A 116,882-nucleotide genomic window follows, 5' to 3' on the forward strand; every position below is an offset into this window, starting at 1 on the left:
TCACTTTTGGGAACTATTTGTCCTGTGGATTTAGATGGGCACAACAATTGCTTTGCTGCCAACAGTGTCCTTGACTCTGATCCAGGATGTAGAAGGTAAAAAAACAGGATGGTGTCATGTGAGGAGAGTTATTGTGTACTCAGAGGGGAGGGCAGATAGCCAGGGGAAAGGAGATGCAAATAAAACATTTGCAATTGTTTGCATTGACAAAACTATTATAATTGCAAACAAGTTTTCTCTAAGAGCCATGGGCCAAATAAGCTCCTGTATCTCTATGGACCACAATTCAGATTTATGATAAATACAGGCACCTTGGTCAAAACACAATATGTCATTTAAATTAGGAGGCATTTCTGTAGTTATACACAGGAAGAACATGTCAGCACAGATTCTCCCATAAAAGCTTTAATTTCAATAAATCAGATCAAATGTTTAAAAAAAATATGCAAAAGATTTGGGGTTTTCAAAGCACATGCTATTAGCACACAATGTTGTGGATTGAAATTTGGCTCATGACACTTGTTGCATGACATATTCTCCCTCTCTCTCCCATCTTTCCACTGTACACTATCTAATAAAGCATAAAAAAAATCGACATAAACTTGATAACTGATCATAGTTAGTAGGCTACAGCATGCTGGTGATGATCTATGAAACATTCACTTTATTCTAACACAAGAGATAGGCTAAGAGTCCAGATAAGGGAATTGTATAAACATTTGTACGTGTTAAAGATTTTCTATGTCAAACCAGACTCCCAGATAGCCAGCAGCCACACCAAAGGTCAAATAAACTTACACACTTATTTAGCAAGATCGGTGCGTGGTGCAAGGTGGAGTTGCTCTCGCAGAAATGGAAAGTGGTCTCTTGTAATAGTGACAGAATTAACACTAGATTAGACTTAATATTTTAACATGGTTGGGAGCAGTGTAGTTGAGGAAACCAGATCCGACAGAATGAAGCAGTGTACTCTGCCATACATGTATTATTAAAGGAGTAAAGAAACCCGCACATTCACAACACTGTCATTCAACTGACATTTTAACAGAGCGAACAAAACGTCGACGTCTGCGTTGTCTCATAATATCTAAATAACTCGCATAACTAGATCTAATGTCAGTTCTCCGAAGTTGTAGAAACTTTTAGTATACTCACCTACAGCGTACTGGACGCAGGTGTCCACTACCTTTGATCAGCTCACTTTAATTCAACCAAGTAGGCTACCAACTCCCGCCACTCGGTGGCAGTGTGGAGTGTGTTATTGTTTATTTACCGTAAAGTTTAGTATAGTGCGCGATTCTAAATCGTACACAATTATTTTTCATTTTCTTTTTATTTTCACAGGGCGGCTACTTTCAGTTACATTTAGGAATTATCAGGATCCGAGCAACTAATACATTTACAATGTAAAGTAGCTCATAAATCCAGCAAAACATTATTTTTTAGGAAGATGCCGAAGACCTGTGAGCCTGTTATTAGCGGTTTTACGGCAAGTAGTACCGTTACCATGGAACTTACGGAAATGCAAAAGTTACCGCCAGCCTCTCTCGAAGCCCAGTAGTCAACATTATTTGCAGATAAAATCGGGGATACATGCAACTTCTTGGCTCCAGGTAAATTACGTTTGTATTATTATACACATGTTCTCGCTACGAAGGCCCTGGCTAAATGCTATTTTGTAAAGCTACCCACGCTAGAGTCAGTAGAATCAGCTGATGTTGAGGTTACGGTGCCAGCAACGTGATTAGTAGTGGAAAACGAACGTGAAAGCTCAGCCAGTACAGTACAATGTCTGTCTGCAAGTTTATCCCCACGGCTGAATAGGTAGTCGCAGGTTAGATTAGATGCGTAAAGAAGGGGAGTGTGCAACAACAACAACGGTGATAGTGGTGTCTGCTTTAGTGAAATTAATCTGTAATCCCCTCCTTGACCTTTCCACGCCTGTCCGTGTAACAGCCTCAACCCACTGACGTTTCATGTTATGTTAACTTTACAGCTAGCGTGCTAACACACACATCAACTCCTTATGTGCAGAATCGAAAAGGAGATAGTGATTGCTGGGCAGATACACAGACATAACCCTAAAGACATGAGATACTGCTGTGAGTACGCCTCAGACTTGAAAATTACATTGTTTTTTCTTTCTAATAATATAATTAATGCATCTGTTGTTTATTGATAACAACTCTTTTTTTCCTTACAGGAAATACAGCAGATGAGGAGGCATTCCAGAGAGATGTCAACATGGAAAGACCAAGCAAATCTCATCTGATATCCAGGCAGGAATCCCTACAGTCATTACCAAGATACTCTATTCCTGAGAACAAACAGCACGTTTCCTAACAGAGGCACTAACCAGAGTGGAGAATAGCTGTGACGGACAGAAAGTTATGAAAAGTTACCCTCCGACTTCACATGTGCAGACGGACAAGTTGTGACTGTCTTCAGACTTCCACACAGTGTGGGTTTGCACTGAAATGTGTAGGGGGTGAATACACATTAAACAAACTTGAATCACTATCAAGTACCTGCACTGGTTCAAGGGTAAAGAAATAGACAGAGGAAGAGACTGTGAAGTTGTTTGTAGTTGTCTGTGTGTACAGGACCAGCCTCTGAAGATGCTCCAGACTGGAAACTACTCACTGGTGCTGTTGGTCCAGTTAACGCTGCTGGCTTATGACCTCTTCATCAACTCCTTCAGTGAACTCCTGAGGGGCGCGCCTGCCATCCAGCTGGTGCTCTTCATGTAAGTCACTGAACTCTTGGGTTGTGTTTAATACACTGCTTTATGCCTTGCTGCACCTTTCCCATTTGGGACAGATAGTCTTTTGACTTGAACTGAATGTGTTAATATGTTTAGGGAGTAAGGCTGCAAATAGCAGCAACTGATGAGTAATCAAGTAATCCTCTAATGTAATAACACAGCTGCCTTACCAAACATTCAAAGTATGTCTCTTCAGTGACTAAAAAATCTGAAGACTCACTTTTTTAGAGGCAAGTACTGGAACAAGCATGCCTATTTTTGAAGTGTATTTATCATCCTTGAAGTTGTAAATGGCAAAGTAACTTGCATTTTTGCTCTGTTAATAACTGAAAATGATCAATGCTGTCCCCTGTGTAGCCTACGTTTTCTCAAATTTATATAATGCATTTGTAGTGCCTCGGCCTCTCTTAACATTTAATTTCAGTTTTTAAATTCACTGAGCACCATATATATCCCATTACTTTGTCAAATCTACATTCAAGAAAGGTACCAAGGCAACATGTCTTTGTGACAAATTATTAAAATGCCTTTATTTACTAGCTAGTATAGTTTGGACCCGTTAAAAAATCAGAGACTCTGCCTGACTCTGCCTGCCTGCATTAGCTGAAACATGTTGCATTTTTAACTGTTCCAAAATGGACAAGCCAGTGATTAAAATATTAATATTTTATCAAAAAAGAAGAGTTGCCTTGGTACCTCCCTTGAATATAAGAAAAGGGAAAGTTGGCATTGAGTGTTTTTTTCCCAACCAAAGTGCACCTTCATTTTTGTGAGTACCTATTGGAGTGCTTTTCTTTTTTTCTTTACTCTGTGAAATATCTTTGTTGGAAAAATGATAGCTACTCGTCTTACACTCTCAGATGTGGTTGTGTGTTTGTGTGCACTTGACTGCATGGCTCAGTGCTTTAAGACAGTGGTTCTCAAAGTGGGGTCCAGGGACCACCAGGGATCCTTGAGGGGGTTCCAGGGGGTCCGCAGAAAAATTATCAATTGTTAAACTTCACCATTATTTCATTTACAAGAAGTTAACACAGTTAGAGAATGTATTATTTAGGTCATGGTTTCTCTGTTATCTCTCTACCTACAATACAGATAGTCATGGAATTCTGGACAAAATCATATCTAACAATAAAAATATTCTCAGATTTGGGTCCAAGAGACAAAATCTCATCAAATGGGGGTCCGTGGCCCTAATGTAGACTAAATTAGGGGCCTTGATATGAAAAAGGTTTAGAGTCACTGGTCTAAGACATACACCCCATATTCGCAACACCTTGGGTTCAAGTCTGGCTCATGACCTACCTGCCTCCTCTCTTTCCTATCACGCTTCACTACACTGTCCAATAAAACAGAAATACACACTAAAAATACTTTTAAAAATTGTGTCTCCAGCATCCAGGACATTGACATCTTGTTCAACGTGATCATCATCCTGCTGATGATGTTCAACACCTACGTGTTCCAGGTTGGACTGGTGTCGCTGCTGCTGGAGCAATTCAGGGCTCTGCTGATGTTCTCCGCCCTCTACCTGACGCTCAGCATCTGCCTCCACTGCTGGCTGCTGGTATGTCAGTCACAACACGCAGGACAGCTGCATACTACCACTGTCAAAACACTAAATTTAAATTGGCACACAGACTTAGGTGCAATTCAAAAGCATTACTTGCAAGTGTTGATTGGTGAAATCAACACCATCATCCATGAATATGAAAAGGTTTGTTATAGCAGAGAGTAACTATGGTGCTGACCTGTAGGTAAACTGTACCTGATAAGTGTTAATATCTTTTTCTTTTTTCTGTAGAAGCTAAGATGGTTGGAGTCAAACCTTTTCGTATGGACAGACGGCCTTCAAGCCCTCTTTGTTTTCCAGAGAACAGGTAAATTGGTTGATTAAGGTTATGTTTACATTTTCCACCATAGCTGATTATTTATTTTTCTGTATTCTGTCATGATCTGGTCGTTAAATGACTGCATTTGTGTGCGCAGCCGCAGTGCTGTATTATTACTTCTACAAACGCACAGCGGAGTATCTGGGAGACCCGAGGCTCTATGAGGACTCTGTCTGGTTGCGGGATGCCTTCACCAAAGCGCGTCAGTGAAGACGGGAAGGAGGGAGGGAGGGACAGTTTTAAGATGGACTCTACAGGGATCTGCCAAGAAAAGCCCTTTGGACAAGAAGACTATTCTAAAATTGGACTCCAGGGAAAAAAATATATTTTAACTTCTATTTTACTGATCTAGTTGGACACTCATCACTCTATTAAGCATGTATAATAATGCACTCCGATGCATCCCGCTATGGGATAGAGAACATGAAGAGAAGCCTCAAGCAGTTTCTGTCTACTGGCTCTGTGTAGCTAAGCAGGCTGATAGCATGTGTAGTATTGTTTTAGTCAGGATGGAGTCTGTTCATCTATGTGGCCTTTGTAAATCAATTTAAAGTGGAAGTTTGAATCCAACATGTTGACAGTGGGTCAAAGGTTCAGGGAAGAACGCTTTTCTAAGAGGCAGGTATCACTTCCCATGGATTGTATGTTTGTGTTTTTTAATCTATTTTAATACATTGGAATATGATGTATTCATAGTTTTAAATGTTTCTTAGATATTTTTGTTACAAGGAGGAGGAAATATGCTTGTTTACCTTGCCTTATGTATGGCTAGTATGTGCCGTTTACATGGTTAATGTTATTTTAATACGCCAATTTTGATTCCATGTGCATCCTATTCTTTATCTTTCAGTGGGTATCTTTGAGTGGAGATCCCACTGTTTTTTATCAAATAAATAATCCTTCAGTAATCCTGATCTCATCCTTCATCATTAGGGTAGTCAGTATTAACCTGGAGACGAGGCGAGGCAGACTGCTCTATTTTAAACCCAAAGATTAGCCTGGGATTGAGGTTTTAGGCACCACTAGTAAAACACTCACCATAAATAGTTTCCAGTGTACCTGAAATAACCTTCTATTTTCACCAGCCTGCAGGATAAGGTGCTGCACACTTCAGCTCTGCTCCCTCTACAATTACTGATCAAACTTCCATACAGCTAATATTACAATCCATGAGAGAAATGGTCGCAGCAAATTAGGCTCAAACCCGGAAAGACACTACACCAGAAGTTTTACAAATTCCTCTTTACTAGTGAAAAGAAACCCCAGTCCACATGATCCCAAAATATTGTCAGTGCAGTCCAATCCAATCCAAAATCCAGTTCCTGCTGCGTGTGATGTCATCTGTTCCACTGGAATGTTCGTCTTACTCGTTTACATCGTCACCTGAAACTGGAAAAAAACAAAAGGGAGTGGGAACAAAATCGAAATGGTTTCTTGTGAATGTCACAATTACAAAACTGTTTCAGTAATTGTGAAAATAATTATTAGATCATCATAGTTTCAGATTTTAAACATACCTTCATACATAAATGCCAACCCAGAGTAGTAAGAAGAGTACGCCGAAGCCCATGAAGAGTGAAGCCACAAGGGAGATCAGCAGCTCCTTGTACACATCCCTGGTGTATTTTGTCGAAGTCACCTCATAGCTGACAGAAAGTTAAGGTCTAGTTCATACTTCTGCCAAGGCCAAATTCTGTTTTTCTATACTCCGCATGATGCCTCATGCTTCAGTTCTGCTTACTGTGCACTAGTCCATTCTCACAGTGTCAGTGCACCACAATATATCATCTGTGCCTACATAGTAGAATTTAATGACACCCTACGATCACGCAAGCTGTTTGGAGAATGGAGATTCCCACGATGCAGAGAATTTTGCTTGGGGATAAATGACATATCACATTTTTATTGTATTATTACTTAAACACTGCATTGATTTTGGGTTTCCACATTGTACAGCCATTGATGGCCATCCACGCCATGGTTGCAAACATCAGCCAACTTCTGCCACCACTCTAAAACTGAATAAACATTGTGTTTAATGAAACAACTGATGCCCTAGCTACAACGTCTATGGCTGACAATCTTTAGCAAACTAAAAGCCAGAGTGTTCCTGATCAATAGTGATGCACGTTCCACTACTTGTACTTTTCATATCATGGAATTTAAAAAGGAATATGATTACATTGGGCGGCACTGTCACCTCACAAGAAGGTCCTGGGTTCGAATCTCACCCCTTTCTGTGTGGAGTTTGCATGTTCACCCCTTGTTTGTATGGGTTTCCTCTCACACTCCAAAGTCATGCACATCAGGTGGATTGGAGACACTAAATTACCCATAGGTGTGAATGTGAGTCTATCTGTCTCTCTGTGTGTTTGCTCTGTGATAAACTGCCAACCTGTACAAGGTGTTTCCCTGCCTTCCACCCAGTGCATGCTGGGAAAGGCTCCAGTCCCCCCCGTGACCCTGACTAGGAATAAGCAGATATGGAAAATTAATCAGATTATCGAATCTATAAACCTGTTTCCAAAGTAGACTGATCACCATATATTTTGCTGTAGGTGTGGTATTAGTCCCCCTGTGTGATGTCCCAAGGTGGCTCTGGTTCTAGCCACTTGCCCCGTGTTGTCAGCTTAAGCTCTCGTGGTTCTACCCATTGTGATTTTCTTTTCTACGGGTTTATGGTTTGATTCGCTTGCCCCATTATTTACTGCATGCACAGTCATGTGGAGCAAGGAGTGCACAGTGCACAGCATCTGAAAGGATACACAAAGAACCAGGCAGTGAAGAACATCCCGATAGCCAGCAGGACCACAGTGAGGTGGGGGAACACAGCCGGGTTCACCGGACTGGTGTATCTGGTCATGGCCTCGAGTTCCTGCAAGCACAGGAAAGGGGTGCAAGAAGGTGCAAGCTGGTTAGAAACATCCAATGTATTATGGAGACAAGTTGTGTCCAAGACTAGCATTTAGATTAACTGCCTGCTGTAACGCACTGATTCCAAGTAAGCTAGCTAACGGCTAAGTTAGCTTTTAGCGAGTGTTTCTCTATTCATATTCGTGCAAATCACCAGGTTTGGTTTTGATATAGAGCCGTTATCAGCGACTTTGATGATGCACGGGAAGCTAATCCAGCTAACGTTAGTCTCCGTAACTTGGCCACAAAAACAACAAATTCGCAAAGACAAGAAATGTTTTTACTAAGGAAATGGAGAATATGGGTGTACAAGCAAACAGCATGTGATCATATATTAGATTTTAACCTTTATAAACAAGATATAATTCAGTCACTGTACCATTTTGTAATGAAGTGATGCTCCTGCTCCTACTTGGTCCAAGAGGAAAAGGCCACGTACTGACTATTCCTTCCTGGTTTTGACGTGACGTTCATGTGACGTCCTGAAGCGATAATAAATACTTGGCTGCCATCTAGTGGACGAAATGAGCAACTTGTTTTCAGCTCTTTGAACTGAACAGTCAGACAATCAAACACATTCTGAATTCAATCACAATTTTATTTACTGCATGCATTCATATTATTACAGCATATTCTTGACAAAAGACTGAAAATGTAATGATCACCTGGGCTAATTAAAAAACAGTCAGGCAGGGAAGACAATGGTGAGGGAGGACATGAGTAAGAATAACTAGTGGTAGTGATATTAAAATACTCAATGAATCTTAGTGTTTGGGCTGGCTTTTTCCACTTGATAAATAGTGTATAATCAAAATGTTGAAATGCTTAGAAAAATGTGTGTCTCTGTGTGTGTGTGTGTGTGTGTGTGTGTGCGTGTGCGTGTGTGTGTGTGTGTGTGTGTGTTTTCTAATATAATGATACAATTACATGCCTATTAATCATTTCTGATTGAAACTGAAATGAGCTCCATAACAAAAAAGTTAACATATCATTGATAATACAACAAAAAAAATATGAACTATAAAAACAATATGATAAAACACATCAGATAAAAAGGAGCATTGGTTGTTACAAAATGAAGCTATACAGTTACATTTAATGCAGTTCTACCAGAGTATTTGAAACCAGTTGGACGCACTGGATAGAGCAAAAGCAGTTCATATATACAGTGCAAAAAGTGCTACGATGGTTTCATTATGCTATAGCTGGTGCATTATAAATAAGCTAAAACAGTACACTGTACCCATTAAAGTCATAATAATCATATTTAAAGTATTGTACAGTGTTTTCAAATTCCATAAAATTAATTTGGCCGAGGGACGTTTTTTCCAATTTAATTTTGATTCATGTTTGAGATTCACTATCATGGTTTTCCATTCTGAATGCAGACATCAACACTGTGTATGGAGTGGCAATTCAAAATAGACTTCAAAAGGCATTAAATGAAACATATTAAATATTGCATGGTGTTTGGGAGAAAGCCTATAACACTCAGTAAACAACAACAAAATATAATAATTGAAAAGAATAGGCTACATTACATAGCTCAGATATTGTTATATTAATCAAAGGTGTTATCACTCACACACTTATTTGTGTAGGCACAAGTAAAATAGTTAAAAACATCCAGAGAAATACAGGAAACAATCCAGTGTATAATATCCGTTATTCTCTCTGGAGTGTGCATGACTAAATGCAACTCTCTCTCAGCTTTGTGATCAAGTCATAAAAATGGATTTCCCACAGTCGAAGCAGCGCTTGAGTTGCCTCTGCGCTGAGATACATCATTTAGAGAAATGATTGGCCATGCACCTGAAATGATATGCCATTTGCCATACCAGCATCCCATCCAGTTAACACAATACAGTTTAAGCTATTCCAGTGTTCTTGAAATATTGTCAGTGTTGGATATAGCAACTCCACTATCAGATGCCAAGAGCTTTCAGTGTTTCTACACTTCTGTGCGTTGTTTCCAGTAATTTGCTTCCATATCCAGCCTTATCACGTGCCATCCAGTGACTCTGCTACTGAAATGATTAAGATTCAGGGCTCTTCAAAAGTACCTCTTTGTTTAGGAGTGATGCCGAGGGGTTTTCTGTTCTAGTACGCATGCTTATAGCCATTTTATCTATCAATTTGATGTTCCATTTGATGTAGCAACCGAGATACAAATACACATAATTTTCTCCTCTGTACAGTGTATAGTCAGATGCCTTTTAAGGAGACAGTGAGTAATTTAGTCTAGCAGACTGCAGCGGCCTGGAACACAATGTACTACTGTAGAGGTCCAGGATTTGCCAGTGTGCACTACTGAGGTATATTTTGAATGCGGGTAGGCAACCATTCACTGAGGCCTTCAGCAGAAGCCAATGATCTTCTCTCCAGTGTATAAAGCAATTGAAAAGTGTTCCTCATTTTCAGTTGATACTGGTTTCAATGAACATACAGATTGGCAGGATAACAGAACAAAACAAAAACATGCAAAGTATCATCTACAGTATCTTCCTGGCCCGCACCTCTTTTGGAAACTTGAACTTCATTCTACTAGAAAGGTGATTATGGCTTGTGTTAGGTATGGAAGACATTGTGATCAGTAATAAAGTGAGCTATAAAGTCATGGATGTTACTTGTGTGCAATAGCAGTTAATAGTGACACAATACAGTTGTCATTCACAATGACTTTCAACTGACGCCCTGCAAAGCGAGACTGACTGACAGAGATACAAAATGAATAGAACTTGAACACAGTATTTCAAAGGCCGGTGACCACAGCAAAAAGAGATGTCTTAATTCCTATACATACAGAAGGGCACACAGAGGGAGCAGTGGTAGACAGTTTGTCCTGTATGAGTCTCTTTAAAAATCAAGTTCAAGATCGTGAGAAACACTATCCCATCACAACAGTGTACAAATTGGACCGTACAGAAGAAATGTGGCGTATTTTAAAGGCGCCGGGCCGCATCGTCTCCCTCCTCACACACAGCTGCTTTGAATGAGAAAATGGTAGTCAGAGTATGACGTGTTGGTTTCAGTCTCCTCCTCAGTGGCACAACTCACTTCACTCTGCGAATGGAAAGCATGCGGAGATGATGTTACAGAACATTCATTAATCAAATCCACTCAGCGTGTTAACTCAAACTGGGTGCTAAATCCTACAATAAATGTTGAATGAATCACGCTGCAATTAATATTTTATATGCTGCACGGATGCTTTGGGCAAGACACCCTTATTCCAAAACTTCTGTGCGGCATATTCATTTTTAATCAGTCTTATCCTGGATTCTTTGATTTACTGAACATGCATTACAATATTCTACAAAGTCTTTCAGATGTCAGGTTTACTCACAGACTTAGAGACACGGAAGTGATAGGTGACATCCTGAAAAGACAGCACTGGCACTGACCACAGGTGATGAGTCCCCTTAGAGAACAGCAGGAAGAATTTCATAAATCAGTTAACAAGTAATATAAGTAGCACTGGGGGAAATACATATGTTTTGATTAAGCAACTAGCACTCTTAGTGGCACCAAATGAAAAAAAAAAAAAGAAAAAAAAGAAAAAGAAATATGTTTTGATGTTATGATGATTGGATGTAACATTATGTACCTTTGTTGAAGTCCTCTGTCCTCCATACAGCTCTGTCTCTGTGTGGTCAGGACACAAACGTCCCTTGGTGGCTCCACACTGTCGTACCCACACACTGTTACTGGACCTACAATGAATTAAATATACTTTATTTCTCTGTGGAAAGGCTGGCCTATTAAGTGTCGTGTGTAGATAGAGTTGTTGAACTTTTGGTTTGCAGTTACATGTAAGTAGATAGTGCGCTCTTTGTGTACTCACGTCATGTGCAAAGTGATTTGTGAGATGGAGGAGTTCCTGTTCCCATGGAGTGATACTGTGTAACTAGAGTCAACATTGGGAAAAGCAGTGTCACCATGCAAACGCCTGAATTCAAACTCTCATCATGTAAATTGTGTACAAAATCATTTACTAGTGCAGCATTCAAGTGCGTAACACACCTGCAGCTCTCGGGTGTTGGGCAACTTTTCGGTGCGATCTGTTGGTCCGTCTCCACGATATGTAGACCAATCAGAGAAGGAGCTAACCGTTCTCCTGTGACAGCAAGAAAATTACATTACAATCAACCGTTACCATAACATTCACTTGTATTGTACTTGTATGTAGACACACTTTGTTTACAGTGGTCAAACAAATGGCTTTACTGTGTTTGCATATAGCATAATGTGTGTAAAGAAAGTGCTGTGTGGAGTTCTGTGTTTGCAGATTTACCCTGTGCGTGTATGCTGCGCTGTCTGCGAGGCAGTGGCTGCTGCCCCCCAGGCAGGCGGTTGGTAGCTCCCACCCCGTCCTGGTCTGAAGGAGGCCTTTTGGACTTGGCAAAGTACAGCGGTGCTGAGGTGTGACTCTTCTTATTGCGGCCGTCCTTGTCCATCGGTCGTGACTTGGCCTTCTTATTAATCGTGCCTGCCGTGGGTTCCAGGCTGGCTGCATCTAGAGAAGAGAGAGGATTAACGTGCGTTGTGGATGAAAAAAACACTCATGTTGGATAGATATGTAAAGATTGGCTTTCTTACCTGCTGTGGATTGGTTGTTACTCGGTGACAGAACTGTGGCTGATTGGTTGTTTGTGGCTGTGGTTGAACAGCAAGCTGCAAGATTCAAGAAAGAATGAGATAATGGGATCAGATCTAAGCAGAACATAAATTCATTGTGTTGTAAGTAAGCTGGTTAACTACTGTGATTTTAAAACCAACTAACAGAAAGGTAGTTATGGTTATGTACTAAGGATCTCCACTCACCTGGTGCAGAGGTGGTGGACTGTGGAGTGTATGAACTCTTGCGTGAGGATCCCAGTGCAGCTCTGGACCTGTGCCATTCAGATGACATAGTACAGCAGGTGAATGGGGAGCTATAGTCACAATAATGATACATTTAAAAATGAATAAATTCTAAGATATTCAGATATGTGACTCATGACCACCTTTCACGCAGGATAAAAGAAACACCCAACTGAGCAATCAAAGATAAGATAGTGATAGAGTGACTCAGAAAATGCAAGGCAGAAATAAAAGCAAGAAGGACGGGTCTTGAGAGCATACCATGGGCAGACAGGTGGACAGAAAGTGACAGTGGCAGTGAAGACGGGCATCCAAGAGATGTAGAGAACACAGGAGGAAACACGGCTACAAAAAGCATGAACAAATGACGATATATTGAAAGATAGCAAATAGCAGAAGTGGAAAATTGATTTGTTGCATTATAAAGGCGAAGTGTCTGTTCTCCTGAGAAGGACATACCCATCTTTCTCAGTGACATCTCCTCTATGGTGAAGAGTCAGCACATAAAGAATGGACATGGAAATGACACTGGGGGAGACAAATAAAGACCCATTACATCTCTGTAACAAAACTGTCATCATGCCATTACGGTGCATGGAAGAAGCAGGTTTATGTTTTCCCCACCCCTCCAAATCCCACACATTTCCCTCAGTCTGACCTGAAGGCCATGACAATGACAAGTGCCAGGATGGTTCCCTGCATGAAGCGCTGGCTGATGCAGCCTTGATCTGGAGCCGAGTTCTGCAATAACACCAAACACACAGATTACATAAAAGCTGTACTCCCAGGTGATTACCAACTTATAACACAGTTCTCAAATACACCAGCAACGCCACTGACCTTGCTCCCAGGCTTGACTGTCTTCTTCTTGAGTGGGCCACTTCCTGTCCTGCTAAAATAACTCCCTGATTGGCTGCATGGACGAGAATAACAAATGGAATTTATTTATTCTTTTCTACTCATACAAGTTTCTCTTTATCTGTGTGTAACGTCCCTCCTACCAGGGATGGGGCAGTTCATGAATTGAATTGAGAATGCATGGTAAATTACAATTCAATTCCTGGAGTTGGAATTGGAATTGCACCCAGCTCTAAGGAAACATTTTTTATTTGCTAAATATTATGAATCAAATAACAGTTAAACCAACCAAATATATTCAATCATAATGTATGTATTATGATTACATGTTATGCATCAAATACCAACATTTTATGATATTCAGTATTGATAATATATAACATTACGTGTAATCTCAGATGTGGTAAGAAAAAAAAAAAAAAAAATTTTATTCATAAATTGACCCCAACCCTGCCTCCTAGTCCTACATATGTAGCCATACCAATGCAGTCCTCTCACCTGACAGTGCCTCCGCTCACGGTGCTCTTCATGCTGTCGAGGCGACGGAGCTTGGCCAGCTTGCGGCTCCAGCGCTCAAGTTCATCGATACGAGTCTCCAGGTTGTCTGTGAGCTTGCACAGCTCTTTCACCGCTCCCACGTTCTCCATGAAGATGCGGTCCTTAGAGGGGGAATTAGAGCTGTCATTGTGTGTGTAGTGTGCGTGTGTGCGTGTGGGTGTGTGAGTGTGTGTCTGTCCATTACCTTGTTGACCACCAACAGGTTGGGAATGGTTTCTCCATTAGCACACACCACATCTCCTCCCTCCTTCACTGCGTCAGGCAAGATCTGCTGAACCTCTTGGGCTATCACTCCTACAGATGGGAGAGAGGAATTAAGAAGAATAAGGGAGTGCACAGATACAGAAAACACTTGCATAACAATGCACATTCAAGACTGATCAAATATTAGGACATCAAGATGGTCATGTGATATACAGCTGTTTAACACACATGAATGTGATGATAGAAGGAAACATTTTACGAGAGGTTATTCATGAAGTTGCACAATATGTTACCGGTCTCTGCAGTGTTCTCTATGCCCACGGTGGCAGCAAACTCAGGCTTGTATTGATAATGGACCAGCCTCATCTGAGAGATCCGTTTCAAATTGTCTGTGGTGTCCACCTACACACAGACAGAATGACAATGACACCCATGCAGATGTGGAGGATGTGACCACGACACTCAAGTCACAGATGAAAATGTGTGGAATCGAGGATAATGGATCGACAAAATGCTAAATCAATCGTATACGCTGAGCGTGGGCATTCTGCATGGACACACAGGCATGATTCACGATAACAAGTACAGTAGGCACACACTGACCAACAAATGGAAACACACACACACACACACACATAAACACACACACTGAGCCTCATCCTGACCTCCTGGACATTCTCCTTGGCTCTGATGTCGGAGGGGTGCACTAAGGAGCCCATGACCTTAAGGTTGCCGTGGACGACCAGGGCCTCGTCCGGCCGGTCAGTATTGATGCCGACTCTGCCGTGGTGGTAGACCGAGTCCGGCAGCTGGCCGCGCTGCCATAACACCTCGCTGTCACTCTCAAACTGGCCGGGGTTAGATGCCTGTAAGAGAGGGACAAGGGGGAGGGTGCAGACACACAGATATTCAGATATTAGATACACCATGCCGCAAAAGGTCCAAATCACTGCAATATTTTAACACAAGCTTGAGCTGTAAAGGGTTGGCTTTACATTAAGAGAGCTTATAGCTTGTGAGTAATTGTTTGAAATCACTGAATAAGCTATTATATAATGGTTTACATAGGTCTCCTGTAAACTTAATAGCTAATTACAAAGGAATTATTGTGTAGCTTTCATAAATACCTCCTCTAATACTTCTTAAGCTTACTAATTATGCAATTAACTATCATATAACCCTCATATACACCTCCCTGGTCTATACAACTGTGGTGAGTGCAATCCACTTTATTTTATAACTACGAGCAGAGGATGCCACATCAGCAACTTAAGTTACATTCTCCTAAAATCGAGATAGAAATAAAGAATTTGAGAGTGTGTTTGATGCTGAGACTCACAGCCAAAAAAAAAAGACGAAAGGGAATGGAAAGACAGAAATTGATGAGAAGGGAGAGATGTGTAAATAGAGTGTTTTTTAGTTGCTGGTGGCTCCAGGTAGCTGCATACAGTAGGGCCATGAGAAAGGTGTCACATTCACAAGGGATATGATTGGTGGAGGAGGCAGACAGACATGGCCAGACTGACAGATGTTACCCTGACGATGATCCTCTCAGACACCTGAGCGGCCACAGTGTAGCTCTGACTGTGGGACTGAGCCTGCAGTGCCACCACCAGCATGAAATACCTGGGAGGACAAACACATCAGCAGTGAGTGTGACAGAGTTTCGGATGTGATCACACTGAATCATGCGTGTATGTATGATGGCGTGTCGTTCACCTCTGGTCAGGATTGGGCTTGCCCTTCTTCCTCATGTTATTCGCCGTTGTCTCGCTGAAGTGGAGCCGTCCTACTGTGACTTTGGTGACCTGTTCTGGGGGCAGGGTCACTCTGGGAAACACAAAATCACAAAGACATCATACAAAAACCTCCTGCTACAGATTATGTACTATTTCTGCCTCAGTGAAAGAATTCAGACTTACAGCACTGGTTTGAAGGGTCTCTTGCTGCGGTCAGACTGGGACTGCTCCACGTTGATGGACTGGTTCATGGCCTCCAGCTGATAAACGAGGCAGATGTAACATTGTCATACAAATCCACTGTTGAGCCTAAGATCACCACGGTCAATCACATTGCTACTGTACCTGTCACTACGTTCACCACTTCCCCTTCCCTCACCTTTACTCCATTGAGCTTGAGATAGAAGCAGTCTATGGGCTGCAGGCCTTCGCTCGTCTTGATGTACTTGGGATCGCCCAGCATGCCTATGTACACTGTGACCTGGAAGTGGTTCTTCTTCTGGCAGACAAACGCATCATCAGCCAAGGAGAAGTTGAAGCCCTTGTCAGCATCAACGCGGTAGGTGGGCATTGGCCTAAAGACAGGGAAAGAGATTATGAAGTACCGATAACTTGAACTACTCCATGATGTGGAGATCACAGTTTCACTGTTTTTATCACCAGGGGGAGACTCTGACTCTACTACAGGGGCTCCCAAACATTTTCATGTCAAGGCCCACAAATAGATGCACATGAGGCACAGACCTTCATTAGAGAAGATTTTGTCTGAAGGAGCGCATCTGAGAACATTTTTGGTGCTGTATATGATTTAGTACAGAAGATGACAACTGTTTATACCATAGGTGGGGTGATAATAGTGGGGAGAATGAGACCTAGTATAAAAATTCTTCATGTCATTCTCACACAGTGCTAACTTAAAATGAATGAAATCATAGTTAAATTAAACTCTTCCTCATCTTGCTGGGAACCCCCTGCAATCTCTTCATCGGCCCCTGGGGGTTCCCGGGCCCCACTTTGGGTATCATTGCTTTACTGCACTCTCAGGATTAAGACCATCTGACAACTAAACAATTGCATGATGGAATTTAAAAGCCACGAAACCCTCTATCCCTGTAAGTGTGTGTGGTGTGCTCTAAGCTGTGATGAGCAACCAGGTGGCGATGATAACATACTATTTGCTTGGAGTTCTTTTCAACCTCCCTCCCTCTGTTTCCACTACTTTCCACTTTGGCATCGCATGAGCACAACTAGGTGTTCACTAATTTCTCCCTCTACCCCCTTCCTCTCGTTCTCTTTCTAAACCGAAACCCTGCACTCGTTCACTCCCCCGCACGGCTCACCTCAGAGGAATTTGTAGACCTCTACAACCCTTCTATTCCATTGCCACTCCCTCTGTATATTTTGTTGAATTATCCATTTACCCAATTATAGCCCTGTTCATTTCACTCTCTTACTCTCTGTGGAATGCTTTCAATTCTTGTAACTACGCTCTTTCCCAAAACGAAAAGATTATCATGTATAGATATGCCAAAATGAAATTCCACCCACAGCTCTTTGCAGTTGGCGTCGTATAGCGGTGTCCACTTATTCTGCTGGTGAGGTTGCCACTTAATACACTGGTAGTTAGGGTCCAAGTAGCTGTTGTCTGCATCCTGCATTAAACCTGTAACAATCAGTTTGAAAAATTAACATTTAAGGTATAGCGTAATTTTAGGCCGAAGTCAGAAGAATGCCCACAACCGTTTTTTTTAGTCAGTTTTATTCATGTGAGAGTTTAAGGGTAGGTAAGAGTTGATAAGAGTGAGGGAGGGGAGGCGAGGAAAAGAAAGATGCCTGCCTACCTGGTTCTTGTTTGATGATACCTGTGAGGATTTGGGAATTGAGGGTGCTGTTGGGTGAGTCAGAGTGCTTCCTCTTCTTGGCCTGATGAACGGGGATTCCGCTGTATGAGGTAATGGGAACCTGGTCAACAGTTGTATACATTAGCATATTACTCTCAATTCGCATCTTTCCTTCTCTCCCCTGTCACCCCTCCCTCCCTCTCTCCCTCCCTCCTTCCTTCCTCCTTCCTTCCTCCATCCCGTCTATATAATCATAACTCACTCCTGCCCCTGAGGATGCTGCAGCAGCTGATGGAGCATCTGGGTCTGCTGCATGTCTCCACTCCCACTCGTGGCCGGACCAATGGGATACTGCGATATCATGGGTTCAGGCTTCAGGTACATGTCCCGATGCATGCTGGGATAGTGCCCGTGTGGCGGGAGGGGCGGCGGGGGAGTCATGTGACACATGTTCTCTGGTGTCATGGTCCTGATCATGTGAGGATCTAAAAGACACGATGAAGCGCTGTGAATGGAGCATGATGTTTACACACTCTGAATACTGTACTAAGTATCAGGGTCAGTACATTCTGATGATAAATATTCATTTCGCTTGCAAATATATCTGATCACACACACAATGCGCCTTTTGCCCCGCAGGGTCGATCTGTCGCTTTTGCATTTCGCCATGTCAGATTGCAGCATGTTCCACTTTCCTCCACCCTTGGCTAAAGGTGTTTTCCATTGTTTCAAACTGGAGTCATGCCCATCAGATAGCACTATTCCACACCTTTTCACTAATGGGCAAGACCAACACAGGTGTGTGAGTGGCAAGAAGTACATAGTGACTTTGAGTACTGTTGCTGTTCAACTTGTGTTGGAATGTTGGAACAAGCCAAACATACACTGATCTATTTATTGGGCAAGCACTTGAAAGTAAACTGAGACTTTTAGAAAACGGAATTTATTTGATGAAATACAGTTTCCAGACAAATTATGCAAACTGTAGATTAATAAATGACGGGTACATGCTATACTGAACATCTGAATATATTGATTTGTATACACATTAACTCGTCCTCATCCCTATGTTTCATTCAAATATCCCAAAGCGATGAGTAACAGATATTGATTTAAGCAGCGGAGAAGACAGAGCAGGTCAGAGGGATGGACAAAGTCGAGGGCACACCTACCTGTGTGAGGATTCTCCATCTGTGAGTCTCTGCAACTCAACCCCCTCTTTCACCGCTCAATCGATATGCCATATTCATCCATCTCTGTGCCCGTCTATGTGCCGTGACCCACATACGGCTTCGATATCTCAATGGCTTTCTCAGTGACTCAGTGAGTGTCTGAGTGCAGTCTACAGCAGAAGGTGCCGCCGCCAACCATTTCTGTTTGTTATATGCTCTCTCTCTCTCTCTCTCTCGCTTGTTCTCTCTCTCTCTCTCTCTCTCTCACTCCCTCTCTCACTCTTTCGTCTTTTCCTCAAGGCAGACTTAAAAGATGTGTGACTTACCATTCACTTGCTGAGGAGAGTATGGCTCTGAGCTGGAGTCTGGGGGGGACTCAGGTAGTGTCCTAAGAAAATGGCGATATAAGTTATGTTCACAAATAAAATACTCAATAATCAAACTTTCAAATTGTATAATTCTTTCAAATAGTACCATGCAGAACTTGATAACCCCACCCTAGTGCATTCTTCTTATTTTCTAAAGTGGCACCATATTTAAAAGACAAAATACCCTATGGGATCAGTATCACAGTACAAGTTCTTTCCACATCATTGTGTGTGTCAGGATTTACAGGATGTAATTCGACTCTTTCTCTGTTATCAGTCTCCCTCCCCCTCTTGACCAGCTAATGCTTTATTAGTACAAATAAAGTTTAATCAAGTGTTGATTGCATAATGGACCTATAGTAGGGTGTGTGTCTGGTTTCGTTGCGTGATAGCGAAAACAATTGCTGTGTCATCCACGGGATTTGCCTGATTCCGTGGAAGTCGCTTCAAACAAGCGATTTCAAAGCTGATTTCCATGTCGCATCTGCAGTAGTGCTACTTCAAAGGAACAGCATCATCTCTAACATCTCTCTCTCTCTCTAACATTTCTAAGTGTTAGCTTGTGTTATATTTTCTTCTTCTTCTAACGCCATCCATCTCCCTCGTTGGTATCCCATCTCGGCCCTCCATGTCCCAGGCTGCTCACCCCGGAGCGTAGTGGCCCCTGTGCTCAGGCTTGACGTGGGCCTGCTGCTGCTGCTGCTGCTGCTGTTGCTGCTGTTGCTGCTGCTGTCCCAGGCAGGGGTAGTTGTGTCGGAGGAGGCCCAGGGACGGACCAGGGGGGTAGGGGTTCTGACAGTTAGGAGGCCCAGGTGGAGGGGCTCCTTGGCGCAGTGGGATGGGGGGGCTCACACCACACACCAACCCCCCAGAGGAGGACACTCCTGCCTGGGGAGATGAGTAATTTGGTCCCGGGGTGCTGTGGACCTCTGAAAAACAGCTGGGAGAAAGGAGAGAAAAAAAAGGGATTAGCCTTATCAGAAAACAAATTCCTTTGTAACGATATGATCTGATTCAGTTGGTGCATGCTGTTTTGACGTTGTAATTTGGTTGCTGGGTTGGTTTGGAGTCCCTACTAACATGTCAGTGCTATCGTCCTCCTTGCTGATGTACTCCTCCAGGATACTGGTGTCGATGTTGGCTGGCTCGAGAGAACTGGTAATATCATGACCTGTGGTAAAGGGAGGGTCGGGAACATGGAGGGGAGATGGAGAGCTCTGGGAATTAGCAAGGGGAATCTTTCACCAACCGTACACACTACCACAGCAGCTGCGGTTTCAACACAAGCTTATGTTGTAACAGTTCACAGGAAGACTTATCTGAGAACATGGATAACGTTAGTTATGTTTTTAATTTATTCTGGTGTTTTTTTTGCATATTCCAAATAACCCACTTACATTGTACCAGTTTGTACCTGCATTACAACAATCTTCACTATCTTCCGGTGAACACATACGACAATGTGTAACAGAGATCTGTGATTTGCTTACTGAGAATTTAAATATTGAGTTTACAGGAAAAATTGTTTGACCAACAGTTTAAGCATGTGTTAGTAATTACAGTACAACAGTACAGTATGAGGAAGTAGCAATGATTCAGTGCATCTAATAGAGTTATCCTCATAAAAATAGAAGATAAGCGGTCCCGAGTCCCATCTGAGGCTGTCTTAAGCGTCCAGATTTAATCCCAAGGCAGTCGGGGACGTCCCGATATTATTAAACACATTTGATATGTATGACTTCACATCCTGTAGTGTGAAGTAAACAGTGATGTAATCTGAGAGACCCACAACAGCTAGTGAGAGCTGAGCGTGTCTGTCTCCACATTTGTGACTGTTGTTTCTTTGACATTGAGGGTCCTGAGAATCTGACTGAGCCCACGTAAAATCGAAACTGGAAGACAAATAATTTGTCAATCCTGTTATGTGTGCAGTCCCACACATTTCCATAATCGGTTGGGATTTTAAAAGTCCTCTAGTGTATTCCCAGCTTTACACAGACATTGGAAGCGCTCCAGTTAGCCCTTACAATAATGTACCATTGCCTCTTTTTCCCTCATTTAAAAAAAATAAAAATAATAATAATATAGTTACTGCGTCATAATCACTAAATTACTTACTAAACTAGCTTTTCTGCTCTTCGTCTTCTGTATTCACTTCCTTTACATTTTGTGTGTCGCATCATTCAGATTTTTTTTTATTAAAGATACATTATATAAATTAGCTAATAAGTTCTCCATTCTCCCCTGATTCAACCCCGGGGCCATTTTCACCCCTTGATAGCCAAAGCTCCACAAATCCAAAACACATGACCCCCCTAATCTCCAAAAACACTAACCTGTAGAACACGCACATATGCATATCTTTATACAAGAATAAATCACTTTTTCAAATGAACCTTCCCTATTGACCACAAAAAAATCAACTTATATGTTACATGAATGAAAGAGAAGGATATTGTCAGATATCGTCCCAATTGTGCCACATTGCAGATGGGGGATTTGTCTGGAGACAGAGTGAGTGTGAGAAAAGAGGGGGTTAGGCAGAGGGTCAGGAATCGGTATACAGTGGGTGGGCAGGCAACCCCAGTCTCTCCCTCACTCTTTCTCTCTCTCTCTCTTTCCCTCTCTCTCTCTCTCGCTCTCTCTCACACACACACACACACACACACTCCCTCTCTCTCTCTGATAGATTAAGCAGCTACTCAGTTGGGAATGCAAAGAATTTCTGTGTTAGCATTGGGAAAATTTCTCTTTTTCTCTCTCTTTGTCTTCCTCTAATGCCGCGCTCTTCATCAGAAGCCCAAATGAGATATCGCTTTATCAGTATTCCTGGGTGTCTAAATTACTAATGTTACACTCCCTATCATTATCCTCTCCAAGGATTATTACCATTCACCACAAAGAATCTAGTGGACTGTATCATCGCATGAATAAAATGTGTACATCTAAGTCTCTTTTTGTCAGTAGTGGAATCAACATCATTTCACTGACGGCCTCCAAGCACCAATTTGAGAGTATACGGCAGCATAAACCAATCAACCAATGTCTAAAGACACTCAACTAGCCAACCAGCAAACCAACCATCTCTACCTATGATCAACAACATGCCAAAAGCCAATTTTATTGTATGACGCGAATTTACTCCTTAATGCAATCAATTCTCACACTAGCATATGTATATATTTTTTTGAAAACATGCCTACAGTTACTGGCTTTGTTCGTGGATAGAAACAGATGGGTAATGTCTTTTAATACATGCGAGCGCCAGGGGAGAAGAGTAGGATGGTTTCCCTTAAATAAGATCCAGATGTGCACCCCACCCAAAAGGGCAGTAAATTTGGGCTGGCAGGCCTGATAACGAAAAATAGAGAGGTGGAGGGTGAGGGGAGGGTAGATAGATGGAGGCAGGGGAGAGAGGGGGTAACGAAGACAGCTAGTGGTGTGGGATAATGAAATACAAGTTCGACATCCAAGGATGGAATGATAGAAAAAGAGAAAAAATAACTGAACCTATGAGGAAATTTGTATGAAGAAAACAGTGTGAATTATATAAAACAGCAGCCAATCTAGCCACACTGCTCCTAAGCATAAGTTACATTTGATCTAAATCTCTTGTAAATTTGGGGTTTGACGAACATGTTCATTGAGTTTTTGTTGCTTCTCACGCGCAACTTGGAGCAATCTTTGTCACGTTCGTGACAATCTTGGCACAAGAGACTTCTTGCCTTCACGTAGTGAAATAATACATTTGTAATAACTAAAGGAAAGTTAAAGTTGCCAATAAATGTTATTGTTATGCTGTGTATAGCCTAATAGAAACATAAATTAAGGAACTGTAACCAATAAATCACAACATCAAGTTAAGTTTAAATTGCTGTGGATTGGGATGTGTAAATTTCCCTGTCTTCTATGTTTTTCTCTGTCCAGCTGTGTTCGACAAGGAACAGTGCAATGATTGTCAGTCCAACTTCGATACAGACTGGCCTTTTGAGAGATTAGGGGCTGAGAGGGTAGTGTGTGTGTGTGTGTGTGTGTGTGCACACGCGTGCATGTGTGTGTATGCGTTTGTTTGTGTGAGTGTGAGAGTGTGTGTGTGTATGTGTGTGTGTGTGTTATGCCACCATTTCAATGCCTGAGTTGTCAGCAGGGTAATAATCTAAAATGAACACAAACAGAGGAATGAGTGTGTGAGTACCCATTAAATGTGGTTTGACTTAAATCATTCAATCTTGTGTATCTTTTGCTTTTCTTTCTGCTTCACCAACATTTGTATAAAATGCCATTTTATTCATGGAGATGTTTGAGGAAAACATTGATTAAACTTACTGATTAGCAAGACAATTAAAAATGAAAAAATGAACATGAAATTTAAACGTGAATGAATTTACACTGATTCTACACTGCTTTTGCCTACAGCCTTCGAATTAAGTTTTACGTGCACACGCATGTGTGTGCGTGTGAAACAATGTTAATAATTAATCACTTTCAGAGTGGCACTCTATGTGACGGAACAAAGTCCATTTGATTATCAAACAGTATGACCCAGAATGCATTTGGCTGTGTTAAATACAGATACATACAAATGCGTATACACACACCCACAACACACATGCACACACTTTCTGAGGGATTTACCCTCAAATTTACATACTGTACAACTAATATCTAAGCTTCACAACAAATATCAAAACAGTTGCCTGATCATATAACACATACTATATTATATAATAGGTAGTTTCCAAAACTCTTATCATGTGTCACAGTATGTCCATATCTGTAAGCACTTTTAGGCATCACTCTGCTAAACCTGATCTTAATCAAATTCTCTATTCATCTGGTTTTCCTAATTGTATGTCTCAGTACTCTGGAAAGTCTTCACTTTACACAAAAAATGACTGAATGGAAACTGATTTATTTCCAGTAGTTTAAATATAACGCAGAAGATTGCAGGTGTAGCTACACAAGCAGGAAATCTCTCAATTGTTCTAGAAAATACTGAACAGTCTAGGAACTTGCATATTGATTGGCCAACGGTATACACACACATACAGACAGAGACTGTAAACTAAAACATTTCAACTGTTAGATAGCTCTGACACATAGTCTGACAGATCTAGACCTTCCCATTTGTTTACAAGACTTGGTCCAATCAAGGCATGTCAAACAAGCTGAAAAGAGTGAAGCTCCTCTGGATGATCAAGACAGAGAGCAATGCTACGACACAGATATTAGAACTGAATATTAATAGAAAAGCACTCATTAGGTAGAGACTAATAAATCACATCCAGACAAAAGCAGAGTGGACAGTGGGGCAGAGTACCTGCGCGTAGCCAAAGCATGTTGACGTCCTTGAGATGAGAGCACCTGAAACGGAAGATGAGAAAAACAATTCCTCTCTATTTTTCACATGTTTCCCTACTCTGGCTCAAAGGCTTTCTTCTGTAGACCTGAGAGCCGCAGATTGGGGTTACAAGTGCGTTGGTGTGTGTGTGTGTGTATCTGCGTGTGCATGCCTGTGTGCAACGGTATATTGTGTGTGTGTGTGTATGAGTGTGTGAGAAAGGCTGGGAGTGTGTTATAATGAGGATTATACCCCAGTCATGAGAAAGGGCTGTACCAGGCTGCCACACACAGCCCTTGTCGCACACAAGCACTGGCCGCACCGGCAGACCTGGCTCAGGAGATTATGGGAGTGACAAGGCTGGGGCTGGGACACGGAGCGAGGCTAGAAAAAATGAAAGACTGCGAATGCGAGATCGAGTGTGAGGGCGAGCGCAAGACAGAATTAGAGAGACTGGCGAGAGAGAGAGAGAGAGAGAGAGAGAGAGAGAGAGAGAGAAGCGAGAGAAAGAAGAAGAAGAAGAAGAAGAAGAAGAAGAATCAATTTGCTACACTGGTATTGTTCAGAATGTAGATTTGAGGAACTAAAGAGAATAACGTAAACCAAATGGATAAAAACTGAAGAATTTCATTTGTGACAACTGAATTCCAGGCACTTTTCTACAGATTATTTCACTGTCACAGAGCAATGCTCATTGTCATCTGCTGTCATTATAATTGTGCTTCAGATACACAAAATCACCTATGACAGTAACTAATAGGCCTATGAACTCACTGCCTTGAATTGCCCCTTGAGGGATGAATAAAGTATTTTCATTTGAATAGAATTTCATTGAATTGATGAAGGATGCGATACAGGATGCAGAAAACCAAAACATATTTCCATAAAAACACCCCATAACACTCCAATACCACACACCAAGTTTGGTCTTTGTGTTTGTCACCCTAATAGTGTTGTTAACATATTATTTCACAAATGGTAATTGGAGAAAAGAAGTTAATGCAGATGATTTACTACAGCCTCTTTTTACACACACACACACACGTGAACACAAATGATGTCCAAAGAGTGAACCCTCAATCTTGTAGAGTCCAGTTAAACCACACAACAACATTCAGCGGCCAAGGATTACTCAGTTGGCAGCCAGCACTGATGGGAGTGAGGCACAATGATGAAAAATAAAACCTACTTGTAAGCATCGTAAGCCTGGCTGCTCAAAAACAATGCATTCCTGTAACAGCAATTCACTGTTAAAGCTGTAAATCAGCAGACCCGGCCAAACCTCGGTCAGCGTCATGATGGTTTTCAAAGATGGAAGACGGACTTCCTAGCCATGATTCACAGCTACAGTGGGAGTGCAATGGGAATTAGTTGGAACATAATATAATACCACAGGTGATCAGTTGTTAATCTTTTAAAGGCAATTTGGGATAAAATAGTGCGTAATCCACCTCCAGATTCAGATGATTGAGAGGTGAAGATGTTTGAAACTTGAAATCTGTAATTTGTACGGTTAACAGTCACCTGTATTTTCCATCTGAAAAAGTTTATTTTCAATATAAGTTACATATTTATATTTTGGATTAAATACATCCAATGGCCAATGGTTCAAGGCTCTGCTAAAGCCACTCAACAGTCTATTGGACCCCAAATAGCAAAAATATTACTCACTACTTATTAATCATATCTTCTCTAAGATATTACACAACTCAAAGTTTTGTCTTGAAGATGTGCTGCAGATGTAACACAGGCGGTGTGGGTCATCGTTTAATCAGATTTGGTGAGTTAGGATGAAGAATTACTCAGAGGAACTCAACACAACAGCATAAAATGTCAATATCCTTTGTGTGTGCATGCATGGGTCTGTGTGTCTGTGTGACCGACTGTTTGTTTAAGTGTGTTAAAGTGTGTTAGAGAGGAGGAGGTCAAGTTTTTTTTTTTGGGGGGGGGGGGGGTTAGCTGTGTTTCTCTCAACAGACCAGTCTCACCCACCCTGAGTCTGCACTATCTCACCTCCTCACCCTGTCTGCTCACTGTCAGTCTAATGGAGTCAGAGAGAGGGAGCCCAGGGAAGGGGAAATACCGCGGAGAAACACCAGTCTCACCTCATTGTGTTTTAACAGCCACCAAGGCTATGCCAGGAATGTACACTGTGCATTAGGGTGAATGTATACATATTTCACTAATCCTATTAAACTGCAGTTAACCAGTGCAGAAATCCATTACAGTGTCTGGGTGTATATGCGTGGGTATATCTGGGTGATTGTGTGTGTGTCTCTGTGTGTGTGTGTGTGTGTGTGTGTGTGTGTGTGTGTGTATCTGTCTGTGTCTCTTTTCCAGGTAGTGCAAGACGAACATGGCCTCTAATTGGTTCTAATTACGTAATATATGAATTCCAAGACTTATTGATATTACTGTGGTTTCTTATCACAAGGCCTGCATTCATGTTATTCATGTTATTACCAAAGCTTTGATATCAGCGGCCTTGCTGATTGAGGTCAATAGGAAAGAAAATAAAAGCAGATGTTGTTTGGTTAAATGAAAGAATAAGTTACTTTGGCAATGAAATCTGTCAATTTGAGTTACGTCATTTGGGTTTCATTTGAAACCCAAAAGCTAAACCATTGCAACACAATAGTGAAGTATCCAAGAGGAATAGTGGAGTATCCAACCCACTGTATACTTCTCATGGACAAGCTGACATCTTAGTCCAAGCTGAAATAAAGCCAAAGTAAGAACATCTCTCTCACTCCCAAACCAAGAATGTAAACACACTAAATTCCTGTCAGAGTGGCAAGGAACCTTTGACAGTCATGGATCGCTGTGTATATTCAAGTCAACACTCTGTGTATACTATAATTGAGTGTTAAGTCTCTCTAGAGATAACTTATTATACATAAGCCACAGAATGTGTTTTTATGTGCACTTGACTGCTCCTGAACACTTGACATTAAGTTCTCAAAAAAAAAAAAAAAAAAACACCAAACAATAAGAAACCTTTGGCTTGCTGTAAATCACTGAGCAGAGTGACAAAGCCTTTAAACAAATGTGACAAATCTATGTGATACATGTCCAGAAGCCTTCAGTATGTGGAATGCACACATATGAAGTCATGGACCTTCTCCAAGTCTGATTGATTCATTGAACTCACTAACTGTGGTTCACTAAAAAGGGTTGATATCAGGGATGTAGTGCAGGAGAAACCCATCTAAAAGCAGTTTACCCAACTTTTTATTTGTGGAATAGAGTTTTCCCACCTAAATCTTAAAGATGTAAAGTCATAGTAGATAATAAGTATCAAACTGGTGTAAGTTATATGAAGGTTGGGTTTTTAAGGGAAAAAACATAAAGTAATGCTTTTTGAACATAGAATTGCTTTTTCCTTATGGTGATCACCGACTGGAGGTCAAAGTTTACCCATCTTTTAATTCAACACTACATCACTCGTTGATATCAATGGCTTTCTCTAACGCACATTGTGCCACAGCGATAGCACCCTTGCAAAACACACCATTTATCTTGCCTTGAATTCCTACACCCTTCCCCCCTCTCCTCCCCCTCCACTTCGTTTTTACTCAGGATTCCCCGTTACTCGATCTGCTCCCCATCACCATCACTTTTGCTCCCCGCACTCGTTAACCTTCCTGCCTTCTCGCGTTTTTGGTTTTTAAACACAGCCACGGGCAAACTTTACAGTGACTCCGAACAAATCGGAAGTGAACATCGGTTATTTAAAAAATCTTTCATCTAGAAGCCACAAGTCCTAATAAAATCATGCACAATTACAATTATCTGAGACACTGATATGTTCTTCCACCTGTGCTGGGTGGTGCATCATAGCAATTTAACCCAGGCCTTCAACAGACCAACTACAGAACATATTACAAGAGTGGAATTGGTAAGAATTGACACCTACAGAGTGGTAAATGCATTTCATGTTTTTTTTTTTCGCGGTCAATACCTAGAGTGGTTATAAACTAACAGAAAATCACACATTGTCCATTCTGCTTTCCACTTTCTCTATAGAGTGAAGTGTGAACAGTGTGAGGCGCACACCACACGGCTTTTTAAAACAAACAATGCGATAACACTGCATATATCTGCATGACCTGTAATAATATACATACTGGGCTATAGCCTAATTATCGGGCTTTCTTACCTTCAAAAAATCTCTGTAACGCTTCAGTTTCATCTACCACGTCCATCCTAGCGGGTCCCACTTAAAAAATCCATGAACGTCTCCCCTTGTCCGAACGAAATAAATTCGGATCGGGGAAACTTTCACATATACATTACAGAATCCAAATATTATATGCTGCGATTTGTTTGTTTGTTTTTTTTTAGCTTACATAAATCCACCTCTTGGGGAGATCTTCTTTCTCCTTCTCAGCAACGTATGTATTGTAGGCTTGACGTCTCTTAGCCAAATGGTCAAGTACTTCTGATCACCATGAAACTTTGTTCTTATTATAGGTCGGCTATCTTAAGGTTTTTAATTGAAGAGGTAAATATCCGTATGAGAATGCGTTGCAGAATTAACCTTCAGGCGCACCTTCATTTCAGTTCCAACCAGCAACATAGTAATCTTTGGATTACTTTAGCGAAATTGTCATCTCTTTTGAAAAACCTAGAAAAAAAAACTAGGAAAGTCGTTCAAAACGTGTGCGCGAAAGTTGCCCAAACTTGACTCCCGAGTCCCTCAAGTAGATTCTCTTCCTCCTCCGCCTCTCCCTCCCAGACAGGATTTGTGCGGCAGAGAGTCGGAGGAGAGGAGAGGAGGCAGGACAGGTGAGGGATGTGCGCCGGTCCGCTGGAACATTCCCGGACAGAAAGTCACTATAATATTCCTATAGGGAATTATAGTGTGACTGTGGTACTCAATACTGAATTTACAGTGACTTTTACATTACGGTATGGTTTTTTAATATGGTGTCACCATATTCCTATAATACCCAAAAACATTCCTATAGGCTACGGACCTTTTAACATAGATTATTGCTTTTTTTCGTAAGGGTTCGCATTGAAAAACTTCTTCTCCTGCACTATAAGGAAAAACCCGCTTCTGTCAAAACACCTGTAAATGAAATCTGGGCTCTATTACTAAGGCTTGTAGTCAAGTAGCCTAGACTACACTTACTGTCCCAACATGGGGCCAATTTGATTAAGCTGATTTCCTGTAGGCTAATTAAATTCGTCAAGCTACAACAACCAGAGTCAAAATGCCTTTGAAGTAGGATAACATAGCATACGCACTTTTGTGTTAAATGTAATTGCATTGTGTCTTTACTTGAGGGCAAATTCAATTTTAACACGTATACCTGCTCTTATATGCAGCTATAAGAGATTTTCGCTCTCCTGTAATGTAGGCTATGATCTATAGCAGTGGCTCTCAAAGTGGGGTCCTGGGCCCCCTATGGGTCCTCAAAGGGCTTCCAGGGGGTTCCCAACAAACTGTGGGATAGTTACATTTCACCATAATGTTGTTAGAGAATGTAGCATATAAGCATATAAACATATATATATGATGACTATTCTAATCATAGGTTTCGCTCTTAAGACCATTATCTCCTCACATACAGTGTAGATAGTTCAATACTAAATCAATAACAGCTAATATCTTGCTATATGGGAGTCCCTGGGATAAAATCTCCTATATGGGTGTTGGGGGTCTGTGACATGAAAACACTTGATCCCTGATCTACAGTAGCCTATATTTCAGTGATTTAAAAGACTTTTGTGGGGCCTTTTTGAATCCCTCTAGTTTTAACACCCATGCAGTAATAGGAGTGTTTTGTGTCAAGGCTTCCCTAGGGAGGATTTGAGGGAATGATCCATTTCTCTCAACCTTATCAGCTGCATCCCACCCCTCCTTATAACAATGCCACTGTGTGCAGCCCCCTCACCTCCCCCTCTTGCATGTGAGATGCTGTTGTGTTGTCTTGTCCCCCCACAGCTGGAGCATCTCTCTCTCCATCTCCCTCCCTCTTCCTCCATTCAACCCAAACAACGCCTCCGTTCTTTCAGCCACACTATGCAGATTGTTTCGGAGGACAAGCAAGAAAGAGAAAGAGACAGAGGCTGCAGGGGACAATGAAACAGCTGGCTATGTTAAAGCAGTTCATTTTGGTATTTAGTATTTCTTCATCTCATATAGGATTATATGTAAGTGTGTATGTGTGGGGGAGCAAGAGAGAGAGAGAGAGAGAGAGAGAGAGAGAGAGAGAGAGAGATGGGGTCTCATGCTCTCTGAATGCATTTTACTTTATAACTATTTTAACTCTCTGGGTTCTCTCAACAGAGTGATGTTTGACTGCTTGAGACTTCTTACTCTGGGTTGCAGTGGAAGTCTAGATGAGGAACGTACACAAAAAAATAGCTCAGCTGAAAGAGAAAACCATAATTAGAACAAAATATGTTTTATTATTGCGCTGCAGATAGATTTTGTCATCTCATAGCTTGGAGAAGCTTGGCAAAATAGATATTTTTTCTTCATTTTTCACTCCCCCATCAGGTGTATTTCTTCACTTTTTCTTGACATTGCCACACTCCACAGAGATACCTCAGTGTGTGTGTGTGTGTGTGTGTGTGTGTGTGTATGTGTGTGCGCGCACGTGCGTCCTTTATTTGACTGCTCCGCACGCGCTCTTAGGTTGTAGTTCATATTCCAGCCAGTAGGTGGTGTCATTTATTCTTTGGGTAACTGAGCAAGCAGAGGAAAAAAGTACAACAAATTCAAGATGGCGATGCCCAGACCAGGTTGGTTAGACGCGTTGCTATAGACACGGTTTTTCATGGCTCGATGAAATTTGAAAACAGACTAGGCTATGTTATCCATATTAATTCGAGTAATTTTAAAATGAAACTGACTTTGAGATGTTCTACCTGTTTTGGTTTATTGGTTGCTTTGGTTGCCTAAGCCCGTGAGTGTGTCAAAATCCTGAAACCTATTTCATCTCTCTCTCTCTCTCTCTCTCTCTCTCTCTCTCTCTCTCTCTCTCTAGGAAGGTCTGCCATTGTAGTATCCTTTTCATTTTATTCACCCGTGCAACAAAGCAAAAACTTGAACAAAGCATGTCCAATTCACCACCAGTTGGACATTGTAGCATTTCCAAGAACAAAACTCAGTGTTATGAATGATAAATAACACCTTAACTCCACATCTAGCTGTCATCCGTCCCTTTCCAACTGCTGCTGTACCTGACTGCCATCTATTTTATCTTCTATTTCCTCTCCACTCTCAGCATGATCATCTACAAGAGTGAGTACTGAGCATCTCACACAATCCCAGGATCATTCACTGTGTGTTAATGTACCTAGAGAGACAGTGAGTGTGTGTGTGTGTGTGTGTGTGTGTGTGTGTGTGTGTGTGTGTGTGTGTTTCTGTCAGGCCGTGTGCTGAGCTATCCTGATGACAGACTGGCCTGTGATGTGGGTCTGCTGCTCCTCATGGCCGCTCTGGAGGCTCTCCGGCTCTTCTGTGGTGAGCCAATAGATTCACACAGTGGAACGCTGATTGATTTCAAGCCTGCCTTTGTTACAGTATAGATCTCTCTGCCTCTGTTATCGCTATTATAATTAAGGTGAAGTGTATGTATTGGCAGGTGGACCACCAAGGTACGATAAGGTGTTTACTCCCCAGTGCAGTGAATATTAGGGCAATAATAATTAACAAGAGCACAAAGTAGATTCAACATAAAACTAAAAAACATGTAGTCTGTCCAATCCCATTGCCTTCCACCCTGTGCGTCTCTCCCCTTGTCTCCAGGTGTGAAGGGCAACCTAAAGGAGACTGAGGGCTTTGTTGTGGCGAACCTGGTCCTGACCGGCACCACGGTCCTGCTGTCCGTCTACTTCCTGGCCTGGCAGTCCTACGTGCTGCGGGCCGATGTCATCGCCAACAGCGTCCTGCTGGTTGCCTATGGTATGGGTGGAGTCCTGGCTTTCATCATCGTGGCCCGTTTCACGAGGTCGGAGTTCCACTCTCACTAGCTCTTATCGCAACCCGTTTATGGTCAAACTCACTTAGGCAAGGAAGTTTAATTGGATTATTTGACATGTGAGACCACAAGCAATCTTTTTGGACGTGGTCTTATGCGGGCATAAATGATACATAGGCCTATAATTTGTACTTTACAGTATCTGGTGTCAGATGTACACAACATACTACATCATCAGGTGGAGAGACTGGCCTATATTTGAGGCTTATGTTTCATTTATTTTGATTGACAAGATATTTCCATGTAATTAGCATTTGTTTTGAATGGCTTGCCCGCATGGAGCTTTCCTTTTGTCTGCTCTTTTGTTCATGAATGAAATAAGCCCTGGTTCTTCAGGACTTGTTTGAATTATTGATCTGAGTGTCATTCATCAAAGTGTTACAGAATACCTTGTACGATGTCGTCACATCCTCAAATTTTCCTCCCAAGACAGATCCAAGGAAAATATCAGATCTCTTATTCTGAAAAGATGTATATTGTTTATACAAGCGGCAGAGGGATGAAATATATTCATGAGTCTGTGTGGACGCAGGCTTATGAATAACAGACACCTTACCCTTGGCAAAAGATGAATTGTGCAAATGAAAAACAGAGTTTGCACAGTAGAATACTGACATTAATGTCATTTTCAATGTGACAAATTTGTGGTCTATCATAGGGCAAGAACATTTTCACATTCAAATGATGGCAATGTTCCTTTTTCATTTACAGACTGACTTGACTTGTCTAAACTAAACCCAGCAGTGGATGTACATTAGGACATTGCAATATTGACTACTGCAGTTTTCATATTGCAAGAAGGTCTCATTTTTTTTCTCAGTTGGAAAAAAGCAGCAGTGATAGACAGCCAGCAAAAGGTATTTTGTACTTCTTCTGGCATACAAATCAAGGTTTATGTCAGACAAAATCTTTCATTTTGTTCAAAATGAACAAAACCTGAGCATTAGCACCCCACACACGCACACGCATATTATTTTTTGTTGTGTTTTTTAGCCACCGAAAAAGAAATTAGTTCATAAAAGCTCTGCACTCAATGTGTTGCATACAATGAATATCTGTCAATATTGTGCAGTCCTAATGCGTACGGGGACCTGGTTGTTTGTAAGATTAATTTGGGGAAAATAAAACAGTGTTTCACAAACAGCTTTTGTGTTTCACATACACTAAGCCTTTTGAAGTTTAATGTAATCACAAAGTGTTCATGTGTTCTCCTTTGTGTCTTACAGTGTCTATTCATGAAGAAGTCCAGTCTTCATGGCTTCAAGATACTGTGTGTTCCAGCTGAACTCTTCATCTGTGATATAAGGATTTCTCAGGAAATTCACTGTGGTGCAGTGGGAGTGAGGAAAACAAATCAAGCCTATGTGTCATACTTTCAATATGACATACTTTCAAGATAATGTATGTACAAAGATAAATGTTTTCTGTTGTTTAATATTTTTTATTACCTTCCTCTGTATATTTTTTTTTACATGTGTTAAGGATTAAATCGTTCTATTTTTGTGCCACTATTGATTTTTTCCTATTAAACAGACTACATTGAGTTTTGTGTGTTTCTATTACTTTTTCTCCAGCAGAGGGCAGAAGTGTTTTGGTAACGATTTGAAAGATACCAACACTGATTTTATTACTACACCAGACATTTTCCTCTTCCAGTATTTCTGAAATAAAAGCAATCTATTGTTAAGCGCTAAAGCCCAATTCAGGTTCTTTATCCAACATACGCCACGCTTTACATTTGACTGTGAATGCAAATAACCCCAAAATATTCCTATTGATGTATAAAGTGGCATCAATTGTATCACAAGCTTTTCTATAATACCACAGATAATAACTACCAGGCAGGGACTCAAGTGCCTCAAGGGAAAGTGACTTTTTCAGGAATTTATGTTTCAGCTTGGTTCTTTTAACTTGCAATTTTAGGTATTTAATGTCAGATCAGCACTTAGCCTAGATAGCACTTTATCCATAACTTCATTCAGGTTAAGAAATCAGAACAGTTTTTCAGTATTATGGATTTCTTGTAACACCCAGAGGCTCTCCACCCCACATTTTTCAGGCCATTCGTCAGCAGTGACAGATGAAAGTTAATGATCAAGCCCATTTCCAAGGTTTCCAAAGTAACCAGCTACAACACATCACATTTCTGTGTGTCCATGCTTGAGCAACAACTGAGCACACAGTTGAGCACAGATGCATTTCATTAACCACAGGTCAAGTCAATGTGTGGGCAAGCATTAATGTTTTTTTCCCCTCTTAAGTGGTTGTCTCCCATTGCTGGTATGTGTGGTCAGTGTGTAATTGTGAAGATTAGAAAACCTTCATGCTGAGAAAAATTTTATTATTGGTTCTTATTGTAACATGATAGTATTAATGATTGTTACTGCAATATACCCAGTGGACGAGTGTCAGTTCATGCTTGAAATATTATCTAAACATGATTTCTATGCAGGGACAGTTAAGCTAGTTGGACAAAGAGGGGTCATTCTTATCAGCAGTGACATTGAAACCTGGGCAATGTTCCACACTGTTGCTCCTCTTTCAGTCACTTGTTGAATTCACCTACTTTGCACCAGTCGCTCCCTTTGCCACACTAAGTTATACCTGTGGGAGTAAAATGCTTCCAGTATTGAAGAACTTGCACATAAAATTAATGCACGCATTGTCATTGCATTAGTAAGTCAGTAGAATCATTTTTGCAATACATTTTCAGTGCCAAATGTTACTAGGTATATTATTATGGGCATCTCACAAGAAGTCTTTTTGTGTCCTTCATGTGCATTGATCTGATTTTAAACCATACTGGTGATTAGATTTCAATTTATCAATAATCCACATCAGCATAGGTTTGCATAACAGGCTACTTCAGTTTGGCTTCTTGCTTTAGCTAATCAAAAATATAGATAAATGGAGTTATGATGAAAATTATAGCATGCATCATAACTCTTGCAATGAGACTACAAAAACATGGAGCAAAATGGGTGAGAAAAGCTGAAGTCGACCCACCCCCATTATGTGTGCGCGCTCCGCCCCTCTCAGGTTGAGTTACCTGCAGAGTCACCTGTCACTCACCTGCCTCCCGAGCGACTCTGCCGACACACAACCGGCAACAAACCGTATGTTTCGCATCCTTTGTATTCAAGGACGTCCGAAAGATTTTCCTCCAAAACAAAGGTCCCGAGTCTCGCCACTGTCCGGTGGAGTGTATTTGTCCTGACCGGCCGGCTGCAGACTGATGGCAGGCTGATCTGATGCTCCAGGCGCTGTCTCGACACTTTTGTCACCTTGAGCATCCCGTCCGGAAAAGACCGCTGTGAGTTCCTGCGAGGGGTAACAGACATTTTCTTCCTTTCTTTCTTTCTTTTTCTTTCTTTCTTTCTTTCTTTGTTTGTTTGTTTGTTTGTTTGTTTTTTTCTTTCTTTCTTTCTTTACTTATAACGTTGTGTCACACCTTTCTAAAACAACAATGGTTTCACAATCAAGTCACAGAAACAAGGTTCCACAAGAAATTAAGTTAGATGCAAGTAGTAATAATGAAATGTGATTGTTTTGTGTGGAAATGTCCCCCCCCCCCCCCCTTATAGTTATCACTGTATGCTACTTGCCAGCAGACTAGGCTATTAACCCCTTAATTTTCAATGATAGTAACAACAGAGCTACTGATTGAAATCCTACAAAAGCTCAAGGCCCCCATGAAAAGGGATTCAGATGTGTGGTAATTCAGATAACATCATTTTGTATTTTCTGCACGTGGACTGTTGTTCCCCTTGATTCAAGCTGTGATGTGCAAGGAAAAAGAAAGAAGCTCTATTCAACATAGAGTAACAGTTTTCCAGCTGTAATTTTACGTCTGATGTCAGCAAACAACCACTAATTACAGTAGTTGAACCCGATGGGAGAGAAATATGCTTTCATGTGGGTTCAAGAGTAGTAGGTTTGGGAATGGCTTCATTATATGTGTTATATTAATGTGTTAATCAAAGAACAAATGCTGTTTGCAAAGCACTATTTGAGGATCACAACTGATAAACAAATGCTTGGTCATTAATTGGGTTTTGGCGACAGGAGACAGGAGATTGTTGTTCTCCATGAGTTAGATGGGTCAAATGAATCTTCTGTGAACAAATTGGGACCTGCTGTGAAATCTGACCTGGTTTCTTGTGCTGGTTCTCAGGCCGCTGTGCCCTGATTCAAAGAATGCACTCACACTTTCCACACAGCACCTGTACACTCAAAAGAAACTTGTAACATCATCACCACCTATCATAACAGTGCGATGACACTGAGCTGAATGGTTGAACAGCTTGAAATACTTAAAATCAGATAAACACTATCTATTGCAAAATGCTTATTCAGGAGTATGGTGCGAGGTTCAGATAGCAACCTCATCTTTCTTGCTTACACGTTACATAAGCTGTCTCTGTCAATACTTCCTAAATTGTTTATTAGTATTAGTAGAGCTGTAGTATGACAGTGTTGAAATACTGCCATAATGAGGCTGATTTGATATTGTATAGGCCAGGGGATCTGTGTGTTAGAATACAAAATCCAGGGAAATTGCTGATAAATTGGCTTGTCTTGGCCATTTGAGGTCAAGTCAGAATTCACTTAACTCATTTGGTTGATGTTGTTTGAGAAGAAAATCACATTTTGAAAAAGGGCTACTAATGAGCATTTGTATACTGAGTTAATGTCGGCATTACTGCGCCTGTCAGCAATATTTCTTGTTGTTTGAACGCTAATCTAACTCTGCTTTTCTGTTTTCTTCAATTTTAAGCTTCAGTTATGTTGTGTCTAGGGAGTGGCAACATTACAGTGTTGTTGAGTTTTTCTACTGAAAGACTTATTGTGTTTTGGCTTTAGATGTATCTCAGAGTTTAGATGCTATAAATCTATTGATTTTATTCTGTCCTTACTCATACAAAGAGACACATTCTGGTCAGTCAAAACAGTATTTGATATCCTCTAAAGCAAAAAGTCCGTTGTGTAATTAATTGCTGTATCACATGCACATTTAAGAAAATGCATGTTGTAATGTATAATTACACTGATTGTTAAGCTTGTATACTACTTCTAGGTCTATATAATATAAGTTTGTATGATTTTTAATCAGTAACTGTACTTTACCGAGAAGGATATATGTGGCAGACATGCATGTCATTGTGATATATAGATATTGAATAATGTTCAGACGAAGCTGGAGCCTTTCAGGTTATGTAATATCCAGAGATAAAACGGCACGTAGTTGCTGACAGGATTTTTGATTTGTGTGTGGCTCTGACGCCATTTTATGTCAAATTCCATACTGTTGACACGTTGTCTCCTTGTCTCACATGTATGTGAGATGAAGATATGAAGAGTTTCCAAAATTAGATATCCACCATTTGAAAAAAAATGTTACTTACTCTTACAAAATGACTGATAGCACAACTCTAAAACATGAGACTTTTTAAAGAATATAGGGTAAGTCCTTGCTGACAAACCAATTACCTTTTTACAGACTGGATCATGTATATTTTAGAGCTCTTGAATGATGAACTTCAGGTAATGATTTTTTAAGGCTGGGCTTTAGCTGAGCCAGGACTAATCAGTGTTATTCTGAATGCATCCAAAAGTTTTGTTGTGCCTGTCATAGACAGCAGTATGAATATGACAAGCACATCACTTGTCTAACCTCATTCCACTAAATGACAATCAAAACAACCAGCTCTTATCAAGAGTTTTGAAAAAGGACAGGATAAAATATTAGACACTAACTTTTATGAGTATAAAAAATAAGATAAACAGCCTAGACAGTCTACTTCCTTATTTTCTGTAGTTGTTGTAGTAATACTGTAGTAATTACCTCTGCATAAGGGGTTGTTACCATTAAACAACAAGCGTCTTAGGCTGAAGTGAGGACGAAGTGTGCAGAGGCCTCTTGCCATGAGGATGACAACACATGACACCCAGCCTGTGCTCCTCCTGCTTCACCTCCCTCCTGAAACCTGGCGGCACGCCAGAGCCAGGAACAATAGCGTGGAGAGAAGATTGACCACAGAGATAAGGACAGAAAGAGGAAGTCTACCTTTTGTGCACACTTGAATTGAACTGAATTGAATCCGATTTACTTTGTGTCCCAGCTCTCTTTTCTGCTCATTTGTTTTTTCCACTCAGATATTGTTGCGGATAATACTACGGCCTGCGTTGAGGGGCTGAACAGCTACAGTTAGGACATGGTCCTGATTGAACAAAATTAATCTTTGTCTGTGGGAACACAAAGTGACATTAGGTTTGGACCCTGCTGTGAATGTGATTTGTCCTGTATGTGTTTCAGAAGATCCGAGGGGATTATCTGTAGAGGGTGATTACGTCTATGATCTGCTGTGAGATAAGCTCCACTGACTGTACCTACAACTGTCATACACTGTATGTCTTGTGTTGTGTTATGCAACACAGTTTTAACACAGTGCTCCTCCCCATGCTACAGAAAGGAAGTACGGCACTTCATGAGGAAATGGCTTTGCCATAATGCTGTCATTTACAAGTGGTAACAGTTTGGTTAGAAAATGATATTGAAATATTCCTAGCTATGTGGGAAGCATGCTCAATGCCACAAAGTGTCACAAGTTCAGTATCTAACAGATTGAATTGTTCTTTCACAGCATTTAAAATGCTTGCTACTGACACAGGATCCTGACCTCTGAACACCAATTAATAATACAAACTATTAGGGTTGCTTAAACAGATACATGGCTCCTTGAGGTCTAAAAGTCACATAAGGTAAAAGGTGATTACGATGGTCTAAGTTAAATAAAATGCACTTTAGCTATTAACTTAGGAACAATTATCAGCACCTACTTTTATATGAATGATTAAACCTGGTAAATCTTAGTAAAGGAAATCAAACAGAGCCCATTGTGTTGTCTAATAGCTTGTTAGGGTCCTGATGACTGCAGTTATATATTGATATGAGTGGAGCCATAGTGTAAGCCATATGCATTACATAACCTCATTAGTGCATGCCTTGACAGACAAGTCGGAGCTGCCAGGCTTTCTCAGCAGAGGAAAAAAAAGGTGTGAGAGATTTTTGTTTTTTCAGTTCCTCCTCCTGTTAATCCCTCAGATTTAGATGCAGTGTTCCTTTGAGGCCACAGTAATTATCTAATAGTTACCCTGGTTGGGTGCAAAACCCAACCAAATTAATTAATTGCAGCTATGTAGATATAGTCATCAAGAGAGCGGATCTAATTACACAGTGCATATCAGCCTGCTGTCTGCCATTGTCCCACAACAGTCCCATGACTACCAACAATACAGGCCCAACACCTGGCTCTCCCCAGTGGAAGGACAGGCTGTTTAGTCGCCTACACCTCACCTTTACATGTACAACCTTAACAAGATGCCTGTAACTCTTTGGTTTTAGACAATGGACAGTATCTGGGAGGTTACCAAAGTGGAATGACTGAGTGAGAAAGAAATGAAAAGATACCTAACGCAACAGGCACTTAATAGGTCTTTTGAGCTGAATAATGCATGTTGTATTGGTAGAAAACATTTTCCCTCTGCCATTTTCTCTCTCTTTCTCTCTCTCTCTCTCTCTCTCTCTCTCTCTCTCTGTCTCTCTCTCTCTCTCTCTCTCTCTCTCTCTCTCTCTCTCTCTCTCTCTCTCTCTCTCTCTCTCTCTCCCCGTTGTCTCTTGCTGCTCTTTCTTTCTTTCTCTCTCTCTCTCTCTGGCACTTTGCCCCTTTCTCACCCTCTCCATCTCTCTTCCAGGTGGATGTCTTAAATCATGAGTATCCTCGGACCTCAGTCGAGGCAAGCCAAGTGAGTGTCACACACATTCTTGGGAGTTCTTCTTGACACCCCCCCACACACACTTTAACATATTTACCTTTCTATGGGTTACCTGACGGCCCTATCCTGAGTCACTGTCACATAGGACGAGAGCGCAAGAGAATCACTAACCTAGTATGTGAAAGGTGGTGCGGGTCAGGGACCTCGGGCACAACAGAGCGGCTCTGTTGAGGAATGTTTGCTTTGCCTGGGTTCCTGGCTCCAGTCACTCTCTATCCCCATGCCCCACGCCCCCTCTCTCCCTCTCCCTCTCCCTTTTCCACTCTCTCTCCCTGGCTGGTCCATATGCTCAGAATCTCAGGCTAATCTCATCCAGTCCTGGCCAGTCTGCTCGGACGCTCCCCGTATAGCACTCCTGTCTTCTGTGTTTGCATCCATGAGTAGTGACAGTACGGGAGCTGCAGAGGGTTTGTGACAGTGAGATCTAGGGGTGCGGGAGAAAATAAAGATGAAGGGCAGACAGCGTAACCCTGCCTCCTCTTCCTTTCTTTGCAGTGGGGTGGCCAGATCGGACAGCAAGATCAGCGCCAAGGCCCTCTACGGTAAGCAACTGCATGGAAGTGTGGAGAGGAGTGTTATTGTTTTTTTTTTTTAGCAGGAGTGTTTTATTACTGCATGTTTTCATGACTTTGCCTTTACATGCCCTTCACGTTATTGTCCCTGCCCTTGTTTCTATGGCATGAGTCACTACTCATGCCACACTTTACATACAGTTTACTAGGTCAAGTGTAATAATTAACATACTTGTCAAGAAATAGTTTCTTTTAATTATTATTCATGTACATTTTCCTGGTTACTGTTTATTAGGTGTATTTTTCTTCATTGCTCATGCTTATCTCCTTACTTAATTTCCTTACGAACTGAAAAATGGTCCAACTGTGAGGATCTACTGTATCAGCATTGTAATTGAGTCAAATCATAACAATAGTCAATTTGCTAGGCAAATGACTGTGCCAGGAAATCCAGCACTCTCACTGCTAGGCATGTTGCTGTAGCCCACGACCTCGCTGGTTGGAGCCCGGAGCAGTTGTAATCCGGCACACACTGATAAGAGGGGGCCAAGGTCCTAGCGAGGGGCCCCGTCCTGCTCAAACAGCCAGACTGGCTGCTGCTCTCTGCTGACACCTCTGTCAGACTCTGAGGGACATGTGAGGGAGGCTGGGCTCCTGCAGGGAACATGAGTTGACAAGTCTGTGCCAGGCTTACACAGCATGCTGGGATTTGTTGTCAGAGGAACATCAGCTTTTTTTGTGTGTGTCTGCATCTTTGTATTTGCATTCCCATGTGTGCAGCCATTGTATACAATTGGTCTGACTTGCAGTAATGCGTGCATATTTGCAATTGAAAGATATGCTAATATGATTGCAGGGCCACTTTTATATCCACAGTGCCAGGTATTTTGACTATGATGAATCTCAGTAATACAGTTATGGCCCATGACATTTGATTTTAGCTGTTGCATACTTGTGCTTGGGTGTGTTTGTGTGACTGAAATATGTTATGTTACATTAGCAGGGAGTGCAGGGCGTGCCTGTTTTTAATGTGTGGTTGGAACAGGGTGGGGATGTCCGTGTCTTGCAGGTGAATAAAAGAGGCATTGAAAAGGGGAAAGCGAGGGGCGGGCTCTGCCTCTCCCTCACCGCTGGTCCTGCCTCAGACATGAGCTCACTGGTCCCTGCCAACACCACCTTCCACACTGCCAACATAGAGAAACATTGTACAACACATCTTAGGCCCAAATATAAACCTACACCAACGCATGACAGGACAACTAGCCTTGATGCCTGGAAGTACCGCTCCAAATTTAGAATTGCGTGAAATGACAGATGATGATATTGTAGGGATGCACAATGTTCCTCAACCATCTGACTTTACACCTACAGCACATTAGACGTCTGTGAAACATTTTTGTATTGTAAGTCATCCAAATATCCACATGATGCCCAGTGACTGAACCCACTCTTGTGATCTCAGTGAAATATCCCGCTGTATGTGTGATGAAGCGATGCTATTTTTCATTGGCTTATTCTGTCTTGTGTGGCAGATGGTCGCTGCTACCTTCTCACTGCAGGATGGCTGGGGAGCAATATGCCAATCCTCTCAAACTAGAGAGGCAGCAGAGTGTGTAGTATTGTACAGTATTGTGTTCTTCCATCAGCGGTAGAGGAGTTCACAGAGATTGGGCTGCTGCTTGCTCTTTACTGCATAAACATGTAGAGGAACAACAGGAAAAAAGTCCCAGCTCAATCTCTCCTATGCAAAACCCCCCGTCTTTCATACAATGCAGTGCAGCAGACAAGTGATGCAAATCCAGCACAGGCCCTCCCACCTGTTCTGTTATCAGTAGCATGGGGGCAGAATGGAGGTGCAGGTAGGGATAGAGAACACATAACACTCATCATCCCTGGACATCGGACAACCCAGCAACTTTCTTGAGTCTCTCAGACGGTTTCTTGTTGGGGAGCATGTCTCTGTCAGGTAAAATTTCTTTGGGATTGCGTCAACAGGTGGAAATATTCTGAGAGAGATACTGAATTCTTTCTGCTCCATTGTTTTTTGTTTTTTTTTTTACATCTGTGTGTATGTATGAAATTCAGTTGAATTTGCATGTTAGAACTGAGTCCGTCAAGGAGGCTTCTTCTCTGTTTTGAGTCAGCCTTGTTTGATTTTTACCTTGTTAAAGCAGTGTTATTGGTCACTATATTTTGCAGATTTATGGTCTGTGTTTGGTTCTTTATTGGTCTTGACAATCAAATACGTGTTGTAAACCTGTATTAAATGGCTCAACCTATAGTCTATTAATGTGGGAGCCCAACGCTGTCCATATAGAAGGTAAATCAGCCTGTGAGATGTGTTGATGTGATAGTTTCTGGTGACATATGGCCAAATCTGCTTGGACACAGCAGCACACTTCCGTATCCAAAGGGTGCCCTGCAGTACTCTAGTTGATGTGTGGACAGAGAGTGAAATTAAAAAAAGGCTTTGCTCCATAAAGCTACAGAAAGACCGCCATAAGTTCCTGCCAGGAAAATCGTTTATTGCCGGAACTACCCATGTAGTGGGACTCAATCAGTCTTTTGAAGTTGCAATGCAGTATTTTTATTCGTAGTCTTCTTTATTCGTCTTAACCATCAAACAGAAATTTCTAATACAGCAAAAATTATTTCCAATTTAAACTATTTAATGGCCTTGCATTAAAGTAGAAAGTTGTTTGATTGGTTTTGGTTTGAGGAAGTTTAAAAATAAGAAGCACATCGCGTGTGTTTAAGGGAATAGTGATAAGGGATGTTGTTCTGGAGCCATTTAGATTGTCTGATTGATCCGGCCCAGTATGGTGCTGATCACCTGCCAGGCAGCCATGTTTATCACTGGTCATTGACTCTGGAGAGCCCTGAGGATCTGCCCATCTGCCTGCTAAGTGGCTCTCATTGCAAGCTGTCGCAGCGCTGTGAATTGATTGGCATAAATGTCAGTCATTAATAAGACATGGGGCGAGCTCGACTTTCACAAAGACACCTGGCGCTTGTGTTTCACCTGTGGGGAGCCAAGCAGGAAGGAAAGGTAATGGCGGAAACAGGAAAGGCACGTGTTTGCGTCATTTGGGCAGTGACAGCGGTTACACGGATATAAAGGCATCACTTTAGAATTTATTTTAAATATTCTTTATGTTCACGCCTGTATAAGGTGGGTCATCTAGAGCTCTATGAGGCATGTTTACTGTAAATCCCACTGAAGTTCATCAGTTAGGGGATATCAAATGTTGGAATGAGCTTTGACACACATTTTAGTAAGTGTTATACAAACAGCAAGGCTTTATGTCACATTGAGCATAAAGCAGAGTCTGCATGCAGAGAAAGTGAGAGCTGGAGTCTGTGTGACATGAAAATGTTGACTCTATTGGGTGGGGGACAGAGAGAGACCTGATATGAGATCTGGCAGTGGAGTTGATAGGAACAAGCTCTCGTTTACCCGTAATTGTTACCTGCAGACTATTCACCTGGAGAATAGGTCAATGAGCACACTGGCACACTCATTTGACGCTGGCCACTTTAAAAACAAAGGCCCCATCGAATGACTCACTCATGGACAACTGCATTTTGAAAGTGGAATTTCACAAAGTGAACTAAAGTGTGTGGACGTGAATTTGGCATCTGTAATTTTCCTGTTTTTATCTCTGTTACAGAGTGGCTGTTAGTGAATTGAATAGATTTCTAGCATTTCTAGTTGCATTTATATAAACATAATTCACAACAAGCTACTTCCCATTTCCACTAACCTCCCCCAGCTGTCTCACTGCACTGCAGGTTTGCGTTACATGTTTTCCAGGCAGAACAGTGTGAGATTAAATAGCATTATCACCACCCATGAGGTAATACGTGAGGATTCACAATACAGTAACAATGATAAGGAAGTAACATGCTGCTGGGAATCACTGATCTTTGACCCTGTGGTAAATCTGTGCCTCTGATTGGTGTGTTGGATGGAGCAAACTCTAAGGCGATATGAAGTAACAGTGGACAAATCAGGACACACAAACTCGCTGATATGAAATTTCATGTGTAGCGTGTTTTCATGTCACTTGACTGGAAACCACATAAAAGAGTGCAGAGAAGAGCACTTATACCTTATAGTCTTTATACGTTTTATTCTTTATTGTGTTGTTTAAAATATGTAAAATACATCTCAAAAAATGACTTTACTGTCCATACAGTGTATGTGAGAATAACCTTACAATATAGCTGATTGTGAGGTGTCCAGCTCCCTATAACTGTTTATCCATGCACGCACGCACACACACATTCACACATTACCTGTTCATGTCACTTCCTTATTGCCCTGCTGCTCCTCTCAGCCCACACATCAGTGTCTCCTTCCACCTACCTGTTCACTCCACTGCAACAAGCAACATGTGGGCTTTAGGTCAGTGGTACTACTCGGTATTTACACAGGACATACATTGTGGACGCAGACAGGACTTTGGATTTGTCAGCTTCTTAACCGTACCTTTAAATCTCCTCTTTGTTTTCTTACCAACAGAGCAGAGGAAAAAATACTCCAACTCCAATATGATCATGCATGAGACGTCTCAGTATCATGTCGAGGTAAGAGTTTCTGTTTTTCTTTAAACTTTAATTGATTTAACTGACTTTAATTGAAACTGGTGGTTTTGCCATGCATTTTTCTGTGTTCAACAGATGCATGAGGTTCCTGTGCAGGTCTTAAACATACAGAGACTTGTGTAAATTAATTTAGACAGTTTCCAGGTTTAAATCAGAATGGAAAATAAAGCAAAGCAAATAGAAAAATAGAAAGCTTGGGAATTTACTTGAAATTTACAACCCCACTGCAAATAGTTTCACCACTAGCATCAGTGGCTGTGAGGCAGTGGATCAATGTCTGAATGGCACTTTAGCACTTCATACACGCATAGTCAAAATGTTTTTACTTTTAGCCATTATCCAAGTAGAAAATTACCTTCGAACTTATAAAAGTGAAACAACAGAAATTAATGTTTAAAAGCATTTTTTCAAGAAAGTGAAGTCTCTCCCCGGGAAGCAAGCCCCCACTGTCAATGATACCACACATCTGCTGCATTTTATGCATTGCGGTGTGTAGCTTTGTACAATACAGTATTTTGTAACATTCAGTATTTTACAATTTCTAATTTTTTTATCTTTATTATATTGTTGCTTATGTAAGTGGTACTCATTCACCTGCCAGGAGAATGGGGAGGAAAATGAGCTGACTAGTTTAATCTCTGCATATCACATGAGACACGTTTTCTTTGAAGTTTATGTTTTAATTATAGGTGGACCCTGTTAAATTAACTTGAAATTGATAGTGCATCATCTCTTCAATGTTGTTTTAATTATATCTGGTCCCTGTTAAATTAACTTGAAAATGATATTGATGGCCTATAGTCAAATGTGTATAATGGTGAGCAATTAAGCTGGAAAACCTCAAAATGAAGGTCTAGGAAAGTACGGATTTTTAATTTTGGAAAAGGTCAATAAACCTCATGTGGGAAAGAGATGGATGCAAAACACTTCAATTTTATGGTGTATTTTCCTTCTTCCCCAGGCACCAAAGTTGGAACACTAGTAAATGTCTTGATTACATTTCATTTGCTAGTACTGCGTTGTAATAAAGCAATCAGGGCAGTTGATTACACCAGTGGGGAGCTAATCTCGGGAAGTCAGAGTCAGAGAAGCGCTCCGGGCTGCGCCGACCTGGCTCGGTGTTGAACTATGTCCCGTGTTCATAGTGGATAGGGCTTCTTTAAATGCTTCCTCATTATCACACATGGGCAGGTAATCACAGATAACATCCATGCTAGCAGTACCCACATGCAAAGCCATGAATATGAACGTGGCAACACAGTTTTGATATGAGATATAGCAGGACAATAATTCACATTGCTATATGACTGTGTTAGCTGGCAATTATAGTATTCTCTATCAGAGATTTACAGGAAATCTTCCTTTTTTGTACTAGTTATTAGGAAATAGGCTTAAAGCATCTACCATAAGTGAAACAGGCTCTAGTTGCTGATTAACTTTATCATTTTCCAAGCACTTTTCATAATCATCCATATTGTCACTGTTCAGAGTTTGCTTCCTCTTCACCCCCCACCCCTCACTCCCTGCCCTCACCCTCCCACTGTCTCTCCCTCAACAACTCACTATTTTCTCCCCAGCATCTCTCCACCTTCATGATGGACAAGACAGAGTCCATCGCCACGGTGGACGACGCCATCAAGAAACTGGTCCTTCTGGATTCAAAAGATAAGATCTGGACACAGGAGATGCTCCTGCAGGTCAGCGACAAGGCGGTCAGGCTGCTGGACTGTGACACACAGGTATGACTCTGCATCCAGTCCGCCCATCAAGTCTCATCGTATTAACACACAGTGAATGTCTGAGTGGTTGTTGTTTTGTTTTGTTCTTTTCTTTAGTCTTGTATCGTGATCTATAGTGTACAGCATTTGCTAACAGTAGAATTGTGCACATCTGATTTGCTGTCAACCATAAAAATGCAGAAGATACTAGATCTGCCCTCTGTGCCAACCACGCACTGTTTATTGCCACTGTGGAGAAATGAAAATGAAAATTCACTCTTCTCAGCCTGGAAAGAGCATCTAAGCCATACAAATAAAATGATAAATAGCTTTATTTATACAGCACCTTTCACACTTGGCATGCAGCTCAAAAAGTGCTGTACATAACATAGAACAGACATTAAAAAAGGATATGAAAATGTAAGCTATTACAAAATATACATAAAATGAAAGAAAAAAATAATATTATATAATATTATACATCCTCAATTAAGACCAATGCATTTTATACATGTTTTCTTACTTTGTCATATTTTCTTACTTTGTTGTAATGTCCTACATGGTTGTGTATGCCCATCCACACCTTGAACAACCATTGGATTTTTTGTTTGCTTTCATCACATAAACTTCTTTTGAAGACCTTACTGTAAAACCTTCGTACCATTATCTTGGATTACTGATTACTGAGAACTGAAGCCATCTGAGATCATACTATAATGTCTCACACTCTCTCTGCCTCTGCCTCATTCCTTCAAACCATCCCCCTGTTGTGCTTCTTGTAGGAAGAGTTGGAGAACTTCCCTCTAGTTACGATCCACCTCTGTCAGACGGTGCTGAATCAGACCCGTTACCCCTCTGTGCTGCTGCTTGTGTGTCAGGACAATGAGCAGCACAAGCCTGACATCCATTTCTTCCACTGCGACGAGGTGGAGGTGGGTCTCTGTCTCCGTGTGGATGCTACATTCAGCCATGGCTCTGGCTCAGTGTATACTCTGTGTCATTTAATGGCTATACATGGTGTGTTAGCATTGTGTTTTATGTCATTCATACATGTAAGTGGGTGTTTTTGGAGCGCTAGTTTATATTTCAGTGGTGGTGGATGTGTCTGTGTGTGTGTGTGTGTGTGTCAGAAATCAGAAATTGCAAGCTGATGTCACACTGGATTAATTCGAGCATTGCCATAGGAATGCATAGGATTATTGCAGGCACTGCCAACGCCTTCAGTAAACAGCTACAATGGAATCACTCACCAAAAATCATTCCCCGTGAAAAGTCAAATATTTCTGATGTAACCAGGTTAATGATTTCATCATCATAACTGCACTTTGTCTCTTTGCTCATAACGTTTGCCACAAAAAAGGAGAGGTTTGTCAATGACTGCTACAGGCAATCCTTTTTTTTTTTTTGCTTAGTATGTGATCATTTGCTGTGTTACTAACAAGATGATTGGAAAGCAAGTTTGACACATTAACAGGCTGTGCACAAAAGTGTGAAGTGTTTCAAATGTTTTTTCTGATCCACTGGTGCATTTAATTTCACCATTTATTGGCCGCTGCAAAGCTAGAAGAACGTGAATGGACTGTGAGTAGTGCTAACGCCTTTGGCTGCAGGCTTGAGATTAAACTGACAGAAGGTCAGAAAGAGAGATAAACCTAGAACCAATATGTGCCTCCTTTCTTTCTTTCTTTCTTTCTTTCTTTCTTTCGTTCTTTCGATGTTTCGACCTGTCTTGTACACCTGTCGAATACCAAGACAGGTTGAAACGTTGTGTACTGTGAGTAAATGTCCTGGAGCAGTATGCTGTGGTGCGGATCAACTTTTTACTGCAGTGGCAAATTTGCATACAATCCACCAAGAGTTATGTATGTTTGCCAGTAAGCAAGGCAACATTTAACTGCCAAATTTCAACATTCTCCCACATACAAGGAGAGGAAGAGAAAACAGTAGGGCAAGGATAAATCCTGCTGAAATAAAATTGTGCAATCAAATGCGGGGAAGTCAAAAGCAGAGATTGAAAAAAATCTCCCCAACCATGGCATGGGTGCATGGGAAATGACACCCTGGTACCAACTGTAATGCATATTTATGTGCTGGTGACTCATTATGTCTCTCCTCACTCCCCCAGGCTGAGATGGTTCATGCGGATGTAGACAGCGCCCTTGGAGACAACAAGCATGGAAAGAAGATGAGGCCTCAGACCTTGAAGTGAGAACAGCATTACTGTTGCAGATACAATCCTATGCACACACACAAACACACACACACAGGCTCACACACACATGCAAAAATACTCGCATACAAATACACACTCACAGAGGTTAGACTGACTAGTACTTGCAGCTGAGCTAATCTGATGTCAGGGTGCTGAAGGTTTTAATGCCTCTTCATCCTGCAGGGTGAACCAGGAGAAAATGAAGCGTCACAGAGAGACTATTATCCCTCCCTCAGCACCTAAGGGTCCCGCCCCTGGTGTGAAGGGACGAGTGGCTGCCATGGACATGCGGGGTGAGAACACACAAGGATGCACTGATAAACACACAGGCAGGCAGTTTTGCATACATGACATACATATTTTGTGTCACGTTTTTTTCATTTGTTGCATTGATATCAGCAGTGGATTTTTTCATTAAAAGAGCGTTTTTGTGTTTTAGATGTAGAGAGACGAGCCTCAGGACAGAATGATGCTGAGTCCCATGAAAAACTGGCCCAGCGCATTGAGAAGGACGTGGTCAGTATTCACTCCACACATGCACTGCACATGGAAAACTCCTGCCTCAGCATGACATTACACAGCTCCTTTCACTGCAGCAGAGGCCTTGAAATCCCCCCTGCTGTTCACCATGCTAAACCCCCGTCTTTCTCTCCCACAGCAAATCCTCAACTGTGCCCTAGACGACATAGAAATTTTTGTGGCGCGGCTGCAGAAGGCAGCAGAGGCCTTTTCCCAGCTCAACCAGCGCAACAAGAGTAAGAAGAATAAGAAGAAAGGACCAGCAGGTCTGTCTCCCTTTCTTCTGATGTGGTGGCAAGAACTCAGCGGCAATATGTCCATATTGCTCACTCTGCCATGTTTGTGTCTCTGTGTGTCCTGGGTCCCGGGACCCTTATCCACCGAGGACTGTGTGGGAGCGGACAGTTTTGGGCTCCTTACTAAGTAATACAATACTCATTACTCATAATAATATTACCATGGTAATATTATTACTTTTCTTGTTACTCCCTGGGAGCAGTAATTTGTCACACCTCTAGCTGATCAACTTTACTTAGATTAATCAAAGCACGTGTACAAAGTGTACAGCTTTCACGTGCACGGCATTCTTGAGAGAGGGAACATCAAAACACGGGGTGAGGATGAAGACAGCTCCCCCTACAGGGGGAGGGGCCAGGTCCCCATTCTTAGTGTGTATATCTGCATTATTTAACTGTTCACATTGTAACAGTAACCAAATAGTGTTGATGTGCAATGATCTTGTCATCCTTTTGCTCAATTAGTCGAAAGTATTCAAAATACTTCCACCTAGAGAAAGTTAATTTTTCTGCAGTTTTGGGCTAACGTGTGTCTGAGAGGATGACTGAGAGGAAACTGAGAGGATGACAACTAATGATGAAGAAAATGAATCAGGGGATGGGGGTGAAATGTGTTTTTTGAATAATTCAACTTCAATCTGATATTTAGAGGGGTTGACAACAAAAGTAATGACTTCACCAATTTTTTGATTGGTAAGTGTATGCTATTACCACTGAAATTGTAATAGTAGTTGGTTACACTAATCATTACTGGGCAAACTAATAATATTACTGTAACATGTTACTGAGTAATGTTTTACCATTGTTTACCATGACGTTGTGTTGTGGATATCAACACAGCTCGCTCCCTGTAGTGAGAAGTACATGTTCAGGTTTCTTTCGTTGGTTGTTACTCTCTGGCCAAGGTGGAAGTTTCAATTAAAAAGCTGTTTATAAACTGGACGCCTAACCTTGATCTCACTGGAGACCTTAGCCCCAGAGATGAAAAAAACCAAACATTTTTTGGGTTATTGATTTTCCAAGATATAGCCATTTGTGTCTTTCCATTTTGGCCAAAGAGTGAAACCCGTGTGTGTTACTGTACTCTGGCTGAGCTCACACTGAGCTCAGGCTGGTAACCCTGGAGGCTGTGTGTGGTCATTGTTGTTGGTCTGCTTGCTTGTTTACAGAGGGCATGCTGACCCTGCGAGCCAAGCCCCCCTCTGAAGCAGAGTTCATTGATAGCCTACAGAAACTGAAGCTGGCCTTCAACCTCTTGGTGAGATTTCACAGCTCCTAACTTCCCTTCACTGCTGCCCACTCTGCACCGCCTCCTCACTGTGTCTGTCACTCTGCCCCCTGCAGGCCAAACTGAAGAAACACATACAGAATCCAAGTGCGTCTGAGCTGGTTCATTTCCTCTTCGGACCTTTGGAGCTGGTAAGACACCAACAGAGTTATTAATCATGTTTAGAGTGTGTCTGATGTCAAACAGCCATAGATGTATATGGGTCAAGACTCTATTTCAAGAGGTGCCATTGTCCTAAAATACATGATGATTTTCTGAATGTCAACACTCTAATTCCACGTCTGGCTAAACAACTTGTCCATGTCAGTGGATACCCATAATGTTGACTTAGCCCACAGGCATAGTACATACAGGTATTATTACCATTGTCAGTAAGGTACCATATGACAATAATTAGTCATTCAGTGAGCCTATTTAAATGGACAGAATGGGAACAGTTTAGGGTTTGTATTGTCGCCATCAGAAACATTCCTTCTATTGTCCTGGCCAGCACCACACCCACTGCCACCCTGCTGAACTCTCACCAGACTGGAGCAAAGTGGCTTTCAGCTCCAATACAGGTGCAGCCATACTTACATAATGCCAGGCACATTTTCCAAACCACAGTATTCAGCCACACCTTCGATACTGCTGGATAGAAACACAACGCTGTGATTAGGCACAGCACTGATATGGCAATATTTAACCCCGGTAACCTGTGGACACACAGGGTTTGCTTGATAAGGTCAAGATAAACTCGGAGCAGTGATATTCAAAGTCACTTGCTGTCCTCTAAAATCACCCTCACAAACAATATATAACCCTTTTCCTCAGCAGCTTGAGTTACATCTGTATTCTGTATTCAGTTATATTACATTCTATACAAAATGCTTCATATCTATGTTTGTAACAAAAACTGTATTTGAGAGAGATTCATAATGCAGTTAAGTCATTTCATCCAAGATACTATTATTTTAGGCTTTCAGGCCTATGGCTTTTCTAGTTATTTCTAGAAAGTACACTGAACTTAAGTGAAATTCTTAAATAGATTAATCCAAATTTAATTTCTTTAGTAATACATGACCTAGTTCTGGCTAGACACTCTAAGTTATGCTATGCTGTGTCAGCTGCCACACCTATCGCATCTCTCTGCACTGAGTTGGCGGTCTATTTAAAGGCCTTCACACTCACATTCGCTGTGTATGCTGATGTTTGCCTTGCCACTGTTACTGCTTCTATTATTTGCAAGAGCCTCCGCCACCCGAGCCTCCACCTGCTTTGGTTCTGCTCTGTTTGTCCGCACCCTGGAGGGTCTTTATTTCCATGTTTATCCACGGGGGGGATTTTTGCAATTCTCCCTGCATGCTTTTTTATCATGTGCTATGTACTACTATGCTGTCATGCTGTATTACTGCAGCAGGGAGCATCCCCGAGAGTACAACCATACCGCCGCCTCAAACTGAATCTCTGTTTGCAATAAATGGTTAGGCTATGATATGAGTGACTCCTGACAGAAATATAAATGTTTTCTTTTTAACATGTTGGAAGAAAAGCCACTCCCATCTATCTGTAAACTTCTTCAACACATGGGCAAACTGTATGTGTGTGTGTATGTGTGTGTGTGTGTGTGTGTGTGTGTGACCTTGTCTACAGGTGCTGCAGAGCTGCGGCAGTCCTGAATTGCCGCGCGCAGTCATCTCCCCCCACCTGTCCAAAGACGCTGTCGACTTCCTCAGAGGACACCTTTCCCCCAAAGAGATGACCATCTTTGAGCTGCTGGGGGACGGATGGACCAAACCCAGGTACATGTGCATCACCACCGGCTCCGTCTGTCTGGATGGGAAGCTTAAAGATTACCTATTGACCGACCCGTTGTTCCTCCCCCTGCAGAGCGGACTGGCCCAGAGACCAGTGCGCTCCTCCTTACTACCCCAAGTTTCGTAACGGCTGGGAGCCTGCGGCGGAGCTCTTCAGGATGTCGCCATGGGAGACGGAGGGACCATCAGGGCCCCTGGTGTCACCCACCAGCCCCGACTACAGGAAACCCTCCGCTGATGAGGTAAGAGTTGTGTTTATTAGCTGCTGTTTGCAAATACTCTATAATGGGACCTGTAATGTACTGACCAATGCACTAACCATTACAGGTCCCAACCCTTGAGAATGAAATGATGAAATGATGTGTGTGTTTACATTTCTCTGTTTTTCCAGTTTTATGCAACTCATTCCTCAAGCTCATCAAATGGGTAAGTAATGAAATCTTTTATACACTTTGCCCTCCCTGTCAAGTACTGTCTGCTGCTTTAATACAATAGAATACCACACTTCAAACTGTGTTGACAGCAAAATAAGTGTTATAAAATATAAAATATGTGTTTTGACAGGTCTTACAATGGGATGCCCTCCACCCGTAAATATGCCAAGATTCGCTACCACTTTGTAGCCCGCAATGCCAATGAGCTGTCAGTGCTGCAGGATGAAGTGCTAGAGGTAATAAAAAATGTGATATTTCATTGATATCTGTAGGGAAATTTCACTTGTCCCCCTCCACAGATCACAGGACACATCAGTGAGAGTACAGCAGGGTATTTTTTGATTGCCAGGATTTCACATTTGGCTGAGTAGGTCGTGGGTCCTTCCAGGGACACTACAATATTTTATATTTTTGTCAGCCTGCTATGAAGTTAATCATGTCAACTTTTCTATATTTGGTTGTCTCTGCTGTCAAAAAACAGTAAACTGGTAAGAATTAATAACTTTGCAATGCTAACAGGCGTAAAAGGAAACTGCCAGCAATAAAGCAACTCAGCTGTGCCCCACAAGCAGCCCAAGAGTTTGTACTGTATAAAACCTGAGTTGAATTATGGTTTTCAGTGCTGTGGAGTGAGATGTGGATGTGGAATGTGTCTTGCAGGTGATAGAGGATGACAAACAGTGGTGGAAACTACGGAATCGCAGCGGCCAGGCGGGCTACGTCCCATACAACATCCTGGATGTTGTGAAGCTAGAGGAGCCAGAGGGCATCTACAGCCAGGTGAACTACTGTAACTTTCACATTCCTGCAATACACTAACATTACTTATAAAACCAGTGTTCAGGGATGTATTTAGCCTCTCAGTAGGAGTGCGTAAAGGAAAAAATTCACCCTTAAACACAAAAAAAACTGTTTGGCTGTATATTATTTCCATGGGTTACTGGCCAAACACAGACGACTTAATGTCACGCGGAGATATTTTCAGCACAGCTACATTCATTAATTCATTTTCCACAACCGCTTATTCCTATTCATAGTCACAGAGGGTCTGGAGCCTATCCCAGCATGCATTGGGCAGAAGACAGGGAAATACCTTGGACAGGTTGCCAGTCCATCACTGGGCAAACACACGGAGAGACAAACACACTCACATTCATACCGATGGGCAATTTAGAGTCTCCAGTCTACAGGAAGGACCAGAGCTGAGATTCAAACCCAGGACCTTTTTGCTGTGTAGTTATGTTGCCAGCACAGCTACAATGGAATTTAATAGCAGAAAAAAATAATAAAACATCAACATCAGGTTTTGGTGTCAGTCCCTTAGAATCAAAGTGTAATGGCTCCTTTCCAGACTCACCATTTTGCACCGACATACAGGGAGAAATCCATCATAGAAGAGGCAGAGACACCAATTTCCCCACAGACAGCAGCCTCAATAGACCAGAATGCAATGCAGCCACAAGTCATTTTGCGTTCTGAGTAAGGGGTGTGACTCACTGTTTGTCAACTGGGAAAGACTCACTGTTTGTCAACTGGGAAAAACTCACTCTCTTGCTCTTACTATGTATCACCATTGCTATTGCTCGCTCCACCATATAACCCTCAGCTGAATGTAACAAGGTCTGGAAAGTTCAGGGTTATTGAAAGGTGCTCTGGGAAATGTGGGAAATTCACTAACTGAAGTAGAAGTAGGGGAGGCAGGTTGAGGGAAAGTGGGTACACCGAAAAGATAAACCACAACACATAACAGTGTAAGTGTATCTGAGGTTGGATATTTCCTTTAAGTTCATGTACTTCTGCGGTCTGAACAAAGCTCCCAGATCAGCGCCACCTCTCATCGAAACCTTGTGTACATCATGCAGCAATTATATTTTCACACCCTCACTGCAAGCATATTTTCCTATAGACACACACACACAGGACACATACCTTCATGCTGCATGCAAACTCACCAACGCCCTCTGTGCTGCATCATGCAGCTCCTCTACCTACAGGGCTTGATGTAAAACTTTTTCACACACATATTTTGCCTTTGGCTCTGAAGCAACAATGTATCAAGCAGAATGAGAAGAAAGACAAACCTGTTTTTATAATAATACTTGCCATGCTTGTTTTCTCATGGACTTTGTTTGTGTCTGTATATGTCTGTGTGTGTATGTGTGTGTGTGTGTGTGTGTGTGTGTGTGTGTGTGTGTGTGTGTGTGTGTGTGTGTGTGTGTGCAGCCTGGGCAACCCTACAGAGGAACGTCACCTTCTAGTTCTGTAGGGGGCGACGGCTTCAACATGGGTAGACACAAAGACAAAGGTGAGTGGTGACAAAACAACACCGACTCTCAATTTTGTTACAAAGTTCAAGGATCTATCTCTTGGTCTTGAGCGCCTCAGTATGTAAAGGCAAACATAAGCGTAACTTAAGTAAAGCATCTCTTTTCCATAATTGCCCTTGTTCTGATGTCTTCTCTGTTCTGTCCTGCTGCTGTATCGTAGCGTTATCTCACCAGATGGACGAAGTCAACGATGAGTTGTTGAAGAGAATCACTACGAACAAGAGCCAGCCTCCCGCCAGGAACTTCCGTGTGGAGCGGATGTCCGGCAGCCAAGTACCACTCACCTTTGACTCCAACGCGCAGCAAGTCACCATGTGGCTCGGCTCAAAGGGATTCACAAAACCGTAAGTCACCGAAGATATTCATCAATGCGGTAAATGAAAATAGCATTGCATACCTTAAAGCTCTGACTGAAATGTCAGAGGATATTAACAGCTGATATTTGCCTTTGATAGAGATATCAGTATCAGTATGTTTTTCCACTGTAATGTTTCGATAAGATCAGTAAAAGATAAGACTTTTCAGCACCAACTTTTGGCTGTTCACTTTTGCTTAACTCTGTCTCTTTGAGAAGAGAGAATGTAACAAAATTCAACAATATCTGTGTCTTAGAAATTATAATTTGGTCTAGAGAGGGGTTATGATCAATTATATTGAGTAACAACGATACCACAAAATGAATCACTGTTGCCAGATATATATCGACTGTTGTTACATTCCTTCACCAGTTATCAATATCCATATCGGATGCAAAAATGATATATTGAGTGTTTTAGCAAATTTCTGATTTTGGCAGCGTGTACGTGAATCTTCTATCTATCTGTAGGACGGTAGATTGTCTGGGCATCCTGACTGGAGCCCAGCTGTTTTCCCTCAACAAAGAAGAACTCAAGGCTGTGTGTGGAGATGAAGGCTCCGTGTCTACAGTCAGATCACTGTGCAGAAAGCACAGCTAGAGGTCAGCCACACGCACTTTCCTATGTCACGCACACAGACTGCTGAGGCGTCAACTAAGAATCACTGTACTTTATTGCTGCAAATTTGCATAAATTTGGATTTAACACTGCAATTATTGAAGCGCCCTAGAACTGACCTTCTGGGCCATTCGGGCTCAGTGGAGGTAAATATCATGAACTCACAATGTCGTTGGTTCATTTCCAGCTCATGTCCCTTGTCACTCTTCAATCCTTACTGCCTCTCTATTCTGCAGATTCCTTAAAAAAAATGTTTTCAAAAGAGACTTAATCTTCTTATGTTTGCTTTACAGAAGAGCAGCGGGGACTCAGAGCTCCTGAACATCATGAAGCGGAGGCAAGAGAGGATCGACTCCGGCAGCAAGGACTGAACATGCCGACTGCATTGACTCTCCACCAATCGCAGCCCTGCATGGCTGACCATCGCCCAACCAGCATGACCCACCCAGAGGCTTTCCTTCCTTACAGCATTCCTACTGCAGAAGCTTTTTAAAACAATCTACTGTTCATTTTGGCATACAGTAGAATATACTGAAATGTTGTATACATTTTTAATTGTATATTTATTTTGTATCCCTCAATGCGTATGTATTCAATTGTTTTCTTAGCTAATTATGTTGCTTTTGTTTTTCATTATCTTATGTACTTTAACTGTGTCGTTAAGAGATGTGTATGAAAAGAGGAACATATGAATTTATGTACAGTTCGGTGTGTGTGTGTGTGTGTGTGTGAGTGTGTGTGTGTGTGTGTGCATGTATGTGTATGCATGGCACGCATGCAACATATGTGTGTACAAGCAGTGTATATACAGGTAATGTTCATGTTCAATGTCAATATTACTGTTTACTGAATGACTTAAACGACTAGATCTTAGCCGACTATTGCATACCCAAATCTCTGTGCCAGAATGTATGACACATTTTCTGATATATAGCCAATTATTTTCATATTATTCTGTTTACAGATCCTTTGATAATGAAAGATGGTCTAAAACTGAGCTAGTGCTAGCTAGTATCAGAGGAAGTCTCATCATATTCAATATACTACAGATCAGTAGCATCAAATAATTAATTTAATTAACCTTGTTGTTCATAATCAGAATTTGCTCACCTCAGACATTCTGGCAAGCTCGCACTACAGAGTAATTTATAATAATTCTGCATGAAGTCATTGTCAATAATAGTCAGATGCTGTCATTAATGTGCTTTTTGTTGCAGCATGGCATTGTACAATGTAAACTGCACAGTAATGGAGGTGTAACTACCTTCTGTTCTGGTATGAATAATTAAATAATATATATGATGTCATTTTAAAAGATATAGACTAAACAATTCAAGGGGTTTGTAAATATTATGGGACAGAGTTTAAAAAGAACATCTTAATAAAAAAAAAAAATCAACTTGATAAAGATTTGATACCAAACATTTTTATGTACGTAATTCTCACATTTCGGTCGCTGGATTAATAATATCACAGTCGGAGAAACAGTCAACTTGGTGTCTTTATTGTTGTATTAGAAGACAGGAGAGTCGGATGTAAAAGAAGGAAGAGAAAGCTATAGGTCTAACAGTAGAGAAAATCACAACTGCAATACATTCAGACCTTCAGTTAGATGGGAAACCCCACTTGTCAGCCTAAATGTGATTGTCATATTTATTGATTAAATTGTATCTCCTGATGAAATAGAAAAACATTACTTGTTTTAAATAAGTCACAATCAATTTGCACAATTTTATTCAATATACCATACTAGTTCAGGATACTGTAAGGCAATTTTGGAATATCCTGTGTGCACTATATAAAAATCCTGCACAGAATCTGAAAAGTAAACCAAGACTGACTACAACACCAATGATAAGATCAGTTCCCACACTATACTGTATCATAAAGCCAAACAGATACAATTTATCTATAATGCAGTGCAAGAGAGAAACATTACTCTTTTTGGTACAATATAGACGATAGAGTCAATTTGTCATTTATGGAGATATGCGTCAAGCCACAGGTCCCCTGAGTTTTTCAGAGACCTGGAAAAGAAAAAGAGAAAGAAAAATACAAAAAAATAAGTGATGAATAATAGACAAGTGGGCCATGTGCCCAATCCTCTCTGTCATGAATGTAGTCTAGCTAACAGAAACACAGTAATACAGATGCTGTGAAACTCCCAAAGCTTATGAATCATTCATTGCTAGATTTACACAAATTGTCACTACTACTACTACTTGGGTAGCTATCTGTCAAATGTATAAGGTGAATTCATATGTGTGTTTCAGACTAATGCACATGTATGTTCCCCTTCCAGCCCTCTCAAACTGTCAGTAATGTTAGTTGGCCTCTATAACCTCAAGGCCGCCCATCCTGGCAGTCTGGTACAAATGCATTTCCTTGTATCTTCAACTAATCCACAGATTACTTCCTATTTAAGGGTCTCTGTAACGCAACCTCTTACTTCACTCACCTGACAACATCAGTGAGGCCTTGCCGCATTGTCTTCACCTGGTAAGGAATCCCATGTTTCTCACACAGTGCACGCACCAGTGGGGCCACTAGGTGGTAGTTGTGACGCGGCATGGTGGGAAACAGACTTTGGCAGAGAAGAAGAACAGAAGGCATCCATTAGACATAGAGTAACAGTACCCAACATGTCTCAACATTTGTATTTAAGGGAATGGTTCGACTCAAAATGAAAAGTCAGTCATTATCTACTCATCCTTGTGTCAGTCGAAGCTTCTGAGAAGTTGGCAGGACCACCAAACATGCAACAGCTTGAACTTAGAAGCTGTAGTTTCACTTCAGCCTTCTCCCAAACCATTGAAGTTATCTTTTTACAGCTCCAAAAAAAAGCAGCTCATCCAAACAATTGCACTGTGGGTCCAAAAGTCCAGATAATGATGTCAATTTTGGAATTTTGGATAGTGCAATCGTTTGTCTACAAAACACTTGGATTATACTGCAGCTGTTCGGAGAATTTTGATTGGATATTTTCTACTTAGATCTCTTTTTTTTATCTTATCTTTTTTGGAAAGGAGAAGGCTGAGGTGGAACTACGGGCGCTAACTCGCTAACTGACATGGGGGGTGAGCAGATAATGACTGAATTTTCATTTTGGGGTAAACTATTCTTTAAAAAATTCTCTCAATGTAGAGACAGGTTGCTTCCATCGTTTCACTTACTGGTGTTCGATTTGGAAGTTGAGGTGCCCGCTGAACCAATCGTTGAAGCTTGACTGCTCAATGTTACAGGTGGCGTTCAGCTAAACCAGAGGAGGAGACACAGAGTTTAAGACAGGAGCATCTAAAAAGTTCCCAGCAGCCAGAGGGTTTCATAGACAAGACAAGGTACCTGCATGGTCAGCCAGTCCTGGTGTTTCTCGTGGTCTATATCCATGGGCAGATGGTTCATCTGAGTCACCCACACAAACCAGTGGCTCTCCAGAAACCTGCGTTGTTCATGACAATACAACACCAGTCACTGAATATGTTACATCATGTAATCAAAGTGCTGCATAAGTATGTTTTTGATTTAATTCTCTTTCAGATCACTTACCTGACAAAGCTGATGAGTGCCACTGAGCCAAAGAGGCCAAAGAAGGGGGAATAACAGCAGAAGTAGCGAAGGTAGTAGGACATGGACCAAGCCAGATCCTTCACAAGAGAGGTGGGTTGGTATCATTAATGTAATTGCTTTGTTACCAAGTAGAAACTAGCTTAATCATGACTTCATTGTAACAAACATCCCTCTATTTTTTATTTATATCATATTCTCTATTTTTATATTACATATTTTTTTCTTGTACTGTAAGCTACAATGGAATTCATTCAATAACTATTATATTTAACCTGATGGAGTGACATATAGCATATATCCTTACATAAATATATACCATAAAATCTTCATATATGATTGCATTGTACTACACAGTAACTGGCATCTTACCACCCAGTCCCGGCGGGAAAACATGGTGCGTAGTATCTGGATATGGAAGTACACTGGAATGAGCAGCGGTGGTCCAACTAAAACAGAACAGAGAGAGATAACAGTTATTTTTGCGATAGCGTGCCGGTGTGAACCAAACAGCCTTTTCTGGGATGTGGCTGCTTCTTCAAAAAGGCAACCTTGAGTGTAGAATTCTACGTTGTAGGAAGACAGCAACTGACAAGAATGGACTGCAACAATTTTCTGCTTTAATACATAATAGTCAAGTTAAGTCAAGTTTTTTTATTTATATAGCCCTTTATCACAAGCATGTCTCAGAGGACTTTACAGAGAATGTGTCTAGCTAGATCTAACTAAATCAATATCAATGGTGAACAAAATTATATAGGAAAAGCATAGCAAAAAACACATGGTAGGCAAGAGCCGATTTTAGCAAGACAAACAATCTACCTATTCTACAGCCTAACCTACCCGGCACCCCCAGCCTTAGACCCTAATGCACACAAGGAAAAACTCCCAAGAAAAACCTTAGTAGGAGAACTTGGAAGAAACCTTGGGCGGGCTGAGGCAAATAGGTAATAGTATGCAAGGTAATAGTAGGCAAATAGTTATTCCTGTAAAGCTTTCCTGATTTCATTCATTTTAAATTATTCTAAAAAAAACATACCAAGAAAGAAGTACTGGTGCTGGTGATGATAGGGCATGAACTTTATCTTTTTTATACCATACTGTAACAGAAAGGGAGCACAGAGTTAGATGAGCAGCTCGTGAAAGATTTAGAATAAGTAATGTAAGAAGACAATTGCAGTAGTCAGAATTATCAGCATTTTCCTACGTGCCTCCACTGGTTGTGAGTCTCCCACTACGAAGACATGCAACATGTTGACATCGGGGTCCTTGCTGAAGACGTTGGGCTTCGCGTGGTGCTGGTAGTGTCGATGGTTCCACCAGTTGGCAGAGGCGCCCTAAGAAAACACTCTTTTTATTTCTGTACAATACTCAAAAGAGATAATATACAATACGATGAAAAAATGTGATGAGAAAGTATAGCCCAATACCTTTAGATGACCAATGACAAACTTGTGCAATATGTGATTCCAGCCAGACTTCTTGAAGACAGACAGGTGGCCAAAGTCATGCTGCAGCCATCCAGCCTGGGACTAGGAATGAAGAGGAGAGAAAAGAACATTTTGAGATGTGCTTGTTGAAGAACATCCCCGATACCAAATGTTCATCAGCGAGGATGAAATGTAACGCTGTTCACCCCTCACCTGAGCAACAGCCAGCACGACGGAGCACAGCAGGGTCGAGGTCCAGCTGGCCCCCCAGGCCCAGAGGATCAGCCAGGCCAGGGCCTCCAGCAGCAGGATGTGGCCCAGGTGGAGGCAGAAGAACAGGGGCTGAGCTCGAAACAGACCCTCCCGCTCCGCCTGCGCACGCAAGGTGTGGAAATCCTGTACAGCTGCTGCCTGAGAGCAGAGAAGAGGGAGGAGAAGAAGGCACAGACACGTTCCTGTAGCTCAAAAGGTGACTGTCTCTGATGGGTTAGGGGTTCAAGAAGAATGTTTTATTGCTATAGGACAGTGATTCTCAACCTTTTTCATATCAAGGACCCTCATTTAGTCCACATTAGAACCTCGGACCCCCATTTGATGAGATTTTGTCTCTTGGACCCAAATCTGAGAATATTTTTATTGTTAGATATGATTTTGTCCAGAATTCCATTGTTGGTAGAGAGATAACAATGAATATGATCAAAATAGTCATTCTTATACATTCTCTAATAAATCTAGTAAATGAAATAAAAAGTTTAACAATTCATCAGTTTGCTAGGGACCCCCTGGAACCCCCTCAAGGACCCCTTGGTGGTCCCTGGACCCCACGTTGAGAACCACTGCTATAGGAGATACAGCATCAGGAAAAGCAAAACATTAAGGCAATCTGAGTTAGTTGACACTTAAGGAAATAGGAGTATCGGAAAACTCAAATGTGGCAGGACACTGTAAGACTCATAAATAACAAAACAGATCTCTAAATGGTATGACCTATACTTAATTTTGGCAGGTGTGTTTTTTTTATACTTATTATGCCATTCTGTCACAGTGAGGCTTAACAGTGGGTATGAGGTTTAATATAAGGAAGCTGGGATGGGTCTCACATTTTTGTTTCGGTCCTGACTTGGCTCTGTTGCTGCCAGCTCACCAATCAGCAGGGGCTTCAGAAACTTTTGCACAAACTTTGGATCGGGATGAAAAGCAGTGAATGCCTCCTAGAACACAAAAATAATAATATGGTAATTTGATAGTGATGGTGCAGTGTGATACAGGATTGCAAATTATTAGGCCCTTGCCAGTGATGTAGTGGTAAATAAAGAGGTGGGTAAATGGCAAACCAGCAGAATAAACAAAAATGAATTATATTTTCAGAAAAGCATAAATCTATTCCCTTTATTCTTTTATAAAGATGATGTGAAAAAGCATAGTTACCGTGGCATCCTCTCCAGCGTAGTGGCTGATGACCCGAAACCCACCTGGGTGCCTCTTGGCCCACTGGGTGATGTTGTACACCTTCCGATCGATGACGAGCCACTGGTCGTTCCTATGGCAGTGTCTCTGCACCTCCTCCCAGGTGTAAACGTTGCCGCCTCGCCCGCCGCCCGGCTCTCCCGGCTCCGTCACCTGGCCTCCGCCACCCATCTTCACACGAGCTGCTGTCTCTGGCGCGGGTCCAGCTGCACACTGAGGACCGGGCAACTGCAAAACCAAGGTGCAAAAAAGTGCTGAGAGTACGTTTAACACCCAGGTGTCAAACCGGTCTGCATTACTCCCCTCTAACAGTGAGAGAGTGTCCCCGGAGCCACAGATTTTCCAGACTCCATAGGGAGCAGGGCGCAGTGCCTTCAGAGGAAGAGTCTAACCTGTTGCTCTCTATACTTTAACCACGCAGTTGATTGTAACACTAGTGAGGTAAGACAAAGAGGAATGCAATGTCTTCACAAATAATTGATGATGAAAACCGAGAAGCAGGATTGGCTTGGGCAGGGCGCTTTTTCACTTAGACTCTGCATCATTTGTCTTATATCAAAACTACCCGTGAATCTCAACGCTTCAAGTGTAAATCCTCAGAAAACGGATATTCTAGAAATAATCCATATTTAGGCTATACTGTGCGGTTTTTTTTGGGCAATTCGTTTTCATCGCAACGCGTCTACTAATCGTCATTTTGTAATCATATTCCGTTAATGTGGATAAATAACACACAGAATAAACAACATACAGCTAATCAAACCCAAAATAGTCAATTGAATAGCGCTTGGTGCCGCGTATAGATTAATCTACAATTTTCGCAGATAACGGGTGGCAGCTATCTTACCTACAGGCCTACAGAGATGAAGAAAAACAGGACTTACAGTACTGGAATCCAGATTTAGCCTACTCTCCCTGCTTTTGAATCACATTAGCACAAATGCACACTTTTGCTCCCGTTTCGTACAGATCCATTTTAAATAGTTAACATCAAATTCATCCTCGTCCCTTAATGTGTTCACTGACTCATTCACCCACTCATTCACTACAAATTCCGAGCCGATCATTCGAGGGTTTCTGGGCCAATCCGCGGATATCCTGGACCACTGGCATATTTGCAATTGGCTCATAGCAGCCCATCCGAATATTGTGTCGCCTGTGCGCTCAGACATAAAGAGTTTGCGAGAGCACGTTGGTCTGACATACTCTCAATTACACAATTTCACATGTTCTCCAGAATGTGCTTGGTAATATATTTCAAAATGTGGGGGAAAAATTTCTTTGTAGGCTACATAGTGAAGATGTCCGTTCGAAATATATTTTGAGTGGCCATTTAAGGATATAGCCTACTATATATGTATATTGTGTGTAAATCTATATTTAAATAGATTTTTGCATATTTTGAAACATATACTGTACATCTAAACATATCCTATATGTCCTATATATTCCACATTCCTTACCAGTATGGTAAAACAGTCTACACCTTCTTGTAAATTGGCCAATTTCTAGGCTGCTGCTGTTTGACTCCAGCAGCAACATGATAATAGTGAGACTGAAAGCACATGCATGGACAGATATTCATTATATGTATTATCAGCAGGCAACCATTAGGTTATAGTCTTTTAATTCATAAATATATGTGTTTTCTTAGCATTTATGGCTGTAAATTAAGTGGCCTACCTAGTTTAATATGACAGGCCATTATCTCCTATTAATATCAACACAGCCTTCTAAAACACAGACTGTAAAATAGCATTTCATTAAAATGTCAGCCATTATAATGAGAAAGCTGTCCATTGCAATGTAGCACACCTCTTGAGAAAATACTTTCAAATACCAGTAGATGGTGCAGATGTGCTCCTTTAAACATAACACCTTCCTTATCCTCATTTGACCCCGGAGCTGCTGTGCGTTCAATAGCAGATATCAGTCCAATGTAGTGTTGCATCTGCCATGGCCTGGGGTACGGTAATATGAGCTAATCCGAAAATATATAGTAAATAATTCAATATCACCCCACTGTGTTTCTTTATTATTAATGATCAGCCCCTGGTGCACGAGTCATGACTGTCAAGATTTGTTTTAGAGTATTTGTTTTGGCCATATGTTTCCCATGCAGGGTGTGATGGGCAGAGAAGGTGGCGACGCTTCATCTGCATTCATCACATTCACCTCACCGGTCACATTCATTTACCCCCCGAAGTCCCTTGTCTGTTTGCTGCATAGTCCATTGTGCCATTTCAGGGTCATTTCAATGCAATGCAGAAATTTGCAAATCAGCTCTTTTGGTCCTCACCATATCAGACAGGATTATCCTCAAGCTCCGTGTGGCCTGTCTCCCTGTTTGTCCCCTGCTTCTCGCTCAGCTCATCAGTGTGACAGGGGTGTTGCAGATTTGACCCAGCTTTTCCTGGCTTTTCTTAAGTATCACAACCACCTAAGCAGAATGTCAATCAGACAAAGTGTCTGCTGTATTGCCATATCTCCCCACTTCTGGGATATGCAGAAAGTTATGCTTCTGTCTTTTGTTTTCATTTTTCTTTCCTTCAATGACATGTCAGTGATCATTATTGCAAAGTTGCTTTGGGTTCATCCAAGTTTTATAACTATGTGGAAGTACAGTGTATATACATTTTAGAATAATTAGAATAATACTTACACCCCTTTTCATGACATACAAACGGCTGTTTCACATTTTTTGTGATGCCACTTTCTTTTCAATCTAACTTCATATTCAATGGATTTTGTTTAAGCTTTATTCATACTGCCTACTTCTTAAATATCTACAAACCTACCTATCTATCTATCTATCTATCTATCTATCTATCTATCTATCTATCTATCTATCTATCTATCTATCTATCTAAGGATGTGTGTTTATTGGGTTGTACTCTGTGGGACAGGGGTTTTAATCTTTTTAGTCTCTTCCTTGGACTGATTGGGGCTCAGGTTCATTAAAAGATACTGGTAGTCTTGTCGTTTGGGGGCAGCACCAGATACAAGCCAGCAAACCATCCTGGCCCATACACTGTTGAGGGGCGGCAGCGGTGCATATCTATATATTTTTGTTATTTTTGTGTCTGTTGCGTATCACAGTCAAAGGTGAAATGCAGGCTGTCATCACAACTTTTTTACACGCCTCATAAAAAGCTTGTTAAAGCTAATGTCTGATACAACCCAGTGCTGAAATGGTCATCTTTGGGGTTCTAGGGGACAAAAGCATTCATGACAACTAAAAGGATGTTTTTTCTTCTGCCGCTCTTCACGCTCGGAGGAGGATTTTGTTACACTGGAAATCATGCAGCAAATCCACCTAATGCCTCCATCTGGCTCAGTGGCCTGATGCTGTTTCTAAAGTTGGAAATATTAAATACTCCATAAGTGGGTCATCAAAATGATTCTATAAGTTTGGGTCCCCATAATAGCACATTTTGGAAACCTCAAGTCCCCTCCTCATAACTGAATGGAAACAAACTCTTGTGGCTTTTTAACAAATGGCAGAACGTTATAGTACGATTTCAGTGTAAAACTGTAGGCCTCAATAACAACAAAATGGTTGTTTTTTCTTATTTTCCCTTTCCTTTATGTGATTATAGTCCATAGTGTAATTATAATAATCAAATAATCATTTTAGTCATTTATAAAGTAAAAATACCAAACATTTGCTGGTTACAGCTTCACAGATGCTAAGATTTGCTGCTTTTCTCCATTTCGTATCATTATAGAATGAATACTTTGGGGGTTTTTGGCTGCTGGTCAGACTAAAGTAAGCAATTTTAAGAATCACTTTGGGCTCTGGCAACTTGTCATGGGCATTTGTCATTACTTTGACATTTTATAATTGATTAATGATTGATGAAAGATAAATGATGAATTGAGACAATTATCGATAGATTAGATATAGATATAGAGATAGAGATATAGATATAGATATAGATATAGATATAGATATAGATTAATCAATAATGAAGATACTGGTTAGTTGCAGCCTATATACTGTATAGCCTATATACATACAGGCTACTTGGTGTTTCTTTCGAATATACCTGATTTTATGGTGCTCTGCCTTTGCCTTCTGTTTGTGTGGGCAGTGAAGTCTGAGTTGTTTTTCGGGGCTGGAGTGCTGGGATGCAAGGTGTAAAAGAGACAGTCAAAAACAGTCAACTTGTGATTTTTTTTCTTTCATGTTCTGTCTTGCAAATGCTGCTGTTTTCCTGAATATAAATATTTTTAAAACTTGTTAAAAGAAAAAAAAGTTGTTTCTCTGTATTTTCTCTCTCACTCACTCTTTCACTCATCGGCACGCACGCATACACACACGTAGCCTACACACACACGCACGCACGCATACACGCGCGCGCGCACACACACACACGCACACTCTTGACCATGTGATGTTTCTGAATGCCCCCTGTTCCGGTTACAGGGGGAGGGAGGGAGACATCGTTGAATGTAAAACCTCACACTGATGGAGAGAAGTAGGCAACAACAGGAGAGTGGAGACAGTCAGCGTTGCAATTTCCGAAATGTGCAATTTAACAAGGACGGATTATAACTTCGGTATGTTTGGCCTATAATGGGGAGCAGTTGCATTAACTAGTGGACAGACTTCCATTAACTGTTTTTCTTTGCCGCCGGCCAGGTCACCGAGCTGCGCAGACACTCTGGTTCATCCACCGACACCGGCAGGGAGAGGAGCAGCAAACAGGCATCGAGCTGAGTGTCCTAAATTGGCACTTTTTTCTATCCTGATCGTCCAGGATAGAATACCCAAATCAAGGGATCAGGTGACCTCAAAACTGTGCTTCAACCTTCTCATAAAACCTTCAGGGAATTCAAAGAGGAAAAGTGAGGAAATTGGCTCTGAAAAGTTGCACAGGGTAAGAACAACAAGAATTTAATTTCAGCTCAAAATTCAGCTGTACTGTGTTGAGTTCAATTACCAACAGTACTATTACAATTACTATTATTATTACTACTACTATTACTATTACTATTACTACTACTACTATTACTACTATCATTACTATTACTCAGCATTTTGATAGATATTTTCCCCTGGAGCTTGCTGTGTCCTGAACGCTGTTAACTAGATGAAGGGAAGAAGAGACACCTGACAGTAACTGCTGCAGCATGGCTGTGCAAGAGTGTTAAATGTCCAGGACCATGATGCTCTGTATAGCTGGTGGTGCTGTGAGTCGGTCCTACCATGAAAGTGCAGCGGCCAGGCTGAGGCTTAACCTGTCACAGACGCTGCCTCATCAAATGACTCTGTCCTCCTGACTCACACAGGAGTCAGGGGCAGCGGGCCACAGCATGGGCAACTCTTCCAGAAAGGGGGAAGAAGAAGAGGAAGAGAAGGAAGAGAAGGAAGAGGAGGAGGATGGGGATGGGGAGGAAGCAGAAAAGAAGAAAATAGAGGAGGAGGAGGAGGAGGAAGAGCTTCCCCTTGGGGTCGATGAGTTGCTGGAGAGCGGAGATCCCGTGTTGGACCTGAGCTACCGTAAATTTCGGAAATTGCCCTCTCGCGTCTGCGGACTGATGCACCTGGAGAAGCTGTACGTGTGCGCCAACAGCCTGCGCACTCTGCCGGACAGCATCTCCCAGCTGCAAGGCCTGCGGATCCTCGCCCTGGACTTCAACAAGATGGAAGACGTTCCTCTGGCCGTCTGCCAGCTCAGTAACCTGACCCGCCTCTACCTGGGCAGCAACCGGCTGATGAGTCTCCCACCTGAACTGCGGAACCTGCAGAGTCTGCGCTGCCTGTGGGTGGAGAGCAACTACTTCCAGCACTTCCCGCGCCAGCTGTACGACCTGCCCCACCTCCGCTCCCTTCAGATGGGGGACAACCGGCTGAGAACGCTCCCCGCTGATCTGTGGCGCATGGAGGCTTTGAAGGGATTATGGCTCTACGGGAACCGCTTTGAGGACTTCCCCAGAGTTCTGCTGCGCATGGAGGGCTTGGAGATATTAGACTTGGACCGCAACAAGATATCTGAGTTCCCTAGCCTGAAGCGCCTCCCCGCCCTGCGCCTGTTCTCCTACGACCACAACCCCGTCGAGGGCCCTCCCAGGGTGACCGAGGAGGTGCTCGTGGTCGGGGAGGGGGCCGCGGAATTCATGCAGGAGCGGGACGACAGGAAGGAGAGGCAACGAAAGGCCGCGGAGAAAGAGGCTGAGGAGATGGCCCAGGCCGGGGAGGAGCCGGTGATTCACGGCATCCTGAAGAACAGCAGTTCCAACCCAGGCCGAGCGGCGAATGAGGCTGCGGTGACTGTAGAGGACGAGGCCATGGAGGAGGAGGACGGACCCATGGCGCAGGATGAGGAGGAGGATCTGGAGAGGCCCGTCACGGAGTACGACGGTGCTGAACTGGAATACGATGAGGATGGGGTTGAGTATGAGAGGGAGGAACTGATATGTGAGGGAGAGGGGTTTGAGTACGAGGGAGAGGAGCTGGAGTATGACAGGGCGCAGATGGACTATGAATATGAGGAAGGGGTGGAACTGGAGGACACAAGGAGGCATGAGGAAGAGGCCTGAAACCCCCTCAATGCTACAGAGTTGGTTTGACTATGATGGGCAAGTCGAGGTGGATGACTGATAATACCGGGGGTGAATTCATTAATTTGGAAAAAGCTGACACAGGTCGGAGAAGGATGTGTGGAGATAACTGACTTTCTTCACGTTTGTAACAGGACTGTGCTGCTAATTTACAGTATAATCTGTTGTTAACTGTGAAAATGACTGAACTGGACATTATGAAGTGATGGACTGGCAGCACCTGTAACATCTCAATCAGTTGCAAATTGACAAATCAGAGCAGGACTCAGGTGGTGTGTGTGTGTGTGTGTGTGTATAAGTGCGTGTGTATGTGTGTGTGTGTGTGTGTGTGTGTGTGTGTAACTGACATTGTGCAGTGTGTGCGGGTGTTTTACGATGGGGTATACAGCATTAAGTGCTGCAATGTGATACACCTTTTTCAATTCTGTCCTGAGTGTGCACAGGAGACCTACTCTTCCCTCATTAAATATTTATTTAGTTGATCAAGTCAGTGTCAATCATTTATGTAAAGATATTTCTTAAGTGGGAACCACTCAAACCACCAACCTCAGTTAAAACACACAATTTACTCGACTGGCGCAGGCTGTAGTATTTCCACTGTTTCCCACACACCATGGCCAGTGTCTTGTTTTATGTGCTTGCCAGAATACCTCAACTTGGCTTATTGCTATTTTTACACACCGGGACCGTGTGTACATGTAAATGTGTGTATCGGAGCTTAGATTTACAAAATATTTATTACACACTAAACACAACCCCCAAACCCTTGTCAGTGTTGTGTAAGCAGTCTTGTGAGTGTCAGTGCCAAGAAAGTAGAGGGAGGCGAGGAGGATTATTAGAGGGAAGAATAGCTGGGGTACCTCACCATAAAAGGCAAGTCCATAGGGAGGCTCTGAACATCAAATGGACTGTCAGAAATCAAGGAGGAGATTTTTACTGAAATAAAAGTGCAGAGCCCGAGGTCAGAGAGCACCTCATCGAGCTCAGGATGTCAGGTCCACAATAGCCTCGGTATATTCCCTTTTGTCAGCGACTACCTCCTCCTGCCTCTGTCTCTAACGTAACGAAGGCCCGGCCCTTGTTCCCTTCTCATCTCTGCAGTCATTATTCATGCGGGGCTTTGCATGTAATTCAATCCCCTTCCCCTGCACGTCTCTTTTTCTCACATCTCATTGAAAGAGTGAAATATTTATCCGACTGTTGAAATATTTATGCGTATACTGATGTGGCGGTGTATCTAGATTCTGTTGCTTGTGCCGGCGCTGTGGAAACAATTGCAGAACAGCCAGACACAAACCTTTTCTCACCAGGGCCTCCTGTATGTCTGTCATGACTGTCATGATAATTACTTTTCTTACATTTTACAGTTTTACATGTAAAGAGCCCCTTTTCAGATAAAAACATACATCTATGTAGCTATATTTTTCTGTGTATTCACATTACATGTTGCATCTTAAACAATACATTTCCCTTTTCAAGTGATCATAGTGAAAAGAATTCCCATACAGTGAAGAAAGTGCTCCAGAAATGGTACAAAGAAAGAAAAAACTTCAAAAGAAGGTGCTCTTTGGTTTGGAGTATGTAACTGAATGAAACAAAAGTCCAAGGCACTCTTCTCTGAAAAACTTGAAAAAGCCTTTCCTGTATGGGCTCATCTAGGGACATTTAAACACACTTACATCACACATTTCGGCATTGGCCTTCATCAATTCATGCTCAAAATGATTTTGAACATGAATTGTTTGAAGCTCCCTGAAAGGCTTTTTAAAGTTTTTCAAAGAAGACCTTGGACTTTTGTTTCATTAAATTCCCATAAAGTATTTTATTTCACTCTTCACCTCAGGAAGATGAAGAAGAACTAATTGAAGAAATGATCTTCTATCTGCATGGTGTGCAGGCACAGAGTTTGGTTTTATGTATCTTGAGTTTTGACATAACAATCTTATGTTTATTTGACTTCTGTTGATAATGTAAAACCACTGCCATCTTTGAGACAGTAGGTGTGTTGTAAGTATATGACACCTGATGTGACGCTGTTGGAATATGATCCTCGGGGTCAGTCTCGTTCCACAGCTATGGGTGGTTAAACATTTTGACACGTAGCAGACTCGCACGGGGATCAGTGCCGTCCTCAGTCGAAGTATAATCATTTTGCTCATTAGTTTACACTCCTTTCATTCTCTGTAGGTCAGTGACAGTGGAGCGCAGTCTACAGCAGCGACAATACATCATCTGCTTCATGGCTACCTCACTCCCTCTTTTGGCTTCACATTACTCACTTCACACAACAGGCAACTTACTGGCAGCTTTTCAACTAAAACATAAAGGACTTCACACAGAGCAGAAAATTACTCGTTTTCTTGTCAGGGCTATTATGAGTCACTGTGGATGGGGTGCGATTAAGGTTTTCAAGATTTGATTATGAGAGTGTGCAATACTGTCTCTGTTCTTACTCACACAATCACATTTTCATAATTAACACTCCTGTACAAACTGCTGGCTCTTCTATGAGAAAGTAAACACCATCATGAAGGATTAAGAAATCAAAGCTGATCACACACTAATGCATCAATGACAATAGTAAACCCAACATTTTATTTTTCTTATTATTTTGAATATGTGTTGAATAGCCATGCAGGTCTTCACAAGATATTGGTTTTGGTGTTTGGCTCACATCACAGGTGTGAAGGTCTAGCCCCTCAAGTTGAACCTGTGAAAAGACGTAATGTGAGTCAGAGGAAATGTCTGCATGATGGAGTTCATGTGTGCATCATGTGTTTACCTGTCTGTGTCTCGCCCAGCATAGCCATTGCTCCTTTTAGTGCTGATGCCTCCCCCGGTCCATCTAGAGCTTAACTTTTCAACTGCAGCCTGATCACAAAACCTGGACAATAACAAGACAGTTTTACAGCGGGTCCCACTGGATATTTGTCAGCTTCTGCTGGTTTCTTGCAATTGTTTTTGAACTGGGTAAAGGTTTATAGTGTTTCACCCTGGTTAGTTAGTCAGTCTTAACAATATTATCAGAAAATACCAAACACACTTACTTGCTCTGATAATGGGTAAGAAAGTGTGAACAATCAAAAGATGCATCAGGGAAAGTTTGGTTGTTCGGTGCATTGAGAAGAAACCCAGAGCGCTCCTGGAAACACAAGAACAGACTAAAAACAATACCCAACATAATAATAATATAATAGCCACAACCATGGAGTTCATATTTCTTCTTAGGAAAAAAAAACATATAGTGTGGATAATCAATGCTAACCTTTTTTCCAATGAACCTCTCAGTTGGTGCGTTACTCTTAATGTGGGATAACGGCAGGAGGGAGGCCTGACATGATAGCAGAGGAAGGGATGCTGAGGTTGTGATATCATTACATTTTCCAATCTACAGATGGCTAGGAGGCGGGACAGGCCAAGACAGGACAGGCTACTCACTGGACAGGCCAAGGGAGCCATGGTATCTCGGGTGAATCCTGTTTCTCGAGAAATATGGCTGACCAGGCTTGGTAACGCCTCAGTGCCCTGACACACAGCACAGAAAGACAGTCAAACTTCACAGTTCATGCAAAATAAAATGACTAGTATAATTTTTTCAACATGAATGAGAGAAACTGTACTGTCGGTCAACCTGAGGAAATGATAGTGGCAAGAAGTCGCTTCTCATTACTGAGTTCAGTATCCGGCGAGGTTCAACCTGAAAATGAACCAATATTGACAAAACAATGAAACAACAAAGAAATGTACCAAATAAACAATGCTGATGCACAGTTAGACTACACAGAAGCTGTTACTGGTGTACTGTGTGATTACTCCCATCAATGGACTTCACATTTCCTTATATGAATCAGTATCTGATTCATTCACAAGAATGGTAATTATTAAACAATACCGACCATGCAGCTGTTTTTAGGTATAAATGTGTTCAGCTGAAGGTCTGTTCCCTCAGTGAAACCACTCTCTCCCTTTCGACCCACAATCAGATGGTTCTGGGAAACTAAAGGAATTAAAACAGTGCAAATTTGTCATTTGTACAACAAAAACAAAAGTTTTTACAAAATGGTGCTCTTGCATCTGTTATGTTTCTGTCTTTCCTGTTATTATGTGTTTATTTTCTTTTTTCATGTTTTGTTTAAACCATCATCAAATGTGTTGAGACCATGCTGTTGAATGCACTTTAAATTCCAATGAACTTGAATCTTGAAACTTGTTTGGTACTTGAGCTTACCTGGTGGTGTGGGGTGATGAGGCACAAAGACTCCCTCATATTCTGTCTGAAGAGACATATTCTTGAAGAGAAAGAATAAGAAAATGACCATTTACGATTTATGCGATTTATATCTTTTGAGCATCTTCCATCTGTTCCTTAATAGGATTCATTGTCTTTGTATATCATTAACTCCTACTTTCCCTCTCAAACTCACTGTTTTAGGGAGAGACCTCATCTGAAGGAAGCCACTCTCTCTGGGCTTGTCACTGAGATTTGGGAAGTTTTCTGAACCATCAGACCCGATGTAGGGCCGGTAATGCCGTTTGGTTTGGGACATGAAACTGTCTAATAACAAAAGCCTGTAGACAACAACAACAACAACAACAACACACGCATGTTTCAGTTGACACTGCACTCCAGAGGAACATGGTCCAGATTGGAGTCTTTTCACTTTCATTTCAATCAGTTCGGGAAGTTGGTTCCAAAATACAAAAATTGAAAATCTTATGAAAATGTTCTTATGTCCTTTGAGTTGTTGTGACCAAGTGATGGATGGCCTACAATCCATTGGGCAGCAGGGTGGTATAGTGAGTAGGGAGATTACCCTTCAGCCAAAGGATGCAGGTTTAAACCCCATGCGAGCATGCATCCACCCTGCTAAAGTGTCTTTGATTATTGAGGGTAAACACCCTCTCGTTTTTATTAAATGATCTATTTTGATTTGAGTGAAGTAACCACAAACCTAACTTTCATTTTCAGAGTCAAAGCCTGCGGAGCATCAGTCCTCCCCTTCCCATAAAACTTACCCAAGCCGAGGGTTGTCGATGTGGTCCAGACTGGGTCTGTAATATATAGCTGGTCTGAGGTTTGCTGAGTAGCCTGTCCCATACTGATGATGACCCAGGCGAGGAGTGAAGTTCTCCCTGCCTGTGTGAAAGACAATAAGGGACAAATAAGGGCGATCAATGGAGAGCAATGCACCAGTCCCATTTGAATCCTAATCCTTAATGAGACACCCAGTGTGATCAAAGCTTTGCCTGTTTTTGCTGCAACTCTTTGATTATATCCTTTCATGCAAAATACGATAGAGCTTTCCACCTCATGGTCTAATCTCACCATAAGAAGCCTTATAAGAGGTGCTGTAGAGGTTGAGTGTATCGCTGGTCAGTCGTCCCCTGTTGCCTGTTGCTCCAGCAGTCGGCGTGACTATCTTCCCCTGCTCAGCCATCTGTGACTGCTGTAATGGAAACCTTCACTGACAACAGTGATGGATGGCCAATCCTTAGGGCATGTGGGCTGTGCTGTAACCACAAATGAAAAAGCCAACAACAGTAAACAAGGTGTAAATGCTTTGTTTAAGGTTTGACACTATCCACAAGTACAACTTCAATCTATAGAGAATAATGCAAAAATGTCCTCCTTTTCTCAAATACTGTTTCCACAACAAATGAATAAGGAATGAGGAGAAAAGCTCCAAGTAACAGTAACATTACTCTGCTGCTTTGCAGAGTAAAATATCTTTACTGCATATAAATTCCCACAGTACAGTAAAACTTCAGTGAGTCCCCAGGCGTACCTGAAAGTCCAGGTTGTCTGTTCACCTTTCTGTCTCGCTGTGCTGGTTTTGTAGGACAACAAGTCTCTGTTGCTAGGAGATTCTGCACAAGGGCAGAACATTTCAGCTGAAGAATGACTTCACAATTTAACAGTTGCCTGCTTACAATAAACACCATCTAGTGCTCCTATTAGGCCTATGCTTTGTTTCTTAAAGACTTATTCTATACAGGCAATTTGATTGGCTCAAAATAAGATTTCATTTTCTGTTGTAGCTCATGTTGCTGCAAGGTCTATTGTAGGATTCATGATTTGTTGTCTGCAAATTGTTCCTTAGTCAGCTGTCCTCTGCACACTTTGCACCGCTGCTTATAACATCAATACTCTGTGTCTTTAGATTGCAGCAGACATCAATGGTAGGTGCACAGTTGTCATACCAAATAAGCACACCAGCCTGCACATGACGGCTCTCAAACATTACCACTGGATGGCAGTGTGATGCCACACTTGCGCTGAATATTTTCAGACTGCTACCCCAGAATAGATGTAAGATTATGTAAAGATGATGGATGACTTGAAAATTGCATCACAACTTGGCAAAAAATGTCCATCTGAAACAGGGAGTCATCATCCACCATCATCTGCTAGAGTCTGAATGTCCATACACGGACTATGCATCTGCACATGCATAATTTTTTAATCCACAGAATAATCACCAACTGGTGTATTCAGGCAGCAGAAAACGTATGTAAGCTGGACAAAATGTTCTCATGAAGAGCATCATTGTCTGGCTGCAGTAGGATTTCTCTCTCTAGACCCAGACATTTTTACTGGCTGTAACCCACCAACAGCAGAAATCCAGAATTAACTGGAGGGGGCAAACTATCACATAAAACTGTGTGATCTCCATAGAGTGGATGGAACACTAGCTGTGCTTTATATTAGGGATTACAAATGAGCTTCAAACACAAGGATGATTTTGTTTCTTTAGGTGGGATTCTGCACCACAGTGTAAAATAAATAATATATTCCTATCAGCAAATGTAAGTGGGGTTTTTCCATGACAACCTGCTCACCCACTGGATCAGTTTATTACCAGTTCCGACAATGCATATTCACATCATGTCCACACTTTTCCTTTAATTCTCACATCCCATTCCTTCTCCTCTCATCTCATTCCCTTGGATTCACACTGAATCTCCACCTCTGTCACACCACTTTGTGTTCCCTTTCTTCTCTCCATCTGTCCCGCATTGGAAGCCGATGGTGCCTATCTTTACCAAGCTGCTGCTTGTGTTGCAAATCCACAGTCTTTCTTGCTTGACATGCTGTCGTGCCAAGCCTGGAACTGTTCATTATCTTCTGCAAAAAATAACTACAGGGAAACGTCTGGATCATTGAAACTGACAGTCCCATTTCCTGCTTCTTCTATCTTAAACACAATGTGCAGATTATTGGTATTTCTAATCATAGATTCACAGGAATCCATATGGCAGGAATAGGCAAACATGTGCCATGGAGTGCCGAGAGTCTGCAGGTTTTCATTCCAACCAATCACTACACAAGCTGATTTCACTGATTAGTTCCTCCTCTCTGGTTGAAGTTGTGCTAATCAGTGAAATCAGCTGGTGTAGTGTTTGGTTGGAATGAAAACCTGCAGACTGTTCGCCCTCCACTGCGCATGGTTACCCATTCCTGCCATACAGCATACTGTGAGCTATTTTTATTTCTACATCTGCATAATTCACATATAACATGACTGCTGTGGCTAGGCGCAGATATAAATACAAATGTTAAGGTGATGTTACACATGCCAAAATCTTATCAGATTATTATTTTAAAAGGGTCCAGGATAGACAATTGACAACCACACTGAAACCATTTCTTCCCCTTATGCAACAGTTTGCACTCATGATAAGATAACACCTAGAATACCGAGGGAGCTTAAGAGAAGAAAAATGTGGGTGCAGTGGTTCTAAATATAGACCGAGGTGATGCAAGCGAGGGTCTCCCGTCGAGTGATGCGCTTGGCTTGCCCGCAGCCGTCTGTTGTAGTTCAGGGAAGGACAACACCTCGGCCCCTGTCTGCAGGAGCTTGGCTGGCTCAGAGTCCGTCTGTGTGCCCGTCTGCTTTCTGCTCGATTCTCTCCTGCTCCGGGGAGAGAATCTCAATGGTTTCTCTGTCAGTTCAATAACCTGCTTCTATGTCTGCCATAGAATACCATCAAATTAATATTTAGAGAGATATAAAGCGACAGCTCCGGCTCAAAGGCCCGTCTTTGTGCGGCAGGTCTCGGAGGTGCTCTCTCCCCGCTTCATTGCCTCACTGTTCCTAAGACTTATCTCATTTGCGCTTCCTTTTTGACTTCTGTACTTAATAGGCAAATCTGGCACAGACGGTTTGGAGTAAATTGCGTTGTCATCTTTTTCCATTTTGAGATTCAGTCAGCCAGTGTGCGTGTAATGCTAAAGAGGCAGTCTGTGATCAGCAGAATGGGATTCAGGCATAAACCAAGACATTTAAAGTCAAATCAAGTACATTTCCTGTCATGTACAAGACAGGTTATTCTGTAACTTGATGAGAAACAGATTACATTACAGAAGAACACCCAAGATCATCAAATGTGACTATTGTGTCAATGTCCTAAGAAGTGACTTTGAATATATATGTAATTATATGATGGATTGAACTGACAACTGCTGACAACTAATTGTAACGTGTCAAGCGCAAACCAAACTGTAAGAACAGTGTAGGAGTTAATTGAGCTACATAAGAAAATCTGTCACCATTCCTGGAAATACATGAAGGATTATAACGTTACAGTGTGATTAATTTACCTGCACGCTGACTAATGCGTTACTCAGATCAGAGGCCTTCTGCCACACAGAAATTATTTGTACAAAATTGCTCTCAAAAGATTAGAGCACTGAGCCTTGCAAATTGCTGTCTCTAACTATCAACAAATGGGTGTACATGTTAAATTGAAATGGGCATCATTATAGCTTCTAATGATTTATATTACATCTCGCTTATGAGATGTAATATAAATGTCACAGTAGGAGTGTGTGTCTATCGCTCAAATACTTCCAACTGAAATCGTCTAACAACATCTGAAAATACCTTAAGTGCCAGTTGTCATATCTACAGATGTCCAGGTATCACTCTCCAATTAACCATGCAAAAACATCAGTAGCCAAGACCAATGAATCCCTCAACACAGGTGTAGTAAAAATGATTCTTTAATATGGAACAAAATCAGAGCTCAGCTCCATAGCTCCGTCCACCCAACACACCCTGTAACACAGATGGGTGGAGGAGGACGAGAAAATCAACCAGTAAGATCACAGTCCGCTCGGCCAAAAAACAGGAGAGGCTAAAAAACATGGAACGCAAAACCAAAGTGCTACTGGGTTTGACCTCAAGACGCCCTCGTTCCCGTCCCTCCTGACCCTGATGAGCCCACAGGGACAGGCCTCTCCGCCGCCCCGGGGCTCTCCCACCGCCAGCTCACCTCATTCAGCTCATCCTGGGGGCACCTGGAGATACACGGCTACACACGCACACACACACACCCCCCAGTGTGGCCAGTGGCTCCTCAAGCTAGTCAGTGACCCAGTGACCTCTCAGAGCCAACGAGGTCAGCGTGGGGGCGGGTTTGGAGCAGCGGAGAGGCGTGTGTGAGGGTCCTTATGTCGAGTGTGCTGTCAGTTGCAGGGATGAGGTTCTCAGAGGGACGTGAACACAGACAAGATGTCGTCGTTATTAACATGGCTCCGGTGGAAATGTCTGTGGTTCAGCCCTTCTGCAGGTTTTTGCCCAGCCTACGTGAAGTCTAATTATCCTACGTGTTGCTCACTTGGTTCAAATGGAATGTTTTAAGTTTTAAGTTAGAGGAAATGAGAAGGTGCAGGAGGGAGAGGGAGTCTACAGAGCCAGCCCAGTAAGAACCCGTTACTATCCTAATACAGGGTCATCAACAGAAGTACTACACAGATATGTACAGAGCAACCAAGCAACACATTGGAATACTGAGTAATAAATTTGGTGTGGGAAAGGGAAGGTAATAATATTCCACTACAAATGCACATATCCCACTCTTAACTACATTTTTATGTAGTTGCTCCAATCGTTAAGGCTACTCTCTTACTCTTGCTACAAATAGGCATATGAAGGGTGGCACAGAAGGCCACCGCAACATAGATTTGAGTCAAAAGCCTTTGCTTGGCTTCTGAATATGGCTGCTTTGTGTTTCTGCGCTTTGTGCTGACAGCTGCCCTTCTCTGTGTTTGTATATGGGCGGCGATGGAGCCTTGGGCTTGATCTAACACACCGGCTCAAGCACATCTCATAGGTCAAAGCATAAAGAGATAAAATATACAGGTATGACCATGGGGCCAGGATGGGAACGCCCGTGTTGCACAGCTCCCTTCCTTTTCAAAGATGGTTTGTGCTAAATCATTCTCTGGTCCACAGAGCTCTGTAGAAAATATAGGGCCTCCGCTGCTGTACAGTAATGTACTGGGTGCATTTCCCCAGTGAGGGAGGAGGAGGGATGAGAGCCGGAGCCGCTAATGGACGAAGAATCACAGATAGATGAAGAAGCATGGATTACCGAGGAATTAGTCAGACTCTCGCGGTGTATGCGTTAGCAGTTCAATGGGAGAATAAATGAACAATCGGGCAGACGAAGTGGAAATCTATACCCGGTGGAGGATTAAAATGAAGGGTTATAATGAAGGAGCGCAGCGGGCGGGGGAACGAGAGAGAGGGCATCTGTCAGCTTCAGCGAGCGCGGTCATCCCACACCTTAACACACACTGCATCACATGACACAACTACACTAGTGAGAAGGGAAGAGGGAGGCACTGCACAGAGAGCACTAGCACTACCATGGACGGACAGACACCTAACACACACTACTGCACAGGGTCCCATTCTGCGTTCCAATGCACTCTCCTGGCTGCCAGAACCTTGCTGTGTCTCGTCAAGAAAAAACAACAAACAAACCAATTAACAAACAAACAGACAAAAAGAAGAACAACACACACTTTGGATCCCACTGGCTAATAAAAAAATAAACCAGAAACGAAACCTAGAATATAAAAAGAGCCAGTGGCACCAGATTTTACAGAAAGCATGTTCTCAATAACTGGCTTTTGAACGGCTCTACGCTTTTTCTTTTAGTCTACCAAGTATATACTATTAACCTTACCAGGCAGCTAAAATCTATACAGTACTGTCATTTTTCATATATTTATAGATATTTATACACTATACAAAGTTGGCAAAAATACATAAATAAATACATTAAATTAGATTGTACACATCACAATTGTGTGTTTTAAGTTAGAGCACTCTTTGTTGAAGAGGTGGGCCATGGTAAGTTGAGAAAGGGGGTAGAGAAAAAGGAGTGTTACCCTCTACATCCCTGATGCAAAGGAGTCACCATCAGACTAAGCCTCGATGCTGCTAGGTAAGTAATAGTTAAATATTTCTGTGGTGTATGGCATTAGATAAATTTATTGTATTGCTTATTACCTACCTGATCAAAATGTACAGGAATCAGAGGCTGCTCTAAACCAATTCGCAACTCATACTGTATTTACAACTGAACTCATCTACATTTTGTTAACCAGCATGGAGAGAAAAATAAATGTATCCAGAGGAGTCACAACGAATTTTCAGTGCATCAATAAAAGGTGTGTGTACGTGTGCGTGTGTGTGTGTGTGTGCGTGTGTATTTGCTGACCCTCAGACGGATGGCATTACAAATGAAGGGAGGGCCGTATCCACTGTCCTTCCTGCAGACTGCTGCTGGGAGTATCTGCTGTGCCATATCATGTCTGTGTGCTCGCCTGCTGGAGACAGAACTAAAAGTAATCTGAAATTGATAAGCTCCTTCCCTGTACTGTACACAGGCCCCGCCAGATACACGAGGCTACGGCATATGGAAAATATGGAAGTGGGTGTACAGACACCTGCAGCAAAAATAACTGGACTGAAGCCCTGCGCATTTCTTCGGGTGCAGCAATGGGCTGAATTTATATCTGGCAAGAAAGCGTGGTACATTGGAAGCAATTTCTGGAACGATCAATCCTACTTTTCTTGACATTTTTGAATTATTACAAACCCTTATTTCCAGAAAAGTCTGCCTTACTGTGGTTTATATTTTGGTTCTTGCAATAATCCTGGTTTAGCAGACTGCACATACTGGAGTTTAAGAGGTCTTTCATACATCTGACTAAGCAAGAGACAAGCCTATTATATGGCAAGTTCAGGGGAGTCAGTTGTGCTTAATCACAGGTCCATCCAGAAATGAGCGCCCAAATAACCAAGCATGCAAGTTCTCTTCCCAGGGTCAGAGTGATGGCACACATCCTTCCACTGGAATCCACTCCCCTCCATACATGCCCAACCCCATGTATGGCCTCGAACAGAGCAATAATGAGTCCAAATTCAATGAGGAAGGCATCATCAGTGTCAGTACAGGGCCAATCCCCTCTAACACAATGGCATTACAGTAAATCCCCAAGCCTATAAGCAGACAGGGTTGGTGTGCAATGCCAAGCCACTAGGGCAGAGTGCCTCCACAACATGTTCTCTCCACACACGGTCCTCGAGGAGCGCTTTGTTGCTGATGTGCATCACAAAAATAAAGAGAGGTTTTATGACAAATAACACAGGCTACAGTAAATACTCGTCACAATTTGTGTCTCTTATCGCTCAGTCTGTTCCCCGGAGGAGTGGGGTATAAGGGTCAGAATGTGGCAGTGTTGCTACAGTGGGCCTGGGATGTGTTGGGTATCACTCCTTCCTTCCTTTATTTCTCTTGCCCCAACCTCGCTACACCTCCAACAAAAATACAGCGGACATCAAAAGCCCTTATTCAAGAAGGGCAGGTATAATCAGCTTCAGCATCATCAACATCACCATTGTTATCATGAATATTGTTGTTTTCTTCATCAGTTCAAGTGACAAATGAAAACTCAGCGTACAACAAATGTTAATTTTCACCAACAATATTTACATAAAGTTTTCAAAAACAGAAGAAGGATTTTCTTATCACATTTTTGTAAAGAAATAAACCCAACACAGGAACACCAAGCACACATACATACACACTGACCAACAGTCAAATGTAAACAAAAAAAATATTATTACTCATTATTGTTTTTCATATTCATTTTTGTTACCATTCGAATAATGCTTACTTGAACCCTGATTGGGAGAAGTCACATTGGTTTTCACCAGATGCTTAAAACAATTGAAAGGGTGAGCTAGGGGAGGCAAGGTCTGACTGGGCAGGGCTAAACTCACGTTGGGCCGACTGGCCAAATGACAAAGGTGACCGAGACTTCTAGGCCGACTCAGCCTTCATAATGTGATTCTGCAGAAAAGCGAACACAACAACTACTAAAGTCGCTCCAGGATGAGATTAATAGAGACTTACTTTAATCCACACACACCTAAAGTTTACCTTCAAGACATAAAGCACAGTGTACCCTTAATTCAATATTGCACAAACTATAGCGGAGCAGGCACCTCTCCAATGCAGTGACACTCATCTTAAGAAGGCCATATCCATCAAGGGGGACCAGCATCAAAAAATAAGAAAGAAATTGGGGAGGGACCGAGTGTGAGACAAGGACAAACAATATCGTCAGGCTCAGAAGAATATTTTGCTAATCCCTTGGCAAACAGGTGTGACCCCTTCAGCCAATAAAGCTTTCAGTTATTTAGAAAGGGGCACAGTGCTGAGTAAACCAGGCAGCGAGGGAGGGGGGAGGGGGGGCTGGTGACAATGATAAATTTGGGGGGACAAACCTATGAATAAACATCTCAGAGGAGATGGGAGTCCAGGAGATCTGTCCTCTCTCACTCTAAGCAGCTGTCCAAGCTAATAAAAACACAGTTAGGCTGTTCTGAAAGTTATGGAACTTTGCAAGAAAATGGAAAGCGTGGGTTGAAAATATGATTCAAACACCCATCGAAAAAGTAAACACAGAAACATCCATTAAACTGTGGAAAAAAAAGAATTTGAGGCACTCTAAAGTCAATTTAAAAGGCCTTTACTCTGTGGTGGAATTGTGGACGGGGTTGGCTGTGGCTGTCTTCATGGATTAAACCTTAGCAATCATAGACTAATTATCCACACCTGCACCTACCAGTTGGCTCCGCCAGGGACTCGGGACATGATGGACGACAGAGCTGAGACTGCACACGAGGAACGGGAGAATACTGAGAGGAGTTGGCAGAATAATGTGACTGGGAGCGTCTGCAGCGCTGCCATGCTATACTCATGAGATCAGGGTTGTGTTGGTCATTGCTTACAGTATGGATGCCAGCAACACAAAACAACTAGAGAGGCGTAGGACAAGTTACACTATGATAAGATTAGGATCTAGAAACAATCACCTTCTCCTTTATATTGTTTGGCTCTGAGCTTCCCATCCATTTTCATAGTCTCGCTGTTTGACTGCTCCCTGCGAGCGAACATACTGTTAGAGACTATCTGGTTATTTAATGGAGTGTGCAATATTCTGGATACTTTGTGATGGATGTGCCTTGAAACACTGTGTGTCCTAAAATAAAATAAATAGCTTATGCTATTAAATCTGCCGGAGATATTACCATCACATTTGAGTCTAACTTGGTACTGGTAACAGTTAACTTTGTGTGAACTTTGTGTGAATAGCCACTAAGTCTAGGTAAGTCTAGACTGTGCTCAGTGAATCTTGCATGTGTGGCAAATAGCTAGTCTCTCGTTTGCTAGGTAGGCAAAATCTCTGCTTAAATTGCCCAAAGTGTCAGTTTGGTTAATTCTAATGTTGAATAAAGGAACACGTTTTGTAGCCCACAGTTTTTGAATGTTAGTCACCCTAATGCCGCTGACACTGGACCACAGATTATTCAAAGATGATAACAGCATTACACTACTCCAGTTAGTTCAGTATCCTCCAGCCTCAAGGGTTTATTACAATGCTATTGGCTAATCATAGTCTCCACTTGTCTTTTACTTAGATGATAAGCCTAAAGATATTAACTTTTTTAAACTGACATTAAGAGTGCCTTGGATTCACATTTGACTAAAGAAGGCTGTTCTTATCCGAAGAGCACTCAAGTGCAAGTTTTAAAAGCCAAGTAGCGTTCCAGCCTCCTTCCTTCTAGGATCAGCGGCGTCGCACTATGCCTCATGTTACTAAGAATAAAGCCATATCCCCCAGTTTACAGAGTCATTGATGACTAAGCTTTGTAAACCCCTGCAGCATTGCAATTTATCACTCCTTGAGCAACATACAATTTTGGTGAAAGGAAATGGCAGCAGTATTTTGTTGACTCATCACCTGCACACCTGCACATTCACACCGTATGTAGAAATCACAGTTTCAGCAGTGGTCTCCTACTGATTTACCTCCTCGTTTTGACTGATGAACATTCCTCCCGGTCCATCATAATCACAGTCCCAATAACTAATGAGAGCATCCCATGTTTTATATTATTTTTAGCTAGTATTACCTCTCCAAATAATGTGACCCCCAGGCCCAAGGAAGCAGATATTGCTCCTCTCTGACCGCCTAATGGGAGTGTAATGTGCTGTGACACCCCAGGCAGTGGCTGTCAAAACAGCGGGCCCTGTTCCACGGCTGGCCAATTGTTCTGAAGGGTGCTGGACTGGATCAGCGCATCACAGCATCCAGCACCAAGTCTCACGCGAGACATACTGCGCAGAACACACTCCCACATGCACCACACGCAGTACATAATGTACTGCCCAGACTGTCATATAGAAATACTAGATGAGGATTGACTGGCTACAGATAATTTCTACAATTACACAGTTCTTCTGTCTGTCCCGTGCTGACCAAGTAATCTCTGTTAAATCAAAACAAACTCAGATCATGAGAGACTACCAAATTATTGCAAGACAAAGGAAAAATAAAATCCACTGCAGGGCAAAGCATTTTAGACACCCCCTTTTGAGTTAGTAGAAGCAAATATGACAAAATACTGAGTAAGCAGAAAGAAATGATGTCCCAACCAAACAAACAGTGGTTGCACAAATTCCAAAATGATTATGTTTGTTTGCTAGGCTAGTCCAACCTGAGAGATGTTTAAAAGGTCAATCATGTTCAGAAATAAGCAGTTAAACTCCTGAACAGCTTATAGGACTGTGGTTAACAGAACATTATGAATGTGAGGACACATCTGTGGACTAATATACACACTCAATTACAGTAGATACTCTGCTAAAATATTCAAAAAATCATCTTTTAATCTACAGTTTAGACATGCATGACTGTGACAAACTGATCATTTATCACATCAAGAGTCACATGAGAAGATTTCTATGTGAGTAGGTTCTACATGGCTTACAGTATTCATGTTGCTGCATTACAACTATTTTATCTAGGTTACAGAAATGCCCAGCTGAGCTGACTGTGCCTAATAAGCAGAGCAGCTCTACCAATGCACTCTCAAGCACTCAGCGACAAGATGATGTCTAATCTCGCCTCTATCTCATAGTCTCAGATCAGTCAAATATATAATATCACACCTTCTGTCTGTTCATTATTTTTATACCAGCTGAAAGAGAAATAATGCCATAGCCTGCTTTGTTGTCTTATTTTCCGTTTAACAACAAAGCCAAAAACACGTCTGTCATAGTCTTGCCAGACAAGCACCAGAGTCCTCATGACGGCCACATAGCAACCCGACTCTTGGCTACAGCTTCTAAGCTGTACAGGCCATGCTTGCTGTTGATGGCTGCATTGTGCAATAGTAATGTTGTGTCGACTGGCCTCCATGTGACAAGCACAATCTCTCCATCCTGGCCAGACATTTCAGACACTCACAGCCTGCCACCAGGAATCTGTTCACTACCGACACACACACACACACACACACACACACACACACACACACACACACACACACACACACACACACACACACACACACACACACACACACACACACACACGCAAACAGGGAAGAAAGTGGGAGGAACAAAGAGAGAAGGATGAGAGCCCTTCATCCGTCCTCTCAGTCCTCTATCCCATCTCCGAACTCTGAGACCTCAGAGCAGACGTAGCCTCACCCCAACTGCTGCTCACCCTTTCAGGAACTCCTCCCTTAATTGTCACCAGTACTATAATCACCATCGAAACTATCATCGTCATTATTATTGTTATTACATTTTCAAAAAAGTGCAGATAGAACTTCCCCATGCCCTCGTTTAGAAGGCAGGGCGGTAAAGGAGGTTGGGGAAACAATGGCAGTAAGAAGAGCAATAAGAGCGCAAGATGAGAAAGAGAAAAGAGAAGATATTTGCCGAGTCTTAATTGTGTTGCTCCTGTGAACATACACACGTACATGCAAACTCACATCCGCACACACACACACACAGCTCAATATGCTCACATAAACGCAGCCATACTACACACCATATACAGATTAAGTCAAAACTGGTGGGGAGCTCAAAGGGTTCTTGCAGGAGATCAACCCCCATCGGCACAAAAGGGCAACACAAGAGCACAGGGCAGCACAGAGAATTCATAGCGTACACAAACATACACACAAGTGCGCGCACACACCCAAATGCATGTGCACACACAGCACAGCCCAAGAAACTCGCTTTTTGCTTCTATTTTCATCTTAGCGTTGGAAGAACATTTTAATTGGTTTCTTCAGTTGGTGATTTTGTGAAAAATGACATCATCGCATTTTGGGTGATTTTTTTTTTTTTTTCATCTTCTTTTTTCTCTCTCCATTTCAGGGCTTTTGTCTGGAAAAACCAGGAGTGATCCGTTTCAGAAGTTTATTGTGTTCCCGCTTTCCAAGTTCGGTAAGTTCAGTTTTTTTTTTTATCTCTACTTTTGTTGGAGCTACAGCACAGCACCCACAGCACACAGACGACAAGGGGTCCAGAAAGGGGGGATTCACTAATATTGTGCCAGAGGAAGAGAAAGAGAGAACAATAAGAAAAGAGAGAGAGAAAGAAAGGTCAAGAGAAGAAAAGAGAGGGGGAGAGAGACAGCAGTATCAACAATTCCATTTTGAGTTCAGCTGTTCTCAGGAAAGTCATCACAAACCATATATTGATTGCTTTCTACAACTTCAGCTGAACATTAAACCACTTTTCAGTGAAAAAGAGAGAGGGCCAAAATTAGGGGGAGGATATAGTACAGTCGGGACAGATGACAAGGACAAGCCAGCAAATGAAGAGACAGGAGAGATGGGACAACAGGATATGGATAACATATATTTATAATGTGTATAAGGGGAACTCTGCCAATCTAAACGCCTATAGTATATATATATATATGTATACGTACATACAGTACATACTGTATAGTATTGTTTACCTGGAATAGTCATACAGTAGGATTACATGAGATTAGATCATTACGCCATACTTAAGATTCTCTGTGATCCCACGGGACTGGCACCTTATATAGGTCAAGGGTTGCATTGCAGTTCACAACCAAGGGGTCTCGCAAAGAGGAAGGGTTGACAAAGAAACAAACAGAACATTAGATCTCCACAGGCGAAGTGCATAAGGACAGACAGACATACAGACAGTCAGAAACAGGGGGACCATTGGCAAAGTGGTAGACACAGAAAATAAGACGGGGCTGAATGAGAAAGAACAGAAGAAGAGAGGAGAGTCGGAGAGGAATAGAGAGGGGGTAGAGATTTGGAGAGAAAAGAGTTTAAAGGTTTAAGAGAGCAGATGGCTAATTGTACCCGTGTTTCGCAGCCTGGCAGCAAGTCAGTCTTGTGCATAAGGACGGGAGTGGACGGGGAGGGGGAGGGAAGGTAGGAGACGGGGAGGGGCCATGGAGGAAGCTGGGCGGCGCGATCAGGCCTTGAGAGCGTGCCACTGGGCGACGTTAGTGCGCGGCCGACCCATCATGTCTTTCCAGTGCTTCACCTCCGCTGGTCCACTCTTCCACGATAGATAGATCTGAGAGGGTGAAGAGACATGAACAAATAAAGAGAGGGAAGAAAAGAAAAGGAGGAAGACAATGACTTTCTTAAAACTCACATGATCTCAGGTGTTGTAACTAAGGTGACGAGGCAGCAGCACTGTTACCTTGCCAATAACGTCATTGCGGCTGAGCCTGTCCTTGTCCATGACAGTGATGATGATGGTGGTCTCCCTCAGCACATGGGCGGGCACGTCGAAGGGGAAGGACTCGTTGAAGACGGGGTTCAGACAGCGCTTCATCACCACCGTCTTTTTCTTCTCCACACGCTTGTCCTTGTGCATCAGCCACACCTTCACATATGGATCTGCAATATGGACGGAGACAGAACCAAGTGCAGCAAATTACGGGGAGTGCAAAACAGCATGAGGACTAGGACAGAGTCGCCAATGGAAGCTGATTTGGGTCAGGTTAGCAATTACCCTCTTAATTGTTAAAGTCATGACAGGCGGCAGGGAAGCAGACACCTAGTTAGAGCTCAAGGTCAACTTCTCCCCCGAGCCGGGAAACATACAGAGGAGGAAGTATTTATGGAAATAGGGCCTGGGATTTGTAGTTGCAATTCTGGAACAACATTAACATATACTGTAGTACTATCACATACCGCTTTCACTATTTCAGGAATCAGTAATATTCCGAAAACATGCTGATAGTATTTCACTATGAGACCTGATACCACACAACAACACTACCACCAGACTGGGGCTGGCACTGAGTAGTGAGCTGAGCTGACACACACATTTAGCTAGGAGGCTAAAGATCCTACTAGATATACAGCAGAGAGAGAGAGAGAGAGGGAGGGAGAGAGAGAGAGAGAGAGAGAGAGAGAGATCCTGATGGAATGTCACCTTGCTGCCATAGCTCTCTGTGGTGAGCCCCAGCTTGGGACCCAGACGGTAACCTTCCCCTGCATGGACAGGTCAGTAAATGTTTGAACACAGAGCCAGAGCTGCTTGTGGACGCCATAGGGCCTCTGGTGTCATGAGAAGGATTTTGGGCCGGTGAGGGAGGGCAAGGGAGCGAGCACAGAACTGAGCAAACAGAGTGGAATCTGTACCTGAGGTGCCACCGATATCCATGGCTTTGAGATTGCGTGCTTTGATGATGTTCACAGTGATGGTGTTGGCGGTGGGATTATAGCAAAGAGACACCAGCAGGTCTCCTCGTCTTCCCTGAGGAACATGCAAACATGCACACACGCACGCACACACACACGCACACGCACATGCACACACGCACACGCATACGCACACACAGTAGTGAGTCATCCAGTCTCCTATTCAAATTTCATCAGGGAATATCAAACTCCCTGTTACTCAGTAGATTGTTGTGTAATCTTACAACACTACTCCCCTTTCTGCTCTAACCCCTAGTGCCAAACACAGATGGTCCAAAGACCAGGCTGTCTCAGCTGAGTCTATTGCTCATTCTTACATTACGTCAATCAAACTCACATGCTGAAATTAGTCAACAAATGACATATTCATTTTAATAAGACTGTTAATACAACACCAGCCTGAAACACTGTATTAATAATCAGTAAGCCTCATGGCCGTCCCTCCCGAAGTCCTGATTTCCCACATGAAGGCCCAATCACAGCCTTCAGCCCCTCTGACCACATCCCTGTGGTGTCTGCTGCCTTACACTGCCATCACTGCAGGGCTTGAGCTCCTTCCAGAAGGTCTTTATCTGTCCCAGTTCCACCTTGTTAAGGGGGATTGACACCTCTCCAATGGGGTCATTCCTGCTAAAGCGGTCGTAGTCCAACACCTGAAGGTAGAGAGTGCGCTCTCTCACCTTCTCATACGGAAAACCTGAGACAGAGACAAACAGATAACACTGAGGTGTACACTGGATAAGTAAGATACACTGAAACACTGAGAGAGGGAGAAATACATTCTTGGCAGTGCAAAAAAGACAGTGAAAGGCCATCAATGAGTGTAATGTGCACTATGCTACAGGCATCAATTAGGCCAACAAGCAATTCAAAAACTGCAAGAGTAGCCAGCACTCTCGAAAATGACTGAGCAGGATCATTATACAGTAGTCACAAAGGCCTGCCTCATTCATTTTTCAGGAGTGTCGGCTATTGTTCTAATTTTGGCAAGTGTTTGAGCCTTTTGCACTGTCTTCTGGCATTTTTACCTCTGCGCTGTCACCCAAGCACAATCTTCATAATGAGGCAAATTCAGGTCAGTAAGGGGTGAGACACTTCACTCCTCTATTCCTGGGCGCTATCAAACTTCATTGCAGTTTACAGCACTTCAGAAAATTATTTTCTACAAAACCTGTTATTTATTTAGCAGTATCTAAAGGTTCTATCATTGTGAAAATTTAGCTTTAACAATCAACCTTCACACCTTGTCTGCGAATTTTCACACAACTCCCACAATCCCCTTTTCCTGTTGAGAAAGAACTCTTCATCATCGGCATGAATACGCCATGGTGCCGCTCAGAATCTGTACTTGTTTGGTTTGTGAGTGAAGCACCTTCAGCCTCTATTTTCAACATGCATTTCAGCAACAGCTCATTGATGAGCAGGTGATTGGAAGCAACACAGACCCTCAAACAGGAAGGTCTCGTTCCAGTGGGGGTTGAGGTTCTTCCTCTTGACCTTGGTCTCCAGCTTGTGCTTCTTGTCCGGCAGCAGGTAGAGTTTCACGAAGGGGTCGGAAGTGCCGGAGAAGTCTTTGGCGGGGAGGTCCTGGCCCTTGAGAACTTTGACAGTGAGGGTGGAGTCCTGGAAGCTGTAGCCTATACTGAACTGGATCCGGCCCAGCTTCTCACTGATAGGCCCTTCACCGTCATCGTCCTCCGAACCTGGAGACAGCTGCACCGTGCAAGGACAGGGGCAGCAGAGTCAAGTATATTTAGTAAAATGCAATCTCTCACTCACACACATACACACACACACACACACACACACACGGACAGAGAGAAGCTGTGAGGGCACAAGAGATTTTAGAGCTGCATTTCTATCAGGACACACTCAAGGGGCTGCTCAAAGAGAGAGATCGGTCTGACATTAAGCAGACTGAGAGAGTTTAATTTCCTCACTAATGTTCTTAAGAGGCAGGAGGTGCTCAGATTAAAGATAGGGGAGCTTTAGACCACCCATTCTCTCTCGCAGCCACTCTGACTGCTTTATCATTGCTGTGCACTAAAAGGCCACTATCTGATAGAAAGCAGTGGACAGACAGTGAGAGAGAGAGAGAGAGAGAGAGAGAGAGAGAGAGAGAGAGTGCATTGCGTGAGAGGCATGGAGAGAATGGCAAGGGAAGCACAGCTCAAGGTTGATGTTCTGTACTTGCAGCTGTCTTTATCCCTTCTTTCTTTTTTCCTTATGGCACCACCTACTGCCTCTCTCCTCTATTTTTCATCTCTCTCTGCAAGAATATCACAGATTGGAAGGAATGGTTTGAGGAACAGGGAGTTAACACCATCAGCAGGTTGTGTTATCTCCCTGAGGAAGCTGGTCTCCCTGAGGAAGCTGGTCTTCCTCCAGTGACACTTTGAATAGCCCAGCTTGAGGAGTGGTTTGCACGCTAACACTCACTTGGAGCATTACTTGAAGTTGTTGATTTCAGTGCCAGAAGTTTCACCTTTGCAGCTGAGAGCTACAATTTTCAAATAAAAAAGACTCATAATGAGTCACTCTCAACATTTGTCAATATAGCTTTTATACCTGTCAGGCAGAGCCTCTGTGAAATATTCCAAGTCTAATTTAACACTAGATCAAACAGTGTGTGAGTCACCTTGGATGGCTCGTCTCGCTTGATTGCCACTGTAAGCCTGCCTGTGTTATTTTCCAGCGTGGCTCTCTTATGCACCTGTACAGCTTCAAATCAACATGGCCTGTGCAGGCAGGATGACTCAGCAACACTGGCCCTCCCTGAGGGACAGTCACCTCATACAGCCATGGGACATTTGAACAAACACACTGATTTATCAGCAGAGGTAAGCGGATGGAGGTGAGACGGAGGGTCTTACCATCACCATGTCCCCGGTGAGAGAGTTGGCCAGGTCAGTCACAGAGGAGTGGCCATCGGCATCAGGGGGTTGGCCCTTGGGGCTGTTAACTGGCTTGTTGCCCCTGTAGGTAAAAAAGCAGGATGACACAGAGAAAACACAGCAAGGGCATCTGCTGAGAGTCTAACTCATCTCGAGAAAGAGAGAATGTCTGAGAATACAGGGAGTCCAACCTCCACCTGTTTGGCACTTGAAGCTGCCTATCCGAAATGACCGATTGAGTCCAAGTTTGCTTTGGATGGATCTGTCATTTCAAAGTAGTTTGTACTTCCTCTAGCTATCATGAACAAAGCCAATGGAATCTGCCAAATACTCCACTGATTAAAAGCGGGCACCAGAATTCAGGATGTTTGATGTTGTGAGTCCTGTTTGATGAAACTTGGAATCTGAGATGACTGTACATATGTCCACTGTGGCAAGCATCCATAATGTCTCTAACAAGAAAGTTACCTCCAATAAGTACTGTAAGTAAACACATTTTCAGACAGAACACAAAAGAGAACCACTAATACATGATGTGTCAGGGTTTAGTTTAGATTGACAGAAACCAACACATAATGTCCACCCCTTATTCCCTAAACGAGACATAAACAAGACACACATGTATAATGACATGTATAGTAACATAACGTTATATACAGTAGACAGACATGTATAGCAACATGTACAGGACCAGACTGTCACAGATGTTGAACAGTTTGTAAGGTGTGTGTGTATGTGTGTGTGTCTGTGTGTTTAAATCTCTCAGTTGGTGGGAATCAGCAGCAACAAAACAAAATATAAAGGGACATATACGAGAGAGCAGAGATCTCCCATGGCAGAGCTGGTACTTAGGTACAAATGTTAATAGATGTTAAGTTTAGTTCCTTCACAAGAGGATTGTTAAAAAAATAAAAATAAAGGTAACATAATGTTAAAGTGGGACAAACATTCTGAGAGAAAAACCTCTATGTTCATACCTCATAAAAACAAAGAGATTCACAAATTTAAAAGAAAGAAAAAATCAGCAAAATAATCAAACTGAGAAAAGATGATATGAGAATAAGGAAGGCAAGAGAAAAGATAGAGAGAGAAAGAGCCAGTGCGAAAGTCCTGGCCAATGTTATGTGACACATTGGACACAGAGCACTCCATAGATGACTGGTCAAGGCACATGGAGAGGCAGAACACTGAAACACTGTTAGGCAACAAATGAACAGTAAATAAAGAGAGGAATAACAAGACCAGAAAGAGAAACAGAGAAAGAGAACAGAAACGAGCAGACGCAGAGGACGCTGAGTTTGTACACACACAATGGAGGAGGCACACAGAAATTATAAAGACTGTAGAGAAGATAGAAGGTCCAAGACGAAATGTAAGAAATAGAAAGCAAGCTGAAGATTAAACATTTATCTGTATTAGAAGAGATAGCAAGTATTAATAGCATGAACAGTGAGGTTACGAAACCAAACCAAACAGAGAGTGAGATTGTTACAAACACCAGCACGTTAGAGAGAAAAACAGAGCTGCAAGAAAAGATAGGGAAGGAAGGAAGGAAGGAAGGAAAGCCTGGAAACACAAGAGAGGCTTAGTTTGGTCAGTCTGATAAGTATCAAAGAATAAAAGACAAAAATAAAGAACTATGCACACACAATATCTCAAACAGGAGACAAAAGGGCAAACATATGCTGAAAGGGAGAAAAAAGAGCAAAGAGAAAAAAAGAAAAAGACAATAAATACAATTGATCACCAGGAAGAAAAAGAGAGCAAGAAGCACTGTTCTTTAGGAGGAGAGCTCAAAAGAAAAGATAGATGAGATACAGTATGAGAGCGAAAAAAGGCTTAGATATACCATACAAAAATATAATATCATTTAAAACACAAAAAGAGACGAATAGTAAAACCATAGGAAATGCACATTTAGAGTGTTACAAAAGAGGGCATTGTTAGTGATGAACTACAAATATACTATAAATATTTAATGTTGTGTTAACTTTATGTATTCCCACCTGATTTTCCATCCATTTAGCAACACTCTAAAAGTGTGGATTGGGGACACAAGGGCCAAAGCACATACCTGGCATTGGCTACATGTGCATATATCATATATGCAAGTAGTTGTCACTCAGAGAGTGAAGGCAATGCCTTGGACAGGCAAAAAACAAGGAGCCCATACAAAGTCTGTCTGTCTGGCCAGCATTTTCTGATTATCTTTATACTGAGAGAATGTTTGTTTGGTGGTAGAATTGGACTGTACATTTTGTTGGGCACTCTATACTGAAAATTTGGATGAAAAGTAATGTTGAATGCAAAAATGTGTACAAATTTTTGCAGAAGACAAGGACAGAACCAGGGAAAATATACTGACAAATAGACAGACAGAAAAAGCAAGCAAACAAGACAGGCAAACAGACAATCACTTCAACCAGCAAAGGAACCAGAGTGAGACGGGGGGAGGAGGGATGTTAACCATTTCTAGAAGGGAAGGGAGTATTCATCAATTGGTGTTAGTTGTATTAGTTGCCAAGGGAGGTAATTGCACTGACAGGGGCCTGTTTGTTTGGCGCAGACTCTAAACTGCAGGCAGCGAGTTTGAGAGGAGAGGAAAAGGCTGGGTAAAACACTAACCCAAGATCTGAGGATTAGCTCAAAAGAGCACTAAAGCATGGAGAGAGACTCAGGGGTTGAAGTAGAGTAAGGCACCTCCCTCCTCCTCCACCTCCCAACTGTCGATGCGGAGTGAACATCTTCAATTATTCATTCTCCTTCATGCTTCATTCAGGGGTTCAGTGCATTCTCAGGTAAGAGCTAGTGCAGCCAGGGGAATGGCCTTTCTACCAGCCCTGCTCTACAGCACCTGAGGTGGTCCTCTGACTGAGTGCTGCCTCCAGGCTGTTTCAACTAAGAAACTGAGGCTGCATATCTGTTGTTGAAAACAATACTTTTGCTCCAGCTAGTGCAGTGTATCATAAATTGAAACTAAGATTTGTTTTTGTTTGTTTAATTTATATAACAGAGATAATAATTTTGGCATATGATAATATTACAACTGCTAAATTGTTGTGCCAATGCTGTCTCTGATTGACCCCTTGGGGGTTGAAATGGAAATTGATGCTTTGAAGCCTGCAGTTGTCTACAGTAGCCAGTGGGAGGCAGAGTGGACTAATGTTCTGATCAGTTTCTCCCACAGCTAAAGCATGGAAAGTGGGCTGTTGGCATAGCAACGGCTCTAGAAACATAGACCATACATATGGGGGTTCGGGGAGTGGGGTGTGTGTGACAAGAGGGTGTTGGGAGTGGGCGCGGGGAGGGGTGTGTTTAGAGGGGTGCAGCAAACAGGCAAACACACAAAACAAAGAAGATAAGGTAGGATATATGACAGGTACGGGTGAGAGCCTCGCAGACACACACATTCACATGAACAGACATATGGAGGCAGGCGGGGCCACTTTGGGTTTCACCGTCCTGTGATACTATCCTTTTTTGTTACCTGACCGAGGGCCAGCAGCTCGAAGAGGGGGGAGGGGGGGGAAAGACACTCCACTTCTAGGCTGGAGAGAGACGCGAGAAAGAAAGCCACCCCAGCCCTTTTTCAGACACCCAGACTGCCCACCCCACTGCAAACATGTCACACTCACACAAACACGCTCGCCTGAGTCCATGAAGTGATGTATTTCAATGCCTATGCTCCATTTCATAGCCGCCCACTAGATCTATCATTCTCTAGGGACCACAGCGGACAGCACAGGATCATACACATAGAGAACCATAATATTGAAGCAATGTGCTGCTTACATAACTCACCATCCACATAGAGCACATGTACATTCACACCATAGTAAGCCAGTCATCCCTGGTTCCTTGACTATCAGTCTACAAAAGACTGCTGTGACATCCAAATGCATGCGCTGATAACTAATTACTTCCTGGATCTTGGTGCTGGAAATGAGTCCAAAATAGCATAATTTACTGAAATCCCATTTCAGGAAGGAGCAACAAGGGAGGTGCTAAATGCTGCCTACTGTATTCCTGTTTCATTCACTGAACTCCAAATGGAAATAGAAAACCACAAAGCAATTCAGCTGGTGCCAAATGTTGTCTCCAGATCTATGTAAGTGCTGTTTTATGACTGCATAGATATTGGAAGCAATATTTCAGCGCTTCTCCAAGACTTTTTTCTTTTTTTTTTTACCTACTTCTAACAAGGGTGACAGTCACTCTGGGTAGGGTGGCCCATGCTATCTTCTGCATTGACTGAAACACTGTAATATATGCATGGCAAATATGATTACTTTTAAATCCAAAGAGGAGCTCGGTATCTACTCTGTCTGCAACAGTTGAGAGTCCCCCCTCTCTTTTGTGGGCTCCCAATCCTCTCTGCAATTTAGCATTCATATCTCAGAGCTCAATTAAAATAAATAACCTATCATTCCAGGGAATTCCACCAACATAAAATCATCAAAACATTTTAAAAGTCCATTAAACCTGCCAACACAAGTCTACCAAATATTTTGAATCACCATTAAATTGAAGATCGCCTCAGAGGTGGAGGCTGCTGCAGATGTGCCACCTGTTCTGAGGCACGACACACAGGTCCCAGGTTAATGCTCCTAATAGCTTGTCTCCCCAACCACCATCCCATCCATCTATCTGGATGTATGAGTTGAGCATGTGTACGAGCGTGTACCAGCTGGCTAGAGTGGTGCCTTTAGACCCACATAACGCATGGATGTGCACAATACAATAAGTACTCCCTACTACTCTCTTGGAAGGAAGATGGATTTGCACTCTGAACTTCCTCTCCTGACATATGGATGGATGAATGTATGAATGCACTCTCCTCCTCCTCTCTTTGTAATTCCTTTTTTCCGCCTTAGTGCTATCTACTTTCCCCTCTCTTAGCATGTGGTTGAACGCATCCCTGCATTCCCCTGTGGTGTGTGGATGAGCATGGTGGCTGCAGGGAGCCAAGGCCCACGGGACAGTCTTAACCAGAGTCCCCCAAGGCACTGCGGATTAGTCAGGCCTGCAAAGCCCCTGTCACAGGAGGAGCACTGTGTCAGACTAGCAGAGCATAACATAATCAATTGACATGTTTATGTACAAGGAAACATTCATACAGAATATTAACGAATAGCATAATAACAGTTTTTCTACAATCCAAGAAACCAAGATGCTGCATTACCACTTTAAAATTGATTAGTGTGCACAGTACTGCATACACCTATGTATGCTGTGACCTAATCTAATTTGTCACAGTGACCAAACATTATGTACTAACCTCTAACATACCCCCCTCCATCACATAGAGTATAAACTCCTACCCTAGTCCTACTCTAAGTGATGGTGGGCACAAACAGACAGCCATTAAATTAAATTAAAACACATATATATTGATTTATGGCAAAAAGTCATCACTGCCATCCACTGTTTGCCTTGTCTTTCATGTCAAGTTAAGCAATGTAATAAGCTCATAAACTATGAAACAATATTATATAGCTCACTTGGCAATTAACAGACACTGAGAAGATTTAAGTGAGTGCATTACATCTTAAAGGCAGAGACAAATCTATGTATATCCATAAGATGGATTCTGAATCAAGAAATAACTCCACTGGCTTACATAAAATGATGTAACATGCATGGATGAATAATTGAAAGACCACAGGCCAGTGGATTGAATGTTAACGTGCCACAAGGATAAACCCCGCCTTCTTCGTCTAGAGCCTCATTCCTCATTGGGTCATTTGCTTGCTGCTCAGAGAGCAATGTAGATTGAAAGCTCTCGGGACTGTGGCTTCCCTTTATAGCAACAGTGGGGAGGAACCTATAGGTTCACTGAATCGCAGCAGAATTGTGTGAGCGTAAGCCACCGAGGCATTAACAAGCCATTCTAGTACCCTAATTAAGCTTTCTGAGATCCACAACTTACGGATGCCTGGGATGTAAACATCTCAGCATGTGGGGCCCCAGAGTCAAAGCAACAGAAGCCATTGTTGCTGCCAGTAATCAAAGCCAGTTCCTCTGCTACATTACCATATGACATTGCCTCCCTCCCCCCTGTGTGGGAGTTCCTTCCTGTTAAAATGTGTAACCTTGGTCTGAAAGTCTCTGTCACTACCACCAGGTCTGGTACAGTCCAACACCGTCTGCCTGTTCTTACCTCTCCTCAGAAACAAATGGTCACACAAGAACCTGTCAACCAATGACCGCACTCACAAGGTCAATGAAGGAGCAATATGAACATCTGTGGCACTACTCCACCTTCTCAGGACCAGTGGGGATAATTCTGTTTGTTTGCCTTCAGTTATGGCTGAGCAACAATGAAGCAATATGCACTGCTGAAAGATAAATGTGGAGCAATCTAGCAAAGTCTTGCCTCTCTGCTGTCATCTGTAGCTTCAGTACAACAGTGTTTCCAAAAGTGTTTGGCTAATTGTGGTGTGGGGCCAGGGATGTTGCTGTATAACATCAGACCTTGGCCAAAATGTGGGACACCACAAATCAGATGTGTAGAGCGGCTCTTATTCATCACTAGTGTAGGAATTTCACTTTAGTGCACCTGAATTTGAACTCTACAAATTCTACAAGGTTTTATTGCATTCATCTTTGGTGTTAACATTTGAGAATTGCACAACCTATTAACATCACTTTGAAAGAACATAATTTTTTGCCTGAATTTGCCAGTGACTTGTTTATATGACCATTTTAGTTTATATCATGGGTAGACATGAAGGATACATGTATGAGGATGACTGATGGGCATGTGAAGGACATGTTTGATGTGGGAGCACAGGTTGTGATGATATGGGTGTGGAGAACGAGAGAAGAATGAAAGAACGGCTTTGTCTCCAGCTGGAGGCAGGCTTGAGAGCCCCGTTTAGTATAAGCAATATGCCAAGGATGTGATTGATTAAATCATGGTCAGACATCTGTGAAGTCAGCACTAACACCACAGGGAATGATATACTCCCAGCCAGCTTACACCTTGCATTTCTAATACACTGTAGACTTACAACTCTTATATGAGCCGCTAAATTTAGCATCCAATTAGAGTGTGGCTAAACCATTCATTAGACATTTGAATTTGTAATTTGTCATGAAACAAACAAAACAATAAGTGGCTCAAGTGGAATTACTTTACAGCTCAGGAGGGGGATAGTTCAGCAAAGGACCGAGACATTCAAAGCCCTCATTATAGTTTAATTTCTTTTTTTTACTTCCTAGGTCTAGATTGTTCCCCTTCTAAACACCATAAGCTGCCAGTCATTCAGCTTTGATTGAGAGAAATTAAATGAACCTCAGGTTAATCTAGAAAATATCACAATGCACTCAGTCACTGTTAATCGAGGTGAGTCTGCCTAGCAATGTGCTGGATTAGGAGCCTGTGGCACCTGCTTGCTCTATACTCTCTATTATTTGTTGATTTCACATCCCATTTAAGAAGGGTCCCAGGTGAATGCAAAAGCTGGAGAGCTAAATGTAATGCACACAGTAAAAAACACAGAAAATTCTACGGCTCTGCGGCTCCATGGGTCTCACAATAAACCTGAATAACGAATATGCTAAAACATCACTGTGAGTTATGGATCTATAGCTTTTTAGGTTGACAAAAACAGTGTTCTTACTCAAAGAACACTTGCATGCTTCTTTGTAACTCCGTGCAGTGTTGTGTTGACTCTAGAAAAAGGCCAGAGGATGCTTGGAGGCAAGAGACTAAAATGAGGCAGACGAACCAAGAGACAAATATCTTTCAGTTGTTGTTGACATAGCATAGCTCACAAGGCTAGTTGTGTCTATGATAAATGAAGGTGGTTATTAGTTCCGGAAGGAGATTTGACGTTGTGCTGAAGACACCACTGACCCTGTTTGGGATACACTTTGATTAAACCTTAATGTCTGACATGTATCCACAGGGAGAGGAGAGACTTTTAAAATGCCTCACAATGTTTCACAAGCTGCATAGACACAGTTCAGGTTCACTCTGTAGCTGTGCAGGACAGATAAGGAAGACAGTAGCCATCTGCACTGTAATATACCCCAAGTTATAAATCATGCTTCAAATTGATGAAACACTTCTGAATGAAAAATAATTGGTGTGACAAGTAAATCAGAATTTGTTCACCCTACCCTACCATTTTATTTTAAGGTGTGTGTCATATTATGCATCTCCAAAGTGTCTCCAATTTGTCACAGAATCAAAGTGAGGTTAAAATGGCCTAATTGGACTGCAGAGGAAATCAAGTGTGTCGCAGCAGCCTAGGGCTGGACCGAATGCAGGATTTTACTCCGGCTCTGTGGTGTGAAACACTGGAGCTAATAATCAAAACCACCATCCACAGCTGAAATGAATAACACAAGCACACACTGTGGTTTGTGTTATTTGTTTCATATGACACAGCCATGGTACTTATTTGTTAGCCTTACAGAGCAGCTCAAAAATTGTCAATTTTCTAAACAGAATACAAAAACAATTTTTTTGGGTCAGCAAGAGTGGAGTATCCTTATAGATCAGTGGAAATATTTAGGCATCTATGGTGTGTAAGGTGGCTAGCGAGGAAAAGGTTTATTTTTAGCAGCATGTTTATGTAAGTGACTAACATGTTGTGGAATAATGAGGAGGCTCTCTGGGCCCTCGGTGGAGCTACAGAGATGGGACTCTCAGAGCGGCAGAGGGCGATTGAAGGAAGCTAATGAGCAGGAGAAAAAAAAGCACAAGAAAGAACACAGGAGTAGAAAGGACGGGAATAATAAAAGCATGAAAATACAAAGGAAATACGACAAATACCAATGGGAGGTCTCTGAAAGACAGGAGAGAAAACAAACACATAGAGATGAAAATGGTAGAGGAGAATGTCATTGCAAAATGGGAGATAATTATCATGGTCGGAAAAAGGGACCACTGGCATGAGACAACACTATTTTATTTGATTGGCCAATTTTTATCCCTAAAAACAGATAAAAGGACTGGAGTGCTAGTGAGGGTGCAGGTGACCATCTCACTGCAGTGATTTATGAGCTCATTACTGCTTTACAGCTAACACACAAATTGCTTTATCTCTTTACTCATATCGGCACTACAAGTATTTTTTTTTCTAGATTACCTTGGCTACCTTTGGTCCCATAGTCAGCTCTCACTGTTGTTTCTGTAACAGAGTGTCATATCAAACTCCGTGCTATTTCAGGTACAGCAGTCTGTAGCACAATGCACTTGAGTGCAGTGACTCACGGAAAAACACTAGAAAACTACTCTCCTCTACCTGTATTCTAAAGCCACCTGTTTTTTCCTTCAATCTCATACCCAGATCCTTCACATCCTTTCATTTGCACCCCATTCTCTCTCACACACCAAGTACTCTCAGACTTTATCTGGTACCTCTTCTCAGGAGGGGGCTCCTGATTGGCTGGTGCTGCCTGCGCTGTTTCCTGCAGGTCAGGGATATTGGCAAAGTCATCTTGCTCGGCCAAACCAATGGCCAAAGACAGGACCACCATCTTCCCTTCACTGGCTCCCCAAATATACAGTAGACAGAGATAGAAACAGAGATAGGAAGAGAGACAAGAAAAAGAACAAGGAATAGATGCAAAGGATAGAGAAATCAAACAAAGGGATGCCAGGAGGAGTCAGTAGACGTGGTGCAGGGGAAGAGAAGAAAAGAGAGGTCATATGTACAGACGTTTAGAAGGTGATAGCAAGGATAGAAAACAGTGAGGCAGTGGGAAAATAAGAGAAGCTGTGTAAGAGTAAACAGAGGAGGCAGTCAGAGAAAAAAAACAGGAAATCCGCAAAGCCGCATAACATCCCAACAGTAAGCACTTTGGTCCAGGGAAGGATATTAAGGATCAAACTTAAACTGGAGGCTAACTCAATAATAATGTAATGATTGTAATGAAGTCATGATGACAGCAGGTGCAGGCTGTATTCACATCATACAGACATAAATTTTGTCATAATTGATGGAACTGATGGTTATTAGTTAACGATTGCTAATGAATGTGATATTCAACAGCTTGCACATCAACTGCCACGCATGTCAACAGCGTATTCAGACGCACATGTATAAACACCCTGCGCCCCACACACACATATTCACAAAATACACATACATACACACACAAACATCCACACACACACCCACACACAGAGTAATTTATCCGGTTATTTAACCTGCCTTCTGGTTTCCCTCTAGACTCACCTTTCCCATCTAACATGCCTGTCTTCTTCCTCCAGAGTTAAGATTTAATTAAGCCTCATTAAGAAGATCTGGACTAATTGTTTCTATTTGAGTGTTACGGTATCTTGAGGTGCTTGGTGTGTGTCACCATTTTCTGGGTCACTGCTCTCTCACTCTCTGCATTGCACTCTCTCATTTCATCTTCTCGATTCTGCTACAATTCCTCTCCAAATCCCTTTTCCCCCATCCCTAACCCCTACTCTTAATTCTCTGCTTCCTCATCACTCCCTCCTTCTGTCCTCTCTGTCACCCAGACCCTCAGTTCTTCAGCTTAAGCTCCCAACTGTGTTCATACAATACCTCCACTTAGAAAACACTGCTTGGGTGTAGCAAAACCCAACCCCATTCTTCCCATTCCATCTTTCCTATATGCCATCTAATGAGTTTCTTGCAGTACTATAAAGCCACGTTTAATAATCTCTCTGTTATACCTCTATAAGATCTAATGGTGTGCTGCTCATATTGTTGCTGTAAGTGTAATGGTTATTGGATCCCTCTTCTCCCATCACCAGTTAAGAATGGGCATTTACACTCAAGAATATTGGCAAAACACTTTAATCAATGGGCTCAACATTAAGGAAGCAGAGGCGAGATAGGGAAGGGGCATTAATGACACCAGGATAAATCATTGATTTTAAGCCAAAAAGCATGAAGACCAATCTCCCAAGAGATTCATTTGGTCAAATGGCTCCCAAGGCTAGATATCTGTGTCAATGACATCTCCAACACATTCAGTGAGCAATGATTCACCCGCAGGGGGAATCTAGCCAACATTGAAATTAACTGGCTCGAACAATGGGTCATGTCTATTACCAGGCCCCTCTGTCATCAATCATCTGCAATGTTGCTGTTTCAGAAAAGGAAGTGTAACAACAATGAGCTCAATCTAACATTTAAAATAACGGGTGCTAAAGTTCACTATTATGAATGGTATTCTCAATGACCTTGGTGGTCGTATGTGCTGTGTTGCTAACGGCCCTGTCTCAGTTAGCTAATGGTATCAGCTCAGCATAGTGCTACTCAAACGCCCAGAGAGGCTTTAACGCACATAAAAAAAGCTATTGCCGAAAAGCTATTGTAAAAATGGATTCAGTGTAAAGGGACATTAAACACATGTCACACCTTGGCAGTGTCCTTCTCCATTCCTCCCTCACGCCCTCTGTCTCTTCTGCCCTCCCTCCCTCCTCTTCTGGCCTGAAGTAACAATCTATTGTAGAAGTAATGGTGCTGGTGACAGAAGATCAATGTTTCAGGGTTAACATGAATCTACACGCAGTTGCTTAACCCTTGTTCTTCTACTGATGCACAGTGACACGTGGACTGTGTGATATATACATGCTGACATAGAAGTCAACAGGCTAGCAGCAAAACTAGCAGACACAGGCTTCACAATTTATACATTAGCATAAAAGTTACAGATATGTAGAAAGAGGTGCCATTTTAGTAGCAAATACTCATGAAATATGGATTAGGCCTACTGGTCTGTTTCCTAAGCAGGGCATTTAAGAGTCAGTCCAAAGAATGGTTCAGTAATAAAATCATGTAATTGAGTGGGATTGTGTGAATATGAAATATATCATGACTTTTCATGACACCATCTCATGAATATTATGAACTAGCACTAGTAGCGCTGTCCTGTGAAGACAATTGCAGGAGACAGGCTGAATGCCATCCAAACAGATGTTACTGTTTAGCAGAGCATACCGTGTAAACATTGAACAATTTATCACAGAATGGGATAGAAATAGCCCACAATATGTTGCAGCTTCCTTCCCATTTTTCATGCACATGATATCATTCATTTTAAAATTAGGAAAGAATGCGTTCTTTAACAGATTGCATCAAACACTCACAAGAGAGGTACTTAATTCATTTCAATGCACTGTGCACTCATATGAAGAAATATTGAAAAGTATCATTGCTCATGATGTATGCATTCATTTAAGATTCAATTTCAATTGAGACTTAAAGGGATCATGAAATATATCAAGTAAATTTATTTACTCCCCCTCTCAGAATAAAATCCAATCAACACAATCTATTCTAGTTAATATCAGTGTGTGATCTATGGTGTCTAGATGACATGGGATGGTGATCCTCCTACTCAATCATAGCTTAGGGCTGCAAGACAACCGCCTGTCTCTAGTCTTATTTACATTAATAATGGCTTATTCAAATATGCTAAAAGTCCAACCTCTGGCCTCCTTATCTGCCTTCAACTTCATCATCCCATATTGGCATAATGAGTAAGGTATGGATAGAAATGCCTCTGCAACTATATTAGAACATTAACTTGCACAAATAGGTTGTTCTCAAATGACAACCAAACTCTATGCAGAAAAAACATCCTGCACATGTGCGCGTTCCAAACACACAATCACACACAATCACACAGACAGACAGACAGACAGACAGACAGACAGACAGACAGACAGACAGACCGACAGACAGACAGACCAACGGACGGACACAGACACACCTACATACATACATACATAGACACATAGACACACAAAAGCGCACATGCACACAGTAACATACACACAAACACAACACACAGCACACAATATGGAGCAACATTCTGATAGAAGTAATATCCTTCCCTGGATGTCAGATGCATAGTGAAAGAAAACCAACCAAAGAAGAGGCACTGAACAGTATTTCACAATCAAGCAAGGTAAAAGCAGATCCGTTAGTTGTTATACTTATATATTAAATTCTAAATTATAATTAATTAAATTCTAAATTATAAGATATTAAACATTATAGATTAAAACAAATAGATACCATAAGCAAATGCATAAAACACCTGTGCAATTAAAGCATATACTGTAAGACACATCAGATAGAGGCCTAAGTAGGTGACAGTACAGAAGAGAGAGGTAGACACTCACAGGAAGGACTTGACATCCAGGCCGCGATTTCGGATCTGGCCCATCATGTAATCCCAGCTGCCAGGATTGGCGCGTGAGCGCCCTCCTGCTCCACCTCCCCTATAGCGAGAGGCACCTGCTCCTGCTGGGCTGCCTCGTACACCCCGGGGACCCCCTCGTGTGCCTGCACCCCCACCCCCACCACTGCCGCCACCTCCTCCTCCTCCCCCCGTACCCCCGCCTCCCCCAGGTTGGCCAGGTGCAGTGTGCAACTGTCCCAGGCTCTGGGATGTGGTGGGGGGCTGGCTGAGGCCCGGGGCTGACGGGTGGATGAGAGGCTGCTGAAGACTCTGCTGGCGCAGCAGTGTCCGGGGCCGGGCCAGCCCAGCGGGGATGTGCTCCAGAGTGGATGCAGAAGACAAGGCTGGGTCCCCAAAGCTGGGAGGGCAGAGGAGCAGGGAGGGCAGAGAGCGCGAGGAGGGCCGCGGACGGCATAGGATAGGACGATGGGAAGGGAACAAGGAGTCAGAGGTCGGGAAAGAGGGAGAAGGAGAAGGAGAAGAGGCCGCAGTAGATGGAGGAGGGCAGCCATGGCAAGAGGAGGTGAGTTGGTCAGAGGTGGTGAGGTCAGGAGAGGCAGAAGATGAAATGGTGGAGAGAGGGAAAGAATCATCAGAGAGAAGGCAAGGTGGTACAGGGCAGTAGGGAGAGAGAGCAGAAGAAGTCAGGTTGACGTCAGGATAGGTGCAGGAAAGTTCACCCAGACAGGAAGTTGATGATGGAGAAGGGGAGGAGGAAGGAGGAACGGTGGAATTTGTGGAGAGGGAGGCAGGGGGAGGAGCATGGGGAGGTGGAGACAGGAGGAGGAGGAGAGAGAAAGAGAGCATCGTGAGGCAGCAGCAGTAACAGCAGTAGCAGAAATAGCAGTAGAAGGTGCAGCCTGAGTGATCGCTGTGTGCCGTGTGCTGGTCATAGTGCTGTGTCGGACAGCAATGTGCCAGCTGCAAGCTCGCCGTATGTGTCTGTGTCAGATGGGTATGCACCTTGCGTGTCTGCGCGGTCTGAGCGTGCTGTTTGCGTGAGGGTGTGGTTCGCGTCGGCAGTGGTCGAATGTGCACTGTCCGTATGGGCGTGGAGCGATTCTGTGCAACGCGACTGCGTCGAGGTGTGTGGGTCGTGGTTTTGCAGCTCCCAGGTCTTCCTGCTGAGGGTTTTTTGGTCTGATGAGAGATCCCCATTTCCTCTACTTCCTCTCACAACTTTTTCCATCTGTGTTAGCCTCTCTCCTCCTTTCTCTCTAAGTCTTTTTCCTCTTTTAAATACATGCTCTACCCCTAGAGACGTCCCACCAGCCAACCAAGTCCTACAGTATGCCTCCCTCCCTCTCTCAACCTCTCATTTTCCACTCCTCCCCTTCATAAATACTATTCAATTAGCTCATTACCTTTCTCAAATGTTTCAGTGTTCAGTCACTTCAACACCAAGATGAGAGAAACAGTAGTTAGATGTGATCAAATATCATTCGCCTGTTTTTTAGTAAGATATGGGCTCTACACTATCTTGTATGATCGTTTTTATATTTTCCCAACTCACTAAATATATCCTCCTCTCTCACAGATCGCTGTGTAACCCAGGGTATCAGAATTAGGTCATGAGAGAGCTATTCACATCAGTTAGGCGCAGTTTACTCCGCTGTGCATTACTTCATCGACTACAATTTTACATGAGGCTTTCACTGTGCTATCAATCATACTTAACTATCATAAAAAAGGATAAAAAGGGTAATGCAAGATTTTACAGAAATGAAACAGTTTGTGGGCAAATAGAAAAGCAGAAGAAGAGGAGTGGCTTTACACGGTGACAGAAAGATAGAGAGAGAGAGATGGGAAAGATAAGGAAGAGCAGAGGGTGAGGATGGAGGAGAGACAGAGAGAAAATGGGGTGCGAGACACAAACACAAGAGACACAGACACTTATAGCAGCCTGAAAATAGAATCCAATTATAGACAGGGGGCAAAAAAGAAAGATGAGAGGAGGAGAGAAGGAGGGAATGAGGAGTGAGGTAGTGATGAGAGTAAATGTGTTGTGGAGGGAGAAATCACAGACACAAGGTGCCAAAGGAAGGTGCAAAAAATCAAGAAGAACTGAAAATTAACTGCCTCATTTACAGCACGCTGAATATAGACCCTAAATCATGTCATACAACATGGCTGTGGGAGAGGAGTCTGCATGAGTCCAACATGCATTTTCACACTTCCTACTAAATGTCAATTGAAAGGCAGGGGAGCTCATTTATGAAGCATTATTTCAGTCAGAATGTAAATGTAAATGGATGTTGCGGGTGCCACTATCAGTGTTTCTGTATTGCATTTTTGTACTGTATAATTGCAGTCAGTGCAATTTCTCGGGCCACATAAATAGAACATATTCTCTTGCAGTATAACACAGTATATTGTGCAGCTGGGCTGGCTGTGTCAGCTGAGGGTTTGAGTCAGTGCGATACAGCACTAACAGCTATAGTTAGCTTCTCGTGAAGAGAGTTCACATGCCATTTCCAACACATTCCCCCAGTCATCACACCTTGTTCTGTGCCCACACACTCACCTTGACACTTTAGCTCTGCTTTCCGCCCTGCTCAACCTGACTTGCCTATCTGTTTCAAATCTCTACTCAAACCTGATTCATGTAATCATAGCTGCTGTTAATATAATAAAATAAAAACATTTATGAATGATATTTGCATAGCAATTGAGTATTAATTCTACTGGTTGTACACTGACTGAAATGTTCGCTGTCTTGTCTTCTGTTCAGTTCTGAACTCACTTGCTGGGCCTCAATCCTCCGGACTGCATATGGCCCTGGACCGTCTGCCACCGTCCGGCCTTCACTCCCCCAGTCATCATGCTCTTCACGCTGTCATTGCGACAAGGAACCCCCCCATCATCCCCATGCCCACTTGCTGCCCCCTTCTGACCCCCTGACACTGCCCCACTAAGAGGGAGAGACAGGGTGGGAAGATACCACGGCAGACAAGAGGGTGTAGAGAGGGAAAATAGCAAGAGGCAGAGGAGAAAAAGACCAAAGAGTGTGAGAAAGACAGACAAACACACACACAGGAAAATAGATTGAGCAACCACATGGCTAAGGAGGTGAGGCAGATCAGTAGAGTGTGCGAAAGGGCAGATCTACTTTTCCAGGCCAAGAGACAGGCAGGTGGATGAAAGAGTCTGGAGTCCAGTGTGGAGAAAGGGAGGAATGGGGGAGGAGAACGAGGAGGAAGAGGAGGAGGAGAATTCACTGGGAGCCTGTGGAGGGTGGAAGACCAGCAAGGAGTCACTCCTTTGGGCCTGAAGGACCACTAGTGGAGCTGCCAGCATTCACTAGCGGCAGCAGTGTGTGGATGCTGTTCATTTAGTTCTCATTCTCTCATTCATTTAGGCATTTGGGCCTTGAAATGTGCTACTATATAAGACAATCCAATGGCAGCATCTTAAGAGTAATGGAAGGGTCCCTTCTATTGGAATGCCCCATGAACAAATAAACTCAAACAGACTCATTTAGGAAGTCATCCAAAGTGACATTCAATGAAATACAAGTGCATCTGTAGCTGCAATACATCAGATGTTGAGTCCCACCATTGGTAATCACTTGCATTCCATTTTTAGATGTAAAACTGTAGTATTTCAATCTTTAGAGATCTAGTTATCACTTGATCAGCACTTCAATAACAGTAACAGGAACTAGACAGTAACAGGAACTAGTATAAACTGATGAAAGATTATGCAATTGAAAGGGTCAGAAGGGCAATCTAATCATAATGGCTTCCAAAAGCGGTACATGGTACAGAAAATAACCAGTGTTTATATTTGAGAGCTGTTGTTAACGCAAATTTCCTCTCAAAACTGGTTTTGGGATTAAAATGTCATGTCTGCACTGAAAGCAGTGATGATCAAAAATAAAGCACAGTAGTGCCCTCTGGTGACATGACCACATTCCATTAATATGCAGTGAACATCAGAATGCATGCATCATGGCGCTCCTGCACCAGGAGACACAAGATATGAGGCACAGAGGAAAGAGTTTGTAGTCTAGTGTGTAAGAGCGGAATTGGGCAATACACTTGCATGTCGCTTTGAAGGTCACCTTTCACATATAATCCTGACCAATTGACCTGTCTGAACACATGGATAAGTCATCAATCACTACAAGAGCAAGGCTGACACTGCTAGAGCAACAGTCAACACAGGAGCCATGGGCCTCATTCATCGAGCCAACTACAAAGGTGAATGTCTTTACTACTATTCAACTAAAAACACATAAATAAGTGGGGCCATAAATCACCAAGAATATTTACAGACATGTTCACATTTGATAGTGCTGCATGTGTGCTGCATACTGCATTCAGATTTGTCAGTTGTGTTTTTGACTGTAGTCATGTTAAATTGATGCTTTACAAAAGAAATACAACCATAGACTCTGTGACAGGTCTTTCTCTCAAAAATATCAGAGTAATAAAATCAAGCATACAATAAATATAAAGCACTGTAAACTTGACAAATGAGGTGTGTCAAAGCACCATAATCATTTATCCTAGGTTGTGTCAAGACTGGTGCTGTTCAATAAGTTCAATATTGAAAAATGATAGTATTGAACCTCAAATCCTTAAATATGGAGATTGATCACAGAGAGTAGTTAACCTGTTTGATAAATGAGGCCCAGTGTCACTACAGAGATTGAAAGCTGCTGATCTCTGGAGAATCTAGGAAGGGAAATGATGTCCCTGCTGCCTGGTGGCTGTGACTTAGGAGCATATTATTGTAGCTAGGTTGGAGTTAGGAGGTCAGCCTCCCTGTCTCTCCTAGTTAAATAAAAATCATCACAATCTTTTTGTCTTTTAATTGAATGCCAAACTTGTTACAGTATCTTATTGCATCACACGCTCAGTATCTCCCTCTAATAAAACAAGCCATTTTACCATTACTGCAGCGACTTTTCATCCATTTTCTACTGCTGTACAGCAGAAATGGCTGTGAAGACAGAACCTATTGAAAAACAGCTTTATGAACGATAAATGACAACCTTGAGAGGTCTTTAAAAAAAATGAACTTCACAAGACACAAGTACTAGGATCTAAAGTTGGTTTCCAGAGATCAGCAGCCATCATCTTCAGGCAGAGTTTTCAGACAGTAATCCATATATCTACCACCTTCATAAGCCCACGGCTGCCTCCTTTCTCCAGGCAATTTAACACACAGCCCTCAATGGCTAGGTCTATTCAAGATGACCAGTTATTAAACAGTTTATCAGACAGACGCCTGGTAGCAGGATGTCTACTGTTAGAGCCCTCTCAGTGCCCAGAGGGATATAGGTGTGACCTTGCTGGGGCTTTATTTGATTCAAGTGCCTACTGAGTGTCCACTGCCATGTACATTAATAAAGCATTGGTGAAAAGATTACTTTTATTGCATCAAGTAAAAAACGCCTTTGCCTTTTATCTGCCAATAATAATGACAGACAGTAAAGGCAGTTTAAGTGCTACAACATTAGTGCAGGACACATCAGATGTTAGGTTGATGGGGATCAGAGAGGAGCCACAGATGAAACACTGTAAACCACAGGTGAACACTGGCACCACATTGGAGCCTGGCGTAACGGTCAACCCTCCACAACAACGACTGGCAATTTCAGTTCACATAGAGAGGGGACAGGGAGATAGATAGATTACAGAGAAGTTGGGTTAAGGTGTACACATGTCATTTGGAGAGGAAGGCTACGAGGGTTGTCCGTCTCCATGGTTACACCCCATGGGAGAGAGGTGATAGGTTAGAGGTTAGGAGTTAGTGGGACTGGCAGGGCTGTAGGGAATGGGGGGCATCTGAACATGCGCCTCTATGTTCATTAAAAGGCGAGAGGATCTGAAGAGCGGGAGCAGAATTAGCCTGGGGGGTTAGAGGGCTTTGCCGCTTTGTTGCAGTAATAGCCGAATGTCTGTCATGGGGATGCCGTAATGTGCGCGTGTATGACATTTCCTACACTCACATTTATGAGTAATCATGAGTAACCATTAGTGCCCCCCAGTGTGTATACATTAGATGGGTTGTTGTTGTTGTTGTTCTTGTTATTGTTGATGGCAATCAAATTATGCAATAACAGTTACTCTTGAAATGTGCAGCGTACCTATTCTAACATTATGACATTTATGGAATGGGGTTTTTAAAAGGCCTTCGGCAAAATATCCCCTCATACTCATGAAAAGATTTTGTCCTCAGGCATCTACTGTCCATATGAAAAAAAATCAAGATTATGAAACTAGGTGGATGTAATTTAAGTTGGCAGGCATTATAACATCCATTTTTATATAATATAAAATGTTGTTGTCATAATGCTCTGAGGCTTTCATATGATGAATGGCTACTGGTAGTGATTGCAGAGAGGGATGGTGTGAGAGGGAAATTGAAGGGTGGGGAGGGGAGGGGAGGGGAGGGGAGGGGAGGGGAGGGGAGGGGAGGTAGGACTAGGGGTGCCCCTGCCTCATTACAGCCCTGCTCAGGGGTAAGTCTCTTACCAGCCTTGGACCAAGACTCACTTGAGTGTGAGGCGAGGATCTCCATATGGGGCATAGGGAGAAATGTTTAGTACGAACTCCTTGGGCGGATAGGAGCTCCACCTCTGCTGCACTGTGCTGCTGTCATTGTTATTCCAAAAGTCTCTGTCTAGATCACTGTGGCCAGAGAGAGAGACAGGTCAGAGCAACACAACGATGGACAGCCTTGGCACCAACCAACCATTCACAACGGGAGAACCAGACAGCCGCTCCTCCTTTTGGAGACGATGAGAGGGCTTGGCTTGAGGAAGGGGTTGCTCTTATAGCTGCATTGACTAGGACTTTAAAACAAAACACGTCCAGATTAATGTCTAATTTTGTACCTGAAGTTGGCAAATCATCAGTGGTTCAATTTAAAAAATAAAAAGGGGGAGCCTGCTGAAAAAGGCATTCACCAAAGCTATTCATAAAGCAATGTGCCATAGCATAGACACAGAGATAGAGAGGGAGATAGGTAGAGAGAAAAGAGGAAAAGTCATATTCTGATGAATACATACAGCATGTGATTACATTCTGTTCATCTAGCACAGCACCACAGATGAAACACATTTGAGTAAACATTAAGAAGTCTGGCCCCCATCCTTGGCGTGAGTAGTGAGAAAGCATGAGAGCATGAGACACAAGGCAGAGAGATAAATCGCAGAAAGTCGAAGTAGAAGGAGGAAAAGGTGAGCAAAATCACTGATGTCATACGAGTCACACGGCAGTGGTCAGAGCTATAGCACGGGGACAGAGCGGGAGAGAAAGGCAGTGCACAAAGAGAGGAGTTGAAGCTGAAATGATGAACAGAGAGCACACCAATGCCGCTGGAGCCAGTGAGAAAGAAAATGCAAAAATTAAGAGACCGAGGGAACCGAGTCAAAACACATTCACAGAGCCCATCCTTAGGGCTTGAACTGTTCGGACAGAAAAGTCCAAATAATATGTAAATACAAACATTCCAAAATAGCTGAGACAACGGCAGGCTATAGAAGAGAAGTAGTGGTGAACAGGTTAATAGAGGCATTTGTTGGAATAAAGTATTATACTTAGCATTACAAAGCTGACATTTTCTGGTACTGACCTATAGCCTTGTTTCATTGAGAATAGAAAATACCTTAATCTTTATGTGAGCCCTGTAAGAAATGTTAAATGGAAATACTCGTGAACATTTATACTGCAGTGATTTCACAAAGAAATCAAAATAATTTTCTACAGAGTGCACAAACCCCCCTGCATTTACCTAAATCTGCACCATTGAAAGCTGCACAGAGACTTGGCTAAAGGCCTGCACTTAGGGACACTTCCTATCTTACAACTCAGAGATAACAGAAGTGTACTGCAGATAACCGGACTATGCTCCTCCAGCCAAAAGTTTCACTGGCACAGGTAAGATAATGCAGGATTAATCTATACTGATTAAATCACTAACATTTTGTTTAATGTCTCTCCGTACATACTCTTGTAGACGTTGTGCTCTTCAAGATCAACAACAGGTCTAATTTTCTGTTTTCTTTGTGCAGCATACACTCAGGGACTCAAAGCTGAACCAACTGCAGTTCATTATCACCAGACTATTCTACCCCAACCAGTTACCAGGCACTTACTTGATGGCTTTCTTCTCCCCTCGCCCACGTGCCGAGTCTGGAGTGTCTGCTGTCTCCACTCCTGGCTTATTCCTCTTCCCCTTGAGCCAAGCAGAGGGAGGGGATGAGAGAGAGGGGAGAAACAAAAGGTTAGCTTAGATTTGGCCTTTGAAGCTGTGTTTTTGCTATACTAATTTCAAGTGTAAATGCCTCTCCCATTATCTCAGGAACACTGTGCCATCAGTCCTTTACCTGATGGTCTCCTGATTACACTCATCAAAGTCAAATCAAATCTGCTGTGGAGAGTCATTCCTGACTATGATTATCATTCGCACCACCCTGAAATTTACATGGCAATTGCCTCTTTAAGGCAATCCGCTGGGTACTGGAGAGAAGCCTCTAGAAAGTCCTGCACCAGCCTGATTTCAAACAGCCAGAGCATGACCTGCTGTAACCATGGAAATAATGGCAATTTAAAGGCTTCGAAAAGTGAGGTCCGCTGGGTGCATTCTACTGGAAAAGCTCATTACTGTTAAAGGTGTTTCACGTGTGTCACAGTGCAGGTAATCTCTATTGACACTTTGCTACAAAGAAGACAGGGAGGGGATCAGTCTAAAGCTGCCTTCCCCCTGCAACACCATGCCTGCTTCCCTGAAAGTGATGCTCTGATACACATCTAGGATGGGCTAGGATTCTCCATCCCAGAAAATGAATGGGAGTAAAACACACTGAGCTGCTACCCTGGCTCTGCTTGTCCAATTGGATCTTTGGCTGGCTGAAGGGTGATTTTGTGTGGCGGGCTTGCTTGTTGGGGGCTGAGCGTGGAAGTCTAGGATGGAGGGCTGGGGCTGGAGGCTGGACTATGGATGGCTGTGTATGGCCGAGACAACTTCCCTGTTTCCGCTTTGCTCTTCTGTGGATTAGACTGGGCAGCCTGCAGGAAGAGCAGCCTCCATGACAGCCTAGGCCAGACCTGACCAATGAGCACATTGAACAACAGGCAGCCAGCAGAGGACCCCCACCCTTCCATTAGTGGCAGTTGGATCAGCTCCTGATGGCACCAGGAGCAAGGGCACTTTGAGTATGCAAAAGCTTTGTGACTGCCTGTCCCCACTGAACAGACGGCGGTCTTTATGGCTGTGCAGCGTATGCCCAGCACACACAACTACCCATCCCGCCCTTGTATACATAACCTCATGGAGCCAAGCAGTTAACATGGGGAAACATGCAGACAGAGGCATATGGCAATCATCAAAAGGTTATGCATGAGTTTTCAGACAGAGACTGACCTGATTTCGGATCAATCTATCATGCAAGCCACACTCATAAATAAGACTGCATGAACTTATGGAAATGCAAATTGGCATACAGCCTACACATCCAGCATCAGCATCCATCAGGAGAACTGTGCTAGACTGTATAAAGGCCTGAGCTGGGAAGCACACTGAGAGTTTTAATATCATTTCAAACCACAGCCCACACCCTGGATATTGTTGGACCTGTTATACAGCCAAAGCTGATAATAGCACTGCTGAGCAAAAATGATAAACCTCACAATAGCACTGCCGAGCAAAATGATATCCATCACACACGAGGAAACAAAGCTGCTCATCTATTGTATAATCAGTACTAACCTGAAATAGAAATGTCAACAAATGAATCAACACAGAGCTGACAGGAAAGCAAACACTGGACTAAGCTAAACAGCTGCATACAAAGAGGCGTGTTTGTGATTTAGACACTGACTGCTAAATGAACAGCATCTTTATAAGCTAGCACAGAGATGGCAGTTTGAAGTCTACAAACTGATGACAACATGTCAAAATGTTCCCAGCCTGTATTATGCAGACCACTCATGATCATTTATGCTCTGATTTCTGCATTTGACAGCATGATGCTGTTGTCATTGGTTTTGGAAAGCCAGCTCAATACATGGGTTCATGATTGGGATTTGCTAGGAGCATGGTCCCTCATCACTTCAGATTCCATGGTGCAAACTCAGAGATGCATACATACATGCCTTGCTATAGCAATCACTACATTCACATACACAAATATAACAATATACACATTATAAGCACACCACTGTACTCTTACACAGCAATTTATGGGGAGGCAAAACAGTCTGAATTTATGGCAGGCAAGAACAAGCTATCAAGGGAAACTCATGTATCATTCAACACCATCGTAAAATTTTTAGGAAGGTGGGAAGACAGAGAGGATGAGTGAGAGTCCAGTAGAGAAAGGGGGGAGAGAGCTGAAAATAGAATTCAAAATTTAAAAAAAAAAAGGAAAAAAGTGGCAGCCCGAAGAGGAGAAAAACTGTGCTGCATGGCAGGTGAGACAAAGGGATGGGAGGGAGAGACTGGTGTGAAAAGTGAAATGAGAAAAAGAATGAGTGACAGGAAGTCCCTGGTGGATTGGATGTGAAAACAAGGAAGGACTCAAACACCCTGCGATGGGCATTGAGTCCCATGATCCTCATGGCCGCAGGACTTCCATGCGCACACACACACACGCATACACACACACACACACGCATACACACACCTTCAAAGCATCATCTCCACACCTTTCCTCCAGCTCATTCACAAGAGTCATGAACAAACACTCTCCTTTTATCTTGAAGGGAGGTGTGGGGGCTGCAGGAAGCCGGAGAAGTGAGAATGGCAATGCTCACCGGGTCAAAGAAGGAAATAAACAATAAAGAAAATCAGCTCAATGCCCCATATGAGGGTTAAAGGAAGAGTGCACAATTTCCCTCTCATCTTCAACTCAAATACCCTCG

At 42.4% G+C, this 116,882-nt stretch overlaps 9 protein-coding genes across 12 annotated transcripts; 4 read left to right on the forward strand and 5 right to left on the reverse strand.

Moving 5' to 3' along the window:
* Positions 1-1,510: 1,510 nt before the first annotated feature.
* On the forward strand, positions 1,511-5,624 carry tmem138 (transmembrane protein 138). Of its 3 annotated transcripts, XM_071529071.1 has the most exons (6): positions 1,511-1,613; positions 2,035-2,102; positions 2,204-2,746; positions 4,157-4,328; positions 4,566-4,641; positions 4,751-5,624. In XM_071529071.1, exons 3-6 carry the CDS (start codon positions 2,619-2,621, stop codon positions 4,861-4,863), a joined length of 489 nt encoding a protein of 162 aa, XP_071385172.1. In that variant the 5' UTR covers positions 1,511-1,613; positions 2,035-2,102; positions 2,204-2,618; the 3' UTR covers positions 4,864-5,624. The 3 variants fall into 3 exon arrangements, with proteins under 3 accessions (XP_071385172.1, XP_071385174.1, XP_071385173.1); XM_071529073.1 differs by lacking the exon at positions 2,035-2,102 and having other exon boundaries at positions 1,525-1,613; XM_071529072.1 differs by lacking the exon at positions 1,511-1,613 and having other exon boundaries at positions 2,018-2,102.
* Positions 5,625-5,877: 253 nt separating this feature from the next.
* tmem258 (transmembrane protein 258) lies at positions 5,878-8,041 on the reverse strand. The gene is made up of 4 exons (XM_071529075.1): positions 7,946-8,041; positions 7,419-7,528; positions 6,171-6,299; positions 5,878-6,042 (listed from the first exon to the last, which is right to left on the reverse strand). The coding sequence occupies exons 1-3, from the start codon at positions 7,946-7,948 to the stop codon at positions 6,173-6,175; spliced, it is 240 nt and encodes a 79-aa protein (XP_071385176.1). The 5' UTR covers positions 7,949-8,041; the 3' UTR covers positions 5,878-6,042; positions 6,171-6,172.
* Positions 8,042-10,539: 2,498 nt separating this feature from the next.
* On the reverse strand, positions 10,540-28,715 carry myrf (myelin regulatory factor). Its single transcript, XM_071529070.1, has 27 exons — positions 28,670-28,715; positions 20,250-20,340; positions 19,816-20,109; positions 19,128-19,189; positions 17,892-18,114; positions 17,630-17,730; positions 17,337-17,451; positions 16,168-16,363; positions 15,972-16,048; positions 15,769-15,879; positions 15,585-15,675; positions 14,715-14,915; positions 14,343-14,451; positions 14,030-14,139; positions 13,786-13,946; positions 13,270-13,342; positions 13,088-13,170; positions 12,889-12,957; positions 12,691-12,774; positions 12,391-12,458; positions 12,166-12,240; positions 11,861-12,082; positions 11,590-11,683; positions 11,411-11,473; positions 11,174-11,279; positions 10,913-10,987; positions 10,540-10,629 (listed from the first exon to the last, which is right to left on the reverse strand). The coding sequence occupies exons 1-27, from the start codon at positions 28,713-28,715 to the stop codon at positions 10,540-10,542; spliced, it is 3,090 nt and encodes a 1,029-aa protein (XP_071385171.1).
* A 2,528-nt stretch (positions 28,716-31,243) lies between these two features.
* Positions 31,244-34,010, forward strand: LOC139652117 (transmembrane protein 80-like). 2 transcript variants are annotated; one of them, XM_071529077.1, is made up of 6 exons: positions 31,244-31,266; positions 31,512-31,528; positions 31,675-31,768; positions 31,898-31,990; positions 32,276-32,477; positions 33,734-34,010. In XM_071529077.1, the coding sequence occupies exons 1-6, from the start codon at positions 31,248-31,250 to the stop codon at positions 33,744-33,746; spliced, it is 438 nt and encodes a 145-aa protein (XP_071385178.1). In that variant the 5' UTR covers positions 31,244-31,247; the 3' UTR covers positions 33,747-34,010. The 2 variants fall into 2 exon arrangements, with proteins under 2 accessions (XP_071385178.1, XP_071385179.1); XM_071529078.1 differs by having other exon boundaries at positions 32,276-32,431.
* A 1,595-nt stretch (positions 34,011-35,605) lies between these two features.
* On the forward strand, positions 35,606-58,883 carry eps8l2 (EPS8 signaling adaptor L2). The gene is given in 22 exon segments (XM_071529059.1): positions 35,606-35,820; positions 40,263-40,313; positions 40,839-40,885; positions 45,381-45,445; positions 47,041-47,202; positions 47,964-48,113; positions 49,307-49,386; positions 49,577-49,686; positions 49,833-49,909; positions 50,052-50,178; positions 51,378-51,466; positions 51,553-51,627; positions 53,129-53,277; positions 53,366-53,534; positions 53,684-53,718; positions 53,857-53,962; positions 54,387-54,506; positions 55,950-56,031; positions 56,214-56,397; positions 56,880-56,965; positions 56,968-57,011; positions 57,321-58,883. Coding segments are annotated over 21 exon segments (2,070 nt in total). The 5' UTR covers positions 35,606-35,820; positions 40,263-40,278; the 3' UTR covers positions 57,399-58,883.
* Positions 58,884-58,896: 13 nt separating this feature from the next.
* On the reverse strand, positions 58,897-63,659 carry fads2 (fatty acid desaturase 2). The gene is made up of 12 exons (XM_071529060.1): positions 63,450-63,659; positions 63,122-63,232; positions 62,235-62,432; positions 62,022-62,123; positions 61,803-61,928; positions 61,631-61,691; positions 60,964-61,040; positions 60,574-60,671; positions 60,370-60,466; positions 60,201-60,280; positions 59,486-59,611; positions 58,897-59,054 (listed from the first exon to the last, which is right to left on the reverse strand). The coding sequence occupies exons 1-12, from the start codon at positions 63,657-63,659 to the stop codon at positions 59,003-59,005; spliced, it is 1,338 nt and encodes a 445-aa protein (XP_071385161.1). The 3' UTR covers positions 58,897-59,002.
* A 5,148-nt stretch (positions 63,660-68,807) lies between these two features.
* On the forward strand, positions 68,808-70,439 carry LOC139652116 (leucine-rich repeat-containing protein 10B). The gene has a single exon (XM_071529076.1). It carries the CDS (start codon positions 68,808-68,810, stop codon positions 70,032-70,034), a length of 1,227 nt encoding a protein of 408 aa, XP_071385177.1. The 3' UTR covers positions 70,035-70,439.
* Positions 70,440-72,815: 2,376 nt separating this feature from the next.
* saxo4 (stabilizer of axonemal microtubules 4) lies at positions 72,816-75,493 on the reverse strand. Its single transcript, XM_071529046.1, has 10 exons — positions 75,382-75,493; positions 75,072-75,192; positions 74,462-74,624; positions 74,284-74,329; positions 73,952-74,052; positions 73,687-73,752; positions 73,494-73,580; positions 73,321-73,386; positions 73,103-73,197; positions 72,816-72,939 (listed from the first exon to the last, which is right to left on the reverse strand). Exons 1-10 carry the CDS (start codon positions 75,491-75,493, stop codon positions 72,834-72,836), a joined length of 963 nt encoding a protein of 320 aa, XP_071385147.1. The 3' UTR covers positions 72,816-72,833.
* Positions 75,494-88,682: 13,189 nt separating this feature from the next.
* LOC139652098 (uncharacterized) lies at positions 88,683-107,163 on the reverse strand. Its single transcript, XM_071529053.1, has 8 exons — positions 105,947-107,163; positions 102,194-102,322; positions 92,800-92,902; positions 91,372-91,639; positions 90,454-90,623; positions 89,867-89,981; positions 88,917-89,116; positions 88,683-88,787 (listed from the first exon to the last, which is right to left on the reverse strand). Exons 1-8 carry the CDS (start codon positions 107,161-107,163, stop codon positions 88,683-88,685), a joined length of 2,307 nt encoding a protein of 768 aa, XP_071385154.1.
* Between the last annotated feature and the right edge of the window lie 9,719 nt (positions 107,164-116,882).

The sequence above is a fragment of the Centroberyx affinis genome, unplaced genomic scaffold (assembly GCF_046629955.1).
Source record: "Centroberyx affinis isolate AG114_WGS23_722 - 3 ecotype Tasmania unplaced genomic scaffold, CSIRO-AGI_Caff_v1 ptg001762l_1, whole genome shotgun sequence".
Taxonomy (NCBI): domain Eukaryota; kingdom Metazoa; phylum Chordata; class Actinopteri; order Beryciformes; family Berycidae; genus Centroberyx; species Centroberyx affinis.

Coding starts and splice junctions, on each gene's coding strand:
- tmem138 (XM_071529071.1), top strand. CDS start 2,619: ATGCTCCAGACTGGAAACTACTCACTGGTGCTGTTGGTCCAGTTAACG. Junction 2,747..4,156: donor ATCCAGCTGGTGCTCTTCAT/GTAAGTCACTGA, acceptor TTGTGTCTCCAG/CATCCAGGACATTGACATCT. Junction 4,329..4,565: donor GCCTCCACTGCTGGCTGCTG/GTATGTCAGTCA, acceptor TTTTTTCTGTAG/AAGCTAAGATGGTTGGAGTC.
- tmem258 (XM_071529075.1), bottom strand. Junction 6,300..7,418: donor TTCACTGCCTGGTTCTTTGT/GTATCCTTTCAG, acceptor ACTTTCTGTCAG/CTATGAGGTGACTTCGACAA.
- myrf (XM_071529070.1), bottom strand. CDS start 28,715: ATGGACGTGGTAGATGAAACTGAAGCGTTACAGAGATTTTTTGAAG. Junction 13,343..13,785: donor GTGAGCGGAGGCACTGTCAG/GTGAGAGGACTG, acceptor TCGTCCATGCAG/CCAATCAGGGAGTTATTTTA. Junction 11,684..11,860: donor GCGCAGCATACACGCACAGG/GTAAATCTGCAA, acceptor TTGCTGTCACAG/GAGAACGGTTAGCTCCTTCT.
- LOC139652117 (XM_071529077.1), top strand. Junction 31,769..31,897: donor CAGCATGATCATCTACAAGA/GTGAGTACTGAG, acceptor TGTTTCTGTCAG/GCCGTGTGCTGAGCTATCCT. Junction 31,991..32,275: donor GGCTCTCCGGCTCTTCTGTG/GTGAGCCAATAG, acceptor CCTTGTCTCCAG/GTGTGAAGGGCAACCTAAAG.
- fads2 (XM_071529060.1), bottom strand. CDS start 63,659: ATGGGTGGCGGAGGCCAGGTGACGGAGCCGGGAGAGCCGGGCGGCGGG. Junction 62,124..62,234: donor TCGTGCTGGCTGTTGCTCAG/GTGAGGGGTGAA, acceptor CTTCATTCCTAG/TCCCAGGCTGGATGGCTGCA. Junction 60,467..60,573: donor GCACTCATCAGCTTTGTCAG/GTAAGTGATCTG, acceptor TGAACAACGCAG/GTTTCTGGAGAGCCACTGGT.
- LOC139652116 (XM_071529076.1), top strand. CDS start 68,808: ATGGGCAACTCTTCCAGAAAGGGGGAAGAAGAAGAGGAAGAGAAGGAA.
- saxo4 (XM_071529046.1), bottom strand. CDS start 75,493: ATGGCTGAGCAGGGGAAGATAGTCACGCCGACTGCTGGAGCAACAGGC. Junction 74,330..74,461: donor CAGTGAGTTTGAGAGGGAAA/GTAGGAGTTAAT, acceptor ATGTCTCTTCAG/ACAGAATATGAGGGAGTCTT. Junction 73,198..73,320: donor AGAGGTTCATTGGAAAAAAG/GTTAGCATTGAT, acceptor TTGTGTTTCCAG/GAGCGCTCTGGGTTTCTTCT.
- LOC139652098 (XM_071529053.1), bottom strand. CDS start 107,163: ATGGGGATCTCTCATCAGACCAAAAAACCCTCAGCAGGAAGACCTGGG. Junction 92,903..102,193: donor GAGCCCCCTCCTGAGAAGAG/GTACCAGATAAA, acceptor TTTTACCTACAG/GGGCAACAAGCCAGTTAACA. Junction 91,640..92,799: donor TCACCGGGGACATGGTGATG/GTAAGACCCTCC, acceptor TGCACGGTGCAG/CTGTCTCCAGGTTCGGAGGA.